Below are 128,292 nucleotides of genomic sequence, written 5' to 3' on the forward strand. Positions count from 1 at the left end.
AGATAATATATTTTAGTATATATATTTTTAATATTAATGTCTACTCTTTTTTTTTATTTTTACTCATATAGTTTTTTGATCATTTGTATCTTTTATAGAAAAAAATTTAAATTACTGATAACAAAATTTTCATTGTGAGATTAATAGTTTTATTAATTTATAATTTAAAAAAAATAAGTTGTCAATGATCGTTCAAAACTTTTATCAAAAAAATTGTTCAAAGTAAATTTGAAACTAAAATATTGTATTTTATATGGTTTATAGTTTAATTTAAAATGATATATATATTAATCTTAATAATTAATTAAATTAGACTTTTTACTTATATAATTTGTGTAATCATTTGTATTTTGTCATAACAAAAATTTTAAACCATGAATCATAAAATTTGAACGTGAAATTTTTAACAGTTTTAATAATTTATAGCCGTTTGTAAAAATTCAAAATATAACATATACATAAAAATCTAAATTTTTATTATATGGTTATTGTGGTTGTTTAATTTATTTAATAGATTAAAATTAAACAAATATGATAGAAGATATACTATTTTTTATCAAATCTTTATTATTCAAAATCATTAATTGTCATATATACTTTAGCCACATTAGACAATTCCGTAAATTTTATTTAAAGAAATAATAAAGTACATTAATGATGAATTTATTGTTAGCTTAATAAAAAACTTATTATATAATTAGATGAACCAATATATTTCTCTAATGATTCTAAGACTCATTATAGTGATGACATGTGGCTACAAAAAGAAGTTGTAATGCTTCTCAAATAATATATATGGGATACGTCAGCGGGTGATAGTTTAAGAGGTATTTCTCACGCAAATGACTGATGTGGATCCGACATCTCAGTGTATGCATACCAAACCTATCTTTAACGTTAAATTTTAACAGTTTAGATTCACGTATATATAGTCAGCTTTTTAAGTAACGAATCAGCATACGAAAGACATGGAAAGGAGCCCTAATGGTGGGGCTAGTTCGTTTCTGAATAGCATATATGTGAGTGAGAATCACGTTTTAATTGTCCGTGAGACATGTCGACGCAGTATTTTTTCGACATCATCATAATTATACTATTTATCCGAGGCATGTCGACGCAGTATTTTTCACCAAATATATATAACTCTAGCAGCCAATTTTTGATTTCCAAAGTGCATGCACGAGTGCTTCATATGTCACTGACCGAATCATGTATTTAATTTTTTTTAAGACATCGTTTTCATATATGAAATTCGTATTCTTATTGCATAAGTAGTAAAACGGAATATGTATTCTTGCTAACGTCTCGTTCAAGGGAACGAGTGTTTTATTTCGATAAGAATGGGATTAATTAAACAGTTAACGGACAACAAGTTCGAACAAACTTGTGTACATTCGTATTGGCATTTACTGAATTACATACCGATACAAACTGTATAGACTAGTTTGGCCAGTAATCAGTTAATTTAGGGTTTAGAAATCCTTCATACCGCTCTTCAAGCATGGCCTTATAACCATTTCACGTTTACTGAGTTTTATCAATTCTCATTTTTATTGATGTAACAAGGTAATCATTTTAACTTTTAGTAATTTTTTATCGTTTATGCATGCACCCTCGATGAGAAAAATAAAGATGCATGCAAACTTTTTACTGTGTTTACTACGCAGTCTATTATAAAGAACTCTAACTATATGAACATTCTAGAAGTATAAGACAAAGCACGATTTTAATCGCAAGTCTTATAGTTTTGATTTTATTACAAAAGTATAATTTTCTATTTAGAAAAATTACATACTAAGATGAAAGACTTTCATCATTACTCGTGAACAATCATCAATCTGGCCGATTTTGCATAATCACATTGCGTAAATCTCCAATGAAAAATATTTTTCAACAGCAACAAAACTATTTTATGTGCACGACAAATAAATTCACAAAGACAATGGCATATCATATATAAGGAGATACTATCGTGCTCAATTTTTCATAGCTTTAATCCTATTTCTTTCTCTTTAATCCTAAATTTAGATATGAATAGATCCGACGTTTGATTTAATTAGAGGTACGCACATAGAAGTTATTTCCGATGAAATTTTGTCCTAACTTGTAAATATTAGGACACTGCGAATTACACCTTTATAATAATTCCTCCAAAAGATAAAGATAAATAAAGATGCATGGGCGGGCAAATGAGTGTTGAGATGCCAAGAGTTGTTTAATACGGAATTAGAACTAATTACAGATGTGGAGATTGGGGAATATATACGAAAGAACGCGCATATTTATTTCTATGTGATATATAAAGTTAAAAAAAAAAAAAAAAGTTTTAAAATATGTGTTGTATGGAAACAAAAATACTACTAAACTATAAATAATTAATCTGGTGGGTAGGGATGCGTTATTGGGAATAATATATGCTAACAGTTAGAAAATCATAACGTTGTCTTTTCATGCCCACTTCAGACATGCATGTGTAGTAATGTACTGAGATATTTGGGAGATTTGACCTTTCAAGTTGTTTTTTTGCTAAAATATTTTTTTTTTATTTCAAAACATTTTTAGTTACTTTTGTGGTTTTGATTAGGATTCTTTACGGATTATTTATCAGATCAAAAGTTATACTAAATTTATTATTTAATCAATGACTTGAAACTTTTTTCATCCTTTTTGATATCAGTATTTGTTTCAGTGATTCAATAACTAGTCTAAATTTGAAGTACTAACGACTTGAAAGTTTATTATTACTTATGTTTCATTGTTTTAGGTTTTGGCACACGGATTAAAGAAACAATTAATTTTGTACATTTCTTATAAAAAAATACTATTACCTATACACCTAACCATATTTCAACTAATAGAAAAATAAATTTTGCATAAAATTAATTAATTTTGCATTGAAAATCGAAAACAACACTTATTTTGTAACGAATTTTTTTTTTTAAAACGACACTTAATATGAAACGGAGAGAGTATTAACTAGTGTTATTACCCCATGCTTAGCACGGGTCAGTTTCTACCTGCATTTAATTCTTAAAAAAAAATTATATGGTTTTTTATTTGTTGTTTTTATATTTTTTTCTTCCTTATATGTTTCTGTATTTTTTCAAGTTGCAAAAGCAAATAAAGTAATTTTATAAATATAAGCTATCGAAAGAACAAATTTGTAAATACCAATTTTGTAAATAATGTTGGGAGATGCTTTATTGTTACCTTTTTTGATGACAAAACTTTGATTTTTCATTTTTCATTTTTCTACTGAAAAGTTAAGTTTTTGAGCAGAGTATATCCCTTCATTTTAACCTCAGATGAACAATTAAGAGGTTATTGATCAACAGTAAAAGGAAATTGAATCTACATCAAGAGTAATTATAAACTTGCATGCTTTTTTACCAGACCAAGAACTCAACAAAAAAAAATGGATAGAGAAAGTGAAAGATAAACTGAGAAAAAGGGAGACATTGAGTAAAGTAAAGATATTATATCAGAAAACTAGAGAGAGGTGAGAGATTTTTTCTCTCCTTTCTCTCTCCCCGACTTTACCTTTTCTCGTTGAAACCCTAATTTTCTTAGCTCTTGTGGCCGGTGGTGCCCTTCACCGTTGGTCGCCACCCCTCATGTTCTTTGCTCTGCCTCTTACCCTGTTTCGCGGATCTCTTTCCCTCGTCTCTTTGCTCGATTCCTCTAGATTATCGTCGGATTACGGCCGGATCCGGCGGTTCTAAACGGTCGTCGGGTGTGTTTTCGACTTCCCCGGAGTGTTGGCGAGTCTGTGGTTAGTTGTCCGTGTTCAGGAAGCTCTGAATATGTTGTAGATCTGGGATTCGGTGGTGGTTGGATCTGGGTCAGGTTCAACCCTGAGCTCTCGCCGGATTTGAAGCGCGTCGCTGCCGTTAAGTCTCTAGCCTCATGCTGCTCTGCCTTTCCCATCTCTCCCCCATTTCGGTTGCTCCGCTAGGACTTCCCCTTCTCGAATCTTTGGATTTGAGATGTAATGGCGCTGTGAGGCTTTCGCCTGGGACTCTTGTTTGGTCTGATTCTTGTAGGTGCTAGCATGACGACTTGTCTTGTCGTCTGGTGTTTGGAGCTTTGTCTCCTCTGTTCCTCACCGTTCCAGAAGGAGACTAACTGATGTTGTGCCTTGCCTCCTCATCGTTTTGTTGCCATTATCCTTCCGAGTCAACTGTTTTGTGAAAGGACCGGAGTCGAGAGAATTAAACCTCCGCTTGCTTCTGACAGCTCTGCTCCATCGTCTACCTGCTTGGCTCTTTTCGTTTGTTGTAGGGTCTACATGGCCTTGTCGTGTTTGTCTCATGAGCTACTTCGGCGTCTGGAGTGGATTCCAACGGATTGGGGCCGGACCGGGACCTTGCCATCCCCGCTTCGCCTTCCGTCCTTTTGGTTTCGCCTGCGGGATAATCTTCGGCCCCTAGGATTATTCTCCGGTTGATTTGCTCCCTGATTAATGTCCTTGTTACAGGTTCCGGCAGCAAGGTAAGCATTCATCTACTGGTAATCGAATAGCAGCTTAGGAATTAGTTAGTGAAGCTCTAATCACTCTCTCGGGTGTTGACTAGACTTTATTGTCATTGAAAGTTTTTTTTATTTTTTTTGGGGGGCTTTCCTTGACCCATGCTTTGTTAGCAATCTTAGATGCAGTAGAATTTAATCCTTCAAGGACCGTTGTATCTCTTGGACCATTATTTCTATAATGAATTCACATACTTATCAAAAAAAAAAAAAGTGAAAGATAAACTTGCATGTTTTTTTACCAGATCAAGAACTCAACAACAAAAATGGATAGAGAAAGTGAAAGAGAGAGAGAGAGAATAGATGAACAGAGTGTAAAATAAATAGATAAAAGGTTTATAAAAGAAAAACAGTTTTAACTTTTAAAACATGATTGAACTTAGTGGTGAAATGGTGAGCAATTTTAGGAGACGTTACTTGAGTTTATGGAAAATTAAAATGGAAAACAGTTTTTTTTCAAAATTATATTTTTGCAAGTTTATGCCAATTGTCAAATTTTTATTGGTTACTAGGGTCGGCCCGCCCTACCGGGCGGGATATTAGTTAATTTGATATTCACTAAATGCTTGAGTTGAAATTTGTTTTAAGATTCAAGAATTTAGGTATCTGTTATGTGTTACTTATTAGTATGTGGTGGTATAGTTGTTTTTCGATTATTCTTGCTTTGGTATTGTATCAAATTAACTAATTGTCCAACGCATAATTATAGATGTACAAATGTGGATTTGTGATAAAGTTTGATGACAATACTGTTTTTTTTTAATTCTTATTCATAGTGGAGTGTGCATGTGTCAGAAAGAGGCCAATATCAACTTTTATGTTTTTGCGTATGAATTATAAATATATATATTATTTTGTATAATGCATACTTGCTCTACAACATTTGCTTGTAGACTAAAAAAACTATTTTCTATATTTTTAAAAGAGAAAATATTTAGTCTAGAATATAACATGGATATATGTATTGACTATATATAGAAGTTGAGTGTTATTTTAAAATGACATATGTATAGAGGTTTTTCAACCATTACTTCACTGACACAAAATATTTATAACTGCAAATACCTTCTTTTAAAGGCAAAACTAATAAAAGCGTGTACAACAAATGTATTTTGATATATATTATATGCATCAAGTTATAAAGGCTGGAAACATTGCAAAACTGTTTGGAGCAAAGCTTTTAACTTCATAATCTTCATCTTGACGTAAGTTCAGTGCCGGCCCTACCCACAAACAGAAGAAGCATGGACTTCCAGCCAACACGATAATAAGTATTTTTGCGGCCACATATTTATAAAAAGTGACTTTAGCCTAGTGGTTCTAAGAAAAATTACCAGTGCTGGAGGTGCGGGGTTCAATTACCCCTGACAACTTTTTGTTTTATTTTGGCTCCAAATATAAAATGGGACACGTGTCACTCCTATAACGCACGACTTGATGACGTGGCATCACGGGAGGGAGACGGACATATTTTTATATATATAGATAGATAGATGTAGTATATAAGGGATTGGCCTGAAGTTCATGAATTATATAATTTGTACTTAAGGCCCATATATATACTACGACAGGCCATATATGATGGGCTTAAAACTCTCGGTATCGTTCGGAGGCTTTGATCTCGTGTTGGGAGTGTCCAAACTCAACTGTATAATCGTCCGTCGTTAAAACGTGAAGAAGTCAAAAAAAAATGGCGATCTCTTTCATGGTTACTTGTCACCTGAAGCAGCCTTACGCATCTGCTTCTCCTACTCCTCATGATAAAGGTTTATACATTTCTCAAATTTGTTGATTTTCGAACGTATTGGTTGAAGATTGTGTGACGGTTTCATCAGGAAGAGCATGTAGATACACGGGCCAAGCAGTGGTACGCTTCCATCGACTTGATTAGGGTTTTGGACGTTTAGGTTTTGATAAGTTTTTGGTTTCAATAGAGAGCTCTGCCGATACGTGTGATAACAGTGGGGAAAAAGAGAGCAGAAGGTGTTCGACTCTTGGTCGATGAGTACAAAGCCAAGCTTAAACCGTATTGCTCCTTTGAGGATTCTTTGGTTCGCTCCAATCCTCGAAATGCTCAGTACGTTGATTCGATTTTTGGAGATAAAGCTCAGTAACTTAGATGGCTTTGGTTTGAAGTCAATAGTGTTTTTACTCGTAGGGATGTTAGAGCTCAGGTTGAGGATGAGGAAGTGGCTGTGATGAAGCTTATTGGGCCTGATGATTGGGTATTATTGAAATCTCTCTAGAATGTGGTGTTAGTCAATGTGATTTTGGGTCTGTCTGATTGTGAGATTTTAGGTTGTGGTGCTTGACGAGAGAGGCCGTGACGTTGATTCAGAACAGATGGCTGAGTTACTTGGGGATGCAGGCAATAGTGTAAGCTTTGGCCTTTCCCTTTGTTCTTAGTCTTCTTGGAAAGTTATCAAACTGATTGAAGTTAATCTGATTCATCTTGAGGAAACCTTTCTTTACAAATGGAAAGGCTTAAGAGGACTTGTTAAGCAGGAGAGAATGTTTGACTCTGTGGCGATCTCTGTTTTCAGGGAGCTTCGAGGATATCGTTTTGTATAGGTGGAGCTTATGGACATGGAAGTGAAGTGAGGAAGCGAGCTAATGTGACCATTAGACTCTCCTCCATGGTCCTGAATCATCAGATAGCTCTTGTTGTACTTATGGAACAGCTTTACAGGTGATAACATTGTTACTTCTGTCTCTGCATTCCAATTATACTATGAGATGATGTAATTGGTTTTCTGTTTTCAGGGCATGGACTATTCTCAAGGGCCAAAATTACCATCATTGAGGGTGTACATGAATCTACTTTTTGGGTTCTTTTTTTTTCGAGTTCTCCTGTCTAGAGAAACTACATTGCTAAATATAGCTTCTCCGCCGATAGTTGTATCAGAGATTGTTTATTGAACGTCAAATTTTACTTGCTTCTGATCCAGTTCATATTATGGTCATCGTTGAGTGGGACGTCTGTTCTTGTTTGTTGCATCACTATTTTTTGGTTATATAAGGACTGAATGAATGAAGAAGCAACAGTGGCTATTCAACAAATGATCATTCTCCATAGATCTCCATCTAAAGGAAGGAGGAGAGAGGAGACCTTCCCGTGATTAAGATCATCTTCCCTGCCTCTTGCAGATTTAATGCCAAGGAAGAACGAAAAAATGAAGAAACTGATTCCACTATTAAGGTAACTATTTGTGATTTATGATCATTATTCATTCTCCTTATTGTAGATGTGTATATATAAAAAAAGCAATCGTCTAAAGCAACTCTATTGGCCACAATACAGATGACACTAGAGCTGAGACAAGATAGGAACCATATCAGGCCGTAGCTTAGGCAACGCGACAAGTGGCTCAGCCTTAGACATTGCCACACCAAAAACAGCCCTCATGTCTATATCTCCTTCATCTACCTTCTCCCAATCAAAACACTGAACCAATGCTCCGACAGCAAGCGCCACTGTCCTCATTCCAAATCCAGCTCCAGGGCACGCTCTCCTCCCAACTCCAAACGGCAAGAACCTGTAACCATCTCTATCGCCAAGAAACCCTTCAAATCTCTCAGGCTTGAAAACATCCCCGTCTTCCCAAAGCTCACCGTTTCTATGAACATCCCAGGCATTTACGAACAACATTGTGTTTTCCGGAAGCTCGTAGTTGCCTAAGTTGAATCTCTTTGATGAGCAGTGAGGAAGCAAGAGTGGAGCTACGGGGTATAGCCTGAGCGTCTCGTAGATGACACACCGAAGATAAGGTAAGCTCGAGAGATCGGAGTCTTGTATAATCCCTTTATGCTTAGCATTAGATCTGATTTCTTCTCTGAGCTTCTCAAGCTTATCAGGATGGTTCAGCAAAACCGACATTGCCCATTCCATTACCGCAGGTGAAGTATCAGTTCCGCCGTTGAACATAAGCACTACGATTCCTTTGATGACATCATCTGAGTAGAACTCTGGTTCTGTTTCTTGAAGGCGTAAGAACTTCTCCACTACCGAACCGGTTGAATCAAATTTCTTCATCCGAATATCATCAATGAGTCGTTGAAGATACTCATCTCTCATCCTCTGCATCTCCATCACTCTCTTCTCAATACCTTTGAACCCAATCCACCTCAACACTGGGAAAAAATCGCAGACGTTCATCGACATGCTCGAGAAGAACCTCGACTTGAAATCATCAAAGAACCTCTTCTCTGATTCCGGACCGCTCTCTTCAACGCCACGACTCCCAGAGACTAACCTGAGCATGACCTGAGCAGTGAGAAGCGTGAAATGATACTTGAGATCCACTTTCCTAGAGTCAACGGATGATCTGAAGAGTCTCGAACAGAGATTCAAGACTTCTTCGTTACGGATAAAGGAGTTCTTCTGGAGACTTGTGGAGGAGAAGACCTCGAGGGTGGAGAGACGGCGGAGAGTTCTCCAGAGATCTCCGTAAGGAGCGAGTCCGAAGTTCTTGTAGCCGTAGCTGAAGTGATCAGAGGTGATGGTCCTGGGGCGGTTCGCGAGGGTTTGGTCGTGGTTGGCGAAGCACTCTTCGATGGATTCTGGGGAAGAGAGGACGAGAACGGGACGGCATCCGAACTTGAGGAAGAGAACAGGGCCGTGGATTGAAGAGAGGAGATGCAGAGCTTGTGGTAAAGGAAACTTCTTGATAAGGTGAAGATGGCCGATGATGGGAAGAGACGTAGGGCTTGGTGGTAACTTGGAGTTTTGACTCCAAAGGAATCTGGCGATGAAGAAGAAGAAGAAGATAGTAGGTGTGAGAGAGAAGATACTGAACCAGAGATTTTCCATTTTTTTTTCGTCAAGGTAGAAGATTGTTTTTTCATTCTTTTTATATAGAACAATTGACAATGATTATTTTTTGTTTGGTGGGATTATTTTTTGGTTGGTGGGAACTCAAGCTTCTTGGTATACATTATTTTGTATAGGTGGAAATTGTGGACATGGAAGAGAAGTGAGGAAGCAAGCTAATCTGACCATTTGACTGTCCTCCATGGTCCTTAATCATCAGCTACCTCTTGTTGTACGTATGGAACAGCTTTACAGGTGCATCTGTCTCTGTGTTCCGACTATACTTTCATATGCTGTAGTTGGTTTCTGTTTTCAGGGAAAAATTACCATCATTGAGGGTGCATAAATCTACTTTTTTGGGGGTTCTTCTTTTGATTTCTCCTGTCTAAAGAAATTACATAGCTAATAGTATAGCTTCTCCGCTGATAGTTGTTGTATCAGAGATTGTTTATTGAACATCGAACGTTTGCAACTCAATTTTGCTTTACTTCTGATCCAGTTCATATGATGGTCATCACTGAGTGAGACTTCTCATTTTGTTTGTTGTATCACTATTTTTTTGGTTTTATTAGGATTGAATGAATGAAAAAGCAACGGTGGAAGGAGTAGATACGAGACCCTTCCTTAAATAAAGATCATCTAGTGTTAAGAAAGAACGAAAAAGTGAAGAAAATGATTCCATTACTAAGGTAACATATGATCATTCATACATTCTCTTTATTATCGATATATATATATATATATATATATATATATATATATATAATGTCGTCGTCTAAATCAACTTTATTGTTGCCCAACACAGATGACACTAGAGCTGAGACAAGATGGGAATCATATCAGGCCACGGCTTAGGCAATGCAACAAGAGGCTCAGCCTTAGCCATTGCCACACTAAACGCAGGCCTCATGTCTATATCTCCTTTACCTACCTTCTCCCACTCAAAACACTGAACCAATGCTCCCACAGCAAGCGCCACTGTCCTCATTCCAAATCCAGCTGCAGGACACACTCTCCTCCCAACTCCAAACGGCAAGAACCTATAACCATCTCTATCTCCAACAAAACCTTCAAATCTCTCAGGCTTGAAAACTTCCGCGTCTTCCCAAAGCTCACCGTCCCTATGTACAGCCCACACATTCACGAACAACGTTGTGTTTTCCGGAATCTCGTAGCTGCCTAAGTTGAATCTCTTTGATGCGCAGTGAGGAAGCAAGAGCGGACCTGAAGGGTATAGCCTAAGCGTCTCATTGATGACACACCGAAGATAAGGTAAACTCGTTAGATCCGATTCTTGTATGATCCCTTTAACGTTAGATCTGAGTTCTTCTCTTAGCTTCTCAAGCTTATCAGGATGGTTCAGTAAAGCCGACATTGCCCATTCCATCGCCATCGGTGAAGTATCAGTTCCGGCGTTGAACATTAGCGCTACGAAACCTTTGATGACATCATCTGAGTAGAACTCTGGTTCTGTCTCTTGAAGGCGCAAGAACTTCTCCACCACCGAACCTGTGGAATCATGTTTCTTCATCCGAACATCGTCGACGAGTCGTTGGAGATACTCATCTCTCATCCTCTGCATCTCCATCACTCTCTTCTCGATACCTTTGTACCCAATCCACCTCAACACCGGGAAGTAATCGCAGACGTTTATCGACATGCTCGAGTAAAACCTAGACTTGAAATCATCCAAGAACCTCTGCTCTGCTTCCGGACTTCTCTCTTCGACGCCGCGGCTCCCAGAGACTAACCTGAGCATGACGTGGGCGGTGAAGCGATTGAAATGATACTTGAGGTCCACGCTACGAGAGTCTACTGATGATCTGAAGATGCTGGAACAGAGATAAGAGACTTCTTCGTTACGGATATAACAGTTCTTCTGGAGACTTGAGGAGGAGAAGGCCTCGAGGGTGGAGATACGCCTGAGAGTTCTCCAGATGTCTCCATAAGGAGCGAATCCGAAGTTTGTGTAGCCGTAGCTGAAGTGATCGGAGGTGATGGTCCTGGGGCGGTTAGCTAGTGTTTGGTCGTGTTTGGTGAAGCATTCTTCGATGGATTCTGGTGAAGAGAGGACGAGAACGGGACGGCATCCGAATTCGAGGAAGAGAACAGGCCCGTGGATTGAAGAGAGGAGATGGAGAGCTTGTGGTAGTGGAATCTTCTTTATGTGGTGAAGATGGCCGATGATGGGAAGAGACCTAGGGCCTGGTGGTAGTTTAGAGTTTTGACTCCAAAGTAATCTGGTGATGAAGAAGAAGAAGTAAGTAGCAGTGAGGGAGAAGATGATGAACCAAAGAGTTTCCATTTTACTTTCGTTTTCTTTCTTTTGAGCAAGGCATAAGATTTCTTTCTTATTTGTGCTTTTATAGGCATCGTTTAGAGGCTTTGTTTTTGTTTATACTTTTTTTTCTTTTCAAACCCATATCATGAAGTAGTTCACTAAAAATAAACAATAAATCATACTTTAATTTTTTATAAGATCTCACATTTATTATCTTTTTATTTAGATTATATAAATATATTAATGCAACATATAATAGTCCATAAATATTTAATAATCAATAGTATAATTTAAAATCTAATTAATTGCAATTTTAAAATGACTGAAAAAAATTCAACACAATTTCCAACTAAAAGATAAAATTACTAAATTTGAATACATATATATGTATATATACTTTAAACATAGATTTATTGTTTCAAGATAAAACTTATTTTTAGGAGAAATAAACTCACTAATAAATATCATCATAATGTACATATCATTTTAATATTTAGTTTAAAGAATTTAAATATATGTATATCTCTATAATTTTTTGAAATGAATATAAAATGTTATTTATCATTTATAATTTAGATGTATGAGTAGATATATTATATAAAAAAAATTTCTATTTTCTTTAAGCAAATCATCAAGTGATTCGCCCAAAATAGACAATTCATCACAGTTTTTTTTTTAAAATCTCTCACATCTGTTATCTTCTTATTAATTAGACTAAATATACTAATGCAACATATAGTAATCCATAAGTATTTAATATTAATAGTACAATTAAAGGCTAATTAATTGCAATTTTAAAAGTCATTGAAAAAAAATCAACACAATTTCTTAACAAATAGAATTAGTTAATTTAGTTATACTAATACTAATACATATATAGATTTACTAATATATAGATTATATTATTTTCAAGATACTTTTGTTTAATTTACAAATGTTTTAAACGATGTTGGAGAGAACCGAACCTTCTTGATACATTGTCTATCCATAATGGCAGTTTCTTATCCGAACATCAAAATAATGAAATTAAATAAAAGGAAGGAGAGAAACACGAGAAACACTCCTCTTCAAGAATCTCAAACAAATTTATCAGTTACTCTTTCTATATTTGTCTTTTTATGAAACACTATAAACATCTGTTATTTCAAGAGAGTCGAACAAAATTATCAGACACTCTCTCTACATTTATTCTTTTATGATTGGTCCATTTTTCTTTGTTATAATTTTGCTTATTTAATTAAATAAAATTAGAATCTATATATATAAAAGAGGGTTTTCTCCCTCCTAGTGCTGCCACCTAAAATTCCATGTCACAAAGTCGAGTTCCTACAGGCTGACACGTGTCCGGCTTGCTTGAAACGCAACACTTCATTAACCATGTAATCTATGGGATTTTGTTTTCCGTATATATCTGAAAGTTTTTGGGTTGCTATATAGATTTTCTCAGGAAGCCCAGTAAGCTATTGTCTTCATCTTCTTCTCTTTCACGGAATAGTTAAGGTTGCCGCCGTTGTTTTAATCCGAAAATGGAGCTCCTTCTTTGGTGGTATCCGTCTTCTGCATCTATTCGCTTGCAACTCTTCACATCCTCTTCTGAGAAATGTAACTCGGCTGCATACATTCATTATCATTAAAATTACAATTAACTCCATCTACCCCATTCGTTCCACGATTTTACAATCAATATGTCCCCCTACCTTCCAGTCGGTGGATCTGCATGTATATAGGTAAGATTGCATCCGTCAGGTCTTTGCTCACAATCATTATTAGCAGATAAACTCTCGCAGGAGGATTAACTACGCGGAGCAACCAGGATCCTATTTGTATCTCTTATGCCAATGCTTCCAAGACGGGTTTATTCATCATGTACCAATCTCGATTCTTCTTTTTTTTCATCGTAATTCAGTTCCATCTTCGTTATTTTAACACCATATTACTTACTGTTAGTATCATATTTAGATCTCAACTTTAGTAGAGAACTTCCACAAAACAATATATATAATGAAGCAGCAGATGTGTTTATTGAATTTAAGCTACTTGCTTCAGATTCTATGATTTAATTACGTTGAGATCCGTACGGAGCTTAGACAAATACGGTGAAGGAATGGGATCGACGAGCTGGAAGCCCGAGGCTTAACGAACGGGTCTTTCTGATGATCAGGTATCTCTATTTTGTACTGGAAACAACATATGCAACAACAAAGAACTGGTTAGTGTCTACGGGAGGCTTTTGGATGGGTTATGTTAAGACAGATTAAAATATATACTTTGTTATGCTATTTCGGATTTAGATACGTTAGAATACGCAAAGCGTGCATAGTCTTGGCAATTCATATTTCTTCTTCTATTTCTTATAACACAGTGACTGGTGAGTCTCAATGGGAGAATTCAGCATTTTAAGGCTCCTAAAGTGTCAGTGATTCACACTCAACTTTCTTTTTCAAGAACAATTAATCTCGAGGAAGCTGCTCAGATTCTGGAAAGCATGAAATGTTAAATGTGGTGAGAGTATAGTATTTGCTGGGGATTTGCCGTGGAGTCGTGTTACTGACGTTATAGCTCTGAATCAGCCTACAAACAAGAAACTTGGCATGAATACATTCTTTCTATAGTTTTCTGATTTTTACGTATCTACCTTTCAACAATTTTTTTTTTGTTTAACTTTTCCAATTGGGTTAAGAACTTAAGAATCATAATATTACGACTGGATTGGAGGATTCAATGAGAAATTTTGGTTTTTGGTTTTGATTCATAAATCGAAGATTAGTATTTTGTTTTGGTGTTTTGGCTTTTTCTATATATATATATATATATATAGATTAGGGTTATTGTGACTTCGCATCAATATGATAATGGGAGCATCTGAAGAAAGTGCAATAGAGCACTGTGACAAATAACATCACATCGTGCTTTGTTGAATGCAAAGATGCTGAAATGGCTTTATCATGAACCGAAGAATAATCAGATAGAGAAGCCGAAGAAATCAAGTTAGCTTAGCTTTTTGGGTTAGATTTGGTTGAAATTAGACTTTGGTTTGGTTAAAGTAATTGAATATTATTTGGTATAGATTATTAAATTTTAACTACTAAGTCATGGAGAAATGAGTTTGTAATTTTTAATTTGGGAAGAAATAAATTCATTAGTTTCACTTTGGAGAGATCTAACAGTAGGTTGGTATTTGATCATATATGGTAACTATTCGTGGATAATAACATGTTTTCCTTATCTGGACCAAATTATTAATACAATATAATCTATCAATTTTATAATTAATTGCACAATGTAAACTAAATAAATTTATAACCTCAGTGTTTTTTGCAAAAAGAACTTAATTAAAACACATAATATAATACACAATACTATGAAATTAGAGAACAAAATAAAATTTTCACAAAAATAAAGAAAAAAATAAGAACAAAAGTAATGTACATTTTTTCATGTACCATTACTCAACGATCAAGCAAACAAAAATTAGGCAATTTTTCCATATTTTTTTTTAAAAATGATGAAAAGGTACATCCACAAATTAACTTATAATTAAAACAGTGATTTTCAGAAATTTAAAAAAAAATTATTAAGAAAATGAATCAATAACATTCATTCTGATATGAAAAAAAAAAAAGAATCTCAAAGTTTTTTATGGTCATCCAACTCCAGAAAATCACAAGAAATGATGTAGTTCCACATTTAATTCTTAATATATAATTAAAACATAGATTACTCAACAAAAGCAAATCATCTTAAACCTTTTAACAAGACACAAAATCATATTTTTAAAAATAATAAGTAATATTTATTTTAAAAATCATAACTAATTTTCAGATAACATGTTTTATTTAATCTTTAAATACAATAACATATACAAAATTTAACTAATATGTATATTTTTAAATAATAACAATTTATATGAAATATTTACTCTAACTACTTAACTTAAATTTTTATCCCAGTTCTAGTTATTAGTATTATATTGATTAATATCACCACCAGTAATGCCTTAAGTTTTTGCTAAAAATGCCTTTAGTTGGCAGATTCTTGCGTACATTTCTCTTTGTGGTGAAGCGGCTAAGAAAAGTTTATTATTATTCATTATATATTCAACATCAAATTAAATATATAATTAAGGAGCAGTGATCATCAAAACCTTTCATGGCAATCCACTTTACCCTTCTCCTTATTACTCAACATAAACACAAAGTCGAGGTTATAAAGAACGGGAACCATCAGCGAGGAGCCCAAGAACACAAGCACAGGTCCAAATATCCATAGCATCAAAGGCAAACCCATGTAGAAAAGCCTATTACCTATCGTGTTAAGCAAGAAAGCTTTCTCGAGTAGGTCAGATACATATTCGGGAGTCACGAAGCTTCCGATTCCGCCAAAATCATCAGAGGAAGGTTCTTGAGGAGCGTTGATAAGGATGTTTACTTGGCCGATGAAGCGAATGGAGAGAGAATGAGCAAAGAAGGCGGAGAGAAAGATTGTGAGGATGGTTACGTATTTAATTGCCATTGTGAAGTCACCATGAGCTCCATATACGGCGTCGTTTAGAGGCTTCTTGATACTATAAGTACTGCTTAAAACGGCGGCGAGGCCTGAGCAGAGGAGGATGCAAGTCGTGGCCATTAGCGTCGCTCCCATTATCGTGTTTCGTAGTGTTTGTATAGCTAAGATGTTTCTCTTCTCGTTGTCCTGAGCAACAATTCATATATTTTATATAAATGCATTTTCAACACAAGTTTTTTTTTTTGAGAATTCATTGTTTCACCACAAGTTATACGATGTATATGTATGGAGATAACATTATATTCATATAATATATATACTCATACATCGAACTATATTAATAGAAATTGAAACTGTGGGTTGAACATATAATATCTAGTTTCCTACTATTATTCCCATATATACTATAACTTTATTTGCATAAACATCTATCTTCTTACAATTTTGGACCCAAAGCCAAAGTAATTGTCTCAGTATACAATCTTCATGTGAAATTTGCAGTCACCAATATATATTCATGCTCAACAAATTAAACTTATCTTTGACCTAGACCAGTAAGACGATTACTACATAAAATCACTACATCCACATTCGTCCATTGTAAGACAAATTTATATCAAATACATCATATGGTTTGACATTATATTTCAATATAAATCGGTTATTGAGTGTTAGGTATTACCTTCATGATGGCGGCAACCCAAGATCGACGAGCACGGGCGTTAATGCCGACGATGGTAGAGAAAGGTTCGGCTCGAACCTTGAACCACAAGTAGATGTGGTAACAGAACATCATAAGAAGAGCACATGGAACAAGAACTGCATCCAAGTACCATTTCCTCCACTCCATCTGCTCTCTCCCCTTTTTGTATGTAATATATAATCTTCTCTTTCTTTCTTGCTCTTTTTTTTTGCCTTCAAAACTCTTAGAAACTTGTTTTGTTTTCGTGATGCTTCTTCCCATATATATAGTGAAAATCTGATGTTAGTTAAAGTCTTTGTTCAACAAGTTGCCCCTTAGAATTACAAGGGCCACAGTACCCCCTTTGATTTCCCATTTTCATAAAAAGTTAAATGTTATTGCTTTTTTTCCTTTAAAAATCTCTCTTTGTGACTTATGAGTGATTGAGTGTTCACTTCTGTACCCCACTTTGTGAGCTAATTTTGAATTAGTGTTTTATTTGGTTACTAAACATGTGGCCGTACTTAAATAAGGTTAATGACCATTTGTCCTTCTTTTAGATCTCTTTTCTTCATTACATGTTCATTTCCACTTATATGATATGTGTCCACGTATATATATATATATATATAGGAGAAAATACTTAGATTAATTAGATGGACCATATCATTACTCACAAGAATGATCATAGAAAATAACATTTGTTCCGATGCTAAGTACACATTATACACGATAGCCTAACGTATCTCCGCGTCACTAATGATCTACAGTCCATAGCCAATCCATTGCTATGTTAGGTTTTTTCGAACATGAGTCAGACCCAATTGGCTAATGGTTGATTCATCTTTTGTAGAAAAATCGTGCCTATCAAAGTTTTTTTTGTCAAAGAAGCCTACCAAAGTTTAAAACCCTTTTCCACATGTTTTTTATTCTACTATTTTTAACGTTTTGTTCACACCATTTTTAAAATATAATGGCTACATAAAATTATTAAATATATATTGACTCTACAAATAGAGATGGAGTAACATGCATTTTCTGTATAAAATATGTGCATGTTCATACCAAGCAAATTTTAGTTATAAATATTCCTAGGAGTAACTTATCATTACATGCACGCACGAAATGGAAATTTAGAGATATGGACAAACCCACTTGAGTACCAAGTTTTCCTTTAAAGGTTTTTAATCTTAAATACGTCATGTTAGAACCAAGCAGCCTTAATTAGGTAGTAGCTAAACCCTTGATTAAACTATCTAAAACTTGAGTAAGGATATATAATCTTAGTTGGAATCAACTAGAAATAGATAATCAATTAGAATTTTCAAGAGTTCGATTGCAACGTTATGCAAACAATTTACTGAATATATCCAGTTTAAGTTTTTGTATGGTGATGTATTTGAAGATGAATTTTCCAAAAAAAAACTCATAGCCAAAAAGTTCCTCACTCTATTATTTCATAATCATGCTATCTAGTGAATCAAAAATATTGTGGTAAGGAAAAAAAATATTCCATCTTAAGTAAAGAAGTAAAACATGCTCCCAATGGTTTATTTTCTTCCGATATAGATTATCAATATACCAAATGTAATCCCAAAGAAAAACAGGGAATATTCTAATAATCTGTAGGATCCCTCTTGATACATTTCTGTATAAGTATTCGGTATTCCATATAGGCATATAGTATACCAAAAAGTAATTTGAAGAGCAATATTGACCTGTGGTTAATGGCTATAACAAAGTATTTATATTGAGCTACAACATTATATATATATTAAATAATTTGTTGTAGCTTTGTTTTACATTTTTGTAACTTGAAAAGAAAATAAAAGTAGATCGCCAACAAAAAAGTAGAACATGGTATATAAATTAAACCCGGAATTAGAATATAGTATTCATATTAAAGTATTTTTAAAACTTGTTTTGTTTGGGACAAAGAAAAGGAAAGAGAGTGGATGGTGGCTGCATGCGACCCAATATATAACAATATCATTATGGAAAAGAAATCTAATAGAGGTCGAGAAATAGGAAGCAAGCACTAACTCATAAATTTTTATACGATTATTACTTTAGTTATGATTAGTAAACTTAATAAACAGCTTATATTTTGTTAGTAACATACAAGGGAGCCATCATCAGCAAATAGAAATGTGAGGTCCGTGTTGCGACTATATTCTATAGGTATACATTCATGACCATATCAAATTGCATGAAGGTCTAGTGCTCTAACCGACCCAAAATTTTAATTTAAGTGCTAAGTGTGTATAACTTTTGGTGCGCCGTTTATTGTAATAGAAAATAATATAATTTAAGTGCTAAGTGTGTATAACAAACTGGGATTATACCATGTACGTATATAAGTAATTTGGAACAAAAAAGTTATGAAAAAAAATTCTTTTGTGGAACTGTTTGAATATGAAACGAAATGAAAGAGTTATTCATTGTTACAAGGCATTGGCATGCAACTTATGCAAGTGAATGACTAACTGATTCTGTTAATCAATGCTGACTTGCTGAGTAATTAAAATCACATGATCAATTAATATATTTATATTTCTTAGGTTAAAAGAAAAAGCCCGAAGATATCCAGACTCCACAAAGATGACTAATTGATTCTGGCGTATTTTCGGATGGTGTTGAACTATGTTTATCATGGTGTTTTTTTTTTCTATCATGGTGTTCTTGGACGTGCATGTGTTGTTGAAGGTTACACGTGCATGGTCAGGTTCTTGGGAAGATCAGGGCAGCTCGAGAAGGCAGTAAAGCTAATTGAAGAGATTCCATATGAGTACGTGCTACAAAATAAAAAGAGGAAGATTCCATATGAGCCTAACGTTATCTGATAGGCAATGCTTAGTGCTATTGATCAGAACAATGTGGAGATTGCAAGAAGATCGGCAGAGGAAATACTAACGCAATGGGAAAGCATTAGATTTAAAAAGCTCAATTTATATAGTCTACATGGTTAATCGGAAGAACCGTTGTAGTGCAAAAAATAAATAAATCACCTACTCGGATTCAGACCGGACCAGCTTAGACCAAAATTTATTATTTTGACAAATACGACTGAAAATCAAACACTGAAGACTGTCCAACACTGAAATGAATGTGCTTAAGACTACTAGACCAGCTTCAAAGATTAATAAATCTCAGCAAGTCTGAAGAGCAGAAGCATAATTTAATTTAGGAGCAGTTAAACACCTCTCATGTCATCAATTTTTTAACAAGTAGGCTGCCTGAATCACCGCTCCATATATCACTATAATCCAGCTTATCAATAGTTCCCATCGATCCAATTAACAAAATTCAAGTAAAGAAGACCCATTCCTTGAAAAGACCTACAAATGGGCCTAAGAATTGTCGGACCAGTCTATTCTACTAAATGGGCCTAAGAACCGTAATATCAGATTCAGAGATGACCAAGTTAGATCAAAATTTATGACATAAGATTGAAAAAAGAATGTGCTTAAGACTACTAGACCAGCTTCAAAGACTAAAAAATCTCAGCAAGTCTGAAGAGCAGAAGCATGATTTGTTCTAGGAGCAGTTAAACACCTCTCATGTCATTGCTTTTTTGACAAGTAGGCTGCCTGAATCACCGCTCCATATATTATAAAATTAAAAAAATACAATGAAAACCATAAAACATATCACAGAAGAAAAAAACACAGACCTATCGAGCGTTAAAGCTGATTCTTTCGAGAACTTAATTAGGTTTAGAGTTGTGCGCAGCTATTTAAAAGAGCAAGAAGCCGGCGATCTTTAGGTCAAAACCTTGGTGGGCTTGATTTGGGCTTCATGTATCTTTTAAAACATTTTAACTTGGAGATAGGCTTTTATCTAAAACAACGTGGGCCTTATGGGCCTCAACTTGAACACTTCCGTCTTTAGTACTTGTTTTGTGTCGTTGACTAGAGTTTTGTTTATTCGTTCACTAAAGGGACCGGAGTAACTTAATGGTTACGTTGTGAACAATAGGTTGTGGTTATTACAATACTGAAATTCAAGATATTTCCCTAAGAAAAATCAAAATATTCAAGATAAAGCAGTTTTTTCAAGCTTTATTTTATTATTGTAATTATAAATCTTCCTAGGAACATCTTCCTCCATAACCTGCGTTCTTGAGCAGTGCTTGCTTTACATCTTCCGAAGTAATGCATTCTCTCTGCCCAGCAACCTATAGTTTGTATGTTAGTTAGTATATGTCAAACCATATATACAATATGTTTAATCATTTGTAAATGCTGCAAGTAAGGTTAAATTAAAGTAAAAGAACATATGTACCTCTGAACAAGTAGCCTGTAATGAAAAGTCACTGAAGCAGCTAATGACACATTGTTGAATCTCCAAGCCTAGATTAATCTCTAATGTACCAACCGTTGATAGAAGCAAGCCCGGTTGTGTAGAACAACATATATCTATGTGTGTATTAACTTCTCTTTGATCCACTTCAAACTGCAAAACAGAATGAAATAGTCAGAACAAAATTGTTATCACCTTCAAGTGATATTAGTAAGAAAAATATTATTTACAGAAAATGAATGAGTCAAGGGGCGTTTTGTAACAACTGATTTTTAAGGGGTTGAGTATGTGATACACAAAGTAAAAAATGGAAAATATGGAAAAGTATGTTAAGTTTTTTTTTTACCTTGGGGGAGTTTCTGACCATGGATTGGTTTGTAGTGAGGCTGTCCTTGAGATCAGAATTGCTTCCAAGTTCTTGCAACTTGTTAATCTTGTTCAAAAGCTCCTTCATGTACTCTATGGCATCTCCTAGTATCGATGTCCTATCCATCTGAATTTTATTATCTTAATAAATCAACTGTTGTTTTTATTTACTTCCTTTCTATCAAATGTGGGTAATAATATTCAAGTAGAGTAATAGCCCTTGTCAGTGAACCGTGTTGAAAAAAGGTTCCAACAAGAAAAAAAACATACATGTAAGTTGACTAAAAAGTATATTCAGTAAAGACTTTTGAAAAACAAAAAGCTACTGGAAATTAAAAAAAATGAAAGGAAGGGTTTATGGAACTTTGCCTTGGTGATTTTGGGGACAATGGATCGTAGCATGGAGAGCCGATCATTTAACCGCTTCCTCCGCCGTCTCTCCGCCATGAGGTTCTTAGAGGGTTGACCTACAACCTTCTTATTACGCTTTTTCTTGTTCGTTTCTCCAGTGCTCATGAGGCTCTTGCTTTCCTCCACTAATGGTGAAGAATTGTCATTGTTGTTGCCTTCTTGAGAAGCTGAAATCCCCAATGGAGGATAATAAGGAGATTCTATAACATCTTGTAACGTCTCGAGCAAAGGATAGTCGAAAGTGGAGGAGAAAAACGGAGTAGGAGAGGACGATGGTTGTGGTGGTTGGTGAAGCAATGGAGGAGGTTGAGAGATGAGATCCATCAAAGAAGAGAAAGTGTGATCAACGTTGTTGTCGTCTTCATGAAGAGGGTTGTTGAAGCAGAGGTATTCTAAGTTACGTCCACTTGGGAAAAAATCATGATTGTTGCTCTCTTGCTTGCTTATTTGAGTCCATTCCATGTCCATCTCACCCTGATCTATCTATGTTTCTGAACTCTGTTATTTGTAAAAGTGGAAGAGAGCAAAGTTTGTGATTTTGGGTCGAAGGAGGATGAATATATGTATAAAAAAAAAAAAAAAAAAAAAGTAGATTGGTGTGAGCTGTAATTAAATTCCATATTGTAAGTAAAATGTTAACTAGCTAAAGTGTAAAAAAGCTTTTTGAGTTAAATAAATTTAACATTCAAAAAAAAAATTTGTCAACTAGTTAAAGTGTTTTGTTTTTGTTCCGTGGTCCAACACGAACCTAAGGCCTAAGCCTGATATGGATTCTGTCACTTATTGTCTTGACTTTTGTTATAACTTATGTACTGTTTGATTATAACTTACATCTTAGGACCAAGGTGAATGAATCATCCGCGTCATTGTCAGTTGTCACCAACAACGAGCCATCAATAATAATTAAGACCGACATAAAAATTAAACCTAACTAATCAACACGAAGGTGAAAAGAAAAATTATGTAACTAAGGACAAACAACTGACGAAATGATCAACTTCCTTTAAATTTGAAAATGATCGGACCCACAAAACTCTGTCCCGACCAAAATGAATGAAGACAATCTTGCCCTATTCCTTACTCTTCTTCTTATATATGTGTCCGAGATCTGAAGGGATATAATATTACAAATATGATAGATTTTTTCATGAATAGTCAGTTCACCAAAGAATAAGCGATTGTGATCCTGATAGACTAGATCGACAAGTTGTGATTAGATTTTCACATAATGAATAGTGTTAAGGTGTTATCATTGAATGTTAACATCACAAAACCTTATATATATATTTTGTTTTAAATGCGAGTTTAACTATCCTGAAAAGTACTCCAATTCCACTGGTATCCAACATCACTGCCTTATTACCATAAAAATGAACACCCGTGTTTCATATTGACATAGATCCGTAAATTATTACATGTGAATGCACTTAAATACTTGAAACACATTTATTGATGTATTTACAATATGCTTGTCTAGAAATGGGGGAAGGAAAAAAAGGACTGTCAGGTCAAAGAGATCGAAGGCCTTTTGTGAGAGTCAAAGTAAAAATGTGTCTACTATTTTGCGTGAGAGTTTGTGTACACTCACTTTAGAGATGCAGACACTGCAATGCACTGTCTCCTACGCCCTCCCTCCATTATTAAGTCATTCCGACATCATTATTGCCTCTATTCATATATGAATGATGAATCCATATTTTCTTTATGAAATTTTTAAAATCATGAATCAATATGAAATAATATGGGATCTAAAACCCTCAATATAGACCATAATCAGTATTTTATTTATGAATTATAAACTCGCAATATGGATCAGTAATTTTGTTTATGAATTAATTAGAAACATATGAAATAATATATATATATATATATATATATATTAAACATACTCCCTCCGTTCCTAAAAGAGGTATGTTCTGGAAAAAAAAATCGTTTCAAAAAGATACATCTTTTACTTTTTCAATGTATGATTTTATGAAAAATTGTAAGTTTCAAAAAAAATAAAGGTGTTTATTGAATTTTTATTGGCTAAAAATTATGAAAAATTGTTATTCACAAAAAACAATACATATTTAATAAGTTTTTTTAATATATGTGAACAGTCTAGAATATGCATCTTTTAAAAACAGATGGAGTATAAAATAATACGGGATCTAAAATCCCCAATAGCCAGCGGAACAATCAATACACACGGATCTAACTCATAAATAGTCAAAATAATCATAAATAGTATAAATAATTTTTGGTTGTGCATTTAGCATTTATCTAGAATCTAGTTAATGCTTTCCTATAATTATGGTTCCATGATCTCTGGTTTATTTATTACAACACACCATGATCCAAGTCATAAATAAGGCCCATAAATGCTATAGGCCTATAGCCCACTTATAGCTCAGTGACGTGTATATCCAACAACCACGAAACCGTTAGTAAAGTAAAACAACCGGTCCAACCGTTGATTTCAGATTTCACCGGTTTAAAAAATCAATATCTTGAATCTATTTTCCGTTCTCTCTTCCTCTCCAGAGTCATCGGAAAAAAGAAACAATGAATCTTGCGTTGACCTTAACCTTAACCTCACTACTCTTCTTCACTTCCGCCATAGCAGAAACCTTCGATTCTAATCCAAAGTTCCCATGCCAACCTCCTCACCACAGCTCCTACCCCTTCTGCAACATCTCTCTTTCCACAACCAAACGAGCTCTCTCCCTCGTCTCGCTCCTCACTCTCCCGGAGAAGATCACCCAGCTCTCCAACACAGCCGCCTCCGTGCCCCGCCTCGGCATCCCGCCGTACGAGTGGTGGTCCGAGTCTCTCCACGGGCTCGCCGACAACGGCCCCGGCGTCTCCTTCAACGGCTCGATCTCCTCCGCGACGAGCTTCCCTCAGGTGATCGTGTCCGCGGCGTCGTTCAACAGGACGCTGTGGCGCGAGATCGGATCCGCGGTGGCGGTGGAAGGGAGGGCGATGTATAATGGCGGTCAGGCGGGGCTGACTTACTGGGCGCCGAATATTAATGTGTTTAGGGATCCGAGGTGGGGGAGAGGGCAGGAGACTCCTGGTGAGGATCCCAAGGTGGTTTCTGAGTATGGTGTTGAGTTTGTTAGAGGGTTTCAGGAAATTAAGAAGACTAATGTTTTGAAAAGTAGTCTTGGTAATGGTGATGATGATGATGATGGTGATGGTGGGAAGCTTTTGTTGTCTGCTTGTTGCAAGCATTTCACTGCTTATGATCTTGAGAAATGGGGCAACTTTACTAGATACGACTTCAATGCTGTGGTAAGACTAAGATCTATAGCCAGAACTAATATTATATGCTGTAGTTCGAGTAGTTACAGTTGGATGAAACTAATATTATATGCTGTAGTTTCGAGTCTAATGCTTCATCTCTATAATTTCCTGTAAAATAGAAATCTCTTGAAAATACTTCAATGTATGCTTTTATAATAGAGTTTTTCTATTTTAGCGGAAAATACAGAGAAAGTTAGTTTTTGCGTGAAAATAACATATCTCTATATTTTCCTCTATAAATAAAAGAACTCTATTATAAAGGCATACATTGGAGCATTTTCACCTTTATAATAGAGTTTCTATATTTTAAAGGAAAATATAGAGATGAAAATAGAGGTGGGTAGGAGATGGTCTAAGGAGATTTCGGCCCAAAACTTTCTGATATTCAAAAAAAAAAAATTTAAAAGAAATACTAAGATATATGAGCTTAGCTTATGGCTTCAACTTCAGTTCATTAGATCAGGTTGATCAAAACAAGAAATAAAGAATGCTATTAAATCTGCAAGGGTGTATAAATCTATAGACCTTATTGATTGCACCTTGTCTTATGTTCTGTTACGATTTGGATCTCAAAAGTAACAATACTGATAATCAAAGATGAAATACGTTCTTATTGATCAGAAATGGTTTACAAAGAAAGAAACCATGAGACTCTCTCTCCGCAACAACTCTCTAATTTCTCGATCCCCTTTTCCCAAACCCTCTAACGTTGTTATAAAGCTAAAGATTAACTAAACCATAGTTACTTTTAGTGTAACCCCACTTTACTAAGGTTACTTTGCCACCTGTAGTCATTATTCCTTATCTATTTCAACCTTCAAATCCATCGCTTGTATCATGTTCATAATGGTTCTTACATGAACACTATAATTACTTTCCATTCTCTATGTCTGCCTAATCTTTCACTTGTCTGAGTAGTATTCAACCAAACTTGTTCATCCTGTTAGCTGCTTTTTGTGGATGGAACTTAGATGATGAAGCAAAGTTTAACTAGTTGTAATGTTTCTATCCAGTTTAATGGCTTTTGAATCTTCTTCTTGTGGAATTTTGTGCCTACATTGATAGATTACTCTGTATTGGGTAGGTCACAGAACAGGACATGGAAGACACGTACCAGCCACCATTCCAGAGTTGTATCGAAGATGGTAAAGCTAGCTGCCTGATGTGTTCATATAATGCAGTTAATGGGGTCCCTGCTTGTGCTCGACAAGACTTATTACAGAAAGCTCGAGTTGATTGGGGATTTAAAGGGTACATAACATCAGACTGTGATGCTGTGGCAACCATTTTCGATTACCAAGGATACACAAACTCAGCTGAGGAAGCTGTTGCTGATGCAATCAAAGCAGGCGTGGATATAAACTGCGGAACGTACATGGTTAGACACACACAATCTGCAATCGATAAAGGTAAAGTGAGCGAAGAGCAAATAGACAGAGCTCTCCTAAACCTCTTCGCCGTTCAGCTCCGCCTCGGACTTTTCGACGGTAATCCAAAACAAGGACGTTACGCGAAGCTAGGATCAAACGACATCTGCAGCTCAAGCCACAGGGAGCTGGCGTTGGAGGCAGCGAGACAAGGCATCGTGCTTCTGAAAAACGACCACAAGCTCTTGCCGTTGAAGAAAAGCAACGTGTCTTCTTTAGCAATCATCGGTCCAATGGCCAACAATATAAGCAGTATGGGCGGCACTTACACAGGCAAGCCTTGTCAGCGAAAGACTCTCTTCAGTGAGCTTCTTGAGTATGTAAAGAAGACATCTTACGCCTCTGGCTGCTCTGACGTCGCGTGTGATTCCCCCGCGGGGTTTAAAGAAGCTGTCGCCATCGCCAAGGGGGCAGACTTTGTTATAGTTGTTGCGGGGCTAGACCTCACTCAAGAGACAGAGGATAAAGATCGAGTGAGTCTTTCGTTACCTGGCAAACAGAGAGATCTCGTAACTTCCATCGCAGCTGCGAGTAAGAAGCCAGTGATTCTAGTCCTAACCGGTGGAGGACCGGTGGATGTGACCTTTGCTAAAACCGACCCGAGGATAGGAAGCATTGTGTGGATCGGTTATCCAGGTGAAACCGGTGGACAAGCACTAGCTGAGATCTTGTTTGGTGATTTTAATCCGGGTGGGAGGTTACCGATGACGTGGTATCCTCAGTCGTTTAGTGAGGTTGCTATGTCGGATATGCACATGAGAGCTGATTCGTCTCGTGGTTATCCTGGAAGAACGTATAGATTCTATACCGGAGATCAGGTTTATAAATTCGGAACCGGTTTAAGCTATACCGAGTTTGATTACAAGATTCTTTCAGCGCCAACTAGGCTTGGGTTATCAGAAGTTATCCTACAGGACTCTTCTTCACACAAGAAGCTGCTTCTCCAGAAGGGAGAAGGGGAGCTTAGGTACTTCCAGCTGGACGATTTGGCGGTTAACTCTTGCGAGTCTCTGCGGTTTAACGTCCGGTTTAGCGTGAGGAATACGGGAGAGATGGATGGTAGTCATGTGTTGATGTTGTACTCTAGAATGCCTCGGGTTTTGTCTGGTGTTCCGGAGAGACAGCTGATTGGTTTTGAACGTGTTCATGTTCGTTCAAGTGAGATGGTGGAAGCAGAGTTTGTGATTGATCCTTGCAAGCACCTTAGCGTTGCGAATGATGTGGGGAAGAGAGTGATTCCTTTGGGGGTTCATGACTTGGTGTTGGGAGATTTAAAGCATTCTCTGTCTCTTGAATTCTAAAATGATTGTTTTTAAGCAAACTGTGATGTTTGGAAAAAAGTTTAATAAAAAGCGTTACTGCTTGGACGAATAAATCGTTTATTGTGATTCTGCTGGTAAGCCTCATTTTTGAAGTTTACTATGCTCAACATGTTTTCTCTTTGATATGCCTTGTGATTATATTAAGCTACAACTTAGGATGAGCACCAAACATGTCTTCCACATTTTAAAATGGTTCGTGTCATATTCATTAGCAATATCATAACAGAAGTTTCAGTTCAGATTGGTTTTGTTTACTCTTAAGGTCAACTATTTATGTAACTTAAATGATTGTTTTTGTCCTGGTGATAGTGGGGATCAGGCTAAGTTTTTAGTCGTTGACTTGTTGTGAAGTATACATATCAAATTGCACCATCAAGAATGGGATCCTCTCGACCTGAAGTCTCATGCGGGAATCAACAACAACTTTCTTATCTCTTCTAATGCAACTTCTTGGGAATGCAACCGCACATAGCCAAGATATAGGACGTGTGGTGATCTTCTATGATTCCGGTAGAAGAAACTTGAGCGTCTCTTGGAGTTATGACACGACATTTGATCCTAAGGAGAACTCGAGCTTATCTTACGTACATCATTGATCTTTCAAAGGGGAAGGAGGGTTTAGGAGCGGTTTATAAAGGTTACTTAAACGGCTTAGATATGATGGCTGCGGTAAAGAAGTTTGCGGGAGGGTCTAAGCAAGGGCGGAGAGAGTTCATAACTGAAGTGAAGATAATCAGCAGCTTAAGACATCGAAACCTTGTTCAACTCATTGGTTGGTGTCATGAACAAGAAATTTCTAATGGTATACGAGCTCATGCAAAGAATCTGATGTTTATAGCTTTGGAATTGTTACATTAGAGATTGTTACTGGAAGAAAATCTGTTGATCCGAGACAAGGAAGAGTTGAGCCTGACACGAGCCTTGTAGAGAAAGTGTGGGAGTTGTATGGTAAAGGGGAAGTGGTGACAGGTGTGGATGAGAAGCTCAGGGTTGATAGTTTTGATGAGAAGCAAGCGGAGTGTCTTATGGTTGTAGGGCTATGGTGATAGGAAAGCTCATATCACTCTGTAAAGTGATAGGAAAGAAAGCTCATAAAATCTATAAAAATTATCTCTGTTTAATTTGGAATTTTTTTTATTTGTTTCATGTTTAATCTCAACGAAACACCAACAAGAGATATACTTTTTCTTATTTATTTATTCAATTTTAAAAATTATAGTTATTTTTGTTTTCTTTTCCAAATTATTTACACAAGATCTTCTTACATTTGAATTTTATAATTAGTTTTTGTCATATTTAGTGGTATGAATGTTAATGGTTAACATCTTATATTTTGATTTTTTATGATATATGCAAAAACGAATATTTGTTAAGTCTTTTTTTTCATATAAATATTGGTTTTCTGATTTTGTTAGAAAATTAGAAAGTAATTTCATAAACTGATGAATATGATTTATAGTAAAAAAAAAACTACAAGAAGATCATCTAAACATGAATCATTTTTATTTTATAATTATATTTTATTATTTTATTGTTTTATATCATTTGAAATTATATAATAATTATTATCAACATATGTATATTTAATAGTACATTTAAAACTAGCCTTAGGCCCCAAGAAGGCTCGCACGGCACTGCACTGCACTGATAATAATGTAACACGACTATTAATTAGTTATCAATCTGTAAATTTAACCATTCTGGCAGGAATGGTTTGGCACGGTCCTGCATGCATGAGGTTGAAGTTTTTCACGGTAGTAATACTTTTTTTTGGTGTTGAAGGAGATTTGGGGACATTATAGAAGCGATACACATGGGCGGATCGGGTGGAAATGAACAAACGCTGTATGCAACGATGAAGTTGAATTCTCCCGCCATGATTCCAGGGATTCTAACCGAAGGGGTCTACAGGACCAAATACACCATCAATGTAATGGAAAACATGTCTGGGCTCGAAAATTCATTCCCAGTCACAAATCCTACAACAATAATCTTCTTTCCCATTCATATGGAAACCTTTTCTAGTTACATATGTTATTCTTGTTTTTTTTTTATCTTAAGGAGTTGTGAAGGGCATGTGCCCATTTCTACAAATTTGAGACCTATTTTTATTATGGAGGGGGGTTAGAGGGACTTTCATTGGTGATTGACATGTGGTTGCATCTCTGAACTATTTTGCATGGACCAAGTTTGTCACTTTTCATACATCTTTCACTTTATGTCTATGCTATGCTAATCTTCTTTGGGCATTATGGGCACTCTTGTCCAAAAGTAACAAAAAACGATGTGAAAAATAAAAGAGTTTTAAAGGTTAACGACTTATTTCCATACAATAACTATCATATCCTAACAAATTCACACAAATTTTCATTCTCGTAATAATTGAACACAATTTAACTATCTCAACCTATTACCTCCCCCCCCTCTCCCAATTCAAAAGATCGAAACCTGAATCCACATGAATTTTAATGTCCGATTTAAAACCGACACAAAGCGGTATACTGTTGGTTAACTAGCTTTTCATTAAAACGTTAACCAATAGTTAACCTAATTTAACCCAAATGACCCGATTAGAAAGGTTTAACCGGCATAAATGGACCAACTAATCTGAATCTAGAACTAAATCCTATAACCCAACCCAAAAACCCGACATATTTAACCCTAAAAATAATAACCCAGATCTGAAAAACTTGTTAACTCAATATGTTCTAATTTCAAAACCGTAAATGAAAGTGAAGTTTGAGAGAAGATTGAAGTCAAAGAGAAAAAATTAAAGGCACCATAGATACAATATACTTATCTGCAATATTCGTAAAAAAAAAAAGAGATCTATATTTGCAGAGAAGTTGCAGAGAAGATGAAGTTTTATTAACAGATACGTAGGCTAGTAGTTATATGGGACTATATATACTAACTTTGTACGACGAAGATGCAATAGTCGGGTGGCTTGTGCCTTATAAAAAAGGGATGCTGTCACAAGTTCGAACCTACGTATATAGATCTATCCATCCATATATAATAGAACTAATGTAAAAAAAATTGTTCAAAATGTAACTAAACAAAAATAAAACAGTCACTAATTATACCCTAAAAAATAAAAGCAATATTTTCTAAAAAATCTTAATAAATTTGGATGATATAGTTTATTACTGTATTTGATAAAAGTACATATATTTTTAAATAGTAACGATCTATATTAAATTGGTATGTTATCTAACTAATTTTAGGAAAAAAAAATTACATTTTTTTCTTTCTCATTTCTAAATCAATAGATTTAAAATAAAAAAATTGGATGATATAGCTTATTTGATTATTTTTTGATAAGTACGTATATTTTTAAATAGTAATGATCTATATTAAATTGGTATGTTATCTAGATAATTTTAGAAAACAAAATTTACATCGTTTTACTTTCGCATTTCTAAGTCAATAAAAAAATTTGGATGATATAGTTTATTTGATAAATTTTTGATAAGTACATATATTTTTAAACAGTAACGATCTATATTAAATTGGTATGTTATCTAGCTAATTTTAGAAAACAAAATTTACATCGATTTGCTTTCGCATTTCTAAATCAATAGATTTTAAAGAAAAATTTGGATGATATAGGTTCTTTGATAAATGTTTTGATAAGTACATATATTTTTAAATACTAATGATCTATATTAAATTGGTATGTTATCTAGCTAATTTTAGAAAATAAAATTTACATCATTTCACTTTCGCAGTTTTAAGTCAATAAAAAATTTGGATGATATAAGTTTATTTGATAAAAGTTTTGATAAGTATGTATATTTTTAAATAGTAACGATCTATATAAAATTGGTATGTTATCTAGCTAATTTTAGAAAACAAAATTTACATGGATTCGCTTTCGCATTTCTAAATCAATAAATTTTAAAGAAAAATATTAGTGTATTCAAAACAAAAACAAATTTCTACTCACTTTTGACCAAGATTGAGCCAGTTAAACAGCTATCCCTTACCAATCTATGAGAGAAGAAATACTCAAAATTTTATCTATTGAGTTTGGACCATAATTCTGAACAATTTTATTTTACTTACTTGTATAATAAAAATAATTCCATTAATTATTATTTTTATTAATTAGACGAACATGTTATTTCTAGTAAAAAGAACAAAAAAATAATTTAAAATGAAAGAAAACTAAATATTTTCACATATATTAAAAATTAATACATTTTTCTATTGCTATTTTACTTGCGGGTTTAACCCCAGTAAAAATAAAAAGTAATAAAAAAAGGAAACAAGAGGAGATTTATAGAAAGTCAAAGAATGTATAAATTCATGAGAAGACTCTTAGTAAAGAAAATGAGGATATATATTCACCATTTCACTAGATACCACCCAAAGTAAACTCATATCCGCTAGTTGTCTAAACAAAAAGAAGAACTATCTGCATTCGTGTAAAAGTAATCAATGGATTATTCATCCACGATAACCATCACGAGAGAAGAGTTGAATGCTTTTCACTTGTATGACAGAGCACTTTTCTCTCGTCTTGTCATAACTCTAAGACGAGACATTGGCCAGTCTTATCAAGTTATGACCTTTCTCCTCTATCTCGAGACGATTGCTCCTCACCTGAGAAACTTGATAGCGGATTTTGCCTCTTTAACGGACGTTTTCGTCAACATGGTCGCTGACCAAGTCGTGACGTGCATCAAGTGCTTGTCCTACGACGATTTTCCAGCATTTGTGACCCACTTGAGGAGAAGCATCCTCTCCCCAGAGATACCTTATATCACGGATGTCACAAGAGGGTACCTAACTCTCATAGTCATCCACAACAACCGTGAAAACATTCTCTTTGAGATGAAGAAGCATATGACGCGTGTATGCGTCCGAGCTTTTGAGGATATATGCGTGCGTGCTGAGATGTACAACAAGGAGATTGAAGAGAGGGAAAATGCGATAGCGGAGATGAGCCAGCTGGGAATTAGCAGTGTTGTTCAAATTGGTGAATCAAGTACTAGCCAGTTCTCGAGTCGTCGAGTAAACGCAGATAATAGGACTATCTTCCTCACATTTTCTAAAGGATACCCAATTTCCAAAGCAGAAGTGTATGCCTACTTCACCAGGTACTTAATCTATTATATAATCCAATGCATGCAATGCAAGGCCAAGGCAGTGCCATTTTTTTCTAAATAACAGTGTAATACAGTTATTAGTTATCAATTTTATTTTGAGATTTTATTTATTTATAGAGATATTAATTTACAAACGTTTTTTTATTTAGATTTCTTATTTTAAGATATATTTATTTTAAGATAATAAAAATATTTGCTTTTAGTATATAGACATTAATTGTTATTTTTTGAAATTTGACATTTATATTAGTTTTATTATATTATTTGTTGTACATAATATATATTGCATATAACTTAAATGTGGTTTTAGATATAATATTACTAAATCTCATTAAAATATATGAAGTTTTAAGAAAATATAAAAATAATTTCATTGTGAATATAAAACAACAATATAATAATATGTTGTTACTTACATAAAATATGTATACATATAAGTTATTAATTTATAATTTTAATGAGACCATATATTTACATATAATTTTCTAAAAATATATTATCTTATTACTTTATCGATTTGTGTCAAATTTTGAACCGGCCCAAGTTGGAACCGGCGAAATTTATTAATTTATAGAAATTATTAATTTATCGAGTATTAATTTATAGATGTTTTATTTTATATATTTTAACTACTCTGGCTGGAATGGTTTGGCACGGCCATGCATGCATGTGGTTGAAGTTTTTCACGGTAGTAATTATTTTCTTTTTGGTGTTGGTGTTGAAGGAGATTTGGGGAAATTGTAGAAGCGATACACATGGGTGGAGCGGGAGAGAATGAACAAACGCTGTATGCAACGATGCAGTTAAGTTCTGTCTCCAAAGTTCCAGATATTCTAACCGAAGACAGGACCCAATACATCATCAATGGAAAACATGTTTGGGCTCGAAAATTCATTCCCAGTCACAAATCCTCCTAGCTCCCATCATCTTTCTCCCCATTCCTATGGAAACTTTTTCTAGTTTCATATGTTTTTCTTGTTTTTTTTTAATTTATCTCAAGGAGTTATGAAGGGCATCACATGCCCATTTCTACAAATTTTAGACTTATTTTTATTATTGAGGGGGTGGGGACTTTCATTGGTGATTGAAATTTGGTTTTATCTTTGAACTATTTTGCCTGGACTCAAGTTGTTCACTTTTCAAACATCTTATGGGCACTCTTGTCCAAAAGAAATAAGCTTTTGGGACCCCAAAAGGCTGTGTTGGTGTGAAAAAAAGAAACAAAATTGATCACTCACGACTTCATTTTTCACATCCCGGAGTGTATAAGGATCTGACATCGTTACCTGCCGGCCATAGTAATCCAGAGCTATACTGTAATGACCCAATCCCACCATCTCCGCTTCTTTACCCAACCCCACCATTTCCACCTTCTTTTCTACCATCTCCACCTTCTTTCCCACCAACTCCATCTTCTATAATTCACAAATTAAGAAAGAGAAAGAGAAAGAGAAAGAGAAAGAGAGAGAAGAAGAAGGGAGAAAGCTCACCTGAACTCGTCGCCGGAGCCACCACACGCCAGGACGTCGTCAAGCTCGTCACCACCATCATCCGCAACCAAAGGTAATCGGAAACCGCCATGTTTTTGAGTTAAGTTTCGGCCGTTTTAGTAAATCGACCATAACTTTCTAACCGTGATTAATATCGTGAATTCAAGACTAACATCGTGTTCCTCTCGTCGAGACGAATCCGTAGCCACCAAAAACGCCTCAATCGGAGTCCGGACGAAGCCGTACGCGCCCCCGCAAGTTTCGCCGACTGCTCGCGTGTCGTTCACGCGCCGCCGCCGGAAATCGCCTCCGTCGGCGCGTGAACGACACGCGAGCAGTCGGCGAAACTTGCGGGGGCGCGTACGACTTCGTCCGGACTCCGATTGAGGCGTTTTTGGTGGCTACGGATTCGTCTCGACGAGAGGAACACGATGGTAGTATTGGATTCACGAGATTCTTCACGGTTAGAAAGTTATGGTCGATTTACTAAAACGGCCAAAACTTAACTCAAAAGCATGGCGGTTTCCGATTACCTTTGGTTGCGGATGATGGTGGTGACGAGCTTGACGACGTCCTGGCGTGTGGTGGCTCCGGCGACAAATTCAGGTGAGCTTTCTCCCTTCTTCTTCTTCTTCTCTCTCTTTCTCTCTCTTTCTTAATTTGTGAATTATAGAAGATGGAGATGGTGGGAAAGAAGGTGGAGATGGTGAAAATGGTGGGGTTGGAAAAGAAGTGGAGATGGTGGGATTGGGTCATTACATATACTCTGGCCAAGAACACTGCCGATGGTTCTGATGCCATCAATGTTCAGGGATTGCAACATGATGTAGTCCAGTCCTCCTTGCATCCAGGTGTTCAGATCTGGATTCTCTCTTACTTCATATTCTGCAGTTTTAAAGAAACCAAAGATATCAAAGTTACAACACAACACCACTAATAAGTTTTTAGCAGCTCATCCAAAAAAAGAGTGGAACTCACCATCTTTTCTCATCTCAGACAACAAACCAGAAGAATGCCTCTCCACGACTTTAAGATACTCATCAATGAAGCACCATTGCCTCATCTTCCTATTAAAATGCCTGTTGCAACTTATCATGTCTCGTCTTCGAGTACTGGAACGTCGGTGAGCTCTGGTGGTGCCACTGCAACGTTTTCAAGTTCTCAAGTTGGTCGTTGAGGAGATATATGTCGTGTGTGTGTTGTATTTTAGTTATTTTTCGTCTGTGTAACCGATAATACTTGTTTCTGTTACTCTTTGCTTCTGAAAGAAGTTTCTACAATTGAAGCTGGCTATTTACTATTTCAATCTCTAAATGAAATGTATTGACAAATTTCAAGAACCATGGAGTTGCCTGACTGAAATGTCATACCATAAGAGAAAATCTAGTGTAAATGTCATACTAATTTGAGTGTAATTTATCAAACCGAAAATCGGTTGAAGCGACTTCTCTAACTGAAATTCTTCAGATTGGTGAGTTTGGTCGCCATTTGATTTAATTCTTTTGGAAAGAGATACATATACATAACCTTTGTTGAGAGAGAAATAGTTATGGTATTAGCGGGTTTAGTTCAACAACTATCACATTTTAAGTAACCCTTCATGCTTACGATGCGATTGTTTGTTTTTATAGAAGACTAAAATTTACCACTAATTCACTTTTAGATAACCAAAACAGTAGAAACGAGTACGTAATTACGTATCGATATTCGTACGATCAATAAAATAGAACAAAGTTTTCTTTTGCTTGTGGACTATCAATATTCGAATTGATTATTATGGAAAATCTAGTCAGGTAATTACTAAAAATAGGATTTTTGGTTTCACTTGAGTTGTCTCACGGAAAGTTGGTTGATTGCTAATGCCTTTAGGTGATAAAAGACTCAATTCACGCCTAATCAATCTATCTTGTAGTAATCAATTAGAAATCATCTGAAATTTGTCTTTATGATTCGCAGTCTCATTGGTACAAGTTTAGAGGTGGGGGGTCTCAAACGTTGTCAGACATGACACTAGTGGACAGTGGTTACGTTGAGAGAAAAATGACAATTTATTCAAACCACAAGCAATTAAATCCATCATTAGGAATGATATCATTAACTTTTAAATCTTTTATTACAAGAGATTATATAGTAGAAACTTACTTTTCGCATAGTGGCCCGAATGAAAGTGATGCTATTTGTGAATAAAAAATTATCATGGTTGCACATTTAAAAAAATAAATGATCGATGGCTTTACTTGTTAGTCAAATTTGTCTGCCATATGTTTCCTTTCTTTATGGGCGCCAAGAAATTTGAAGCAGAAAAAATTCGACAGCGCATTCACCATTTGTCAATTTAAAACGAAGATTTGCCAACTCCTATTAAGTGCAAATCCATACACAACTCCTAGAATTTTTACTTCTGATCTTTAATTCTGCGTCATTTAAAACCATACCAGAACAAAAAAATGTGAAGCCGTCATACAAATTCTAGACCATCAAATCGAAAGTTCAACTATTTAAAAACATATAAATATACTGAAATGCAAGAAAAGAAAGTTTGCTAAGCAAGCAAACAAAACCATAAAAGATGTGCATATTTCACATGTGCTTTTTTTATTTCTTCGTCACAAAATTAGCTATATGGCGGAGAATATAATTTGAGTGAAATGCAATCTGAATAAAATAAATATTTAAGTTGGATCACAAGCAAAGGTGATGTGTCTTATTTATTTATTTGTCGAAAATTCCCACAACCATATCTCCAGATATTTCATCCGTCGAGTCCGTTTTTATATATAGTAAATGCGTTCGTCATGGCATCAATCTCTAATCCTTTCATCTTCCTCAAAAACTATTAATTTAGGCACGTGAAAGATTAAAAACCAACAAAACAGAACTCGAATTGACTTGCAGTTGAAAGTAAAAAAAAAAAGAAACAAAATTTGAATTGCGTAGGTGGATTTGTATAAATATAGCAGAGATTCCAATTCATCTCCACTCAGCACAGCTGACTCTTCTTACAACTTTCTGACTCTTCCAAGAATAGCATTTTATCTCTCTCAGGATAACAAACAAAACAAAACAAAACAAAAGTTTCTCATAAAACCTCTCTGTTTTCTTGTTTCCTCAGAGAGATGCAATATTTTTCTTTGTATTATTTTTTATGCTTCTGGGAATTTTTTTTAATGGAACTTTAACTTGATGCCAAGGCTTCCTCTCTTATTGGAGGGCAACACAGAGAAAGAAGAAGGTAAATAAAAAACCACTGGAGCTATGGCTGTTGAAGGTAAACCTAAATCTAAAGCTTGCTTTTTTGGTTGTTAAGAAACTGAAAAAAAAAAAAAACTGATTTACTTTCATATTTTCTTTTCTTGGTTTAAAAAAAACAAACTTGATGACAAAACAAAAACAAAAAAACTTTTTCCATTTATTGAACTTCATGGGTGGGTGGTGCTCCGAGGAATTTACAAAATTAATTAGGTTATTTTCATCATCATCATGATACTAGAAATCACTTTTTTTTTGGTATCCCTTGTAACAGAGACAGAGAAGAAGAAAGAAAGCAAAGAGGAACAAGAGATAGAGCTTCACAGGAACGACTTAGGCCTCGAACATTCATCATCATCAGGTGTACTTGGCATCACAATTATGATGGATCCAGACATAGACAATAGCAGCACTTATTACAGTACTTGCAGCTCTTGCTCCCCTGACGATGAATCATCATCATTATCCTCTCCATTTTCGAATACTCCTAATAAAATCGTTTCGTCTTCCTATCATGGTGGTCTTCAATGGAACAAAATGATCGAATCCATCAAGAAGAAGTCCATACGAAGATTCACTGTCATTCCTCTCCTAGCAAGTTACGAATTAACGCGTAAAAACTTGCGTCGCAAGCAACCTAAGCTCCCTTTCCCTCCCTCTGAGAATGGCTTCCCCTGTGAACGTTTCTTTATGCCTAAACCCTCTTGGCGAAACTTCACCTACGAAGAGCTCGTTGCAGCCACCGATGATTTCAATCCTGGTTAAGACACATCTAAACCCTTTATTCAACATATTTGGACTTAGTTTCTGATGTATAGGTCTGTTTTTGTTTATTTAGAGAATATGATTGGGAAGGGAGGACATGCTGAGGTATACAAAGGGGTCTTGCCTGATGGTGAGACGGTGGCGATCAAGAAACTTATGAGTCACGCCAAGGAGGAAGAAGACAGAGTGAGTGATTTCCTTTCAGAGCTAGGTATAATCGCACATGTAAACCACCCAAACGCAGCGCGGCTTCGAGGTTTCAGCAGTGATCGTGGTTTGCATTTTGTGCTTGAGTACGCTCCCCATGGCAGCCTCTCTACAAAGCTCTTTGGTACTGAAAATCTTGTTTCTATACCTTCTTTTTTTCCAGACAAAGATCCCCATGTCTGAGATCTTTTGTCTCTTTGATCTTTTGTAGGATCAGAGGAGTGTCTGGAGTGGAAGATAAGGTATAAAGTGGCTCTAGGTATAGCTGATGGTCTAAGTTATCTTCACAATGTTTGCCCTAGACGGATCATTCACCGTGACATCAAAGCTTCTAACATATTACTCAGCCGAGATTTTGATGCTCAGGTAAATGTTAATGACATTACTATCCGCTTCCCAGGGCCGACCTGATCTGGATACAGCCGAGTGAAACATTGGCCTTGATCCCTAAAAATTTTTACAAGTTTTTTACATAGACATAATAGACCTCCAAACTATATTTTTCACTAAAGTTTTTTAAAAAAAATTGTTTATAGCCTCCAAAATCTCAAATTCGACCTTGCCGTTTGGATATTGAGAAGCATGAATACATATATATCTTGTTTCAGATTTCAGATTTTGGACTAGCAAAATGGTTACCAGAGAACTGGGCTCATCATGTTGTATTCCCCATCGAAGGAACATTCGGGTAAAAAAGACATAAAAACTTCATTGTTTGAGGTTTAGAGTTTAGGGTTCAATAATCTTTGGTTTCATTGGCTTCTTCAGGTATATGGCTCCAGAATACTTCATACACGGCATTGTTGATGAGAAGATTGATGTGTTTGCCTTTGGTGTGTTGCTTCTAGAGATCATAACCAGTCGTAGGGCTGTTGATACAGCCAGCAGACAAAGCATCGTTGCATGGGTAATAATAGTGTTAATGAAACTCTCTTATTTAGAATCATCAAAAGTGATTGTTGTTTTACCTTTTCTCGTGATAATACATAGGCAAAACCTTTTCTGGAGAAGAACAGCGTTGAGGACATTGTGGATCCTCGGCTAGGAAATGAGTTTGATCCAACAGAGATGAAACGAGTGATGCTAACAGCTTCAATGTGTATACATCATATAGCCACAATGCGACCTGACATGACCCGGGTATGCTTTCTCAACCAAATTAACCTTCAGCCAAAACAACTACACATGGCTTGTGTATCCGGTTTTAATATGAGTTCTTGGTGCAGGTAGTGCAGCTGTTGCGTGGAGAAGACGGCCCAGCTGAGCTAGAGCTACAGCAGAAGCCAGGTCAAGGAGGGGCGGTGATTGTGAACGCTTGCGATCTACAGGATCACACCTCCTCCTCATACCTCAACGAACTCATCCGACACAGGCAACTCCTCATGGAGTGAGTTAGAAACAATCAAATCAAATCAAACTTAACCTCTAATAACAAACGTGTTTATGCTTCCACTTTAGTCCCTTATTCTCTTTCCCTTTTTTTTTTTGCTCAACTGAGTTTTGCTTTTTATTATTCTCCATTGGTTGCTTCTTTATTTCGCGCAACCAACCAAAACTGTGAATATCATCAACATGTGTCTCTCTATGTTGTTCTACTTAACTTTGTTTAGTCTCAACCCCCAAGGAGTTGTTGATTCCATTGCTAGTCTCTTATCAGTCTACAGAAAGAGAACGAGCCACACATAGAGTTTACGTTTGATACAATAATAACCCCAAAAGTTTTCGATTCTTCCACTTTTAACCCATCTACTCCGGCCTAAACAACAATTAATGAAAGAAACAAATAAAAAAAACAGAGATGCAAGTGAGATTTTCCATATCCTTCTAATCAGCTTTATGAGTTAGCCAGAATCAAGAAGTTGAACATTAGCGCAGTGAGAAAGAAGCTATTATCCCTTAAAAGACGATTTAAAAGAAGAAAAAAAAAACGGACTTCATCAAATCACATGACATGATTGATTCTAGTAAGACTGGTTAGGCCACAAGAAGAACTCAGCTGCATTTGGGGCCATTAGTCCCATTGACCCTTGAACATTGGAGTTATTATTATTAGACGCTGTGGAGTCAGATGCTGCATGAAAATGCTGGAAGAAGTTCTGCTGCTGCTGATGATGGTAAAGAGCAGCTGCGTCGAAAGGGATTCCGCATGGAATCATCTGAGACTGAACATCTGAGTTGGGACATAGCGCGAAGTTAATGCTACTGTTATTGTGAGATGACTGAAGCTGAAGCTGTTGTTGTTGTTGCTGAAGATGGTGGAGTTGTTGCTGATGATGACCAACGTTTGGTTTCTGCTCTGCTGAAGCAGCAGATTCCAAAGAGAGCTTAAGACGTTTTGCTGCACCACCAATGGGAAGTGCACTCTTCATGATAGCTTCAACGTCGTAACGGTTCATCTCGAAGTTGGTTACAGCGTTTATTCCTCTGAATTTGATCGCTGCTATGTCGTACGCCTCAGCCGCTTCCTCTTCCGTTGCTACAAACAAACAAACAAAAACATCAGAACTTTAAACTATATAACTAAAACACAGCTTTCCGACCGAAGTCTTTATTAAGGATTGGACTTACCAAAGGTTCCGAGGTAAAGATCTTTGTTGCCGGCAACACGGCCAATCCTTGCTTGCCAACGTCCTTGTTGATGATGCCTTGTCACACCTCTGTATATCGAAGCTCCTCTCGAGAATCCGCTACTCTTCCTGTAATCATATCCGGTTTAGCCTCGGTTTACTATCTTAAAACATTATATAAACCGGTTGATTGAAAAAGCGATCTTACCTCCTAAGGGAAGCAATGAACTCTAGTTTGGTCATGTGCTTCATTTCCTCTAGTTCTTTTGAGTAATTCGTAATCTAAAATTAATTAGAATGGATTAGTGAACAGAGAAGCGTTAACGGAACAAATCAGAAGAGAAGAGGAAAAAAAAATGTTTACAGGGAAGTTGGTGGTAGCAGCAGCATTCCAGTACTTAAGAGCTGCTAAATCATAAGCTCGAGCTGCTTTATCTTCTTTGTCATATCCACCTGAATCATTCACAAAACAATTATATTAAAGACATGTAAACATTATTTACTGTTATTTGTAAGAACTGACTAAGTGAGATATTGCTCTTACCCAAGTATACTGTTGATTTTAGTAAAAGCCAGCGGTCCATGCAAAAAGAAGGCAAAAATTATCAGTTTTGCTTAAACGAGATGTAACAAAGATCTTCTGACACATACAAACACTTATTCTCTAATGCAAGAAGATAATGCTCAAGGTAAATTAATTATCAACCAAACATGTTTGAGATTTTTTAATGGTTATTGATATTCAGAAAGTAAAAATGATAGAAATTTGAAAAAAATTAAACAAAAAAAAAAAGAGACAGAGTTTTGGATGGGGTCAAACCCTAGATCCCCACTCTTGTGATGGTGGTGGTACTGGTAAACCCAAAGCAAAACAAAATTTAAAAATAAAGCAAAAGGCCACTGAGAATGTTCAGACTTTGCTTTGCTGATGTGAACACTACACATAAATCAATCTGACACCTTATGCACAGCAGAAACACTACACACACTCTGAATTTTCATTTATTAATTTGAAATTCTTGATCTTTCTTCACACTGTAAGAAACATCATGTTTGGGATTCAAAATCAAAATCTCTATTTAAACCCTATGAAGCTAAAGACTAAGGAAATAGTCCAATGGTCTCACATCACAAAGCTTACATAACATCAAAATCAAATATGCTTTAACACAATGCATGTACGTGAAGAGAAATATGGGAATAGAGGGTCAAAGTGGGGACCATATACATGTCAAATCAAAGAGACAGAGTTTGCATCATATAGGCAATGCCATGGGGACCCATCTCATGTACCTTTAGGCTTTAGTATGGTGTAAGTGTGAAATGAGAGAATTTTGAAAGGAAAAGAAAATGTAACAAAAGACAAAGGAACAAAATGGCGGCACCCTTCTGCTAAATATATGAAAAATCAACAACAACAACTATATTATATAGATGACTCTTTTTTGCCTAAGTACTGACTCAAAAGTATTTATTGTCTAAGTTAAAAACTTTGGCTCACTTTCACAAACGAAAACACCCAAAGTTACAAAACATTAATCATCATATAAGGAAAAAGGTAAAGCTTCTTTTGAATCTTTGCATTCAATTTCTTTGACAAAACTCTTGTCATATAGTTCACACTCTTCCTAATCTAATCATACTAAAAATCCCACTTAAAGAAATGATTCAGAAGAACAACGTAAGGCCTAAACGACATATGATAAAAACCAAAATAACCACACGGATTGCAATTCATGATGTCAACAAAGTTTGTAATAGTAAAATGAAAATCAAATTTAAAAAAAGAAAATGTATACCTTGACGTCCTTTCCTGGCTTGACCTTCTCTCCTACAGCTATTATCCCATAGATGAGCTTCATATCTTCCCGTCCATCTATGTCTGCATCAATCAAATTTTATATTAATGCTTACTTCACTTAATAGCGATTTAAAAATTAGGATTTTAATAAATGTCTTTTGACTAATCACAAAGTAATGTATACTTCACTTTAATAAGCATTTAAAAAAAAAATTAGAAGTTTAATAAAATGTCTTTTGACTAATAATAACAAAGTAATGTCCTAATCACAACACAAGTCCTTAATTTCGAACTTACCTTGTAACGCCTCTGTAAATAGAAGTCCTTTGTCCGAACGTATCAGCGACCTTCTTGTTAGAACAATCTGACGTCTCCACCGCCACAACAGGCTTCTCCTTCTCAGAATCTCTCTTCTCGCTGTTGTTGTTGATTCTTTCAACATTGTAATGATGCTCAACGATCTGATTATTGTCACTACTAATCCTTTGATTAGCGTTGTTGTTAATGTTAACCCCAAGCGACAAAGCACCTCCGGTGCTAGCTCCACCGTGAAAACCAAGCTCAGGACCGGAGGATTCGACCACGTGTCCCAAATACTCTCCGGCGAGATGAGTCCGGGCTATGGAGGCAGAGTCGTCGACTTCGGAACCGGAGTTTGTCGAGAAGGCGGTTTGAAAACCGGCCATGGTTTTGTTGAAGTCAGGGTTGTGATCAGAGTAAAACCCGGTTTGGTTTTGGTTTTGGTTTTGGTTTTGGTTTTGGTGGTGACGTGGATCGTAGATTTGAGAGAGGGAAGAAGAGTCTTGTGTTTCGCTTTGGCTGTTGTCGGAGTAACGCACGTCACCACCGAGAAAGTCTTCAAGCTTTGGGATGTGACTCTGGGAATGACTCTGTGGGTCCACGAACGTTGTTAGGATTGTTGAATCCGCCATCGAAGCTGCTTCTGCTACTAGCTGAGCTTCTTCTTTGAAAAACAACTCCTGAGGCTTTTGGTTCGTCCAGCCTTATTAAAATCAACACACATCAATAAGAAGAAGATGAAACAACAAAGATCACGAGAAGTTTATATTTTTTCGTACAAGGAAAGATAAAATCTAATCTTTTTATAAAATAATTGGTTTGCCTTTCTCGGGAAACAGACAAAGTCAGAGAGAAACACGAGGGGAAGATGAGCTCAGCAACTCGGTTTGGTGTTTATAGGATAATAAAGCTACGAAGTCGGTTACTAGAGGAGCCTATACTTACAACAAGAGGGCATTGTACAATCATTCGTACCGCAGAGAGGAAAATAAAAAGGAAAGAAGTTAAAATATTATTACCATAGAAATTATCGAGGAGATAAGGAGAGGATGAAGCGGCGGAAGAAGCGTCATAGGACACAAACTGAGACTGATCATCAGATGACCTCAACATCTCCATTGGTGACAAAGAAAACGTTAACCAGTTCGTCATCGGAGCCATCAACTTTCCCTTTTTTGTGATTCTGCGGAAAATGACAAAAAAAAATTAAGAAGAACCCCAGAAAAAATTAAAGTTTGTTTCTTTTTTTTCTTTCTAAAATACAAACCTGAGCAAGCGTTACACTAATAAGCTTTGAGAGAACTTCTGCATTTGCTGTGGAGAAGAAGACTATTGAAATAAGAACGATAATCACGAGGTTGTTTTTTTATATCAGAAGATCTAACTATTGCATGTAAGAAATATAAGTTTTGGAAGCTTTAAGGAGATCAATCAAGGAAGCAAATGCATGTAAACAGTTGTCTGAGATTTTTTTTTAAATGAAGATGGAAGCAGAAGCTCTTTAAAGAACGTCTCAGACGTGTACTTATAAAAGAAAGGGAGAGAAGGAAATCGTTTCCTTTAATCATAAAAATAATAATACATTTTGCAGTAGAGAGAGAGAATGTGCATGTAGAGAGATAGGAGAGAGAGTTAAAAAAGTAGAGCGGTTTCTTCTGTGTCGCCCGGCGTAATACCGGAGGAGATTTTTGAGAGAGAGAGAGAGAGAGAGATCTATATTTTAGCTTTAACTTTTTGCTTGTTTTGAATTTTTTTTTTACCGATTATTGAAAAGGTTAAAACTCTCTTCTCTTATGATGTAGTATCAGTTAATTCAATTTTGTTATGACCGGTTACATAAATTTTGTTTGCATATATTTCAATTTTTACAACTTTGACTGTCTGCTAGCGAAGGTTTTTTTATACTAAGCGTTTTCATACATACAAAACAAGAAATAAGTGATAACATTTTCTTTGGTCGGCAGCAAATGTGAGATCTATTTTTACAAATGTCACTTATTTTTCAGTTATATACTGTGTATGATATATTAGCAAACAGACAAGTAATAGTATTCAAAAACAATAATAATGTCAAAATGTTTATCGCGTGAACACCAGAACTAGTAAAATTGTACAACAGTATGTTTCTTTTTGGTTATAAAATCCGACACATTTTTTTATGAAAAATAACTAAATTATAGATAAAGATACGGATTTGTTAATATTAAGTTATTAAGATTCTAACATTTTCATGTGAATAGAAGTATAGAACTACGGAGGAGAAATTTTGGCAAGAAAGGTTGCAAAAGATGTTGGAGGTGATAAATTAATTGGCCTAATTAATTTACCAATTAACCTTTACTCCGAACCAAAGTAAACCACTAGCTGTTTCCACTTGTCATGCATGCATTGGGACCATTTCTTCTCCCATGCCCCACTCTTTTCAACCCACCCAACCGGATTTTGCTCTTTCGGGTCGGGTTCTTAACTTTTCTACTCGGCTACGTTTTTTATTTATAGTGTAACCCCTCTTTATCTAATATTTCAAATTCAGGTTATCTTTTTCTTTTTACATTTATTTACATCCAACATAGTTATACATAACAATTCATATATTATCATATAATAAAACCCCCTGATTTAGCTAAGAGGCAGGTATAAAATATTTACTAAGACGATCTCCAACGTATTTTCCTATTTTTTTCTTCTATAATAGAGTATTTCTCTATATTTTTCTCTAAAAATAAATATTCTTACAAGATTCTTTTTATGTTTTACAATTAACACATTTTACTTATAAATGTTAAAAATTGATCATTTTATTTTAATTTTTGATTTTTCATAAAATTGATGTAAACTAAATATTTTACTCAAAAAGACATAATACAAAATATAATAAAATAAAATAGACATTATCCAACCATCAATATTACTATATTTTCCTATAAATGATTATTAATGCATTCCGAAATGAGAAATGAAATTTTATCAAAGTTGTTGGAGTATGTTGTATTAATTAATATTTAGGTTGAACTTAAATATGTTATCCATATGAAAAGTATATGTGAAAATTTTAATTTTAATTTAAACTTTAATTACATATAAAACTTTAAATATCATTTGTTAAATAATTTTTTTTTCGTTTTACATAAAATAATAATTATTTTTTTGTTTATGTTATTTATAATTGTGAAAACTTAAGAAGTACTCCTTTTGTTCCCGAAAGTAAGATTTTGTAAAGTATTCACGCTTATTAAGAATTCAATAAATGTTTATAATTTTTTTTTTTTTACTTTATTATATACATTCAAATAACTTTTCACCAAAGAAATTTAATCAATTCAAATATTTTCATTTAATGTTTCTTAACAACATAAAAAATACCTTAAACATATAGAAATTTTATCTTTGTGGAACAAGTAAAAAATCTAAAACATCTTATTTTCGAGAACGGAGAGAGTATTATGTAAACAAAAAACCGTGTTGTTATATATAAAAAGAAATTGTATTTCTCCATAATAAATATTTTTATCATAATTACAAAAAGCTAAAGAACTAATTTATAAATAAAAATTTTTGCCTCTATTATAGAGGAATGCTGTTTTTACCTCTAAATATAGAGAGAAAAAAATATCAATTTCTATTTTAAGAGAAAAAATAAAGATAGGTTAGAGTATATTTTACCCTATTATAGAGTATAGAGACAAAAATAGCACGAGGTTGGAGATGCTCTAAATCATTTGGTTTGAACTCTATAGAGTGATATTGAAAAAGGAAAATATAGGTTACATTGTGTGGCGACAAAAGAAAGTTACATAGTCACCTTTCTTGTATTATATGACATCTAAAACATTATACAAGAGTAATATTTTAATTTATGTGAGGCCTCTCATGAGTCACACTTTACATTTGTGAAATGGAAATAGTATGGTATATTAAAATTCAAGCGGGTAATAGAGTAGGAGGCCAAGTGATAATTTTAAAAGATCAAATACTAGCTATACCTTTTGGGTCAAAATAATCCAGTCAAATCCCTGGTAAAATTATATTGGGGCGGTTTAGAAACATTTTCTTGCATAGATAATTTATTATAAATATTATTATTTCTTAAACCCATCCACAAGACCAGAGCTAAGTACTATAAAATTAAAAACTTTAACTGGAATACGTAGTTAAAATATGATTTATGAAGAAGTTGAGAGATCAAGAAGCAAAAAGAAAAGGCTTGTGGGGGACAATCCGCCAAATGAGGAGGCGGGTTTCCTCTGTTAAAAACGAAACAAATACAAATATTTGTTTAAGGAGAAAAAGGAAGGTCCAGCAATTAAGGCACGTGATTAGGGTTTTGATGTCGCAATATTTAATAATCTACAGCATTTCGAATCCTATACTTCCACTTTATTAAACCTCAAATATCTTCGACACTGAATTGTTTTTTAGAGCAAAAAAAATATAAATATGTCTTTTTATACTAATATCTATTTTGTGTCATTTTTGTTTATAATGCTCTTTAATATTTTTGAAAATAAATTTAACTAATAGTTTCACAAACAAAAAAAAATTGGAAAAATAGTAACTATTGATAAAATACCTATATGAACTTAGTGGTATTTTTCAGTTCTAAAAATATTTAAATCATAATTTTCAGATTATGTTCTACGTAAAGTAGAAAAGACATTATACGAAGTAGAAAACGAAATCCACTTTTTTCATTGAATCTACAATGTTTAGAATACATGATCTACGTAAATCTTTAGAAATCAAAATCTACATATTAATATAAATATAAAACACGTAGAAACTGACTTTTACAGATTTACTGTAAATCTAAAACATGTAGAAATCAAAATCTACACATTACTATAATTCTAAAAACTTGTAGAAACCGATTTCTACATATTAGCTGTATTCTACGGATAAGAAATCAGTTCTTAAAAATATGGAAACAAAATATTTGGGAATATTCACTTTCGTATTTTGAAAAAAATCGATTTAAAAACAAAAACAAAAAAAAGTGGTAACCTTCTTTTCACATATGTCTTCTATATTCCATAGATTGTTCAAAAAAAAAAATTCACAAAAATTTCACATTATTTCTACCATGATTCATATCTATGCTTCCACGGATCGATCAGACTATAATTCGAGATCGGTCGATCTGTATGAAATCGACATTTGCCGATCGAGTGAAATGGACCAGGTCGGTCAGTATATGCTCCGCGTTTTTTTTTGTTCTGCATAATGATCAAGATCGATCGATCCGTTCAACCTTGTAATATCGGATCGATCGATCCCGCTTGATCGAACTCATTATTTATTATATTTAAAATTACAATTTTAAGAGTATTATTGTCATTTTGAAAATAATTTGTCTAATAAGACATAAAATATATGAGATTAGCCCAGAGAAACATAGTTATCATTTTTTTTGCTTTAAAAAACAATTTTCCCTTTTTAATATATTGTTAGTAAAATAAAAAAAGTTAAATACAGCATCTAAACAGATATCTACCACCCCTTAATCTAAAACAAATATCTACATATGTTGAAAATTCCTATTTGCGAAAAACTGTACACAATACGTCGAGATGAAGAATATCTTTTTATTGGTAGGTCAAACTGAGATCAGATGCATGAGAGGGGAGTGAACGTTCATACGCTTGGTCACCATTTGTTAGTGTAATAGAATGGAATAGAGATAATAATGTCTATTTTAGGGTGTTCAAAAAAAATATAATAATGTCTATTTCTGATGTATGGACGTGCGTAAGTCGGTCCATCGATATGTTAACACACAAGTTTGGTCGACCCCCTTTATATATGACCAGCGGACACGACAATGGGGAGTAGTATCGTTGACCAAAGGGTTGAGCATCATATGGATTGTTGGCACGCTCTTTAAGATTTGGTCTGCTCGCGAATGTGCCGAAGGGTAATTTGACATGTAATTCTTCAAAACGTTATATTTGGTGAAATATATTTAGAAGCTATTTTCTTGATTATTTCAGGATTCTGTCAGACCATAAATATGAAATGATGATATATGTGGTCGAAATATTTAACTCTCACATGTTCATCATGCTATAAACATTTTGTTACTCTATTTTTTCCTTTCAAATAGTGTTGGATGTTGCTCTAATAATATTCTATTTTCGAGTGAAAAATAGAATGATAAACAAAAAATAAAAAAATTACTCTATATATAGAATAAAAAATATGTTTACACTATTATAGAATAGAAAATAGAGTACCATTAAAGCATTTTTACTCTAAATTCTATTTTAGAAGAGAAAATAGAGTGGGGTTGGAAATGTCCTTCGAAACTATTTTTTTGATTATTTCGGGATTCTGTCAAACCATAAATATGAAATGATGATATATGTGGTTGAACAAATTATTAAAACATGCTAAAAACCATGCTGCTTGAAAAATGGATGGTCAATCGCGAAAATACCAAGTGTATTGCGTACAAATATAACACATATACCGTGATCAGATATTGTCGTTCATACTCGAACGAAGAATTGTAGAAGCCGGGTTCACAAAGAAAAGAAAAAGAAAAAGAGGGAATACGTTGATCAAAACTGTGGGATATCATCATATGGGTGTTCTTATTTAAAAATTCGTCGGGGTCGTGGCCTTTCCTTAGGGTTCTGGCCAGACTGACGTGGCATTATAGCCATTAAAAGGTTTTGGTGATGCATTCGGTCACATACTTATAATATACAGACCTAAACATTTATCCTCACTTATTGTTGTCCTTATACTAAAAAAAATTGGTTGATTTCTAAATTACTTTCTCTAACTATTGTCGCGCTGGAAGACTTAGCTTTAACATCTCTTAATTGCATGTGATATCACACGTGAGGATGGTCACACCTGCCCCTTTTGTATCGAATGTTACCCATTGACGATAAAGTTTGAAGTTTGTATACTAATGCACACATTGTAAATATTATTGATCTTGTTGGAACACCGAACACATATATAATACTAGCTCCCTGCGAATCATATAAATTTGTAAGTGCCACGTCGTCACACGTGGCTGAGTCTAGCAACTTGAGAGGATAAACACATGCTTCCACATCATCCCCCTCTTTTCCCTTATGAGTGATTCATGATATAATACTATATGATATATTTTGTCACCCGCAAGTTGCTGCATATTATCAATATCGTATATATTAATTGATCATATTCATATCTTCACCTCCTTCAATGGTATATTCAGTACTCGCTGAAAATGACCAAATATATTCTCTTCATTATGTATACTGTAAGTGATATTACTGAAATAGATTCCATTCTGACTTTTTGTTAAATGTTTCTTTTAAAAACTCCAATATACTTTGCTATGAATGTTATAAGTGATCGTATAATTATGTTACCAGTTGACGTCTAAAATATGCAAGTTATTTCTTATTGTTGATTTATGTTAATCACAAGCTCTAATATGTTACAGATTTTACACACTGCGAATAGACTGTAATACACTACATATCGCCTATACATAAATATTCAATCATGATTCAGACGTTTAAAAGATACAATTGAATCGATGGAATTGTTAGTATAGACCTGGTAGCAACATACAATTTTTCTTATTTTTATGCGTTGCTTGTTTCCAGTACAACTAGAACTCAACACAAGAGCAAAACAAATAATTCAACACCAAAAACTGCCTTTTTTTGTAATACAACTTATACTAAGAACCTTAAATTCCAGAACTGGGTTCAGTCACTACAAACGATTCCAGACACAGCACCAAAACTGCTTAAACTACATAATTACCATATAAATTCAAACAGCCATTATAAAATCATTACGTAATATATCTGTGCATTCAGTAAAAATACAGCCACAAACAAAAGGCAATGTATCGGTGTAGAAACAAACATTTTATACTTCCTCCATTTTTTTATATTTTTTTATATAAATCGTTTTAGAGAAAAAAATTTGTTTCAAATTATATGACGTTTTCGATTTTCAATGGAAAATTTATTAACACTTAATGTTATATGATAATAATAATAATATAACTTCTATTTTATCATTGGTTGATTTGTGGTTAAGTAAATAATTAATTATATTTTTTTAAAAAAATATAAAAAATTAATGATTTCTTAATCTATGTGCACAACTCTAAAAAGATTTATATTAAAAAACGGAGGGAGTATTACGTTTACTAACTTTGCCCTTAGAGCCTTTCATATATAGCCATTAAGCCATGAATGAATATGTCGTGTTCAGATATACATAGAAGTAAAGGATGTCTATTAAAGGGTCTTTACTAACACGAACTCTCCTAATCATCGTCCTTATCTTGGATACCCACAATTTATTAAAATAAGGCGACAATTATGATTAATCTAAATTAGTGTTGTTTAAATAGTTTGGGAGGTCCAATGAGTAGTGCTAATGTATCAGTTGCTTTTGACCTTTGACCGAGGAGGCACGTGCGCAGCATCTTTTGATTTTCGAAGATTTCGGTGTTGCACGTGCGACCCTGTCATCCTTTCTATTAATCTATCATCTTTTGTCTTAATCTCCTTAACTAAACTTCTCTTTAATTCTTTTTGTTCCCCAAAAACTATTACTTCTTAAATACTACTATTACCCCCAAAAACTATTACTTCTTTTAGGCTGTATTAGGCAAACATGCAGGGGCAAAGACTCAAATTTTGTTTAGGTTGTTGTATTAGTGAAACAATTATATTGAGTATTAAATGGTAAAGTTTCGTTTGTAATTTGATACACCTTCTCATACAGAAACTAGAACATTTGTATATAGCCATCGGTTAAAATATTTCATTGATCAGTATTAGAAGTTTGCATACATCACCACTAATTACAAAAAGAATGAAAAACGAAAATGAAAAGATCTTTCGTGAAAGTTTGGAAAACAAAGCGATTCATTTATAAACAAATTCCAGATTAGTTTTATAAGATAAAACTGGACATTTTATTTAAAAAACCATGATCAACAACTGTAAAAGAATGACTAAAATAAAATACTTTTTGATTCTTCCCTGATAAATTGTTGGCGTTTAACTTCTTGTGTTATGTATGATAAAAGAATAAATATATTTCTGACAGTAACTCCGTGTTTGATGGGTAATTTACCCACTTGAGGGGTAATGATGCTCGCACTTTGCACACGTCTTAAGAATTCGTATCATGTGTACCATCGAATAGCGAGTATATTTTGGTACAATCGCTAGTTAAAGTAGCAATATACTACTATAATAGATATATGCTAAAAGATAATGAATAGTTCAGTAGATTAGTTAATAGTGCCAAAACCTCATAAATCTATTTGTTTAATTTATTTTTTTCTTCCGGCAAAGATCACGACGAAGATGTACAAATCATCCATTAGTCAAACAAAACAGCCGTGTAAACTTAGACTAACGCGATTCTGCTAGCTGTAGATAGATAGCCGAAGTGTTTTTTTTCTCTGTCTCTTTCTTTAAAAGTCATAATAGTAAAAACTAAAGTTATTTATGTGGTTATTACACATCGTAAAAGTGGGAAATATAAAGTGATCCACGAGCTCAGCCAATGTTATTAATGCTTATAACTCAAAATTAGACCAATCACTAAAATCATCTCAAATAGTACTCCATAATTTTTTTATATATTCCACTATAAAATCAAATAACTCTATTATAGAGTTGATTTGTTCCAATGATTTACTCTATAATAAAATTACTTTATAACATAGTGAATTATAAAAAAAATGTTATATTTTTACTTTATTTTAAAAATAAATTTACTCTATATTCGACTTTATAATAAAATTACCATCAGAGTAAATTTAATATTTTATAACAGAATTAAATAAAATATAAAGAAAATTATAATTCACCATTGGAGATGGTCTAACCATATGAATCAGTGTAGATAAAAATTCATCATAAGTAACTTCAGTTTGATTAGTTATCTTGGAGGTAGTATACATACGTAAGAGTCCCATGCAAGGAAAGATTTAAATCCATAATAAACATAATTGATGTAGTAGTAGAAGTACATGAAAAGGACGTTCAAGTTACCTATGAATCAGGCCTCATCTTCTTAGACATGGAAGGTTGGATACAAGAGAATAAGGATAGTCTTTGCTTCTTTGGTTTAACATCAAAGATAAACGACCTCAGAGGAATACTAGTTTTGCTATCTTGCGTAGACCTTGTACTGGAACGGTTCTTTGACTCAGAAAGCGAAAACTCCTCGCTCAGTTTCCCAAGCGTCTTATCAGCTTCTCGCTGCAGTTTCTCAACTTGATCCAAACCCGTTTGAAGCTCTTCTGCGATCCTGTTGTTCTCCTTTTGCATGTTTGAAACCTCACCTTCGAACTTAGCTCCTTGGTAGATCGTAAACTTCGTTTCCGGATCATCAAAATCTGTTTTGAGAGCTTCGGTTATTTCGTTTTGTATGTTGTTTAGAGTTGAAGCTCTTGAGTTGATCTCTTCCTTGAGCAGCAAGCTTTTCTCTAGCCAGATGGTTAGCTCAGTGCGTATCTCGTTGAGGTGTTTGTATATGGGACGAACGTTTGATCTTATAGAAGGCTTATCTTGATTCTTTTGGTCTATGATTTTCATTAACTCAACTTGTAGGTCCTTGATCCCAGTATCAAACTGTTGTATCTGTCCAAACGAGTTGCTAAACCTCACCAGCAAGTTCAAGTTCTCGCTTAGCAATGCATCAACTCTTGCTCCAAACAGCTGTTCTTTTGGTGACAACAACATATGGTTTTGTCCAGCTATAGCGTTTATCGCATTATCTTCTTTGTAAATCAGCATGAACAATTGCTCTTTCTGTTGTTGTTCCTTGGCTATAGACTTTTGAAGACCATCACCATCATTTTTACCTTGAAGGAGGAGGTTGAGTTTATGGTTTAAGACTCTGACTTGTTCGTCTTTCAAGGTGTTTTCGCTCTTAAGTCTTGTTTCTGTTTCTTCTAACATCTTTTTCACTTCCTTGTAGTTTCTAAGTACCTTTGTGTATTCGGTTAAGAGATGTTTCTCTCTACCTTCAATCCCATGTGCTAGAAGCTTTTGCAAAAATGCTTCATCTTCAGTTTCAATGCTTGATTTGGGTGATAATAATAAAACTTCATTTTCCGCAGTTTCTTTTTCCGCAATAACCACTTCAGATGCTGGTTTAACATCTTCAGGCACAACTGAATCATCAATGTTTTCCTTTGTATCACTCAAAGATGTTGCACTTGGGATTGGCACATTAGTATCCTTTGATTCTTCTTCTTCTCCTTCTTGGTTTAAGCCCTTTAACTTGTTAGACAAGAAAGTTAGTTTAATATGTGCTCTTGTAAGGTGTATTTCAATGTTCTGACTCTGTTCCTCGACCGCCTTGTCTATACCATTAATACCATTCAGCTTTTCCTCCATCTCTCTCAGCCTCTTCCTCATGTCAGCATCACTTTGAGATGAGTTATTATTCTCTTTAAGGGCTTCAATCTGTGCCTTGAGATCATCAATCTCTTCTCTTAGCCTTTGTATCAAAGCTGCTTGAGATGAGAACAAGCTCTCCAGATTCATCACATCATTCACAAGCTCATCTATATTATCAGCAACATCTGTTATGGTAAGGCATGAACCATCCACCACCACCACCTCATGTTCAGTTACCTTTTTCTCCTTCTCTTCCTTTTTCACTTCTCCACTTCTTTGAGTTCTTGTTCCATCATCAGAATGTTTATCAATCTCCTCTTTTGAATCACTTATCTCTTTTCTTATGATCTCAGTTTCTTTCACATTCTCCTCATGTTTCTCTCTCAGCTCATCCAACTTCTCTTGGCATGATTTGAGAGCTGTGTTTGACATCAAAACCTGAGCTTCTTTGTCTTCAATAACAACAGCACCTTCATCAAACTCGTCTTGCAAACCACAAACTCTCCCTTGTATCTCCATGATACGATTCTCAATCTCCCAATACTTCGCAAGCGCGTTCTCGTACGAGCTCTTCACAAACTCTTTCTCGGTTTGCAAAACAAGTATCTCTTTCTGCAACTTGTCAATCTCTTCGACCGCCTCGGTTTTGCTCAGACCGGACTTGTTAACAACAACATCAGACAACTCACCACCATGTTCTTTGTTGTTAGCTAGCCTTGACTTAAACATCTTTGTTGCCTCAGAGTCTTTCATAGGCAAGTTAGGAACCTTTGGAACATTCTTATTCGAGGACAACATCGCGTCTGTCTGCGTTTTACGGTTTCTAGGAGAGACAGCGGAATCATCGTCTTCGTTCATGGCGAACTCGGGAACTTGGTCGGGGAAAACGGATGCGATGGTTGTGTTTGCGTTTTGAAGCTCCTTGGAGATGTGGTCATAGCGTTCTGCTAAAGCGCGGTAAGCCTTGAATGATTCTTCCACGAAACTGATTAGTTCGGGTCTTCTCTTGTAATACATTTCAGCACGCTTTGCGAAGGAGTCGCCTTCGTCTTCCAATAGCTTAAGTGCGTATTGCACCTTCTCCTCAATATCTAAATATATAAAACAGTTTTAAGAAAAAAACAATTGTGAAACGTTAAAGATGTGAATAGACGTAATCAGAATGTTTACCTTGAAGGTTTTCGTCGAGCCATTTGGATTGTTTGGTTCGGACGTGGCTTGCCCACCACCATGAATACGCATTGCTCGCAGCTCTTCTTAACATTTTTTATTCTCTTAACCTTTTTTTTTGTTATTGTTTTTAAATCAATACATTGAAGACGATCTCATATTTACTTCAATATATTGTTTTTTTTAAGAATTCTGTTCAAGAAAAGCAAAAGAGAGGTGTTTTGTTTCCTTTTTTGTTGATAAAAGAATGGTGAAGAGGAAGATTCGGCGCCAGAAAATGGTTTCATTAATGGTGAAGTTGCTATTTAAAAACGCAAGCAATATTGGGTCTGAATATAGTCCAAAAGCCCAATATGAGCCCATAAATAAAAACCACGCGTTTGGTGGAAAAAAAAAGGCACAACGGTACCGTTAATGCGGGAGCATCTTTCTCATATACACGAATCATCAATTCGCCGCAATAGTCTGACGTGTCGAAACACGTGGCGTGTTGATCACCACTTTTACCCCAACACGTTGCTTATTACGAAACGTCACCGTATTCTCTGTCTGCGCGAATCTCTCTCTCTCTCTCTTCCGAGAAGCTCCTTGAAGAAAGAAACTTCAAACCCTTGATTTTTTTTTATTTTTTTTTAAAATTCTGAGGTACGTTTTTTTCTTCTGTAGATAGCTTCATGTTTCCTTATCGTCTCTTTGTAGCTTCGAAATTGAATTCGTATTTGCTTTAACTTTATCATTCAGCCTGTCTATAAGTGTGAATCGATGATGCTTCGTTTTTAATTGAAATTCGATTCCTTTCCTCCTCAAAATTATTGGCGGCTTGGTTTCATATTGGATGTTTCCTGTAGATGATGAGATAGTTAGCTGATGTAAGCTCATTATAGCTACTTAGTTTGGATTGTGATACACAATTTTTTTTATCCAAGTTATGGTTAATACAATTCTTAATAGTACTTTGATTGGAACTCTCTGTTTGCTGAATCTGAATCATGCAACATTGGTTTTAACTCTTGTGTTTTATTACTATAGTGCAGGGTTCGTGTTGGCATTCGTTAGTTTCTTTTCCGTAGTGGCTGCACGGCTTATGATCGGTGCTACTAACGCCTGCTAGCTAACACCTTGACTCTTTCTCAGAATATGTCCCTCTATGGTTCATTGCAGCTGTCCCATGGCTTCGGTCTTGTTAGAAACCAGTGGTGCTATAAGCCACAAAATGTATATTCTCTTCCATTTTAGCCCTCGAATTTGTTTCTCCCCCCTTTGTTGTTTTATTTATGTGCTTTGTTCTTAGAGTGCCATCAGAAGGAGGCCGCATGTATCAAAGGGTCCTCTCTTATTAGATTCTCCGGTAATATCTAAAGAATTAGCTTAATTTATTCATTTAACTTGGTTTGCTGATGTTTAAATAACGTAATATTTTTCTGTGTACAGTTGGGGCAACATGGATTCAGGAACATTTTGCTGTCGGATTACCTTCGTAGGCCTATTTGTTCAGTACCATGCAGAACCACCACTTTCAGGTGTCATGCTTTTTCAGCAGGAGGCAACGTCATTGAACCTGCTATTAAAGCTGCCACTTTGGTGCTAGCAAAGTAAGACTTCTTTTTTTCTTCTTATAATCATTTTCAGAATGACCACTTGAACTTTCCACAGTTTTTAATAGTTAATCTCTGTGGATTTCAAGTTTGCATAGTAGTCTCGAAGCATCTGACTCCCAATAAATAAATTTAATTCTACTCAAAGAAGTTTCGAAAGTAACTGAACATGTTTTGTCATTGCTATGGTTCCCCTTACGGAAGTTGTTATACTTTTGATGGGAAATCTTAGAAGGGGGTTATGTTTATGTTACTTCTCATTCCTTTTTATTAAACTCTGTAAATATTTGCACTCCGTGGTTTTCAGGTCACACAGGTTATTACAACAATTCCCTCTTGTATATAAGTTGGTTCCAGCTGTTGCTCTTCTTATTTTCTCCCTGTGGGGCTTAGTACCTCTTGTTCGCCAAGGAAGAAACCTATTACTCAATGTAGGTGCAGCCATTTCAAGTTCATATGTGTTTTTTCTTCAGTGCTGCCTTAGTTTAGATTAATGGTGCTACTTGTATATAATAGAAACTTTACCTTTAAAACACTGCAGAAGAATGATAATGGATGGAAAAAGAGTGGTACCTACCATATTATGACTTCATATGTTCAGCCCCTGCTATTATGGTCAGGAGCTCTTTTCATCTGCAGGTAATATCTATCAAGGAGTTCCTCGGGACTCTTGAGGTTCATTATTAAGATATTTTGGTGATATACTCAGTTGAAGTGCTTTGATATATCTGGTGACAATTCCTTACACAGGGCATTAGATCCCATTGTTCTTCCTACCGAAGCTAGCAAAATTGTAAAAGATAGGCTTTTGAATTTCGTGAGGTCATTGTCAACAGTACTTGCATTTGCCTACTGCATATCGAGGTAAGCGTGTTATACCTCGTACTTTCATCTTATGTTTCTATGTTTAGTGGATTTTTCACGTGAAATTGTTGTGTGGTCAGCTCATGATTTCTAATTCCATGCAGTCTTATCCAACAAACACAGAAGCTCTTCTCTGAAACAAGTGATCCAAACGATACAAGAAATGTATGTAATGTAGAACTCATAAGAATATGCCTAATTAACTTAAATATCTGTAGAGTTATTCTTATGAGAATTTTTGGTCTGGCGTTGTTACTGAAAGTTTCTGCTTCCAAGATCAGAAATATAACTGGTTTCTTCATATGGTTTGCTAATTTTCACTTGGAATGGAACAGATGGGATTTCAATTTGCTGGGAAAGCAGTGTATTCTGCTGTATGGGTTGCTGCGGTTTCACTTTTCATGGAGTTGCTGGGCTTCTCTACACAAAAATGGCTAACTGCTGGAGGTCTTGGGACAGTTTTGATTACTCTTGCTGGCCGAGAGGTGATACCTTGATTGCATTCTGATTATAAGTTTCTTCTGAATAGTCACAGTCCCCTTAGTGATAACTTTCTCTTCTTATGCGGTTCCAGATTTTGACGAACTTTCTTTCAAGTGTCATGATTCACGCAACGAGGCCATTTGTTCTGAATGAGTGGATTCAGACAAAGATTGAAGGTTATGAAGTTTCTGGTACTGTGGAGGTTGGTATCATAATCTTCTAGCTTACATATTGTGAATATCTTCCTCACGTCCTTCCTATGCCTGAACATTTCCTTAAGACTAGCCAACTAACTTCCTCAAATGGTTTTGTTGCAATTAATTTACAGCATGTTGGTTGGTGGTCACCAACGATCATAAGAGGTGAAGACCGAGAGGCAATCCACATCCCAAACCATAAGTTCACAGTCAATGTCGTGAGAAACCTTACTCAGAAAACTCATTGGCGTATCAAAACCCACCTAGCCATCAGTCACTTGGATGTTAACAAAATAAATGTGCGTTTCCTAACTCTTATATGGTTAACAGCCAGTCATGAAGTTTCTTTATAGCTTATCATTGTCTTGAACTTGTCCAAACAGAATATTGTAGCTGACATGCGGAAAGTGCTGGCGAAGAATCCTCAAGTTGAGCAGCAGAGGCTACACAGAAGGATATTCTTGGAGAATGTCAATCCAGAAAACCAGGCCCTAGTGGTTAGACTTCAATGCCTGTTTCTTCTTTTCCACCCATCTTGAAGTAAAGATCAGATATATTTCAGATTCTGACATCTGATTTTCGGTTTTACAGATACTAATCTCTTGTTTTGTGAAGACGTCCCATTTCGAAGAATACTTATGTGTAAAAGTAAGTTCTTAGTCTTTCATCTTATCCTCTATCTATTCATTTTCTTGGATTGGCTCAAGTGTTAACACTCTTTGCGAAACAGGAAGCTATATTGTTGGACCTTCTTAGAGTCATAAGCCATCACCGAGCACGTCTAGCTACACCAATTCGCACAATCCGAAAGATGTACACAGATGCAGACATGGAGAACGCGCCATTTGGAGAATCAATGTACGGTCCTGGAGGTGTAGCTTCCAGGCGTCCTTTGATGCTTATCGAGCCCTCATACAAAATCAACGGAGAAGACAAATCCAAATCTCAAAACCGTGCATCAAAACCAACAACCGCAGAGCAAGAAAACAAGGCTCCTTCCAGTCCAAAAACCAAAGAAACACCAACTTCTCCAGACCCAAAGGCAAACGTGAAAGCTGGAGAATCTGATACCAACAAGGTACCTGACGATAAGCCAGGAACCAAACCGGTCTCTAAACCGGCTACCATCGCAAAAGATACAACAGAAGCTTCCGGAAAGGCCAAGAGAAGTGGTGGTGCCACACCAAAGAACGATACTCAGAAGGAAACAGATGGCTCAACGTCATCAATGTCCTTGGAAGAGAATATAGTGTTGGGTGTTGCGCTAGAGGGCTCAAAGAGAACACTTCCGATAGAGGAAGAGATGCATTCTTCTCCTCCCACGGAAACAACAGATGGTAAAGAACTCACCGGTGCTGCTCGGAGATCTGGAAATGGCACCACATTGGTGGCTGAGAAGGAGCAGAAAGATGGGCAGTCTCAGACAAGCTCAAGTGGTGCTGCTTCTAGTGAAAACAATGAGATGGAAAGAAAATGATTTTTCATTTTGTATACACACACACACACTCTGTTGTAATGCTATTGATTGTTGAATTGAATGATTTACCCTCCACAATTTCTAGAAGCTGGGGGTGATAAATTGGTATATTTAATATAAGGGTGGTTTTTAGATAGTTGGTCGAAAGTAAAGGGTCAAAATAATAAATATCCAAAAATAACGGTTGAGAAGTAGCTCACCGGTCTCTATTGATTATATGTTCATAAATGCATTCACTTCCGATCTCTACGCCATAAATATAGATAGTCTTTCTAGCTTTAGTTGCTATCTCTATCCTCCACTTTCAATGGCGACGTTTCTATCCATCATCCGTCGAGTGTACCTCACTCTCTACAACTGGATCGTCTTTGCTGGATGGTAAGTCGAAGTCGCCTCCCTCTTTACTCTTCTTTATTCTCTCGGAGCTGATTGAAACTGTTTTGTGTGACGTTTTGGTGTTTTTAGGGCTCAGGTTTTGTACTTTGCCGTGAAGACGTTGAAGGAAACTGGACATGAAAATGTCTATGACGCTGTGGAGAAGCCTCTCCAGCTTGCTCAGACTGCCGCCGTTCTTGAGGTAAGTATGACTGTCATGAAAACATTTGTCTGGATACAAACATTTGTAGCAACTGATTGATTCCCTTTTTTTTTGTCTTGATGTTTCAAACAGATTTTTCATGGATTATTAGGTGAGTGATCTGATCCATTACACTAGTTTCAAACTTTGCACTAACACCATCTTGGTCAAAATCTGAAGATGATGAATTGACTGGTTTGTGTTCTGTTGTGTGTTTTAAACTCGAATAGGTTTGGTCAGATCACCTGTTTCTGCAACTCTGCCACAGATTGGTTCAAGGCTGTTTCTCACTTGGGGCATCCTTTACAGCTTTCCAGAGGTTGTTAGCACTTAGCACCATGAGTTAACCATTTCTCTTAGATCTTTGCAATCTTTTCATCATTTGATCTTTTGAACTCTGTTGTATATTTAATTTTCAGGTCCAATCACATTTTCTTGTTGCGTCACTGGTCATAAGCTGGTCTATCACGGAGGTGATTCATTTTTCTAGTCCTCCTTTTGGTGTTTTTTTTGTTGAATCAACCATTGAAGATCACTCTTAGTAAGATAGATTAAACCAGCTTCATAGTTTGTCTTGAATCTGAAATGTTTGAACATTGCTTTGGAAGTTCCTTGTCACATGTATTGACGCACAGACCTAGTGACTCTATCTTGCTTATTACCTAGCTGTTAATATTAGACGTAGGCATGACTTAAATAAAAATTGCGCCTTAAAGATCAGTTAACATGTTTGGTCTAAATGCTTGGATGATTGATATTCCAGATCATTCGTTACTCCTTCTTTGGTCTTAAGGAAGCTCTAGGCTTTGCACCTTCATGGCACTTGTGGCTCAGGTATTCAATCCATATGCAGCATTATACTTCTGTCTTGACCATTGATAAATAAACAAACCCGATCTCAGTTTGTTTTTGTCTCTTTTGTTCAATATGTTCAGATACAGTAGCTTTTTAGTGCTATACCCGACCGGTATCACCAGTGAAGTAGGTCTTATCTACCTTGCGTTACCACACATCAAGGTAACACAACCAACACCCTCATGTGAATTCTTAGCCTTGTAACTCTCTTCACATAGATGGACTGGACTTTGATGCTACGTATGATAAAGTTTTGGACTTTTAATGTATATAGTTGATTTCTGAATGGTCATTTACTTTTTTTTTTTCTTTATGCAGACGTCTGAGATGTACAGCGTTAGGATGCCTAACACATTGAACTTCTCATTCGACTTCTTCTATGCAACAATACTCGTCCTCGCAATCTATGTACCAGGCACAGCCTCATTTGACCTTTTCTTACATCATATCTCACCAATCTGTTCAGTTCTGATCCCTAACTAACTTTGTTTGGAAATGGGGTTTGTTGAGCTGTTGCAGGTAGTCCACACATGTACAGGTACATGCTTGGTCAGCGTAAGAGAGCTCTCTCCAAATCTAAGAAGGAATAGAGAGGAGACCAGTAGCTCATCAACTGATTTTCTTCTCTTGTGTTTCTTTCATTGTACTTCTCTTTGTTACACTTTTAAGTCTTTCTTTTTCTTTAGTTCCTTGGTGATTATTTGAAGTTATCCAGGTTACTACTACATTAAGTTTAATGCAATGTCTAAATTAATACGGAAGTTTTCACGAAGATGATTTGTCTCCTGCTTGAATACCGTAGATTGATGATCTTATAATATAAATGAAACACAAAAGTTACAGAAACTTAAAACTGTGGCTAACAACATACTTACGTTACTTCAAAGTTCAAAACCATACATGATACATCTAACAAGCAATAAATAAAATAAGTTCAGGACAACACAAGAACCTTCAAAACGTCGCTTTGGCCGAGTGGTTAAGGCGTGTGCCTGCTAAGTACATGGGGTTTCCCCGCGAGAGTTCGAATCTCTCAGGCGACGAAATCTTTTTGTTATGCCAACATTGATGAATTTGCTTATCATATTTATATTTCTTCTGTCTACACATTTTATTAAGCAAAAAAAAAAAAAAACTCAAAGATAACAAACTGTTTCTCTCTCAGTATTAGTATCCTTTCTTATCTTCAGAGATCATAGATCGTAGCTCCATTATCGATCTAGGTGCCTCCAAATCCATTCCCTTTACCGAGTCACCAAGCAAGCTTTGCATCTTGTCCTCAAATATCTCATCTAAAACCTGCAAATCAACAAGATAAGAATCCAAAATAGACATTTGTCGGAATCGCAGTGATAAAAAGAGTTGAGAAAGTCCATAATAAAGTTGAGTTTTAGTTACAGAAACTGCGAGTGTGAGGCCTTTGTGCCAAGTCACGCTATCTTTCTTATCTGTCAAAAGACGAATCACGTCCTGCGAAAAAAGTTAGTAAAATGATAAGAACAGTGATGAAGACGCAAGAACCAAACGGTTATGCCTTCCTAACCTGTCCCAGTGCATCCCATATTCCTTTGCATATTAAGACAAACACATCCAACGACAAAACACAATGCAGTTGTTCCATGGTCTTGTCCGCTAAATCTTTCAAACTCTGCATTCTGTCTCTAACATCTGGTTCCGTTGGTGTCTCCTTTAAGTCGTGTATGATGTGATTCATTTTCATGTGTCTTTGTATCCTCATCTGTTAAACATAAAATAAATTTTGGGAATACAAGACGAAACTACAAGTTCAGAAAGGAGTAACCTTACGTTCTCAACAAGCTTCACCACGAGCGCTTGAGTATAACATTTGAATTTGGATTTTAACAGTACAGTCACTTGACTTAGCTGCTCTCCCAAAACTCTCTTCTTTTTATCGGATAGATAAGAGTTCCACTCCTGGAACCGTTCCTCTGTACTCGACCTTAACGTGCCAAGCACTCTTTTCATTGAATTTAGAAAGACTCCAAGCTGAAAACATGTTTTAGATATCATATTTGGAACGAACAGAGTATGTGCCTTTATTAAAACAAAGGAAACATACCTCTTTTGGAACAGCGTATGTGCCCTTTTTAGTCAATGTCTGGACGTATTTCAGGACAGTTATCTTGCTATCCTTTAAAGGATTTAAGACTTCAGAAAATTGCTTCTCCAACGCTTCAAGCATTGCCCTCTCAGTATCCACAACAACCTTTCCATAAAGAAAAAATCAATATTAGTCTTCTGATTCATGAAGCAACGGTCTTATGGTTTTTGTTTTGTTTTCTACTTACTTTCTCCAAGGATACTCCATATTCTGGCCAACGCCTGATGATGATATTATATTCATCGAGTGTCACGTTGAGTAACTCATACATATCATCGACAAAAGGTGAGGTCAGGCCTTGAATCTCACTACATGCTTTTCCCTGATTAAAAATTTAAAAACATTTTCCAAGTTGTGCATTCTAGAGAGAAGTAGAGAACTTGTTTGTTGCAAGATGAGTTACCGTTTCTGACTTGCAGAACTCATATAGAGCACTTCTTTTCTCTTCCATCCAACTAGTAATATATGAATGGAAAAGCTCTCTAGCATTAAAGCCACCTTTGATTGGACTGCCATGCAATGCCGATAAAAGTGAATATCAGTAACATTGAAGTTAAAAACTCTCAGTAAATTAGCAATAGAAAATGTTACTTTAGTTTCCAACGCGTGAGATCGGCTTCTAAGTCGGCAGTTGTAATGACAAGGTCTACAACTTGAGGAGATGGTGAAGGAGGAGGCCATGAGATAAGATATTCGATTAGTATTTTGAGTAGATCAGTCCTATATATTGCTGCTGAAAGATCTGGGAGGTCTATAAACCTGTTTGTTTTCACAGAAATAATATCAATATATAGAGAGTTCCACTATAATATTCATGTAAATGTTTGTGTGTATGAAACTTAGAGAAACCTTGGGAGCACATTGCTCTTATGGATGGCTATATCAGTGGAGATTTCCTTCTTAAGGCTAAGAACTAAAGACTTCAACTTCTGATAAGAAGTGACATCCTCAATGCCTTTGTCAAGTGTGTCATTTGTTTCTAAGAAGTATATTCTTGATCTTTTCTTTAAAGCAGCCTGAAATGCCATATAATAACGCATCGGAATAAACGATAGGAGCAAGTAGATAGAGAGATTATGTGTATGTGTGTGTGTTTGATACCTGAAAGTATCTGCAAAGGCTTAGTTGTGCCTCTTGGCTTAACAAGTTGTTGAGAAGACCGTAAAGCTTGATAGCTGATGCTATAGCGGGTGCAGGAGTGCCTGTAGGAGGCTCAAAAACATGTTTGATTCCAGAGAAACAAGATTCATCTAGAGATTTATAATTCTCGAATATCAAAGCAAGAATATGCTGGACTTTTTCATCAATCTCTGCAAGCATTCGATTCTGTCAGAATGCACCAAGAAAGGAGAGTGAGATAATTGAAAACTGAAACATGATCTACAGAAGAAAATGAATTAAAAAAAACTACCTCTTGATGACTCAATGTAGCTTTATAGTTCTCTTTCATTATAACAGGGCATAGAAAATCATATATCAGATCAATGCAGTACATAGTAGGCGAGGCAACATCCATGACATATGAAAGATATCTGCAGATAATGAAAAGTTTCGAATCGTCTGTTCATAATTTGTAATATAATTATACGGCGTTAAAAAAAAAATGATTTCATTGCATGAAAACTTTTGGTCTTATGGTTGCTAAGTTACCTTAGTTTTGTATATGCATCAGAAATGCCGTAAAGGGAGGCAAACTGAGTTACCATCCAATGCCATGGCCCTTTAATCACGAGGTTTTGGCTCTGAAACTGTTCAGCTTTCATAGCCACTTCCAAGACCAAGTCATATGCTGAAGTTTCTGCCACCAACCCACACTAAACATGAAAGTAAAAAAAAAGATTAGTATCACAAAAGTTCAGAAGGTTGAAAGAAGCTGGAAAAAAATTCATGTACCTTAGTTTTTTCATCTAAGCTGCTTAAGTAGTTTATATGAAGTTGGATTTTCCCAATACGTTCATGCTCTGGTTCATGATATATTGCCCACCATTTAAGCTTCTCGCTCTGGTAAAACAGCCAGCACTTTAGATTATTAGAACAATTCATCTTGTAGACACAACAACATAAGTGGATTAACATGTATCTCACCGGTTCTTCAACTATAGCTGCTAGTTGAGCTAAGACACGACCACAAAACTTCCCCTTGGAATCGCGAACTTCAACAATCAAATCATCACCGATACTATCTGGTAAGCTACAACAGAATAGAAACCTTACCTTAACTACAGCTACACAGAAAAGGGAACCATGAATGTATAAGGAGTTACGCTTGGGACAAAACTAATATTATATGTTGTGGTTTTTGGTCTGAGGGATTACGGGATTCGGCTCAGAACCTTATGGTATTCAAAAAAAAAATTTGCAAGGAGACGTACAAGAAAAATGTTTCTCCTGATCCAGGTTGTGTTTTAACTTGATCTTCCTCGATAGAGCTCTTCAGCTTCATGCAACATGAAAACTTTTCTGAAAGCAAAACAATGTTTTATATTGGTAGGTTAAACCGTAAAAGATACAAGTAAAATGCAACGGGGTAGTATACCTTGTGATGCTTCGAGAGAACTTGGTCTACCGTGAGATATAACAAATTCTTTTCGGAGGACTTTTGAGACCTCTTTGAGGTAGTGAGCACATGCACGCATATACTCAAGACTTTTACGTGAAATCGAACCTTTTGGAGTAACATGGGGAGCGACATGAACTCTCTTCACTGCTTTCCATCCAGAATACAAAGTAGCATTCAGCTCCTCGAGTTGCTGACTAATAACTTCATGCTTCAGTGATGGAATAGTACCGCAACCAGGTTGTGGATCTGATTCCATTTTGATCTTACCAACTGTAAAGACTACACACTTTAGTTATCTGTTTCAACAATATGTGATGGACAAGAGAAAGAGAGAGGAGAATAAACCTTGGAGTTTAATCTTTCCAACAACTTTTTTGGATTTTTGAGGATTTGTCTCAGTAACCAAATTAGAAGGTCTATCTCCAAGTAGTTCTTCTTCGGATTGAAGCAAGAAACTCTGCAAACTATATATTTTGTTTTTTAACATTAAAACAAGAGGGGTCAGTGCACAAAGATCACAACAAAACATGTATACCAAAACATGTCTCACCCAAATGCATTTCGGAGTAAAACGCAATCGTTTTTGAGGAAGTATGAAGCCTCGATGTCACTATCTTCTGCCAACGAATGAAGACATAGCCGTACGCAGGCTTCATAGCAAATCATTGCAGACCATGGACCTTGCTCACTATAACATATAATGCAAAAAAGGAATTGAGTGATTTCTAAATTTGTAGTGGATAAAGAGACTTTTAAAAACTCACTCACCTTGCATGGAACTCTGGAAAACGGGAAGGCAATGTCCCTGGAGTTTTAACCTCAGCGTTTTTTCTTTTTGGTTCTGAGTTACGTATATGTAGAGGCTCACACTCGTTATAAGAAGATTTATTGTCCTGCACACCAACGTTTTTGGCTTCCTGTAAACAAATTTATCAGGTAAATCATAATCTTTGAGAGAGAGGGTACATGTGAAGTTTCAGTGCTCGATGCTGAGTCAGACAAATGATCTGCACAATGAACCTTTGAACCAAACTCCTTTAAGCTTTTAATTCGGGAACCTTTCTTAGACATTATTCTTCAGCTTCAACTTTTCCCCTGAAGTTAAAAACAATACCAAAATAGATTATTGTTATTAGACAGATCAAAGATATCAAACTAAACACAATATAAACATTTCATTTAAATAATAATCTGTTAATCCAAGTGCATGGAGAAAAAAAAAACTTAAAATAAAAATCATATCCTTTCAGTGCTTCGAAAACCTTTCAGTTTCTTACACGACGAGAGACGCAAATGTGAAAAGTGAAAAAGAAGTGCCTCAGTAAAATGAAACTTATATTTTCAAACTAATGTCATGCTTACGTCTACGGAGGAGAAGAAGAACAGAATCAGCCCTTGATCGTTAAGCAAGAAAAGGAAAAACAGAGGATTAAAAAGAGAAGAAGATTTTTAGAAAATTGTCTTTCACTATAAGTCTATAACAAGTTGGTTGTACACTAACAAGTGTCTTATTGTTGTTGCTTAATTGAAAGGTTTTGGATTTGGTTTGGTGTAAATATAGTGTTTTGTTTTCATATATGGTCTCTAAATATTGTTAATTAATGTGCTCTTGGATTCTTTAGATTAACACTATCATATTTAGTTATTTTTTATTATTATTTTATCTTTCATTTCTTACTTTTACGTTTTATACTTTTTCTCTTATAGAATTGAAAGCACATTTCCCACAAACTTTTTGTGTTAAAAGGTTTGTCATATATATTTGAATATTCTACATACTATTTTACCACATTAGAGTTAGTTATTATTATGTTACTTCGACATCTTAGATTTAGTCTTTTTAAACAATAAACATCATACGTTTTATGATTGATACAGTTACTTTCCACCCAATAAATAAACAAATATCGAATATTTGAAACAAATCAATTTCATTAAATTATGAAACTATGATATAATTTACAATATTTTTTGAAATACTATTTATGCTCATTTAATAATTTTATCTCATATCTATACTATCTATACTATATTAAAAGGGTTATATGAGTATCAGAGAGGATGTCCACGTCAGACAATAAAATCAGCCAATAGAAAAACAGCTCTCCGCCACGTCAGATAGGCAATGACAAATCTAACTTTTTCCAAAATGAATCCCGGTCCCTTTCTCTTCGTCTTCTCCTTCTCTCGACATTCCTAGATCCAGATTTTGTTTCTCATTTTCTTTTCTCATTCTCTTCCTTTACTTCATAGTTGATAGTACTTTCTGATTTGTGTTGAGAGTAAGCAACGCGGCAAGAGATGTGGAGGTGAAGTGTGCCATGGAAGACGACGGTGGCTTAAGATCGTTGAGGTGTAGCCGAGCACAGCGACGTCGGATCTGAAGATAGAGGACCATAGCCATCTATCCCACCGACCACCGTCATCTCTATCTCTCTCTTAATTCAACGGCGGAGGAGGATAAGTATTAAATCCCGGTCCGAGCGGAGAGCTTGAGCAGATTGAGGATATAAGGAGCTTGAGGACCAAGAGGCTGGAGGCTTTGGTGGGGAGATTTGGCGGGTTTGATTTGGTCATATGTCAAAACCCGCCGACACCGACTGATCTCTCTAGAGAAAGCTCGAGAAGCGGAGCGGGTGAGTTTGATTTTACCCTTAAGGAATCAAAAACTAAACTATTTTGTTACATTGTTGTTAAAATTATTCGTTTTGGACCCGTCGTTTTTCGGTTCCAATAAAAAACTATTGGGCGTTATGGGGATTGTTTTTTCTAGGTTATTCATATCTCACAAATTTACATCTTACAAAGCCAGTGGAAAAAAAGAATATTAAGATCACGATGGAGGATTTTCTCCATGCAATCCATGAAGTTCAGCCTGCCTTTGGAGCCTCCACAGATGACCTGGTGCGCTGCAGGTAATTTTCTGTCATAAATGTTTGGTGGTCTTGACGATTTTGGATACTTCTTGATAGAATGCCCCTTTGAACATAAGATATGCTAGGACGTTGCTGCTATGGTCAATGCATCTGAGGTGAAACATGAACCAGCTCAGGTAATTATTAATTAGTTTCAATACAATACTAAGTACGTACAATTCTCTTACTCTTTCCTAATTGTATGCAGCCTTTTTAACTGCATAGCTACCATTGATAACGTTGTGTGGGACTCTAGATGAAATGAAGAAACTTTTCATTTCCTAAGGAAGTCATTCAGGTGCAGGATATTTGTTAGAGTAACTCCACTGCACATTCGTTTTATCTTAATAATATATTTTAAGAATGGTTACTAACACTTATGATTGTTGTGGTTCTTTCAGGCTGAATACTTCAGACTTCTACTCAAACCAGTCACGTAGTTGGTTTTGTCATTTTCCGCTGTGTTTTTTTTTTTCGTTCGCTTGCCTCTTCTTTCTTTCTTTCACTACTTATTCAAAAGGGTAACCAGAAGTATTGCATTCACCTGATTGAGCTACTTAACAATCGGTATGTCAACTAAACTTTTTCTCATTAGTGCTCTTATGTAATTGTTCAGTTTTATCTTTCTTGAACTAATTGTTGCCTTTGTTTTTGGTCCTGCAGTGTTTGTTCTCTTTAAAGTTACCTAACTGCAAGAGCATGCCCCTTGATACCAGGCAACGTGATTTGCCTCCTCAACTTTGCTTTGAGGATAACACAGCTCGAACTGTCCCTCTCCCTGAGCTTGGGAGACCATATGCAGCTGAGCTTCAGGCTCGCTGTTTGCAGCCATCGCCACTCCAGTCTCTTCTGTGGAGTCATCATGATAAGGAGTCTTGTGGAAAACGGTTCTCAATGTCTGACATGAGGTCTTGGTGCTCTGCTGCTGCTGCTACTCCACATGGAGCATTAGAGTCTTAAGGACTTATGATATTCGATCAGTCAGGAAACCTGATAGCTGGAAGCTCAATGAAATCTTTGCCACTGGAATTGTCTTGGGAGGCTACCAAGCCGTTATGAGTGTGATTTTCTTCTGGGTGATTCACAAGACTGACTTCTGCTCGGTATGTGTTAGGGAGATTGTATAGATAAATATATTGTGTAAGCAACTAATACTTACCTTTTATTTACATGACAAGTTTGGTGTGAAGTCAATCAGGGACAATAACGATGAACTAATGTTTGCTGTGTACCTACAAGTTAATAACATCAGCCAAGCACTTATATTCGTCACGAGGTCAAGGAGTTGGTCATTCGTTGAACGTCCTGGGGCGCTTCTGATGATTGCATTCGTCATTGCACAACTGGTAATTAATTAAGAACATCATATATTTTCAAAGAATTCAAGAAAAAAAACTCATCTCACTCTTCCTTCCAAACGCAGATTGCTACTTTGATTGCAGTGTATGCAAACTGGACATTTGCAAAGGTGAAGGGTATAGGTTGGGGATGGGCTGCTGTGATTTGGGTTTACAGTATTTTAACATACATCCCACAAGACATTTTGAAGTTTGCCATTAGATACATCTTGAGTGGAAAGGCTTGGGTCAGCATGTTTGACAAAAGGGTACGTACACACAGCTAACTCTCTTTTACATCTTGATGGTAAACATAATACTCATTGCTTCTGCTGTTACTTTGTGAGCAGAGCGCTCTGACGACCAGGAGAGATTACGGTGCTGGAGAAAGACAAGCTGAGTGGGCGAGAGAACAAAGGACGCAGCACGGTCTGCAGACAAGACAAGAGGTCAACGTCTTCCCAGAGAACGAGGGTTACAGAGAGCTGTCTCAGATCGTTGAGCAAGCCAAGAAAAGGGCCGAGATAGCTAGGTAAGTGTACTTTGATTAAATCGATTTCAACGGAAGAAACTAGAAGTTGCTTGATTCTTATTGGTGAATGCTTTGTTTTGACAGGCTTAGGGAGATTCACACATTTAAGGGACATGTTGAATCAGTCGCAAAGCTAAAGGGCATGGACATGACTATTCCCAAAAACTCTCTTTTTTAATTGTTAGTCATTGTTCCTAAACTTCTAAAATAGAGCTTTGCATTTGCCTTTGAAGAAACAAGGCTTTTGCGTTAAGAGTATATATATATATATATATTAAATTGTTCATGCAATTGAATTGGTTTTCCAAAAATTATCAGTTTAATATCAATTACAAAGCTTGGGTTGGCAAAATCATAGAATAAAGGGTAAGCTTTATATATTATAACACCTGAACGTGAAATTTTATATTTGTGTACATACAATGTATATGTTTTCTTATCCTATCCACAAGAAAGCACTCAAGCTTGGGCTTTATCATTCACACATGCACTTACATGTTATCTCTTCTCACACTCAGAGCTGGACTGGTTTCTCCTTTACCACCCGCAAACGCAGCTTTTGCGGTTGGTAACGGTTGACAGCGTTTCGAAACAATCATACAAACCGCTATAAATCGCTTCAAACCGCTCTGAACCTTTTAAAATCAAAAGTTGTTTCCAGCTAGCGTTTGCGGGTAGTATTTTTTCTTTTTTTAAAAAAAAACCATATAAATACAAAAATAAAACTATTCAAAATTTTTTTTTAAAATGAAATTATAAAAATACTAAATATATCTATTATATTTTAATTAATATTATAAAATTTTAAAATAAAAATATTTTCTAAAATTTTAAAAATTTGAAACTATAACTTTTTAAATATAATTTTCATATTTATTATAATATTATGATTTTTTATATCTTTAGATAAAGAATGTTTATTATCGGAACAAATTTTGTCTTCTAACCTATACAAACTAAAAATAGGGTTATAAAGGCAGCATATATAGTTATTTCTGGGGAGCATATAGCCACATTAATCTTACTAATATGCTGATAAAAATTCCTCTTACCAACTTTACTAACACATAAATCTCTTCTGTAAACTATACTAATCCAAAACACTATACATATGGCGGAACCACAAACATTTTGTATCGGGTCAGAATTTTTTTATGAGGTCCAAATTTATTTTTATAGGATCAATAGAATTTTTTTTTAAATAGTGGGGGTCAGCTAAACCCACTCTCCGTATGTTGCCTCCGCCCTTCAAGATAAATTTCTCAACTAAAACACAAAAATTTACAGTATTATTGTATTTTATTTCCTAAATATTTTAGCCATTGAAATATATAATTATGTTTTAGCTTCATTTAACTACTCTGGGAAATGGTCTATCCGTAAACCATACCTCTTTTTAGAGATTAATCTAGAACTTTCTATAAGTATGGGATATCCTCAGATCGATCAAAAACAATAAAACACGTTTGATTTTCTTTAATCAACAGAAAAGTAAACAAAAATTAGAAGGAGTAGATATAAGAAAATAGGAAAGAAAGAAAAGATACGGTCAAATAAAATGCGTCATTTTATTTATTTTAATAAAATACCTATTACTATGATATTGTGTATAAACTTAAAGTATTAATTTTAAAAGAAATAAATAAAATTAATTTTACTTAATTTTAGTTTAAGTATTTAAATAATGATATGAAAATATATCATAATAATTTCAAATATTCAGATCTAAAAATGTATTAAATTTACATATATACAAAAGTGTAGTTTTTTTAAAGTTCAAATAAAGATGCAGCTTTCAATAAAATCTCATATAATTTTTAAACTTTTTTATAATCTAAAATACATAAAATACATAGTCTTCCTCTAGAATCACATATTTTCAGTGAATATTATAAAATATTAAATAAGAGACATATAAAAACATACACATGATATAAATAACACATATAACGAAAAAAATATGTCATGTTGAGATTAATAATATATTTTATAATAAACTAAATATGTAAAAATATTTTTGAGAATAACTTAGGTTTAAAAAATTCTTTATTAATTTCACATTGTTCAATATCCCATACATATTTTAGATAGTAGAAGACAACAAATTGTAAGTTTTACTCATTTTAATTCAATTTATTATTTATATTTTATAACATAGATGTAATATATTGTAATATACATATAAAATATATGTTATTTGTATATAGTCCCGGGCGTAGCCCGGGCAAAATGTCTAGTATATCTAAAAGAATTAATGGCACTCACAACAAAATTGAAAAAAATTTAATCTAATCACTTTCTGTTTGGAATTGTAAAAGATAAAAATGTCTAATATAGTTCAGGAATTCAAGTGATAATCAACCTAACTTTTGTATTTAGCTTCATAACGCCCATACAAAGGCCCTACATACTGCACGCGCCTAACTTTACGAAAGTTTATGAACAAAAACGAAATCGTATACTGGAGACTAAAACAACGTGCGGGTGGAAAATATTATTTTTTCTCTTTATTCTTCTTCTCCCTTTCTTTTTCCATTTTCTTAAAAAAAAAAAAATCCAAAAAAAATAAATAAAATAAAAAAAAATCTCACATTCTCTCTCCAATGGCGGCGACACTAGGCAGAGACCAGTACGTGTACATGGCGAAGCTCGCCGAGCAGGCGGAGCGTTACGAGGAGATGGTCTAGTTCATGGAGCAGCTCGTCACATCCGCCGCTCCATCTGTTAACTATAGAACAAAAGGTCTTGGAACCAAAGCGTACTCTGATCTTATTCATAAGGCACTTAAATAGCCATTACAAGAAGCAACTGAAACACTACTCCACCTCCTACATTCTCGGAGGATTTTCTACTAACTTGAAACAGATTAGAACGATTCAACAACTACTACTCCTATAAACTAGGAGCCTTATTCAAACAATGAAATGCTTAATCAAATAAACTAACAAATTCCTTCCCTAAACTATTTGCTATAAGCAAGAACAGTTTACTTAGGTGTCTCACTTCGGTGTCTCAACGAGACCAAGCATCCTCTTCAGTTTCTCAAATGTCTCCAACTTCAACGGTTTGGTCATGATGTCTGCGACCTGATCTTGAGTTCCACAATGAATAAGCTTCACTTTTCCTTCTCCTGTTAGCTCCCTTAAGTAATGAAACCGAACCTCAATGTGTTTGCTCCGTCCATGATGAATTGGATTCTTTGACAGCTGAATGGTTGAACTGTTATCACATTTTATAGTGATACAATCTTCAAGACTCTGACCTATCTTTCCAAGCACTCTTGCCATCCAAACTCCTTGTGTAGCACACGACACAGCTGCTATGTATTCAGCCTCCGTAGTGGATAGAGCTACAATCGATTGCTTCTTTGAGCTCCATGATACTGCTCCTCCAGCTAGTAAGAACACATAACCAGAGGTACTTTTCCGATCATCCAAATCTCCGGCATAGTCACTGTCCGTAAAAGCCTGGAACCCTTTTCCTCCTCCTCGCTTGTACATAATACCAAGATCTGTAGTGTTCTTTACATACCTTAGAACTCGTTTGATGACCTGAAAATGAGCCTCCGTGGGATTCTCCATATATCGACTCGCAAGATCCACCACAAACGTCAAGTCTGGTCTAGTGACAGTGAGGTACATCAAGCTTCCGATCATTTCCTTGTAGAGAGTCGTATCAAGCGTTGCTCCTCCTCCTTTCTTTGAAAGCTTGACTCCTGGAACAATGGGGTTGTTTACTCCATTGCACAAGCTCATCTCAAACCTTTCTAACACTTCCTTAGCAAACTTTCTTTGGCAAATGTAGATACCTTCGTCTCTCTGCAGTATTTCAACACCCAAGAAGTATCTCATCTTGCCTAGATCCGTCATGTCAAAGTTCCTCTTCATCGACTCCTTGAACCCATTAATCAGCTTCACACAGTTTCCTGTAAAGATCAAGTCGTCAACATATAAGCTAACGATGAGGATCTGACCTTCCTTCTCTGTTTTGACAAATAGCGTGTGCTCTGAGTCATTTTTCTTAAATCCTTCCCTGATGATGTAACTCTCTATCTTGCTAAACCAGGCCCGTGGAGCTTGCTTTAATCCATAGAGGGTCTTTTTCAACCTGTAGACCTTCTCTTCACTTCCTCTCTTCTCAAACCCTTGTGGCTGATCAACGTATACATTCTCCTGCAACTCCCCATGCAGGAATGCACTTTTCACATCTAGCTGATAGATGTTCCAGTTCTGATACGCTGCAATTGCTATGATGATTCGAATGGTATCCCATCTCGCCACTGGTGCATAAACTTCATTGTAGTCAACACCAAACCTCTGAGCATACCCCTTGGCAACCAACCTCGCTTTGTGTTTGTCAAGCTCACCATGCTCATTATACTTTGTCTTGAAAACCCATTTGACCCCAATGATGTTTGTTCCTTCAGGTTGATCTACTAGCTCCCAAGTTTGGTTCCTCTCAATCGATTCCATTTCAGCATTCATGGCTTCTCTCCAAGCACTGTATGCTACTGCTTCTTCAAAGTTTAAAGGATCTCCAACTGCAGTTATCACCTGAAGTGCCATGATGTCAACGTAGTGAGCTATGGCTCCTCCACACTCATAATCTTCTAAGTACGCAGGCCGTCTGCTGTCACGTTTTGGCCTGGCTGGTTCTGTGATCTCTTCTTCATTTTCAGCGGTTGGTGTCACTACCTCTGCCTCATCTCCTGAGTCTCCATTCTCGTTTGTGTCTTCTCCATTTAAGACATCTTCTTCTCCAAGTGTATCATCGCCATCATTTTCCCAAGTAAGTACTGTAGGAGCAGAATCCTCAGTCTCCACACCATTCTTTCCCCAATCCCAGTTCCTTGTTTCTTCGAAAACAACATCTCTGCTCACCATTATTTTCTTTGAAGTGGGATTGTACATGCGATATGCCTTTGATTCTTCACTCACACCAAGAAAGATGCACTTACAGCTTTTGTCATCAAGTTTGGTTCTCTTTGCTTCTGGTATGTGGACGTGTCCAACGCATCCAAACACTTTGAAGTGTTTCACATCTGGTTTGATTCCACTCCAAACTTCTTCTGGCGTCTGATCTTTCAAAGCTGTGGTGGGACTTCGGTTTAAGACATATGTGATCCATCTAACTCCTTCAGCCTAGAACTCCTTTGGCATTTTCTTCTCTGTAAGTGCGCTTCTAACAAGGTTCATGATAGTCTGATTTCTTCTCTCTGCTATGACATTTTGTTGTGGAGTGTAAGCTGCAGTCAATTGGCGTTTGATCCCATGAGTCTTGCAGTAGTCATCGAACTCTTTGGAGCAGAACTCACCACCTCGATCAGTCCTTAACCCGCAAAGCAACAAACCAGATTCCTTTTTTACACTAGCTTTGAAGTTCTTGAATGATTCAAAAGCCTCTGACTTCTTTGCAATGATGTAGCTCCACATCTTCCTACTGTGATCATCAATGAACGTGAGAACATACCTTTTGTGGCCAAGTGATTCAGGTGTTATTGGCCCACAAATGTCGGCATGAATCAGCTGCAAGTTCCTTGTTGCTCTCCATGAACTTTTCTTAGGGAATGACCCTCTCTTCTGCTTCCCCACAAGACAGTTTTCGCATACTCTCTTGGTTGTCTCGGTGAATGGAAGTCCTCTGACCATCTTCTTATGACTCAAGGTGTGTAAGCTGCTGTAGCTTAGATGCGCAAATCTGCAGTGCCATAGGTGCGCATCCCCAACATCTTCTATCTGGAAACAAGGCTCAGCTTCTACTCCTTCCGCAAGAATTATGAACATACGATTTGTGCTTGAGGTTTCAATGATGAGTCCCTTGCTTGAGTGATAGATCTTGCAGATGTTATCTCGAATGAGAATTGCGAGACTTCTCTCCTGCAACTGTCCTATGCTCAAAAGGTTGTTACTGAGCTCTGGAACATAGTAGACGTCTTGTATGACTTGAATCATACCCTTCACCTTGATCTTTATGACGCCTTTTCCTTGTACTACCATTCGAGCTCCATTCCCAAGTTTTACTGAGTGACGAAAGGCTTCATCTATCTCACAGAACCATCTCTTATTACCAGTCATGTGATTGCTGCATCCGCTGCCTAGGAACCACACATCTTCTCTCTTCGATCCTTGTCTCTCCACATAGGCCATAAGTAGGAGTTCTTCTTCCTGTTCATCAAACTCTGCATAGTTCGCATGCTTCTCTGCTTCAGGACATTCAAACTGATAATGACCCAGCTTGTGACACTTGAAGCACTCTATCAGGTCCTTGTTGTAGCTTTGTCTCCCGCGACCTCTACCTCTACCTCGGAACGTTCCTCCTCTTCCTCTTCTTCCACGAACTCCACTCCAATCATTGAGTTCTGAGGTTACTTTCAAGACGTTATCATTGCTGTTGGCTCCCTTTGAGTGCTTCACTGTGTTTTGCTCGTGACACAACAGTGAACTCTGCAACGCATCCACCGTAAGACTCTCAATGTCTTTAGACTCCTCAATTGAGCAAACAATGTAGGTGAACTTCTCGGATAGTGTTCGCAGGATCTTCTCCACGATCTTGTTATCTGGCATGTCCTCTCCAGTGTTCCTGATGTCCGTTGCTACCAGCAAAACCCTTCCAAAGTACTCTGTGATGGTTTCAGCTTCCTTCATCTCCAGAACCTCAAACTCTCTCCTTAAGCGTTGAAGTTGAGCTCTCTTCACACCTCATTTCCCTGATATTTCGTTTTCAGGGAATCCCACATTTGCTTGGCAGTATCTTTCTGAATTATCGTCTTGAGGATGGACTTATCAATCGCTTGAAACGGATAATTCTCCACCTTCAAGTCTTTGAGTTTCTTCTCGGCTAACTCTTGCCTTTGTGCTCCATTAAGAACCACTCCTCTGGCTGGCTCAACATAGTCTTCCTCTATCAGATCCCACCACTCCTTGGATCGTATGAGATTCTCCATCAACATACTCCAATGTTCGAAATTTCCATCAAACTTTGGGATCGTCGTCACCACTTTCATGTCTCCATCGCTTGCCATGTTTACTTACTCTCTGATCTGTAAACAAGTAAACTCACAACTCTCAGAATAGGAATTTTGCTATGATACCAGATGTTAACTATAGAACAAAAGGTCTTGGAACCAAAGCGTACTCTGATCTTATTCATAAGGCACTTAAATAGCCATCACAAGAAGCAACTGAAACACTAATCCACCTCCTACATTCTCGGAGGATTTTCTACTAACTTGAAACAGATTAGAACAATTCAACAACTACTACTCCTATAAACTAGAGCCTTATTCAAACAATGAAATGCTTAATCAAATAAACTAACACCATCGTCGTCGGAGCTCATCGTGGAGGAGCGCAACCTCCTCTCGGTCGCGTACAAGAACGTGATCGGATCTTTGCGCGCCGCGTTGAGGATCGTGTCGTCGATTGAGCAGAAGGAAGAGAGCAGGAAGAACGAGGAGCACGCGGCGCTCGTGAAGGACTACAGATCCAAGGTGGAGGCGGAACTCTCCTCGGTCTGCTCGGGGATCCTCAAGCTCCTCGATGAGCACCTGATCCCGGCAGCGGCGGGGAGCGAGTCGAAGGTGTTTTACATGAAGATGAAGGGGGATTACCATAGGTACATGGCGGAGTTTAAGTCTGGTGAGGAGATGAAAGGTGCTGCTGAAGATACTATGGTTGCTTACAAGGCTGCTCAGGTAATAATAAATCTAGTGATTAGTTACTTACAGATTGTTTTCTTTTGGGACCAAAACTGAACTGATTGTGTCTAAGTGTTTTGTTTTGAAGGATATTGCAGCGGCGGATATGGCGCCTACTCATCCGATAAGGCTTGGGCTTGCTCTCAATTTCTCTGTGTTTTACTATGAGATCCTCAGTTCTTCCGACAAAGCTTGTAACGTGGCCAAACAGGTGTTACTCCTTTTCATTTCTTACAAGTCATTTCCTGAGTTTGACCACTGGTTGACTTTATTCCTTTATTTTTCCTAAGATAGTTGTTGGAAAAAAGGTTTTGGATCCATTGTTATTCAATTTAGATCAATTTGAATACGCTTTTTAAGAATAAAGTACCTTTTTTTTTTTCTTTAAGAATCACAGACGCTGCGATGTCCATATTATGACTAATGTCGCATTCTGCTTAAAAACAGAACTTCTTGTTTAGTATGTTTCAGGGGGGCTTAGTTACAAAACAGGTTTTATCGGGGAAAATTTTAAATTTTGATGTTTGATTGACATGTAGGCATTTGAAGAAGCGATAGCTGAGCTTGACACACTGGGAGAAGAATCCTACAAAGACAGCACTCTCATTATGCAGTTGCTCAGGGACAATCTTACCCTCTGGACCTCCGATATGCAGGTTACCTACTCCCCTTCACCTCTCTTTCTACTCTTACTTTCAAAAGTCATTTTAAAGCTGTTTTTTTTTTCAATCATAAAATTGAACCGTGCTTGCTTGATATATCCGTGATCAGATGCATCACAATAGATACATCAAATTACGTAGAGAAACTGTGTGCTGAATCATTAATATTATTTTGTTCAGGAGCAGATGGACGAGGCCTGAGGATCTTTGATGGAAAAAGGGAGAGAGAGTTATGCTGCCATGTTTCCGCTACCAGATTCCGATCTAAAAATCCTCGTAACATTGATGGCTTGAAAAATATTATTTTTAATTGTTTATGATGAGTTATGTGCACAGCTTGATGATTTGTCTACTCTTATCATAAAAGTCTAAAACTATGTTCTCTAAAGTTGGAAACCAACTGGTGCTCTTTCACAAGTGTTTTACAAAGTTCAGTCAAATGGAATTGAAACTCTGTCCCTCAAGGTTTTGGTCTCTGAGTATCAGATAGAATTAAACTTCAACTTAACGACTACAATTCCAAGGAGAAGTGTGGGTTTCACATTGGAGCTTCTTCAATATTGAGATTCTATAGCAGTGTTATTATTTGTTATTGCGATTTGTTGCAGCTATAAACCTGTAAATGTCTCTCATAAGATCATTTTCAGCTTAATTTAAAATATACTCCATTTCAGCTTAATTTAAAATATGCTCCATTTGTTTGCAGCTTTGCTTTCTATTAGAGGCTGGAAGAGTCCTGAGTACAATTAGTTTATAATCTATAAAGATATTAAATTTTTGTTTCTTGATTTTGTTACTCACACAAATGACATGTTTACAACGTTATGTCTTTCGGAAATCAAACCAAAAAAAAACTAATACAAATCACAGGGAAAAAACGTAAAATAGAAGAAATAGAAACGTTTTTTTTTTTATTATGGTTCAACTAAAATAAAATATCATAGAATCTACTGAGACTAGACTACCTTAGCTAGAAACTCGAAATTGTAAACGTAGACAATGTATTGGAAGAAACCAATAGTATAAACGCCAGCGCCTGGGTGGAAGCTTTGACCAGCAAAGTCGATGGCTAAAAGACCATTAGTAAAACAAAGAAAGAGAATGAGGAGACCATGTCCAATGTCAATCGTGCTAGTGAGGTGATAGATGGAGACTCCTCCGGCGAGAAACGAAAAGATTGAAACGAAGACATCCACGGTAGGGTAATTGAAAGGAACATAAAACATGATAGGTAACACAATCAAAGATGTTACAAATCTGAGGTTTTTTAGTACCGGAGTTGTGGTTGGATCTGGATAGCCATCGTCGAAAAATAAACACTTGAGTAGCATGACTGCAAAGAAAATTGTGACAGGAGAGAACAAAACCACTCTTCCTCCTGATAAGAAGAGCAAGCCAAGGATTGAGAAAATTGTTAAAGCATACCAAATCCCACGAGTGAATACACGATAACCCATTAATCTCTCTTTCTCCAATTTTTCCCAAGCCTCTGTCATCACACAAGGGTATTTAATGGTTTCCATATCTGTCTTCTCTTTTTTCTCAGGTTTTTTTCTCGAGTGATGAGATTTCTTGGGGTGTTTACTTTTGTTTCTCATATCTTTTTTTTTTTTTTTTCTGATTTGACTGATGAGACTTAGGGCTTCTTGTAATATATATAGGGGATCGAGTCCAAACCTAGTATGACCAATGATGAGGTTAGTTTGTTAAAAATATCTGACTGATAACATATCAAATCTTTTGATAAGTTCAAAATATTTTTTTTTGGATTTGGACTCGATCAAAGTTTGTTAGTTCAAAGAAAAAGTTTTTGATAACTACGTCTTTTTTTTATTTGGGAAAATTCCATATTAATACACAATTTTAAGGTAACATGACTATTCAGAAAACTCATTTTAAAATATGAAAATATCTACCAAACTATAAACGGTTAAAATTTTAATAAATGATATGAGATTTTAGGGGAAAATTTATATATGATATGCTTACTTTATTATAAAGGAAAGAGGAAGTTAGAATGTACACATATATGTCGTATAACTTCTATTGCTTTAAATCATATATTATATGATAAAAATGATAATATAAAACATTAGTTTCAATGTTTTTAGATTAAAAATCAAAATAGTAAATATAGTAATAGTAATGATTAGGATTTAGGGGTGAGATTTGAATAAATAAAAGAATTGAATAAATTATTGTTAGAGAAATATATGGTAACATATTGTTAGTCTAAATTTAAAGTAAGACAAAAAAATAATGAGTTAAATAAAAGGGTCCAAACAATTTTCATAGGTAGATATTTTAAGACTCCTTCCCTTTTAATAGTATTGATTAATTTATAGAGATATTAATTTACAAAAGTTTTTTTTTAGATTATTTTCTATTTTTAAATATTTTTATTTATAAAATAAGAAAATATTTGATTTTACTGTGTATAAATTATTTAAATTTTAGAAATTTGACTTTTATAGTGTTTTATTATCTTATTTGGTCTATATTTTTATGTTTCATAAAATTGTTATTTGGTTTTCAATATAATTTCACTAAATATTATCAAAATATATTGAAATATTAAGAAAAATCAAGGTATTTTCATTGTCAATATAAAAAAACAATATAATGTTTAATTTGTATTTTTATAAAAACAATATATAGATAGATTATTAATTTATGATTTTAATGGAACTATATATTTACACGAAAGTTTTAAAAATATTATTATTTTATTATCTATCCAAAACCTTGCTGTTGCTCCATTACAGATTCGCAACTTGATCCATTCATGCATTTTATCTCTCATCTTAACAAGTTTGAAAAAACTCATGAGTGCCGGCTTGATAGTCCAGAAGTTGTTGAGGCAGCCATCTAATAGACCACTAAAGATGAATCATCCCTTTTATAGAGTAAACCCTTAGTGGTCTTTGTTTAACTTTGTGCGCATTTAGGCTTCTTTTTTTGTCAACAATCCCTTATCTTCTTATCTATCCTGGTCAAGTGCAATCAAATATTAATACGCCTTCTTATCTTTCGAAAATGGATCAAATTTGTTGTTTCTATGTTTGTATTTCTCGGTTTAGATGATTAGAATTTAGTGGAAATTATTGAGATGTTTTTATTAAAAATGATCTTTGGAAATTTACATCTTTGATATCCGTTACTCTCACCCGAGTTGACATGCTAGTAACAATGATCTTTGGAAATCGTTGATGCATGTTTTATGGAGCTAGAATGAAATTCGTGGATTGATGTTTCGATTCAGCATCTTCTCTACTATTTTTGTTCGCAACTCTGTTTCCGAGTTTGGGAATATCTTCTGAATCTAGTAAAGTCTTTCCTGATCTAGAAATTGCCTTGACTGGAATGGAGCTGCTACTGTGCTGATAATTTTGTTTGCTTTTCGTGTTAAAAGAGTTACATTTGCTTTCTCCAGATTGTTCATTTCATTTATTTGGGACCAAACCGAACTGATGTGTCTCTCTTTCGGTGTAAATGTTTTGTTTTGTGAAGGATATCGCCGCTGCTGATAACGCGCCTACTCATCCAATTGTCTTGCCCTCAACTTCTCAGTGTTCTACCATGAGTTCCTCAATTCTTCAGACAAAGCTTGTAACATGGCCAAGATCTATGTTGTTGTTTATATTAGGACTAATGTCTCATTCTGCTTATACCACAACTCCTACCTCAGTATGTATAAGGGATAAGATTTTATCATTGCTTGGGACTTGATACTTGATTAACATGTAGGCATTTGAAGAAGCGATAGCTGAGCTTGACACACTGGGAGAAGAATCCTACAAAGACAGCGCTCTCATTATGCAGTTGCTCAGGGACAATCTTACCCTCCGGACCTCCGATATGCAGGTTACTTACTCCCCTTCTACATTTCTTACTTTCAAAGTCATCTTAAAGCTGTTCTTTCAATCATAAATCGAACCGTGCTTGCTTGATATATCCGTGATCAGATGCATCACAATAGATACATAGAAAAACTCTGTGTACTGAATCATTAATATTCTGTGTTCAGGAGCAGATGGACGAGGCCTGAGGATCTTTGATGGAAAAAGGGAGAGACTTATGCTGCCATTTTTCCGATCTCAAAATCCTCATAACATTGGCTTGAAAAATATATTATTTTCAATTGTTTATGATGAGTTATGTGCACAGCTTTTGATGATTTGTCTACTATTATCATAAAAGTCTAAAACTGTGTTCTCTAAAAAATTGTAATCTCTTAAGACTTTGATGAAGCCTTGAAAAACTCTTTTATCCTTATACTCGAATTTTGATTCTTCTACCTCTGGTTCAAGATGGAAACAAACATTCTATTGATTCCTATGATTCAAGTTGGATACCAAAACTCATGGTTTCATTGTTTTTGGTACCTAGTTTTTGGGGTGAGTATACAATAGCATCAATGAGCCTCTCAGGATTACTTTTCTTTATGGGTTATAGAAGAAAAACGTAGTAGAAGTTTTGGGGCTGTTAAAAGCTGGTGCTCGTTCACACGTTTTTAAAAAAGTTCAGGCAAATGGGATTCACATTGGAGCTTCTTCAATATTGAGATTCTATAGCAGTGTTCATTATTATTTGTTATTGCGATATGTTGCAGCTATAAACCTGTGAATGTCTCTCATAAGACCATTTTCAGCTTAATTTAAAATATACTCCATTTTAGAGGCTGGAAGAGTCCTTAGTACAATTAGTTACAATCTATAAAGATATTAAATTTTTGTTTCTTGATTTTGTTACTCACACAAATGACATGTTTACAGCGTTATGTCTTTCGGAAATTAAACAAAAAAAACTAATACAAATCACAGGGAAAAAACGTAAAATAGAAGAAATCAAAAACAGTTTTTTTTTTTAATTATGATTCAACTAAAATAAAAAATCATAGAATCTAATGAGGAGACATATGAATATAGCATTCTTTACAACTTGTATATCTTTTTTTTTTTATCAACTTACAACTTGTCTTTTATCAAAAAAAAAAAAAAAACTTACAACTTGTATATCTATGAAATTGTAAAATCTAAGGTCAAATCATGCGGTGATTTCTTGAGGAGGACTTTGAAGCCTGGGGTTGATTAACTCTCCTGCGGTGGTTTACCTGTTGGTTTAGTGCCTGGTTTAGCTGGTGGTTAACCTGGATTAGCTGTTGGTTTAGCGCCTGGTTTAATTGATGCAAGACATGCGGCTCTTCGACGGGAATTGCAAATTGTAGATTTCTCAATCCTAGTAGTATTATCACCGGAATGATAGTAAGAAACCGAATCCAGAACGAGCTTGTGCTATTGAAGATCAACCCATAGGAAGCCGCGATGCATCCGTCGGTTATGCCGTAAGCCATGTTCGTTTGGTTGCCGCAGGTTTCAGCGTCAGCGTCAGCGGCAGCGTCAGAGGCGGCAGCAGCGTTAATGAAGACAGTTGTTGTTCGTTTCGCAGACGCTGACGCTGCCGCAGCCGCATATTATATCACGACCGCAGGTTTTATCGGCGTTAGCCGCAGGACGCGGCGTCAGACGCAGCTTCCTCCGTCAACGAAACGAACAAGAGTTGACGCAAAATATTGACGCTGCCGCTGCCGGCGGCGGCAACCAAACGAACAGCCCTGTAGTCATCTCGTCGCCGTAGTGCGGCTAAGATGACAAGAATGTGGAGATAGCAACATAAACAGATACCTGGGACACTAAGTGTCTCGATCGACTTAAGCGGATCGTCGATGCATATAAAGAATGCTAACGCCAGAGAGGGATATACACCTTTACAGAATATCTTGAGGTTAGGAAACTCGGGCGGTGGTGGCGGTGACTGATGTGGCTGTGGCGGCGGCGGCGGACTTGGGTGACTCTGGCGATGCATTATTATGAATACAGAAACAGCGACTGTATAGAATGCTCCAAGAAGTGCGATGAAGTTGAAATTGGTGGTTACGAAGTCAGTTCCCAGGTTTAAGAGCAGAGTTACTCCCATGGTCGCGGTGATGATAGCGCCTGCGACAAGATAACGAACGCGAAGGGTAGCCACTGCCGTTTGATATTTCCCTAGCTGCCTATTCATCCATGCGAACGCCATTGACGAACGAGAAAGAAGAGGTCAAGACTCAAGAAGATGATCGAGAGAGAGAGAGATCGAAGAGAATAAGGGATGTTTCAATGATTAGTAATACTTAAGTTATAAATACTCAATAGCTTGAGGTATCCACGTGGCATAAAAAATTAACTAATCAGATGCCATGTCAGCAATCATAAAAAATTAGCCTCTTTACTGTCTCTTGTGTTCCTAAACTTTATTCTAATTTGCCTTTTTATTTTATTTTTAAATTACAAAAATGTAGCTAAATACTGTAATATCCTTAATGAAGTATCTAAATTACAATCCAACCTAAGCTAAACCCTCTAACCTATTCCAAAGGTTTTATTTCCCCCCTTACAGTCTCTCTCTATCTCTCTCTCTATCTCTATCTCTATCTGTTCTAAAACACGGTGAGGAGGTCCGACTTTCCGGCGGTTCAGCTCTTGTCCATGGCAATTTCTTATCCATCGGATAACTAGGTGGAGTAGCACAAAAATTGTTTGCTTTTCACGATTTTGAACTGATAAATCTATAATTTTGATGTAAAACAACAATTAAAACCCATAAAAACTCAAGATTCTTTGAAGAAAATCCATGGCGGCCGCAGAAGAAAATTGCAGAATCGGCAAAACCCTAATAGGAAAATGAAGAGATAATTACGAGACTGCCACTCGTTAAAAACATAAAGCAAAACAAAACGGTAGTCGAACCCGGAGCTGCAATGTTAAGAAACAAGGAATATACCACCAGACCACACGTAACTTTTGTGTATAGTTACATACACTAGATTTTGTAAACATTTTTATTTTAAAATATAATACGCAAAATAAACAAGCAAGTATCAGAACATTGGGCTCTCCTCATATCAAACATGGAATATACTACCAGACCACGTGCTATACATGTCTATTTTTATATATAAAGAACGGGTTTTTTTCTCTCCCAGGAGATCCACGTCGCCATCCACGTCATCAAGGACGTTGTCGAGCCGACACCTGTCCCATGAGGTCGAAACTCAGCGTATAATTTATCAAGTGTCTGGATATTTTATGGGCTTCATCTTCATTTGGGCTTTGTTATTGAAATTTAACGTTGGCCCGGTTACGTTCTTAGGTTCTTATCGTTCTTAGGTTCTTATCGTTCTTCGATCTCTGCCATTCGGAAAGACATCTGCTTCTGTGGCGTCACGGATTCCATTCCTTGGTGTTTCGATCACGTCCTTTAGCCTTCTTTCGATCATTCGAAATGAAACTACTTCCAGACCCATCCCATTAAACATGTTTTTAATTCCTTTGGCCACGATTTACACTTTAATGTGTGTTAATCTTCTTTGTTTCTACTGGTATAAAAAGATATGTTTTTTTCCTCTCAAAACCATCCTCTCTACGAATGGTTCTCTCTCTTTCTCATCTCTCTTTGCGATTTCTATGAGATTCTAAGTTCCCGTTGTTATTGTTCAGAATTGCTACCGTTTATGTATCTGACCGAAGCTAGATACGGCGGTGTTGGGCCATTCCAGGAAGCAACAGGCCTTGAATCGCTTCATCTCAACGGCTGCAGTTTCGGAAACCGTAAAAACAACAAAGCAAGCTTATTTCCTTCAAATGGCTAGCTCCTCTGATCTAAAATAGATTCCTGTTCTTCCACCGTTGAGGTTAAGTTGCTGCGTTTAGCTCTAACCAGTAAAGTCTTTTGTCCTTTTGGTAGTAATTGTTGTCTTATTGTGAAGGATTTGGATTGAAGATGCGTTTTTTCAAAATGATTGGCAGCTTGATGTGATTGGTATTGACGAAACAGAGAACTGGAGATCTTTATGAGTTTTGTTGCAAAGACGCTGATGATGATGGCAACACTGTTATTGTTGCAGTCGTTGATGGTGATTATTTAAGGTGTTACTTGACATTTTTACTTCAATTCTTTAACATCTTCTGTTGAGCTTTAACTTTACTGATCCTTTCTTGGTAAAATTTAGGAAGAGTTGGTGATGTTCTTGATATTGTACCAATAGATGATTCTGTCACAAAGCTAACTGCAAGGTGTGAGGTTTGTGGACACAAAGGTTTCTTCACTGTGAGGAAGACTTGTGACACCCAGGGCCGGCTTATCAGGGGGGACAAGCGGTGCGACCGCCCCGGGCCCAAGCCCGTGTCTCCCCGTATAATACTAATTAAGGGACCCAATTTTTTTTTAAAAATATATTTATATATATAAAAAATTATAAATATAATAAATAAAATTGAAAAGTGCCCAAATTATTTGATATGTATATAGTTTTATTTTCATTACAAAATATTACTGATTAAATTTTAAAAAAATTTAAACATTATCTACGTATAATTTTAGAGAGTAAAAAATATATTTTTCGTCCTAAGGTCTTTAACAGTGTTGAGCCGGCTCTGGTGACACGAGAACCGAGCTGATCGGTGGGGTTGATGTCGATATGCCCGTTTGTCTTAAGCAATATATCAATAATCAACTTGTCATCAAAGCTTCAAAGTAAGTTTTGGATTCTGACAAGGTAAGAGCTGACACCTGTATGGAGACAGTTGCTACTATGATCTAACTATGACTTGTTGTGGAACGAACTAAGCATATATTATAGTGAGATTCTGTTCTTTGAAAGTGCCCTATTGGTTTGTTATTTTTTTGTCTTACAAGTTTTTTTTTGTAAAAGGCTTTCATCTTTTTTGAATAGTATGATTATCTTTAGCAAAAAAAAGAGGGTATGATTATCATACTAATCTTGATTACAAGATTAAAAAAAATAAGAAAATATAAAAAATAAAAGTTTTAACATAAGCTTGATAAAACATCTACATAAGCGCGCTAAGTTTTGAGAGAAAGAGTGAAATGTTACTAAAACATATCTTATTCTTTTTGTTCCGAGGAAAAAAAATCAAAATAGCTATCTGAATAGGAACAAAAAAATTGATAAAGGTGGGTTGGAATGAAGACGTTAAGTAGTGAAATAATAATATTATCAACAATCTATATACTAAAATAATTTATGTTTCAATTAACATAATTATAATAAAATCTATACATCAAGCTCGCTAAGTTTTAATAAAGTATAAGTAAAGTTTTAATAAGAAGTTAAATGTTATTAAGACATACTTGTTTTTGCTTCTCAAGAAAATGTTTTTTTGGAATAGCTATGTGATTGGGAGCAAAAAAAATGACAAAGGTAGATTGGTTGGAAGACTTTACGTGATGAATAATTAAAGAAATAAATAATATAAAACAATAATATTTTTATATATACATTAAAATAATTCCGATTTTCAAGCAACCATTTCATAAAAATGATGTATCAGAAATTAACCATAACATATTTATTATAATTTTAATAAGTTGGCCAAATTATATTATCAAGGACTATGACAATTGTTAAATTAAAAAAAAAACTCAAATAACAATGAAATTATGTCCTATGCCACTAAATATTTTTAAACATGTATAAGAAACTTTAAATATTTTGTATGTTTTTTTCATTTTGATAAAAGTTTTAAAATGTGTGTATACTTAAATAATCAATTTTCGATTGTTATGTTATATAACTAACTTAAGAAATCAAAATTGTAAATTGATTTATTATTCACATTATCTAAGTCAATAGGTTTGAAAATGTATAAAAAGTATCAACACATTCAAAACAAATATATAAGAATGAAAAATAATTCATAATCTTTGTATTGAATTTCAACTGTAGTGAAAAGTATTTTTGTTACTTATTTTTATAACAAAAATATAACAAACACTAAAAATGTATAATAATTACATTAATGAAAAAATAAAGTTTTTTATTAATTTATTAAACCTTTGATTTCAAATAAAAATAACAGAAACAATAGTAAAAATTAAAATTGTTTAAAATTTAGAGTAAACTGTATATTTTTACACGTATATAAAAATACTATATACTTTTTAATTGATTTTCACTTGCTTAACAAAGATTAGTATATCATTTATTTTTCTTATACTATTTGTTTGATATAATATGATTTGTTTTGTAGTGCATGATACATATCTTTTGCAAATGCAAACCTAAAACACAAACTATCAAAACATACAAAAATAATAACTTAAATCACAAGTAAAGTATATTTATATCATTTTAACCGGAAAGAACTAAACTCGTTGGAATAAAAAAAATCAGAAATAGACCGAGAAACTCAATGTTTGTGTTTGCTAGAGCCTGTAGCTGCTCGTAACTATGGAACCTAAAGAGCTCCAGTGGTATTGGAGCCTTGGAGGTGGTCCCACAGTGAGTTCAACAAAGTATTGTTGGTAAATCGAATAGCTACTGGTGAATCTCTAAGCTTAAAGTGGTTGTTGCCCTTTCTGACACTGACATCAAAGCCACTTAGATCTTAAATAAAATCTTCTTTCAGAATGTTTGAACATGTTTAGACAATGTGCAGAGATGGAACCTTGGAGAAGTGCCGACTGTAAATAAGAAGAAACATGAAGAACGTCGTCAAGTAAAGTAGGGTGAGAAGTTAAGAATATGAATAGATATGCGACGGAAATGAGTAGGCGTACCTTTTCACAAGGAGGACAGGAGGAGGCTAGGAGCATGTCAATCCACATGAGCACTCCACCTTTCTTGACGTGCCTCCCAGAAACAGCGAACTCGCGTAACCACCATTTGAGGAGCATGACCAGCCTTCAAATCCGAGAACATGATAGAGGACACCATTTTTTTGTAAAAAAACAATCTAATAATGAATAGGATGAAGCATTGTGATTTGGCGAGGACTTCATAACATATTTATAGTATCATGAATTAGAGATTATCAAATCGATGATGTGGAGGGGTTAAATTGACGTAGTGGGATAGGTGGCCTGAGGAAGTTAATGTAAGCTCTTAATGAAATGATTCAATGCGATGTAGTTACGTACCATAGAGGAATCCTCATCAGCGCAAAGAGGGTAACGGAGAAGACAAAGACTTTGCTAGCAGAGGTGTGCCTTAAATGGGATGTGAAGAAAAACGAGATAGAAAAAGCTTTTGGGAAAGGCTTGACAAGTGGCATGATTTGCCCCTCCTATAGATGATGTGGGACTCTAAGAAGAGAGAATACTCTACTTTATTAGTATAGATAGATTGTTTATGATGAGTTGTGTGCACAGCTTTGATGATTTGTCTACTCTTATCATAAAAAGTCTAAAACTATGTTCTCTAAAAATTTGTAATCTCTTAAACTTTTGATGAAGCCTTGAAAACCTCTTTATCCTTATACTCTAATTTTGATTCTTCTACCTCTGGTTCAAGTTGTAAACCAACAATCCACCCATTCCTCTTGTTCAAGTTGGAAACAAACATTCTATTGATTAAAGTCAGATACCAAAAATCTTGGTTTCATTGTTTTGGGGGGGGGTGAATATACAATACCATTTTTGTTAATATAACAAAACCAGTCAAAGAACCAATAATCAGTGAGCCTCTCAGGATTACTTTTCTTAATGGGTTAAAGAAAAAAACTTAACAGAAGTTTCGGGTTAGTTAAATGAAATACAGTATCTTCAACTATATATGTTGATCTGTGGCAAACTGTATAGGTGAAAAATGTCTCAAGCAAAATGTAGAACTCACTGAAGTTCTGGGACACGTTAAGAAAAGAACAAGCTGGTGCTCTTTCACAAAAAGTTGAGGCAAATGGGTCAAATGGAATTGAAACTCTGTCCCTCAAGGCTCTGGTCTCTGAGTATCAAATAGAATTAAACTTCAACTTAACTATTCTTTGAGTGACGTTGGAGCTTCTATTCTATAGCAGTGTTGATTATTATTTGTTATTGCGATTTGTTGCAGCTATAAACCTGTGAATGTCTCTCATAAGATCATTTTCAGCTTAATTTAAAATATAAGCCATTTTAGAGGATGGAAGAATCCCGAGTACAATTAGTAAAATCTATAAAGATATTTAATTTTGTTTCTCGATTTTGTTACTCACACAAATGATAAGTTACCAAAGTTATGTCTTTCGGAAATTAAACAAAAAAAACTAATACAAATCACAGGGAAAATAGAAGAAATCAAAAACAGTTTTTATTTATTTATTATGGTTCAACTAAAATAAAACATCATAGAATCTACTGAGACTAGACTACCTTAGCTAGAAACTCGAAATTGTAAACGTAGACAATGTATTGGAAGAAACCAATAGTATAAACGCCAGCGCCTGGGTGGAAGCTTTGACCAGCAAAGTCGATGGCTAAAAGACCATTAGTAAAACAAAGAAAGAGAATGAGGAGACCATGTCCAATGTCAATCGTGCTAGTGAGGTGATAGATGGAGACTCCTCCGGCGAGAAACGAATAGATTGAAACGAAGACATCCACGGTAGGGTAATTGAAAGGAACATAAAACATGATCGGTAATATAATCAAAGATGTTACAAATCTGATATTTTTTAGTACAGGAGTTGTGGTTGGATCTGGGTAGCCATCGTCGAAAAATAAACACTTGAGTAACATGACAGCAAAGAAAATTGTGACAGGAGAGAACAAAACCACTCTTCCTCCTGATAAGAAGAGCAAGCCAAGGATTGAGAAAATTGTTAAACCATACCAAATCCCACGAGTGAATACACGATAACCCATTAAGCTCTCTTTCTCCAATTTTTCCCAAGCCTCTGTCATCACACAAGGGTTTTTTTCTCGAGTGATGGGATTTCTTGGGGTGTTTACTTCTGTTTCCCATTTTTTTTTTTTTTTCTGGTTTGGCTGATGGGAGCTAGGGCTTATTCCTAGTAATATATAGGGGATCGACTCCAAACCTGATAGGATAGGACCAATGATGAGGTTAGTTTGTTAAAAATATCTGACTGATAACATATCAAATCTTTTGATAAATTCAAAACATATAATTCCTTTTTTTTGTAGGGGTGGTTGAACTCGATCAAAGTTTGTGAGTTCAAAGAAAAAAAAAAGACAAGTACCGTAAAACCTCTATCTTATTATATAAAGTTTAGTTTTTTAAAGTTGATAATTGCATGATCGCGACACATAACAATTACATATTTAAGATTTTGACACGTGTTAATCTATCTCATAATTAAAAATATATATACTAAGATGTTAACAAAAACAAATTTTATTAAAAATCTTATTATATATTATTTAATATTAATTTTCTTTTTTTAAAATCCTAATGAAAAATTATTCAAAAGATTATTTGATTATAATTTTCATTCTAATAATGTGTGACATGTGTTTAAATATATAATGATTAAAATATATATAATAAGATAATAAAAATGAATCTGAAAAAAACTACTTTTAAAAATTATTTAATAGCAAAAACGATTTATAAAAAATATTTAGTAGTAATTGTTTTTGGAATTTTTCCTTTATAAAAATCCTAAAAATAGATTTGAAAACAATTTATTTACTATAATTTTTCTTTTTTAAACTTTTAATGAAAATATAATTATAAAAGATTATATTGAGTTTGGTTCTTCAAAATTGCTAATTAACATGATTGTGACACAAGGAAGTTATATATTTAAAAATGTGATATGTGTTAAACTATATCATAATCAAAAATATATACACTAAAATAATAAAAATGATTTTTCTTAAAAATTAATTATAAATATTATTTAATAGTCTTATTATTATTAATATTATTAATAATATTATTATTATTATTGTTATTATTATTTTTCATTATAATGTTTGTTTTAAAAGATATTGAAGATAGAGAATCATAAAAGATAAACATTAAAATTTAAGAAAAAAATGTTTAACAAAAACGAATTATAAAACCCTACAAGTACAATAAATTATTTAATAAAAACATGAAGAAAAACTAACATTAAAATAGATAATATTACCTTTTTAAAAGCATAATTTAAAAATATTTTGTAAAAATACTCTTATTATTTTATTATAAGTAAATAAATTTCCTTTTTTAATAGATAATTATATGTTAAAAAATTATGACAAAAAATAGCTACAAATATTTCACATCTATATTTAGGTTTAAGCTCCCACATATTTTACAAAACACAATAATATTTACATGAAAAGTATTACCTAAGTATTTTCTTTTAATTTCTTGATAAAACTCAACTTTTTATTATCATTATTACATCTTATGATGCTAGCATAAATTTTAATTTTGTTGTTATTGTCGTACATGAGTATGTGTGAATATAATAAATATGTGTTTGTATGTATAAAACATAATATATAAATAATTGAACATAATTTTTCTACTAAAAATAAAATAGTTGTATAAAAATCTAAAAAATAAAATAATTAATTTTCTTTTTAAAAGTCTAAATAAAATTGAAACGTAAAATTAATCTTATTTTTCTTATAATTAACTAACTTTATTTTTTAATAATTTAGTATTAAAAAATATAAACTAAAATCAACGTCAAATATTTCACTTGATATGATTGTGATATGTGTCAATTAAAAAATTAGATTTTGAACGTGTCAATAAAAACTTCTATTATTTTCCTAAAATATTAAATAAAAGAGATTTCTAAAATAAAATTCTTTTCTAATCTTAACCAATTAAAAAAAAAAAATTTCTTTATATCGTGACCAGAGAGAACTGTAAAATTTTATTTAATAGTAATTTTTACTTCAAAAATTTAATGATAAACATGATAATAACAATTATTCAATTAATAAGAAAAATTGTAAAAATATTAATGATATTGAAAAAGACGAATTTTGAAAATTACAACTTTTAAAAATAGTTAACATTAACTGGAAATAGTTATTTGATATAATGTTTTTTTAAAAAAAATCCTAGGCAAAATATAATCGTAAAAGATTATGTAATATTAATTTACTTTTCTAAAATCCTACAAAACTGTAACAAAATATTTGATAGATGTTTTCCTTTTTAAAAAAAGAATCCTAAACAAAAGAAAGTTGTATAATATTTTTAAGTCCTAACCAAAAAAAAATTGTAAAAATTTATTTGATATTATTTTGAAGAGAGTGTTTGATGATGAACATGATGCTAAAAATTATTTAATTAGCAAAAAAATGTAGAATTAGTATTGATACGAATTGTAAAAAATAACAATTTTAAAAATATTTATTAATAACTAAAAATAATGGGAAAATTTGGAGAAATACACTCAAATAAGATTATAATTTGAAAACTACATCATTGTCTAAATTTTTAGAAAAATACACTTATATATATATATATGTAAATTGACTAAATTGTCCAATCTTAATAGTTTTCAATTCCTAATTTATTTTTAAAAACCGATTGTGCTTTAAAAAAAATCTTTAGAGTATCTACCCAATATCTTTTTAATATATTTTAAACTTTTTATTATTTTGAAAAAAAAACTATTCAAGACGATTTCTCGTCTCATTCTCCGTATACTCCATCTCTATCTAAACAAAAAAAAAATTGTATTGTATACGAATCAAGTCATTGGCTCAAACAAATTTATAGGTGTCTTCATGTCACGTAAAAAAGAACAACAACAAGCCGAATGATAATCAGTGTTCATCTTTTTCATATTAAAAGTCAAACAAAATAAACACAGTAAATAGACACAGTAAACAAAATAAACACAGTAAACACAGTACTTAGAGAAACTCTGTGTACTGAATTATTAATATTGTTTTGTTCAGGAGCAGATGGACGAGGCCTGAGGATCTTTGATGGAAAAAGGGAGAGAGAGTTATGCTGCCATGTTTCCGCTACCAGATTCCGATCTAAAAATCCTCGTAATATTGATGGCTTGAAAAATATTATTTTTAATTGTTTATGATGAGTTATGTGCACAGCTTGATGATTTGTCTACTCTTATCATAAAAGTCTAAAACTATGTTCTCTAAAGTTGGAAACCAACTGGTGCTCTTTCACAAGTGTTTTACAAAGTTCAGTCAAATGGAATTGAAACTCTGTCCCTCAAGGTTTTGGTCTCTGAGTATCAGATAGAATTAAACTTCAACTTAACGACTACAATTCCAAGGAGAAGTGTGGGTTTCACATTGGAGCTTCTTCAATATTGAGATTCTATAGCAGTGTTATTATTTGTTATTGCGATTTGTTGCAGCTATAAACCTGTAAATGTCTCTCATAAGATCATTTTCAGCTTAATTTAAAATATACTCCATTTCAGCTTAATTTAAAATATGCTCCATTTGTTTGCAGCTTTGCTTTCTATTAGAGGCTGGAAGAGTCCTGAGTACAATTAGTTTATAATCTATAAAGATATTAAATTTTTGTTTCTTGATTTTGTTACTCACACAAATGACATGTTTACAACGTTATGTCTTTCGGAAATCAAACCAAAAAAAAACTAATACAAATCACAGGGAAAAAACGTAAAATAGAAGAAATAGAAAGGTTTTTTTTTTTATTATGGTTCAACTAAAATAAAATATCATAGAATCTACTGAGACTAGACTACCTTAGCTAGAAACTCGAAATTGTAAACGTAGACAATGTATTGGAAGAAACCAATAGTATAAACGCCAGCGCCTGGGTGGAAGCTTTGACCAGCAAAGTCGATGGCTAAAAGACCATTAGTAAAACAAAGAAAGAGAATGAGGAGACCATGTCCAATGTCAATCGTGCTAGTGAGGTGATAGATGGAGACTCCTCCGGCGAGAAACGAAAAGATTGAAACGAAGACATCCACGGTAGGGTAATTGAAAGGAACATAAAACATGATCGGTAACACAATCAAAGATGTTACAAATCTGAGGTTTTTTAGTACAGGAGTTGTGGTTGGATCTGGGTAGCCATCGTCGAAAAATAAACACTTGAGTAACATGACTGCAAAGAAAATTGTGACAGGAGAGAACAAAACCACTCTTCCTCCTGATAAGAAGAGCAAGCCAAGGATTGAGAAAATTGTTAAAGCATACCAAATCCCACGAGTGAATACACGATAACCCATTAATCTCTCTTTCTCCAATTTTTCCCAAGCCTCTGTCATCACACAAGGGTATTTAATGGTTTCCATATCTGTCTTCTCTTTTTTCTCAGGTTTTTTTCTCGAGTGATGAGATTTCTTGGGGTGTTTACTTTTGTTTCTCATATCTTTTTTTTTTTCTGATTTGACTGATGAGACTTAGGGCTTCTTGTAATATATATAGGGGATCGAGTCCAAACCTAGTATGACCAATGATGAGGTTAGTTTGTTAAAAATATCTGACTGATAACATATCAAATCTTTTGATAAGTTCAAAATATATTTTTTTGGATTTGGACTCGATCAAAGTTTGTTAGTTCAAAGAAAAAGTTTTTGATAACTACGTCTTTTTTTTATTTTGACTAAGGTCACCTCTGGTTGAAGTTAGAAACTAACACGCTAACCTCTCGTTCAAGTTAGAAACCAACAGTCTTGGTTTCATTGTTTTAGGATATAGTAACTTATTTTTTTTGCAAATATAATAAAACCATTCAAAGTCCAAGCAAAAATTTATGTAACAGAGAGCTACCATAAGATGTGCACACACTTATGCAAGATTTCAAGATGAGAATCAAAAGAAGTGGAATCTCATTGCACAAAGAGATGCAAAACACCAAAATTGTACTTGGACCACTTTGTCTGCATTGCATGCATGAAAACGATATATTCAATAGAATACAGTCTTTGGTCTATTTCTGAGACATACATAATTGTTTTCTCATTCAAACATCAAAGTGGATAGTTGTCTCCTGTTTCTTTATAGATTTCTTGACTAAGGTTTTTCACCACTGTTGGAAAAAAGGTTTCGGATCCATTGTTCTTCTCAAATTTGAATAAATTTTTTAGAACAAAGTTCGTATTTTTTTTTAAAGGAATCACAGACTCTGTGATGTCATACTAGGACTTAGCGTATCATTCTGCTTAAAACCAGAACTTCTCGTTTAGTATGTATAAAGGGGTTTAGTTACAAAACAGATTTTGTCATTGCCGAGAAAATTCTAAATTTTTTTGTTTGATTCACATGTAGGCATTTGAAGAAGCCATAGCTGAGCTTGACACACTAGGAGAAGAATCCTACAAAGACAGCACTCTCATAATGCAGTTACTCAAGGCCAATCTTACCCTTTGGACCTCCGATAAGCAGGCTACTTTCTCTTCACATATTTTTTCCGCACCTCGATTTACTTTCAAAGTCATACTTCAAGCTGTTTACTTCTTACAGTTTATCTTTCTTCACTGTGAGAACTCGCGACTTAGAGTTAAAGTGCTTGATATCGGTGATCAGATGCATCACAATAGATACATCAAATTACGTAGAGAAACTCTGTGTACTGAATTATTAATATTGTTTTGTTCACGAGCAGATGGACGAGGCCTGAGGATCTTTGATGGAAAAGGGAGATCGTGTTATGCTGCCATGTTTCCGCTATTCCAATCTCAAGATCCTCATAACATTGGCTTGAAAAATATTATTCTTAAAGTGTTTATGATGAGTATGTGCACAACTTGATGATTTGTCTTTTCTTATCAAAAAAGTCTAAAACTAATAAACTATGTTTTCTAAAATTTGCCGAAGCCTTGAAAACCTCCTTTTCCTTATACTCGAATTTTAATTTTACTAGTATCTTCTCCTCTGGTTCAAGTTGGAAACATACACTCTACGGTCTTCCGTATACCAAAAATCTTGGACTGCTACCACAAGAGTGCATACCCGTATGCAAGATTCGAGGTGAGAATCAAAGGAGACGAATGTCATTGCACAAGTGCAACTTGTATTCTTCAAATCCAAGAATATGTGTATATGGCTTATGTTGCCCTCTTCCACCCATCTACTTTTAATGAAGATCTTCAAAACAAAATTGATCTAATTTTGACAAATATGTTAGACATCTTTTTTGCGTCTAATGAATATGAAGTTCCACCAAGAACTACTGAGATCCAAAATGTTTACCATACCAATGGAATCATGAAAAATACATATATCAGTATCTTTTTACGTATGAGAATCAAATGTCGCACTAACATTTCACAACAAGATTTAAACTAACAATAAAATTGGTGATTGAAATGACATGATACTAGTCAATTATAATTGTTGATCAATGTTGGAATTAAAATGACACGATCAATGAAAATTTACGACTGAAATGGTTCGTCAATCGATGCTAAGCATTTTTAAGTTCGCGGAAGTTAGTGATTTATTTCAACCAAATTTAAAAGTTCATGTGTTTAAATGACATTTTTCGAATGCTCGTTGCTAACTAAGAGTTCATACTCTTGTGACTCTGGCGATCATCACTGCAACTACGAGAGTGACTCTACTCATGAATTTGGAGATTGTGTTCGTGAAAAATAACTTTGAAACTATCGGGATTGTTGGATTCTTTTATCAGGTCACCGTTGATGTATTCATCATAAAATACAGAGGAAATCAACATCTTTAAGAAGGTGGAAGAAAATTTTCAAGAAGATGGAGAGACCAAGAGAGAGAAGAGAATAGCAATTTTTATGGCAATTACGAGAACACAAATGTGGTGGAAGATGCCGAGAATTTGAACCTTTGGGTTTACTATCAAGAACCAATAACATATAAAATCGGTGGGAGAATCAATTGAGCCTCTCAAGATTACTTTTTAATGGCTAAAGAAAAAAAAACATAACAGAAATTCCGGGTTAGTTTTGTTTTGAAGGATATTAAAGCTGCTGATATGGCGCATATTCATTCTACTAGGCTTGGTCTTGCCCTCAACTTCTCAGTGTTCTACTATGATGTCCTCATTCTACTTATACCAGAACTCCTAGCTCTATCTATAAAGTCTTTAGCTAAACAACAGATTTTCTCATTGCCTGTTGGGGCATTCTAAATTTTGATTCTTGATTCACCTTTAGGCTTTTGAAGAAGCCATAGCTGAGCTTGACACACTAGGAAAAGAAAGCTTACAAAGATGGCTCTCTCGTTATGCGGCTGCTCCGGGATCTTGGGAGGGGTTGGGGAGTGGTATGGAACATGTTTCCACCACCAGATTTCAATCTCAAAATGACCTTAACCTTGTCTCAAGACTGAAAAAGTTGTTGAATTGTTTATGATGATTATGTGCACTGCTTGTTGATTTGTCTGCTCTTATGAAAAAAAGTCTAAAACTATGTTCTCTAAAATTTGCCATCTCTTGACTTTGCTCAAGCCATGAAAACCTTTTTGATTCTTCTATGGTCTGCTCTGGTTCAAGTTTGAAACAAACAATCTAAGGTCTCCCTTTTTTTTTGAACCACAACTTATATTAATTTCAAATCAGAGGGTTAGGTGATAGCCATAAAGGCTTCAACCTCCAACCAACATTGTTTAGCTAGACTATCCACAATGCGGTTTCTTTCTTTGGAAATCCAAGAGAAACTGATTACATCAAAAGAGCTAGCCAGCTCAATTATATCAGAAACAAGCCAAATAAACAATAGTAGCCAGCTCAATCTAAGGTCTCCTTTAAAGTTAGAAACTAACACACTAAGGTCTCCTCTCGTCAAGTTAGAAACCAACAATCTTGTTCTCATTGTTTTGGGGGTGAATATAGTAATAGCCTCTTTGTAAATATAATAAAACCAGTCAAAGTTCAAGCAACACAATTTATATAACATAGAGCGACCATAAGACGTGCACATACTTATGCAGGATTCAAGGTGAGAATCAAAAGAAGTCGAATATCATTGCACAAACAGATGCAAAACATCAAAATTGTACTTGGACCACTTTGACTGCATGCATAATTAATTAGAACACAGTCTTTGGTCTATTTCTGAGACATACATAATTGTTTTCTCATATATTACTTCAACTTTTCATTTCCCCCACCAATCTTTTCAGAGAAAGATACTGTAAACATTAAAAACTAAGAACCAAAGTTGCTCGCTCACACGTGATTCCAGTCCACCTCCACTACAAAGTTATACAAATTGTTGTCAAGTTGAAAGTTATATTTGATTTATAGATATAAAACCTTGAAATGAATACTTTTTAGCTAGGGGCATCATTCTTTTGTAAGAAACCCACCGATCCCTTTTCTTTTGTTAGGGTGTTCGCTTTACTTGTTTTTTTACTGCAAATAAACATGGTGATGCAGAGAGGACCGTAGCCAAAAAAAAGCTTGAGATTAGACTAGAGTGTAATGTTATTACCAAGTGTTCACAACTCAACCAAAAGGTATCAATCAAGACAGAAGTCATAGAAACGAGCAAAGTCAGAACAAAACTATTATTACATATGGAGCGAAACTTAGTATACACAATATGTTTTTGGGATTAGGAAGATTATATGTTAGGACCTAGAACCTTATGATAAAATAAATTATAGTGCAATATTATCTAGTAACATGACATGATGATAATCAGAGGTTGTGAAAAATGTGGAGGTCTGAGACGAATAGCTTTTGTAGTCCACTAACTAAAAGAAGTTATTTACAAGCCTTTTTCGAAATATAGTGGTGAAAGAGAGATTCGAAGTTCATTTAATCTCACATGGTTCGCTATCTACTGATTAAACATTCGCTGCATCTTAAGATTATTTAAATTGTTACGCATTTTGGTATTAAAAAATCTAAGAAATAAGAGCAACCATTAATCTTTTTCACATCCATTTTCCAAATCAATTTCCATATTTAAAATAAAAATATTTGTTTCCATGCTAATTTGAATTTTTCTCCATCACATTTCAATCTCTTTACTCTAAAGCCACATCTTCACCTATATATCAATAATTTATCATTTCTCTTTTGTTTTATCTCTTCTGACCCCAAAAATAATCTCAAAGTAAAACAAACAAAGAACAACAAAATAAAAAAAAAACAGAGACAAAATCTCTTTTTCAGTTCATTATCTCTTAATACTATAAAAACGAAAAAAATTGTAAACAGATCGGAAAAAAGGCAAACTCTATAATGTCAGAAATCGAAAGATCGAGTTTTGATGATGAGAACTCGATTACATCTTACCCAACATCGATCCTTCAAATGGGTTTTTCATCGGAGGAGGACGAAGAGACCATCAGAGAGATGATCCACAAAGAGAGGCAACACTCTCCGAGAGATGATTACTTAGAGAGACTGAGAAGTGGAGATTTGGATTTAAATGTCAGAAACCAAGCTCTTGATTGGATTTGGAAGGTCAGCTTTTTTAATTCTTATGTTGACTCGATTCTTAACTAAGTCAATGTTCAGTCACTTTGATCTGGAAAAAAGACATGACTTTACGTTATTACAGGCTTGTGAGGAACTTCAGTTTGGACCAGTGTGTATATGCTTAGCAGTTAACTACTTGGATCGTTTCTTATCTGTTCATGACTTGCCTGTAAGTTTCCTGTCCTAAGGTTTTACTTAACCTCTTTTGATTATTGATTGAAAGAGTGTGTTTATGATACTTCTTTCTCTAGAGTGGAAAAGCTTGGGCTGTGCAGTTGTTAGCCGTGTCTTGTTTATCCCTGGCTGTTAAAATCGAGGATATTAAAGTTCCAGAGTTAATAATACATCTTCAGGTTTTGTATTAATCTCTCACTGTCTTCAGTTGAAGTTTTTTTTAAAACCAGAATCAACATTGTAGTAATGATAATAGGTTGGAGATCCTTGGTTTGTGTTTGAGGCTAAATATGTTCAAAGAATGGAGCTTTTGGTGTTGAAGGTATTGAAATGGAGGTTGAGAGCCGTGACACCGTGCTCTTACGTAAGATACTTTTTGAGTAAGATCTATGGATATGATCAAGAACCATCCAGCAGAGTAATCTCCAGATCGTTTCAAGTGATAGCTAGTACAACCAAAGGTGAAGGGTCTCTCCTTCTTTTTTTTTAATTTGATTCAGTTATACATTCAACCACAACTTCAAACTAGCTTTGCTTTTGGGTTATGGGTAAAGAAACAAAGAGGATTTATGGTGGTTGGTTGTGAAAAGTTGTGTAATGTGTGGACAGGTATTGACTTTTTGGAGTTTAGAGCTTCAGAGATTGGTGCTGCTGTTGCACTTTCTGTTTCTGGAGAACTCCATACATTACAGTTTGACAAATTCTCCTTATGCCCACACCTTGATAAGGTAAGAAAAGTTCACTTTATTATACTTATAAAATTGGGTGTTCAATGTCATAATAGATAGTGAAGGATATGGAAACATAGATATAAGCATACATTCATTGCACATTGTATGTTTGTGCCCCATGTTTGAATACATACCAAAACTAGGTCCAGTATAGACCAGAAAAAACTGACCAATTCAATTATAGTCGTCAGTTGTGAGCCCTCGTGACATACTCACATGTTTGTATTCTCATTCCATATCTGATGGGTTTCAACTACAATCAAACTAGATGATGATGGGGACCCAAAAGAAAAGTTGTGTCCTCAGAGATTATATACGTTTTCTTTGTCTGTTTTTATGTCTTGTTTCATATTTGTTTGGTGTGTGTGTAGGAGAGTGTGAAGAAGATTGGTGAAATGATAGAGAGAAATGGGTCAACTTCATGTCCACAGACACCACCCAGTAATAATGCAGTCTTACAATTTAAGACTCTTTCTACTTCTTCTGTTTCCTCCTCTCTCACTTCTCTTTCTTAACTTCTCTCTCTCTCTCTCCCCTTTTTTAAAAGTGTCGTAATTGAAATTTTGATAAAATAAACAAAACAAACATAAAATTTGAAGAGTTACTTATAAATAAACGTGAAAATGTGTTTTTTCTTTGTGGAACTATGAGAGATATATATAAGGCTGCTTTTGCTTAGTTGGCTTGTTTTTTGGTTCCCGCCAAATATTAAAGCGGGAAACTAACCGACTCGGTTAAGCGAGAGTTGACTTTCTCTACGAACAAGACCTTTTAAAAATGGCTCGTAACATCGTAATGGGCTTACAATTTAGCCCATCTGGATAATATATTTTGTTTTATTCTGATCTTCTGTTATCACTTCAATCAGTCGAAATCCATCGGTTATGGGTTTCCGATTGAGGCCAATTTGATAGCATAAGACAAAATGGATTAGTGGCTGACTAATGAAATATTTGGAGATTAGGGATTGGTTTATTACTTTTTTGGCCGTAACCTGATATTTTCCTTGATAAAGCATTGTAATCATCTAGTACAGCAGCTAAGTTGTACACTCTTTATGATTATTGATTAGAGGGCAGATTAATACACTAATCATTAAAACATAAGTTAATTATTTCACTTCTGTATTGACATGATTTTTAACTCACAATCAAACTGGTATGATAAAAACCACTGCTTATATAAACTGATCAATCAATTAATTAGTAAATGAATTAAATTAATATTCAGGTGCAATAACATTTTAGCTTATTTAGAGCTTCTATAGTTATAGTATTTTCTGGGGAATAATGCATTGTATTTTCCTTTACACATCAAGTGGCAATCACCTGAGAGCTACGTATATGATTCAATGTGACCCCAAAAACTCAAGAAAATACACTTTACAGTCTGAATCATTGTCCAAATAGCCTGTAAATGTATCAGAAGTATTCTACACTTATTTTGGCTGGTGTTACCTTGTACTATATATTAGTCAAAATATTTAAATCCACTGACAGCTATGTCCAACGGGTATATTAGCAATGTCCAACGGTAACAACATCAATAATATTCACAAAACCTAATCCAATGATCAATCAGGTCCGGCACATGGGATTAATGATTAATTACGAGTTTTCAAATTTCTTTAAAAGAAAACTTAAGAGTATTATGCCAAATACATATATACTATATATATAGTATAAAAGAAAACAAAAAGGGTCGTTGCTGTATATACAATTAAAAAACGGGTGGATCAAGTAGACAGAAAGACATGCGAAGTTGCAACTCCTTGATTCTTGAACTAAACATGTTAGCTGTCTCCCCACATTTGCCACGTCCTGCATACAAAGTTGCCTAACATAATTATCTTTGAAAATCATATCACTACAAATTTTGGAACCTCTCTACAATTATATTCCCCAGCCAATCACAGCTCGCTGCGTCAAAAGCTTACTCACCTACTAAAAATTAACTTCTCCTAATTTAACATTTTTAATCCATGGTCTGTGGATTGTATAGTAAGCAAAGTCAATATAATAAGGTGTCAAAACTTCATCCGCCTAATATTTTGGTATTCATCTTCCATATGTTATTCGGGTTGCCTTATAAAATATGTTCATTAGCCATTATCAATATATGTGTTACAAAAACAAAAAAAAAAGACATTATCAATATATGTAATAAATAATGGCCTAACTATATATATATATATATATATATACTTTTTTGGCCCAACTATATTTAATTCTGTTGAAAAGAAACAAAAAAATTAAAATATTAATGCCTCGGCTTTGGAGAGAAGACTACTCGGTTTAGGAACCCCCATGTTCCAATTATGCGTTTGCATGTTAGTCTGCAGGTTCTATTTTAAAATATATAATAAAAATTAGTAATCTCGGTTTAAATAATTGAAATCATTCTTAATTCCCTCCCCCCTCTTTTTATACATCTCTTCCATTTTCCTCACACTTCACATCTTTCTAATAATCTCATAATCTCTCTCACTCTAAACCAGAAGAGGAAGCATTTTCTAGAGAGAAAGACTAAAGAGATGGTTTCCAAAATGGTCCAAGTTTTCTTGATAGTGGCTCTCTTCGCTACATCAGCCCTCGCTCAAGCCCCGGCTCCTACACCAACCATCACTCCTCCTGCCGCAACACCCCCTCCCGTTACAACTCCTCCTCCCGTAGCTACTCCTCCACCAGTGGCCACCCCACCACCAGCCGCAACCCCAGCCCCAGCCACCACTCCACCACCAGCCGTGACTCCAGCTCCCGCCACCACTCAACCATCAGCCGCTCCTTCTCCTTCTGATGTTCCCGCCGCATCTCCACCGGCTCCGGAAGGTCCCGCATTGAGCCCAGGCAGTCTTGCTCCAGGACCTTCAGATGAAGCACCTGCCCCGAGTGCCGCTTTCTCCAACAAAGCTTTCATCGCCGGAACCGCTTTCACCGCTGTTATGTACGCCGCAGTTTTCATTTGAGATTTTTTATTTTAAAAGTTCACAATCCTCTTTCTTTTTTTTTTGTAATTTCCCCCCAATTATTTCAAATCCTTGGTGTTATGTGAGAATTTCATTTTTTTTCGTATTTCGCTACTTGATCGTTCAAATTTGTATTATGTGTCACGTGTGTCGGGTCGTGGAATGTAATTCGTGGTGCGTGTAATTTACCATTGGAAGGGCTTTAAATGGTCTGTCTGTGTAGAGGTGGAAATTTGTTTATGTAAATCTAATGACAGATTAATCAAATAATTTCATTATTCGTTCGTTTTAGAAGAATAAAAATCTGTAACACTAAATGCCTTTTGAGTACATTACACAAGGCCCATTATAGTTGTGATATGATCCAATTAGCCCATTTACTTTATTCCAAAAGTTTAGTAATTCGCACGTGATTGAACTATCTATCGAACTACTAATCTTCAAGAAGTTTCGATCATAAATTAAATCACCACGTTGATGGCATTGATTTTCCAACTGGCAAGGCCATGGCTCCATCTTTGTCCTCGCCTTTTAGCTGTGTACTCTGTTTGATCGTATTCATTTACTTCTCAATAATAGCTTCTTCTAGCTTGTTAGAAACAACAGGTACAAAAAAGTTTTTATAACATTCCGAGTCGTGATATATAGAAAAAATTAAGATGATTGATTTGGCTATATGTATCACTAACATTGATTTATTTTTTATGTCACACATCCGTTTAGAACTTCAAAGTTAAACGTGTTTGGGCTAAAGTAGTGGAAGGATGGATGTAGAAAGTGATTCGCGATACCGTGCGACTGAGGCCAAAGCAAGGAGAAATGTCGGGATGAGGCCCACAGGCCGAAAGAGCGGGCGTAGGTGGCCCATTGGCCGTAGGCGCTCGGGACGCTACAAGTGGTATCAGATCTGGTTAGCCATCTCGGTTCTGACCCGAAAGGCGTCTTGAAACCTGTCGTGGGGCGCAACGAGGGCGTTGCGTTCTTTGAGAAGGGATGAATTGTAACATCCCGAGTTGTGATATATGGAAAGGCTTAAGATGATTGATTTGGTTACCTATATCACCAAAGTTGACTTACATTTTCTGTCACACGTCTGTTTAGAATTTTAAAGTTAAGCGTGCTTGGGTTGGAATAGTGGAAGGATGGATGACATATCGGGAAGTGATTCGCGATACCGTGCGAGTGAGGCCAAAGCACGGAGAAAGGTCGGATCGTGATTGCAGAGTCAGTAAACAATGATTTCAGACCTTTGAAAAATTAACGTACCGACCGTTAGAGAGTGGGGCGTGGATGGCCCATTGGCCGTGGACAGTCGGAGCGTTACAGTTTTGTTTTCCAAAAAATTTTGATTGGTATCAGAGCTCCAGGTTGATTGGTATCAGAGCTCCAGGTTTCGAAGGTCGTTTACAAGAGGAGTTGTAACTTCGATCAAAACATGGGAGACGATTCTCAAGCACGTGATAAAGGTCTTGAGATGAAGAAGGACATACGATGTCCGATGCTAACATCGACCAACTACACTGTATGGTCGATGCGAATGAAAGTGATGCTTCGTTTATACAAAGTTTGGGATACAATTGATCCAGGGAGTAACGATGCAAAGAAGAACAATATGGCGATTGCTCTAATCTTTCAATCAGTCCCGGAGGCGCTAATACTTCAGATTGGAGAACATGATACATCGAAGAAGATTTGGGAAGCTATCAAATCCCGTAACCTAGGTGCTGATCGCGTGAGAGAAGCAAGGTTACAAACTTTGATGTCTGAGTTCGACAAACTGAAGATGACAGACACAGACACGGTGGATGACTACGCAGGAAAACTTTCAGGCTTAGCATCGAGAGCAGCCGCGTTAGGAGAGATAATGGAAGCATCAAAGCTGGTAAAGAAGTTTCTGAAGGGACTTCCAAGAACGAAGTTCATTCACATCGTAGCTTCGTTAGAACAAGTGTTGGATCTAAATTCAACGGGATTCGAAGACATTGTTGGGAGATTGAAGGCTTTCGAAGAACGCATCAAAGAAGAAACCCAAGATGAAGATCAATCGAAGCTAATGTTTGTAAAGAATGATGCACAAAGTCGTGGAAGCCATAGCAACTCGCGAGGAAGAGGCAGAGGTAGAGGTTATGGTGGAAGAGGAAGAGGACAAGGAAGGTCTAATGGTTCTGATGGTCATAACAAAGGAGGAGAAGCTTCAGACAAGACCAAGAAGGACTACTCTAAGGTTAGATGTTGGCGATGCGACAAGATGGGGCACTTCGTGTCACATTGTCCTACATGACCAAGAGAAGAAGCTAACCTAACGGAAAAACAAGAAGCAGATGCATTATATATGCATGAAGTAGTATTCCTCAACGAAGAGAGAGTGTTTCCTAAGAGGTTTGATGTATCTGATGGAAATACGAGTATATGGTACCTTGACAATGGTGCAAGTAACCATATGACAGGCAAGAGAGAGTTCTTCTCAAACCTAGATGAGAGCATCAAAGGCAAAGTCAAATTCGGTGATGGATCAAACGTCGAGATTGTTGGGAAAGGTTCGATCACGTTCATCGGAAAAACAGGGGAGAGAAGAGCACTCAAAGATATCTACTACATCCCAAGTCTTAAACACAATATCATAAGTCTTGGACAAGCAACCGAGATGGGTTGTGAGGTCAATATGAAAGAAGACTTACTGATGCTGAAAGATCCCCGTGGAAGGCTATTAGTACAAGTCGCAAGGCAACCAAACCGATTGTACAAGACGCCAATGGAGGTTGAATATCCGAAGTGTCTTCAAATACAAGAAACTGATGTTACATGGACGTGGCATGCACGGCTAGGACATGTGAAATTTGGAGTCATGAAGAATATGGTAGACAAAGAGATGGTAGTAGGGATGCCTCAGGTGATACACGAGAAAAATGTGTGCAGCGCCTGCTTAGTTGGGAAGCAAACTCGGAATTCTTTCCCGCCTAAAGCAAAGTATCGAGCATCACACGCATTGGAGTTGGAACATGGTGACTTGTGCGGTCCGATATCACCATCAACACCAGCAAACAATAGATATGTATTTGTCTTAATTGATGATTACTCAAGATATATGTGGACGATGCTGCTAAGAGAGAAGAGTGAAGCGTTCGATCGGTTCAAAAAGTTCAAGGAGTACGTGGAGAATCAAACGAAGCTACAACTCAAGACTTTTCGCACCGATAGAGGAGGAGAGTTCACATCTTCTGAGTTCATTCGTTTTTGTGAAGAAAACGGTGTAACTAGACATCTCACCGCACCGTATACACCGCAACAAAACGGTGTGGTTGAGAGAAGATATAGAACACTAATGGAGATGACTAGAAGTTTGATGAAAGCTATGAAGATACCTAATCAGCTATGGGGAGAAGCAGTACGTCATTCAACGTATCTCATAAACCGCATTGCTACAAAGGCTTTGGAAGACAAGACTCCATACGAAAGCTTGTATGTTAAGAAACCGAACATTGAGCATCTAAGGGTCTTTGGATGTGTAGCTTTTGCAAAAATCAACAGTCCTCATCTCAAGAAGCTGGATGATCGATCAAGGATGGTGATCAACCTAGGCACAGAGCCCGGCTCAAAAGCTTATAGACTCTATGATCCGGTCGCGAAGAAGATAGTTGTTAGTAGAGATGTAATCTTTGACGAGAAGAAAAGTTGGGATTGGTCCACACTATCAACAAACGTAGATGAAGAACCAGGATCATTCAAGCTTCCTCATATTGATGTTACAGAAGAAGGAGATGGTGATGAGCATCAAGATCACCAACACCACGAAGAGCAAAACAATAATGAAGAAGAAGAAGCTGCAGACGCAGATGAACAAGAGCAAGTAGTAGAGAACAACGATGCAAACCAAGACCCGCATGTAACATCAAGATATGGTCGTAACATCAAAAAATCAAAGCGGTTCGATGATTACATCCTACTCGCTGAAGTTGAAAGTGGCAGACTCTTGCTCACCATCGATGGTGAACCAGAAAGTTACATCGAAGCTGCAGTAATACAAGCTTGGATCGATGCAATGAAGGCAGAGATCGAATCTATCATCAAAAACAAAACCTGGCTCTGATACCAATTAAAGTTGCACAAACACAAAGATTATAAGAACTTCTCTTCTTATTAGATTTAGAAACTCTCTCAAAACTAAACCTTTCAATGTGTTTCTCTTGATGGAACATCTCTCCATGAGAACTCTTTATATAGGAAGAAGCTACATATTTTCCTAAGAGCGAAGCTACATCTTTTCCTAATAATAATATAGAAACATTCCTAAGCTCGATATGTTTTCTTTTTTCCTTAACCCATCAAACTTCACTTTAATGAGTTAACTTGCTCCTCAAGTTAATTAGAATTATCCAACAGATGGCCCATTGGCCGTGGACAGTCGGAGCGTTACAGTTTTGTTTTCCAAAAAATTTTGCGTGTGGTGCAAAGCGATTACAGTACAATTTGAACGGTAAAAGAATGCTAAGATAAAACAGTACGATCTAAGCAAAAATGATTATGTAATTTTACTAATCAAAGAAAAGATGTTAGGCCATAGACAAGTAATCAGTGTGAAGTTTGAAAACTTTTTTTTGTCAACCTCATGACCTCTCTTTAACAACTCTATAGTTTTAGAATTATGTATATCCTTCATCCGTTTATATCTTTATAGCGCATTCCGAACCATTCCGGTTTCCCTCAAAAGCGTAAGTATGGGCACGCGTATACGATTACTCTTCGCATACTTATACGGCGCGGCGCCTTACACTTTACTTACTACTAATAAACAACTAATCGTTCCTTCCCGTTAATATTGACTTCAACCATTAATTGTTTGGAAGACCATGCATGAATACTCTAACTATTTAAAGATCAAATTGTTGACTCTTCAAAATTATAGTTTCTTGCTCTGGGACATCAAAATCGTTGCCCAAGCCTATAGTTCCTTACTTATTATCCTGATCTCTCTTTCTGGATATGATGGATTCTGCAAGATTAATGGTTATATGCACCATTACCTCGAAGAAGGATATTGGAGAGAAGATACCACATCAGAAATATGAAAGGTACTTAAGTAATATATAAGGGACTTGGGTCACTCCACTAATTGCCAATTGATTTTAAGTTGGAAGCCCAAAAAACTTATCATGGTATCAGAACGGACCCAATACCCTGACCCATTAATCCGGCCCGGACAGTGGCCCGATCATCTCATTAGCTGATGGCCCATAGAAAGCTCAGTTCCGCCGAGATCGTTAGAAAATAAAGCATGATTTCGGAGGGGGTATGATGGATTATGCGAGATTAATGCTTATACGCACCATTATCTCGAGGGAGGGTATTGGAGAGAAGATACCACATCGGAAATATGAAAGGGACTTGAGTAATATATAAGAGACTTGGACCAATCCACTAATTGCCAATTGGTTTTAATTTGTAAGGCCAGGAAACTTGTCATGGTATCAGAGCCGACCCAACACCCTGACCCATTAATCCATCCCGGGCAGTGGCCCGATCATCCCATTAGCTGATAGCCCATAGAAGGCTCAGTTCCACCGAAATCGCTAGAAAAATAAAGCATGATCTCGGAGGGGTATGATGGATTCTGCGAGATTAATGGTTATACGCACCATTATCTCGAAAGAGGGTATTGGAGAGAAGATCCCACATCGGAAATATGAAAGGGACTTGAGTAATATATAAAGGACTTGGACCAATCCACTAATTGTCAATTGGTTTTAAATTGGAAGCCAGGAAATATTAGTTGGAGTATTGAAGTCTCGTATGGTTGAGGCTTGAAGTTTGGAGTTAATGATCAAGCTGGGTTTACATGTTTTCACTTCCTTTTCATTTTGTGGTTGAAAATTGATCCGTATGGTTCTGTTGGAACACGCTTTTGCCTTTATATATAACCAAGCAATCTTGGGCCTAAGTAATAATAGTTTTATTCATTGTCAACCTTTAGTCCTAGCTACTAATAGTTTCATTCATTGTCACGTTAATGGCATATAAAACAAGAGAAACTGAATTGCCAAAGATATGTAATATATATGGAATGAAAAGGGAATAGATGAACGTTTAAAAGATATATTTGAATTACTCTATCTATCTTCTATCGTGTACACTTTATTATATTCTACTTTAATTTCCAGAAGATCTACCATGGCAGACATAGAGATGGCTCCTCTGTTAAGAGATCAAAATGCGGTGGAGGAAGGCGGAGATATATGGATAGAGACGAAGAAGCTATGGAGTATTGTTGGACCGGCAATATTCACAAGAGTCAAGATATATTTATTCTTTCTCATCACTCAGTCGTTCGCGGGCCATCTTGGCGAGCTCGAACTCGCTGCCATCTCCATCGTCATCAACATCATCATCGGCTTCACCTACGGCCTTCTGGTACACACAAACATATATAAACATTTTATGGCTTATATTTAAAATTTTAACCTTTTAAGAGGCTATATATATATATGAAAATACCTTCAAATATCGATAAATCAAAATGTTGTTCAATAAATAGCACAAATATTTTTTTATATAACATTGCATTTAGTATAAGATAAAAATAAATATATTATATATTTGAGTTTAGTGTTTAATGATCGAAGTTTAGAGTTTAGTATTTAGGTCATTCTCCATCTTGCTCCTTCCTATGTTCTTCTTTGCAGCCCCGATTCTTCAGTTTCTTGGCCAGCCAGAAGACATCGCCCAGCTCTCTGGTACCGCCACTGTTTTGACCATTCCTCTCCACTTTGCATTTGTCTTCGTGTGCCCTATCAACCGATTTCTCCAATGCCAGCTCAAGAATGAAGTATGTAAATGAAATATCAATCCATTCAGAGGCTTAGATAGACTGATTATTCTTAGGATAACATTTTTCATATAATGCATTTCATTTGTTTAAGTAATCAGTCACTATCTAAGTATATCCAGTTTTTCATTTCTTCTTTCAGCATAACATTATCTTGATGAGTGCATATTTATGTGATATTAATATCGCTAAATGTATTTACAATATTACCATCAGGTGCTAGCAATAACGGCTGGAGCGACACTTGTAGTTCACATATTTGTGTCCTGGCTTTTTGTGTACGGTCTTAAGCTTGGATTCATATGGACCATGATTACTTTTACTTTGTCATGGTGGCTCAATGCCATCATCTTGTTTGTTTACATCGTATGGGGAGGTTGTCCGCTCACTTGGACCGGTTTCTCCATGGAAGCTTTCATGGGACTATGGGAATACGCTAAGCTCTCTGCCTCCTCCGGAATCATGCTGTGGTACTAGATATTGGTTTAGACGCCATTTGTATCGCATTTTTTCTTATGCTATACATATCGAAAGCAACTTACGGTAGATTTTTATCGAGAGACAGCTTGGAGTTTTGGTATTATAGGATTTTAATTCTGATGACTGGAAATTTGGAGGATGCAAAAACTGCTGTTGACTCTTTGTCTATATGGTACGAAAAATATATTCATCTATTGCTTTTAGTTTAATATAGTATTGTAGTCACATTTATTCTGTATATCTTTTTGTTGAAAAACTTATACTTACAATTATCATGGGCAGCATGTCGATAAATGGTTTGGAGATGATGATTCCACTTGCTTTCTTCGCCGGGGCCGGGTAACTAATCAATCATATTTTATATATATGTGTGTGTGTGTGTGTTTGATTTAGTAATTTGGTTTATATTACCATGCATGATTCCATCTAGCTACAAAAACTTTTCATTTAATACAGTAGACAAGGAGAGATGTGCAAACAAAAGAATAATATTTTTGTAACGTGGAATTATGCTAACGGTTTGGTCTAGCCATGATGGAAACCATTAGTTTGAATAAAGTAAATTAAAAGGATTCCGCCACTGTTTGATAGAGCCACAGAAACATCACGATGTAAGCGGAAATGAAGTTTACGGCATTTTCCTTTGTTCATGCATATCATCATGCATCAGCAATCTTTCTTCAAATATCCTCGTGGAATTTGTGTGTGGCCAAATAACTGTGTTGCCTACTAGTAGTCTTTTATGGTTGGTATACCTTGATAAAGACCGGTTAGATCTAAGAGCATGTTTAATGGGAGATTCTTAGGATGTGATTCTTAGCGGAATATAAAAACTCGTCTCTTAAATTTTTTCATAATTATGGATGGTTACGCGCCGGATTTCGATGATAATTTATGTTTCAGTGAAATTTAAATTAATTTTATGGTCTTGAAAAATAAAGTATCCGTCAAAGATATAAAGATGTATTAATTTTTTTTTAATTTTTTTTCACTCCTGCATCATTGCTCCTAAAATTATTTTAAAAGAAAAAGAAATTCCAATATATGGATAAAAATATATTAGCATTTTACATCAGAGTATTTTGTAACATTTTGTATTATATTTGTTGATTTTGAAATAATTTGTAATAATTAGATCTAATGTTTTTACATTTTACAAAGAGAAATATGTATACTTGTAATAATTAGATATAGTTCTTCAACATTTTAGAAAGAGAGATATGTATACTGTTTAGATACACTTCATTTAATTTTCGAGGATCCATTCAAAAGTTAAATGTGGATTACTTTTGTTACAATGAAACTATAGTGTGGTAAAGACCAAGCAAATATTATTATATGTAATCACATTTTTCCGGCCGAACTGCGATTCATTAAACTAAAAGCAAGTTTACCCGACACAAAGAAAGGGCAAGCTTAGAGATAAGAGCGTTGAATTTGCCACTGCATCAGCCTCTGCATTCAATAATCTATGAATATTATAGAAAGATTTAAGATTTAAAGAAGCTGCTGAATTGTTATATCAAATAAAATGTCGTTAATCTCCTTGGTGAATCCTTATCGTGCAGCATTCTAACTAACACTTGCGAATTAGACAATATTTTAATATCAAGACACAAAAATGAAGAATACTTTTGTTTTTCATTAGGAAGAATATAATACCTATAAAACATACACAAATGATATAATATTCTCTTATTTCAGCCGCTTTTGATTTAATTTCAATTGCCATTTGTTTTAGATTCAAAGGATTGGTTATATGTTTTCGTGAATCTTTATTACGTGTGAGTTTTCCTTATATACCGGATTATGATATTTAGAGCTGAATTATGATTGACTAAATCATATAATATAGGAGAATTTGCCAAAACTAACCCACAACTTGATTTTAACCTCAAACTTATACTCAAACTTGAATCAAATGCAAAACTAACATAAAATCCTTGTGAAATTACAGCTCAGCCCCTTGTGATCAAACAAAAAAAAACAGAAGACATTTTTACGAATATAACCCAATAAGTCGTCTGAGATGTTGGAAGTCGTCTGGACGACTTCAAAGTAAGTCTTCTGGTGTAGCTGATCTTAAAAATAATTTATAAATTTTTAAAAAAATATTTTGATAAGCGAAAAATTAAAATCATGTAATTATAAACAGTTTTAAGTGATATAAATTAAAATATAACAAAATTGAATTGTTTTTAACATAGATGAGTGTAGGTAGTGAATCATGGTATTCTTTGGTCTAGAGTTTGACAACATATGTTGTAGTATTGTATGTATTCTTAGGGTTAGATTTTAGAAAGCTTGAATGTTTTTTTGAAAAATTAATTTTTTACCTATACGTGTTTATTTTTTTGTATAGTAAACACTTTTGAAGTTTAATTTGATTTTATGAAGTGTTTAGTTAATTAATTAAGTTTAGGGGTTATGTTTAGGGTCTAGCCATGGAAGTCGTCTGGTGAAGAAATTAAAACAGACGACTTACATGTAAGTCGTCCAAATATTTCCGCCTAAAATTTAAAAAAAAATATTTTTCCGCTTAAATAATTTAAACCAGACGACTTACTTGTAAGTCGTCTGAGAAGTCTTCTATTTTAGTTTTCCGCTAAAAATATTTTAATTTCCCGCTAAAAATATTAAAGTCTTCTGGACGACTTACAAGTAAGTCGTCTAGGAAGTCGTCTGAATCAAAAATATTTAACCTAATTGGATTTTTTGTCTCCCTATATAAAGAAAAATTTACACATTCTCTCTCCTCCTCTCAAATGGCTGCAACAAAAATATAATGTTCACCATTCTAAAACTCTTCAACCTCTCTCTAATCTCTTTGACTTCAAAACACCAAACTTTATATGAATTTTTCAGTTTTGTCTCATGTCTTTCTTACTAATCTATCTTTTTTTGCAGGTTTTTAATCAGATGGTATTCATCTTCCACTCATTTAAAGGTAGATCTATTAATTTTAGATATGTATTTTTGTGTGTTCTATAAATGTAGATTTATCTGATCTTCCACTCATTTTCTCTGTTTTTAAGCCATTTGAACGTTTTTGGATATGTAGGTTTTTCAGATCTGAATTTGATATGCATGTTTTTCAGATCTGGAAGACTTCTGGGACGACTTACCTGTTAGTCATCTAAAATATAATGCACTAGACGACTTCCAGGAAGTCTTCCAGACGACTTCCAGGAAGTCTTCCAGACGACTTCCAGGAAGTCTTCCAGACGACTTCCAGGAAGTCTTCCAGACGACTTCCAGGAAGTCTTCCAGACGACTTCCAGGAAGTCTTCTGACGAAGTCTTCTTCCATATCAAGTGAAGTCCAAGCTTGTCTTTGTAGAGGAATGATCTATAATAGTTTTGTTTGTGGTCTGTTTTGTGATTTGCATGTCTACTCTTTTAGTTGTGATTTTTTTTGTAAAATCAGTAATAATGTTTCCCAAGATGTAATACATGTGCTAACAATGTGTTTACACATTTACAAATCAATGAAATAATAGACTTCAATAGTCTTTTTCTTATCTTTGGATCTCTCATATGCAATAATAAACTCCAATGGCCTTTTTCTCATCTTAATAAACAAGAATGTTGGTAGCTTCATATTGATACAACATTTTAAGAAGCATTTTAACCCTTCTTCCAACTCATAACAATAATCATCATTAGTGTCTATAACAATAATACTTAAGAGATGGAAACAAACAATAGTAACTAGTCAAAGCATATCATATTTTTTATAAGTTTTTGTTGAAAAACTTAGTCAAATTTAGTAAAACTAAGGGAGAAAACATATTTTGAAAATATGAGTTTTACATATTTTGAAGTTACTTATCACTCTTAGAAATACAAGTTATTCAAAAACTATCGTAGAAGACTTCCACAGAAGTCTTCTCGGATCAGTTAGAAACTTTAATTGACGTGAATGTTGGTAACCTCATAAATATCACCAATTAAGTTATAAATTTCATTCAGTAGCCCAAATATTCATTAATAAACATGAATTAACAAGAAAATGAGAAAATGCAAGTTTATTAAACATTGACACAAACGACATCCACGGAGGTCGTCTAGTAGACTTCCAGAGAAGTCGTCCATTTAAGTCGACGTGGCAAACTTCAGTCTAAGTCTTCCAAACGACTAAAATATAAGTCGGTTGGTCAATGCAGATGTTATTTTTGCAATTGACTTTGAAATCTGTTATCTGAGACGACTGAGAAATAAGTCGTCTACTTTTGTTTGGTTAAAAAAAACTCCAAAAAAGCTACACGACTTACATTTCAGTCGTCATAGGTTAGTTTTGCATTTGACTGGATTATTTCAGAAGTTTGACTTTCTTGGAGAACTTACATTTCAGTCGTCTGGTGAAAAATTGAAATATCAATAATTTATTAAAACTCGACGACTTACAATTAAGTTGTCATAGGTTAGTTTTGCAATTGAAAAATAAAACTTCAATATTTAATTATATATAGGCGACTTACAATTCAGTCGTCCGTCCTACGACTTACATGTAAGTCGTCCAGGATTTACGAGGTTTGACCAGAATCTCGGAATAAAATCCTTGACGACTTAAATGTAAGTCGTCGGGCGGACGACTGAATTGTAAGTTGTCTAGGTATAATTAAATATTGAAGTTTTTTTTTCAATTGCAAAACTAACCTACGACGACTTACATGTAAGTCGTCGGGTTTTAATAAATATTGATATTTCAATTTTCCACCAGACGACTGAAAAATAAGTCGTCCAGGAAAGTCAAAATTTTGATTTTTTTGACCCACCCAGAATCGTTAGCTTCTATGACTCTATGAACCATAAAAAATGTAGAATCAAAATCTTGGATTTTTTTAGCTGAATGTGGTGAGAAAGTGAGAGAGATGTTGTGTTTAGTTTATAAGAATGGAGAAAAAAGAAGGGTAAATCGATTTTGGAAGCATTAAGAGCTTCAAATTGATTGTTCATGGTGTTTGGGGGTATTGATGACAATTGCAATCTTGTAATTACTTGAAGATGATAAGGGTGAGAGAGTAAAAATGTCATTTTCGGAAAAAAAAATTGATGGTATTTTCGTGAATCATATGGACTTGTGGGGTGAATAGGGCAAAACTAATTTCCAAAAAAAAAAAAAGGTTAGTTTTGTGTTTGACTTTGAGTTTTCGGTCAATTTTGCAAAAAGCCCTATAATATAATTGTGATTCTCTGAATGAATATTTTTTTTTTTAATTTGTACAGTGTAATTATTTGATTTTTTTATTTTTTTATGTCATCTATTATGATTATGTGCTGATATGTTTTTGTAGATTTGTTATTATGGCACTCAATAACTGAAATATTTTAATTCTTACAAACCTGTATGGGTTAAAAATTAGTGATTTATAAGAAGATGATTTGATCCAAGTTGTATTGATTCAGCACATAATCATAATAGATGATTTATAACAAAAATTAGTGATTTATAAAAATTAGTGATTTATAAGAAGATGATTTGATCCAAGTTGTATTGATTCAGCATCAAAAATTTATGATTTATAAGAAATATTATAATTTAATCATAAATTTTTGGAATATAAACATTAATATTTTAATTTATAATAAAGATAATCCGGTTAAGATTTAGTTAATATTATTTGATTATATGGTTCATCCTTAAGATGTTTGAGTTTAGATATGGTACATCCTCAATATGTAAAGCCAGAGGTTTTTCGTTGCAGCTTTTGTTGCTGTGCTTTGCAACAATACGTAACGTAAGTTCATAAAGCTTTTGTTTCAACTCTAAACTAAGATTGACACAGAGTTTCTGTTTCTCCTTATTGTAGTATCAACAATAACTTTACCAAAAGTATTCGCTTACCTCAGTTAACCTACTGGGTCTGCTCCAGCCCAAGATGCAATGTTGTTGGTATAATTGTATTGTTACCATTGTACAGCTTCAACATTCAAAGAGAAGTGGAGATACCCCATAACATACGCCAATGATGTCACAGTATTCTGAAATTTGGTGAATGTTGCTGGAAAACAAACCCATTAAAAATGAAAATCCAATATTTTTTTTAAATGTAAACTTTCTGTGATTTATAATCAAGAATACAAATAAGGTCAAGAATGAGAAGAACACAAGAAGAAGAGAATCTTTGAAAAATCATTTGTTATGTTATGTTCGCCTTTCTTTCTTCTGTTCATAGACTCTTTTTGGGGTTTTAACATATATAAGCTCAACTGTCTAAGACTTCAACATGGATAAAATTTATAAGGTTCTATTTTCTTTTTTTACCCCAAGTGAAAACTGAAGTTGTTTGAGTACTATGATGTGTCGAGTTTTAACCCGATTATCTAACTGCAAGTGCACAGTAAAGTACGCAGTAGTAATACGGGATCGAATCCACAGGGACCGATGATCACACGTAGAGTTGCAGACAAGTTAATAGCTACAGCGAATCAAGATATAATTTTGATGGTTTTTATTTAATTTTCTCTAGTGTCACAAAGCATAAACAAGCTGTAAAAAGATGATTTAAATGATTTGAAAACTATTTTAAAACAAACGTTGGGCAATGGGAATTCTCAGGGATTTCTTTTTAATCAAGATACAATTAATGGCAGACACAGGGATATATTAAGAACCGTCTAGAACTCAAACACGATATTAGAATTAACCTACTTCCGTAGCGCTAATTCTCATTGTTATAGAAATCTCCACACTAACTTCCGCTGAGTTTCAATTTCTAAACAAGCATTAAGAACAGGTTCAATATGTTCACAAAGCGCAATAACATCAACTTCCGAGGGTTAAGGACACTTTGCTCATCTAAAGTATTTTCGGAAGTTCAAACAATCACTTTCGGTGCATCAAACAATCTAATATCATGAACTAAGTGATCAATTCAGTTCAAGCAGTAAGAAATCCATTAGATGAAGAACCAAAACGTAATCACTTAGTCTACACACGTTTTATGAATCAAAACATCAAGAAATCCCCTATGAGAACCCCTAAACCCAACTAGATGACTACTCACACATAACTAAGCAAGAACAAAACGATTTTGATGAAGAAAACATGATAAGATTGTATTAAAACAGAGTAAAGGTTCAGAAGATCTTCTCCAAATGGTTTTGAGATGAACTCCTTCACAAATCTTCACAAATCACACAAAATAATCACAAAACTCTCAAATCTCTCTCAAGAACTTGTAAATCTCCTTCTTGGTCGTCTCTGGTCTTTTCTGAGTCCCAAAGGTCGAGTTCTTTTGTCAATTATTGAGGGGAGTGGGTAAAAAGGAGTGAAAAGCTCGTTTGTGCGTGTGGAGCCCGTAGAGCGTGGGATCGGTCGATCCACATGGACAAGATCGGTCGATCTGTTGCTGAAACCGTGGATCGGTCGATCCACATTGACCTGATCGGTCGATCTGTGGCTCTGTGCGATCAATACTTCTCGTTCGGTCCATTGTTCGGTCCATCTTGCTTCTGAATAAATCCCGAATGCGTTCTTTTCTTACAAGCTATCTAGTAACCTGCATATTACACTTAAGAACACCAAAACGCATCAAATAGACCAAAACATTAATTAAAACCGACCATTTAATTTTTCTAAAACGAGTTTAAAACCGTTAAAAACACGGAATATCATACTACTTAATAGGAATTGCCTAAAAAGATAGTGTCTACTTTCTTCTCTGCCTGAAGTTGTTTCAGTACTACTTAATAGGAATTGAATAAAAAGATAGGCAAGCAAACACACTAAGCCAATAATTAAAGGACTACAAAAGTGGGTTTTTCTCCCTAAATTAATGGACTAGCCATTATAAAATCGCTATTTTTTTAAAAAAAAGAGACAATAAAGGTTCCAAACCTTTTTTACCATGACCATATATTAGTACATGAGGCACTATGCATTAGAACAATATTTTTATAATTTTTGAATTTTTCTCAAAATCTATGTGTTAACCCCCTACGAAAATATTGAGTTTTACGTTAAACGCTCTATATACTGAAGCCTAAACTTTTTAGTGTTGTTTTAAAATTTCTAACCATATTCTAAATTTGTATTAATGTATTTTAAACTCTCTTTCATGGTATATGAGAATCATTATAATTTTTTATCAATTAATTTAGTAAAACTTCATAATACTCCCTAAATCGGTGGAATAACCACTACAAAATTGCTATTTTGTTGAAAAACAGAGACAACAAAGACTCTAAACCTCATTCAACATCATCATATATTAGTGTAGGATGCAACTATGTATTAAAACAATATTGTCATATTTTTAAAAAATTTCTCAAAATTTATGTGTTAACCTCTACAAAAATATTGAATTTTGGTAAATGTTTTATATACTGAACCCTATAATCTTTAGTGTTGTTTTAAGATTTCTAAACACATTATACATTTGTATAAATATATTTTAAACTCTCTCTCATGGTGCATGAGCATCGTTCAATATTTTCTATAAGTTAATTTAGTAAAACTTCATATACTCCCTAAATTAGTGGACTAGCCATTATAAAATCGATATTCTCTTAAGAAATGGAGACAATAAATGTTCCAAACCTCTTTGACCATCACCATATATTAGTACATGAGGCAACTATGCATTAAAGCAATATTGTTATATTTTTTGAATTTTTCTCAAAATCTATGTGTCCCTACGAAAATATTGAGTTTTACGTTAAATGCTCTATATACTGAAGCCAAAACTTTTTAGTGTTGTTTTAAAATTTCTAACCATATTCTACATTTGTATTAATGTATTTTAAACTCTCTTTTATGGTATATGGGAATCGTTATAATTTTTTTATTAATTAACTTAGTAAAACTTCATAATACTCCCAAAATCGAAGGAATAACCACTATAAAATGACAATTTTCTGAAAACCGGAGAAAACAAAGGCTTCAAACCTCTTTCAACATCATCATATGTTAGTGCATGATGCAACTATGCATTAAAGCAATACTTTTATATTTTTTGAAATTTTCTCAAAATCTATGTGTTAACCCCTACAAATATATTGAATTTTGGTAAATGTTTTGTATACTGAAACCTATAATTTTTAGTGCTTTTTAAAAATTTCTAAACACATTCTACACTTGTATTAATGCATGATAAACTCTATTTCATGGTAAATGAGCATCGTTCAATTTTGTTTATAAATTAATTTAGTAAAATTTCATATTCTCCCTAAATTAATGGATTAGCCATCATAAAATCGCTATTTTTTAGAGAAATGAAGACAACAAAGGTTCCAAACCTTTTGACCATCACCATATATTAGTACAGAAGACAACTATGCATTAAAGCAATATTGTTATATTTTTTGAATTTATCTCAAAATCTATATGTTAACCCTTACGAAAATATTGAGTTTTACGTTAAACGCTCTATATACTGAAACCTAAACTTTTTAGTGTTGTTTCAAAATTTCTAACCATATTATACATTTGTATTAATGTATTTTAAACTCTCTTTCATGGTATATGAGAATCGTTATAATTTTTTATTAATTAATTTAGTAAAACTTCATAATACTCTCAAAATCGGTGGAATAACCACTATAAAATGGTTATTTTCTAGAATACGTAGACAACAAAGGCACCAAACCTCTTTAAACATCATCATATGTTAGTGTAGAATGAAAATATGCATTAAAGCAAAATTGTCATATTTTTTGAAATTTTTTCGAAATCTATGTGTTAACCACTACAAAAATATTGAATTTTGGTAAATGCTTTGTATACTGAAGCCTATAATTTTTAGTGTTGTTTTAAAATTTTTAACCACATTCTACACTTGTATTAATGTATGCTAAACTCTCTTTCATGGTAAATGAGCATCGTTCAATTTTTTTTATAAATTAATTTAGTAAAATTTTATATTCTCTATAAATTAACGGACTACCCATTATAAAATCACAATTTTTTAGAGAAATGGAGACAACAAAGGTTCAAAACCTTTTTGACCATCACCATATATTAGTACGTGAGGCAACCATGCATTAAAGCAATATTGTTATATTTTTTGAATTTATCTCAAAATCTATGTGTTAACCCCTACGAAAAAATTGAGTTTTACGTTATAGTTCTATATACTGAAGCCTAAACTTTTTAGTGTTGTTTTAAAATTTCTAACAATATTCTATATTTGTATTAATGTATTTTAAACTCTATTTCAAGGTATAAGAGAATCATTATAATTTTTATTAATTAACTTAGTAAAACTTCATAATACTCCCAAAATCGAAGGGATAACCACTATAAAATGGTTATTTTCCTGAAAAACGGAAACAAAGACTCCAAGCCTCTTTCAACGTCATCATATGTTAGTGCATGATGCAACTATGCATTAAAAAAATATTGTTATATTTTTTGAAATTTTCTCAAAATCTATGTGTTAACCCCTACAAATATAATTTTGGTAAATGCTTTGTATACTGAAGCCTATAATTTTTAGTGTTTTTAAAAAAATTCTAACCACATTCTACACTTGTATTAATTTATGTTAAACTCTCTTTCATGGCAAATGAGCATCGTTCAATTTTTTTTATAAATTAATTTAGTAAAATTTCATATTCTCCCTAAATTAATGGATTAGCCTTCATAAAATCGCTATTTTTTAGAGAAATGAAGACAACAAAGGTTCCAAAATTTTTTGACCATCACCCTATATTAGTACATGAGGCAACTATGCATTAAAGCAAGATTGTTATAATTTTTGAATTTATCTCAAAATCTATGTGTTAACCCTTACGAAAATATTGAGTTTTACGTTAAACGCTCTATATACTGAAACCTAAACATTTTAGTGTTGTTTCAAAATTTCAAACCATATTCTAAATTTGTATTAATGTATTTTAAACTCTCTTTCATGGTAAATGAAAATCGTTATAATTTTTTACTAATTAATTTAGTAAAACTTCATAATACTCTCAAAATCGGTGGAATAATCACTATAAAATGACTATTTTCTAGAATACGTAGACAACAAAGGATCTAAACATCTTTCAACATCATCATATGTTAGTGCACGATGAAAATATGCATTAAAACTATATTGTCATATTTTTAAAATATTTCTCAAAATCTATGTGTTAACCCCTACAAAAATATTGAATTTTGGTAAATGTTTTGTATACTGAAGCCTGTAATTTTTAGTGTTGTTTAAAATTTCTAACCACATTCTACACTTGTATTAATGTATGTTAAACTCTCTTTCATGGTAAATGAGCATCGTTCAATTTTTTTTATAAAATAATTTAGAAAAAATTCATGCTCTCCCTAAATTAATGGACTAGCCTTTACAAAATCGCTATTTTCTAGAGAAATGAATACAACAAAGGTTCCAAACCTCTTTGACCATCACCGTATATTAGTACATGAGCCAACTATGCATTAAAGCAATATTTTTATATTTTTTGAATTTTTTTCAAAATCTATGTGTAACCCCTACAAAAATATTGAGTTTTACGTTAAACACTCTATATACTGAAGCCTAAACTTTTTAGTGTTGTTTTAAAATTTCAAATCATATTCTACATTTGTATTAATGTATTTTAAACTCTCTTTCACCGTATAAGTGAATCTTTATAATTATTTATTAATTAATTTAGTAAAACTTCATTATACTCTCAAAATCAGTGGAATAATCACAACAAAATCGCTATTTTCTTGGAAAAAAAAAGACAACAAAGGCTCAAAACCTTTTTAAACATGATCATATGTTAGTGCATAATGCAACTATGCATTAAAAATATTGTCATATCTTTTGAAATTTTCCCAAAATCTATGTGTAACCCCTACAAAAATATTGAATTTTGGTAAATGCTTTATATACTGAAGCCTATAATCTTTAGTGATGTTTTAAAATTTCTAACCAAATTATACCCTTGTATTAATGTATGCTAAGCTCTCTTTCATGGTACATGAGCATAGTTCAATTTTTTTTATAAATTAATTTAGTAAAATTTCATATTCTCCCTAAATTAATGGACTGGCCATTATAAAATCACTATTTTTAAGAGAAATGGAGACAACAAAGGTTCCAAACCTTTTTGACCATCACCATATACTAGTACATGAGGAAACCATGCATTAAAGCAATATTGTTATATTTTTTGAATTTATCTCAAAATCTATGTGTTAATCCATACGAAAATATTGAGTTTTACGTTAAACGCTCTATATACTGAAGCCTAACCTTTTTAGTGTTGTTTTAAAAATTCTAACAATATTATATATTTGTATTAACATATTTTAAACTCCTTTTCATGAAATATGGGAATCGTTATAATTTTTTATTAATTAACTTAGTAAAACTTCATAATACTCCCAAAATCGGTGGAATAACCACTATAAAATGACTATTTTCTTGAAAAAGGAGACAACAAAGGCTCCAAACCTCTCTCAAGATCATCATATTTTAGTGAATGATGCAACTAAGCATTAAAACAAAATTGTCACATTTTTGAAATTTTCTCGAAATCTATGTGTTTCCCTACAAAAATATTGAATTTTGGTAAAAGTTTTATATATTGAAGCCTATAATCTTAAGTGTTGTTTTAAAATTTCTAACCACATTTTACACTTGTATTAATTTATGCTAAACTTTTTTTCATGGTAAATGAGCAGCGTTCAATTTTTTTTATAAATTAATTTAGTAAAATTTCAAATTATCCCTAAATTAGTGGACTAACGGTTATAAAATGCTATTCTCTAGAGAAATGAAGATAACAAAGGTTCCAAACCTCTTTGACCATCACCATATATTAGTACATGAGTCAACTATGCATTAAAGAAATATTGTTATACTTTTGGGATTTTTCTCAAAATCTATGTGTTAACTAACTCCTACGAAAATATTGAGTTTTACGTTAAACGCTCTATATACTGAAGCCTAAACTTTTTAGTGTTATTTTAAAATTTCTAATCATATTCTACATTTGTATTAATGTATTTTGAAGTCTCCTTCAGTGTATAAGGGAATCAATATATTTTTTTATTAATTAATTTAGTAAAACTTTATAATACTCTCAAAATCAGTAGAATAATCACTACAAAATCGCTATTCTCTTGAAAAAAGGAGACAACAAAGGCTCCAAACCTCTTTCAACATCATCATATGTTAGTGCAGGATGAAACTATGCATGAAAACAATATTGTCATAGTTTTTGAAATTTTCTCAAAATCTATGTGTTAACCCATAAGAAAATATTGTGTTTTACGTTAAACGCTCTATATACTGAAGCCTAAACTTTTTAGTATTGTTTTAAAATTTCTAAACATATTCTAAATTTGTATTAATGTATTTTAAACTCTCTGGTATAAGGCAGTGAATCGTTATAGTTTATATTAATTAATTTAGTAAAACTTCATAAAACTCTCAAAATCAGTGGAATAACCACTATAAAATGGCTATTTTCTTGAATACGGAGACAACAAAGACTCCAAACCTCTTTCAACATCATCATATGTTAGTGCATGATGCAATTATGCATTAAAACAATTTTTTCATATTTTTAAAAAATTTCTCAAAATCTATGTGTTAAACTTTACAAAAATATTGAATTTTGGTAAATGATTTATATATTGAACCCTATAATATTTAGTGATGTTTTATATATATTTGTATTAATGTATATTAAACTCTCTTGCATGGTACATAAGCATCGTTTATTTTTTTATATAAATTAATTTAGTAAAATTTCATATACTCTCCAAATTAGTGGACTAACCGTTATAAAATCGCTATTCTCTAAAGAAATGAAGACAAGAAAGGTTTCAAACCTCTTTGACCATCACCTTATATTAGTACAGAAGACAACTATGCATTAAAGCATTATTGTTATATTTTTTGAATTTTTCTAAAAATCTACGTGTTAACCCCGACGAAAATATTGACTTTTACGTTAAACATTTTATATACTAAAGCCTAAACATTTTAGTGTTGTTTAAAAATTTCTAACCATATTCTAGATTTGTATTAATGTATGTTAAACTTTCTTTCAAGGTATATGGTAATCGTAATAATTTTTTATCAATTAGTTTAGTAAAACTTTATAGTACTCTCTAAATCGGTGGAATAACCATTACAAGATCGCTATTTTCTTGAAAAAAAGAGAAAACAAAGGCTCTAAACCTCTTTCAAAATCATCATATATTGTAGGATGCAACTATGCATTAAAACAATATTGTCATATTTTTAAAAAATTTCTCAAAATCTATGGGTTAAACTTTACAAAAATATTGAATTTTGGTAAATGCTTTATATACTGAACCTTATAATCTTTAGTGCTGTTTTAAAATTTATAACCACATTATATATTTGTATTAATGTATGCTAAACTCTCTTGCATGGGACATAAGCATCGTTTAATTTTTTTTTATAAATTAATTTAGTAAAATTTCATATACTCTCCAAATTAGTGGACTAACCGTTATAAAATTTTTATTCTCTAAAGAAATGAAAACAAGAAAGGTTTCAAACCTCTTTGACCATCACCTTATATTAGTACAGAAGAAAACTATGCATTAAAGCAATATTGTTATATTTTTTGAATTTTTCTAAAAATTTACGTGTTAATCCCTACGAAAATATTGAGTTTTACGTTAAACATTCTATATACTAAAGCCTAAACATTTTAGTGTTGTTTAAAAATTTCTAACCACATTCTACATTTGTATTAATGTATGTTAAACTCTCTTTCATGGTATATGGTAATCGTAATAATTTTTTATCAATTAGTTTAGTAAAACTTTATTATACTCTCTAAATCGGTGGAATAACCTTTACAAGATCGCTATTTTCTTGAAACAAAGAGACAACAAAGGCTCTAAACCTCTTTCAAAATCATCATATATTGTAGGATGCAACTATGCATTAAAACAATATTGTCATATTTTTAAAAAATTTCTCAAAATCTATGGGTTAAACTTTACAAAAATATTGAATTTTGGTAAATGCTTTATATACTGAACCTTATAATCTTTAGTGCTGTTTTAAAATTTATAACCACATTCTACATTTGTATTAATGTATGCTAAACTCCCTTGCATGGTACATAAGCATCATTTAAAGTTTTTTTTATAAATTAATTTAATAAAATTTCATATACTCTCCAAATTAGTGGACTAACCAT

The 128,292-nt window shown here is 34.6% G+C and overlaps 20 protein-coding genes, 1 long non-coding RNA gene and 3 other non-coding genes across 31 annotated transcripts; 14 read left to right on the forward strand and 10 right to left on the reverse strand.

Moving 5' to 3' along the window:
- The first annotated feature begins 6,141 nt into the window (after window positions 1-6,141).
- Window positions 6,142-7,490, forward strand: LOC125593159 (putative RNA methyltransferase At5g10620). The gene is made up of 7 exons (XM_048769353.1): window positions 6,142-6,293; window positions 6,363-6,394; window positions 6,462-6,604; window positions 6,686-6,752; window positions 6,826-6,903; window positions 7,071-7,216; window positions 7,291-7,490. Exons 1-7 carry the CDS (start codon window positions 6,218-6,220, stop codon window positions 7,328-7,330), a joined length of 582 nt encoding a protein of 193 aa, XP_048625310.1. The 5' UTR covers window positions 6,142-6,217; the 3' UTR covers window positions 7,331-7,490.
- Window positions 7,491-7,701: 211 nt separating this feature from the next.
- LOC106435331 (cytochrome P450 81C13-like) lies at window positions 7,702-9,359 on the reverse strand. The gene has a single exon (XM_013876206.2). The coding sequence runs from the start codon at window positions 9,335-9,337 to the stop codon at window positions 7,835-7,837; it is 1,503 nt and encodes a 500-aa protein (XP_013731660.2). The 5' UTR covers window positions 9,338-9,359; the 3' UTR covers window positions 7,702-7,834.
- A 704-nt stretch (window positions 9,360-10,063) lies between these two features.
- On the reverse strand, window positions 10,064-11,854 carry LOC106435332 (cytochrome P450 81C13-like). The gene has a single exon (XM_013876207.3). It carries the CDS (start codon window positions 11,640-11,642, stop codon window positions 10,149-10,151), a length of 1,494 nt encoding a protein of 497 aa, XP_013731661.1. The 5' UTR covers window positions 11,643-11,854; the 3' UTR covers window positions 10,064-10,148.
- A 1,964-nt stretch (window positions 11,855-13,818) lies between these two features.
- Window positions 13,819-17,585, reverse strand: BNAC09G45960D. Its single transcript, XM_013876195.3, has 2 exons — window positions 16,807-17,585; window positions 13,819-16,310 (listed from the first exon to the last, which is right to left on the reverse strand). Exons 1-2 carry the CDS (start codon window positions 17,086-17,088, stop codon window positions 15,756-15,758), a joined length of 837 nt encoding a protein of 278 aa, XP_013731649.2. The 5' UTR covers window positions 17,089-17,585; the 3' UTR covers window positions 13,819-15,755.
- A 2,326-nt stretch (window positions 17,586-19,911) lies between these two features.
- Window positions 19,912-20,044, reverse strand: LOC125593757. Its single transcript, XR_007329648.1, has one exon. It is a non-coding gene; the product is annotated as a small nucleolar RNA snoR77 (small nucleolar RNA).
- Window positions 20,045-20,265: 221 nt separating this feature from the next.
- Window positions 20,266-20,398, reverse strand: LOC125593756. Its single transcript, XR_007329647.1, has one exon. It is a non-coding gene; the product is annotated as a small nucleolar RNA snoR77 (small nucleolar RNA).
- Window positions 20,399-20,747: 349 nt separating this feature from the next.
- On the reverse strand, window positions 20,748-22,435 carry LOC106435320 (transcription factor bHLH61). Its single transcript, XM_013876193.3, has 4 exons — window positions 21,844-22,435; window positions 21,455-21,601; window positions 21,091-21,261; window positions 20,748-20,983 (listed from the first exon to the last, which is right to left on the reverse strand). Exons 1-4 carry the CDS (start codon window positions 22,351-22,353, stop codon window positions 20,897-20,899), a joined length of 915 nt encoding a protein of 304 aa, XP_013731647.1. The 5' UTR covers window positions 22,354-22,435; the 3' UTR covers window positions 20,748-20,896.
- A 1,913-nt stretch (window positions 22,436-24,348) lies between these two features.
- LOC106435330 (probable beta-D-xylosidase 6) lies at window positions 24,349-28,050 on the forward strand. The gene is made up of 2 exons (XM_013876205.3): window positions 24,349-25,164; window positions 26,261-28,050. The coding sequence occupies exons 1-2, from the start codon at window positions 24,433-24,435 to the stop codon at window positions 27,902-27,904; spliced, it is 2,376 nt and encodes a 791-aa protein (XP_013731659.2). The 5' UTR covers window positions 24,349-24,432; the 3' UTR covers window positions 27,905-28,050.
- Window positions 28,051-30,331: 2,281 nt separating this feature from the next.
- LOC106435314 lies at window positions 30,332-33,140 on the forward strand. The gene has a single exon (XM_022713488.2). It carries the CDS (start codon window positions 32,369-32,371, stop codon window positions 33,098-33,100), a length of 732 nt encoding a protein of 243 aa, XP_022569209.2. The 5' UTR covers window positions 30,332-32,368; the 3' UTR covers window positions 33,101-33,140.
- Window positions 33,141-33,547: 407 nt separating this feature from the next.
- Window positions 33,548-35,809, forward strand: LOC106435310. The gene is made up of 2 exons (XR_001286970.3): window positions 33,548-35,135; window positions 35,203-35,809. It is a non-coding gene; the product is annotated as an uncharacterized LOC106435310 (long non-coding RNA).
- Window positions 35,810-37,253: 1,444 nt separating this feature from the next.
- LOC106372466 (receptor-like cytosolic serine/threonine-protein kinase RBK1) lies at window positions 37,254-40,729 on the forward strand. The gene is made up of 8 exons (XM_048769352.1): window positions 37,254-37,797; window positions 38,053-38,538; window positions 38,617-38,874; window positions 38,962-39,116; window positions 39,359-39,438; window positions 39,519-39,657; window positions 39,741-39,890; window positions 39,977-40,729. The coding sequence occupies exons 1-8, from the start codon at window positions 37,785-37,787 to the stop codon at window positions 40,139-40,141; spliced, it is 1,446 nt and encodes a 481-aa protein (XP_048625309.1). The 5' UTR covers window positions 37,254-37,784; the 3' UTR covers window positions 40,142-40,729.
- On the reverse strand, window positions 40,548-45,097 carry LOC106435311 (AP2-like ethylene-responsive transcription factor AIL6). The gene is made up of 9 exons (XM_013876184.3): window positions 44,686-45,097; window positions 44,438-44,601; window positions 43,416-44,121; window positions 43,117-43,199; window positions 41,862-41,870; window positions 41,682-41,770; window positions 41,526-41,599; window positions 41,319-41,446; window positions 40,548-41,226 (listed from the first exon to the last, which is right to left on the reverse strand). The coding sequence occupies exons 2-9, from the start codon at window positions 44,577-44,579 to the stop codon at window positions 40,712-40,714; spliced, it is 1,746 nt and encodes a 581-aa protein (XP_013731638.1). The 5' UTR covers window positions 44,580-44,601; window positions 44,686-45,097; the 3' UTR covers window positions 40,548-40,711.
- A 7,726-nt stretch (window positions 45,098-52,823) lies between these two features.
- On the reverse strand, window positions 52,824-56,359 carry LOC106369977 (protein NETWORKED 2C-like). The gene is made up of 2 exons (XM_048769358.1): window positions 55,976-56,359; window positions 52,824-55,896 (listed from the first exon to the last, which is right to left on the reverse strand). Exons 1-2 carry the CDS (start codon window positions 56,067-56,069, stop codon window positions 53,450-53,452), a joined length of 2,541 nt encoding a protein of 846 aa, XP_048625315.1. The 5' UTR covers window positions 56,070-56,359; the 3' UTR covers window positions 52,824-53,449.
- Window positions 56,360-56,502: 143 nt separating this feature from the next.
- LOC106405913 (mechanosensitive ion channel protein 2, chloroplastic) lies at window positions 56,503-60,727 on the forward strand. Of its 5 annotated transcripts, none has more exons than XM_013846471.3 (14): window positions 56,503-56,620; window positions 57,005-57,190; window positions 57,267-57,323; window positions 57,407-57,567; window positions 57,878-58,001; window positions 58,112-58,209; window positions 58,321-58,434; window positions 58,539-58,599; window positions 58,770-58,919; window positions 59,009-59,119; window positions 59,246-59,413; window positions 59,498-59,611; window positions 59,706-59,762; window positions 59,845-60,727. In XM_013846471.3, the coding sequence occupies exons 2-14, from the start codon at window positions 57,113-57,115 to the stop codon at window positions 60,589-60,591; spliced, it is 2,040 nt and encodes a 679-aa protein (XP_013701925.1). In that variant the 5' UTR covers window positions 56,503-56,620; window positions 57,005-57,112; the 3' UTR covers window positions 60,592-60,727. The 5 variants fall into 5 exon arrangements, with proteins under 5 accessions (XP_013701925.1, XP_013701926.1, XP_048625317.1 ...); XM_013846472.3 differs by having other exon boundaries at window positions 56,532-56,620; window positions 57,010-57,190; XM_048769360.1 differs by having other exon boundaries at window positions 56,534-56,620; window positions 57,278-57,323.
- Window positions 60,728-60,793: 66 nt separating this feature from the next.
- LOC106405914 (very-long-chain (3R)-3-hydroxyacyl-CoA dehydratase PASTICCINO 2-like) lies at window positions 60,794-62,795 on the forward strand. Its single transcript, XM_013846474.3, has 9 exons — window positions 60,794-60,969; window positions 61,057-61,168; window positions 61,262-61,280; window positions 61,399-61,487; window positions 61,588-61,641; window positions 61,932-62,002; window positions 62,104-62,185; window positions 62,342-62,438; window positions 62,543-62,795. The coding sequence occupies exons 1-9, from the start codon at window positions 60,809-60,811 to the stop codon at window positions 62,611-62,613; spliced, it is 756 nt and encodes a 251-aa protein (XP_013701928.2). The 5' UTR covers window positions 60,794-60,808; the 3' UTR covers window positions 62,614-62,795.
- LOC125593162 lies at window positions 62,668-67,035 on the reverse strand. The gene is made up of 16 exons (XM_048769359.1): window positions 66,682-67,035; window positions 66,518-66,605; window positions 66,231-66,336; window positions 66,039-66,146; window positions 65,796-65,959; window positions 65,557-65,677; window positions 65,247-65,471; window positions 64,995-65,161; window positions 64,737-64,904; window positions 64,549-64,654; window positions 64,333-64,467; window positions 64,104-64,250; window positions 63,830-64,030; window positions 63,567-63,761; window positions 63,422-63,493; window positions 62,668-63,322 (listed from the first exon to the last, which is right to left on the reverse strand). The coding sequence occupies exons 1-16, from the start codon at window positions 66,959-66,961 to the stop codon at window positions 63,191-63,193; spliced, it is 2,415 nt and encodes an 804-aa protein (XP_048625316.1). The 5' UTR covers window positions 66,962-67,035; the 3' UTR covers window positions 62,668-63,190.
- On the forward strand, window positions 62,985-63,066 carry TRNAS-GCU. Its single transcript has one exon. It is a non-coding gene; the product is annotated as a tRNA-Ser (tRNA).
- A 15-nt stretch (window positions 67,036-67,050) lies between the features above and the next one.
- LOC125593163 lies at window positions 67,051-68,140 on the reverse strand. The gene is made up of 3 exons (XM_048769362.1): window positions 67,672-68,140; window positions 67,474-67,598; window positions 67,051-67,393 (listed from the first exon to the last, which is right to left on the reverse strand). The coding sequence occupies exons 1-3, from the start codon at window positions 67,774-67,776 to the stop codon at window positions 67,252-67,254; spliced, it is 372 nt and encodes a 123-aa protein (XP_048625319.1). The 5' UTR covers window positions 67,777-68,140; the 3' UTR covers window positions 67,051-67,251.
- Window positions 68,141-69,506: 1,366 nt separating this feature from the next.
- Window positions 69,507-71,998, forward strand: LOC106412809 (ATPase 1, plasma membrane-type-like). The gene is made up of 8 exons (XM_048769361.1): window positions 69,507-69,620; window positions 69,698-69,757; window positions 69,829-69,918; window positions 70,022-70,187; window positions 70,284-70,966; window positions 71,044-71,226; window positions 71,308-71,489; window positions 71,574-71,998. Exons 5-8 carry the CDS (start codon window positions 70,838-70,840, stop codon window positions 71,665-71,667), a joined length of 588 nt encoding a protein of 195 aa, XP_048625318.1. The 5' UTR covers window positions 69,507-69,620; window positions 69,698-69,757; window positions 69,829-69,918; window positions 70,022-70,187; window positions 70,284-70,837; the 3' UTR covers window positions 71,668-71,998.
- Window positions 71,999-78,791: 6,793 nt separating this feature from the next.
- LOC106403779 (14-3-3-like protein GF14 lambda) lies at window positions 78,792-81,442 on the forward strand. Of its 2 annotated transcripts, none has more exons than XM_048769366.1 (4): window positions 78,792-79,182; window positions 79,274-79,396; window positions 79,725-79,841; window positions 80,028-81,442. In XM_048769366.1, exons 1-4 carry the CDS (start codon window positions 79,078-79,080, stop codon window positions 80,046-80,048), a joined length of 366 nt encoding a protein of 121 aa, XP_048625323.1. In that variant the 5' UTR covers window positions 78,792-79,077; the 3' UTR covers window positions 80,049-81,442. The 2 variants fall into 2 exon arrangements, with proteins under 2 accessions (XP_048625323.1, XP_048625322.1); XM_048769365.1 differs by having other exon boundaries at window positions 78,796-79,182; window positions 79,259-79,396.
- A 1,123-nt stretch (window positions 81,443-82,565) lies between these two features.
- On the forward strand, window positions 82,566-84,122 carry LOC125593164 (14-3-3-like protein GF14 lambda). 2 transcript variants are annotated; one of them, XM_048769363.1, is made up of 4 exons: window positions 82,566-82,753; window positions 83,358-83,534; window positions 83,595-83,711; window positions 83,875-84,122. In XM_048769363.1, the coding sequence occupies exons 1-4, from the start codon at window positions 82,673-82,675 to the stop codon at window positions 83,893-83,895; spliced, it is 396 nt and encodes a 131-aa protein (XP_048625320.1). In that variant the 5' UTR covers window positions 82,566-82,672; the 3' UTR covers window positions 83,896-84,122. The 2 variants fall into 2 exon arrangements, with proteins under 2 accessions (XP_048625320.1, XP_048625321.1); XM_048769364.1 differs by having other exon boundaries at window positions 82,591-82,753; window positions 83,358-83,456.
- Window positions 84,123-101,582: 17,460 nt separating this feature from the next.
- Window positions 101,583-103,583, forward strand: LOC106403058 (cyclin-D4-2). The gene is made up of 6 exons (XM_013843900.3): window positions 101,583-101,985; window positions 102,083-102,169; window positions 102,252-102,353; window positions 102,431-102,635; window positions 102,784-102,902; window positions 103,277-103,583. The coding sequence occupies exons 1-6, from the start codon at window positions 101,761-101,763 to the stop codon at window positions 103,418-103,420; spliced, it is 882 nt and encodes a 293-aa protein (XP_013699354.1). The 5' UTR covers window positions 101,583-101,760; the 3' UTR covers window positions 103,421-103,583.
- A 1,748-nt stretch (window positions 103,584-105,331) lies between these two features.
- LOC106405192 (classical arabinogalactan protein 4) lies at window positions 105,332-105,984 on the forward strand. Its single transcript, XM_013845777.3, has one exon. It carries the CDS (start codon window positions 105,439-105,441, stop codon window positions 105,868-105,870), a length of 432 nt encoding a protein of 143 aa, XP_013701231.2. The 5' UTR covers window positions 105,332-105,438; the 3' UTR covers window positions 105,871-105,984.
- Window positions 105,985-111,225: 5,241 nt separating this feature from the next.
- Window positions 111,226-115,121, forward strand: LOC106403777 (protein DETOXIFICATION 28). 2 transcript variants are annotated; one of them, XR_007329099.1, is made up of 4 exons: window positions 111,226-112,275; window positions 112,548-112,690; window positions 112,907-113,342; window positions 113,453-115,121. XR_007329099.1 is itself a non-coding variant. In XM_048769367.1 (3 exons), the coding sequence occupies exons 1-3, from the start codon at window positions 112,101-112,103 to the stop codon at window positions 113,165-113,167; spliced, it is 579 nt and encodes a 192-aa protein (XP_048625324.1). In that variant the 5' UTR covers window positions 111,226-112,100; the 3' UTR covers window positions 113,168-113,418. The 2 variants fall into 2 exon arrangements, 1 of the variants encoding a protein (XP_048625324.1); XM_048769367.1 differs by lacking the exon at window positions 113,453-115,121 and having other exon boundaries at window positions 112,907-113,418.
- Window positions 115,122-128,292: the final 13,171 nt, after the last annotated feature.

Source organism: Brassica napus, chromosome C9, assembly GCF_020379485.1.
Source record: "Brassica napus cultivar Da-Ae chromosome C9, Da-Ae, whole genome shotgun sequence".
NCBI lineage: Eukaryota > Viridiplantae > Streptophyta > Magnoliopsida > Brassicales > Brassicaceae > Brassica > Brassica napus.

Bases quoted from the DNA above. Each gene is read 5' to 3' on its own strand.
- LOC125593159 (XM_048769353.1), top strand. From the start codon at position 6,218: ATGGCGATCTCTTTCATGGTTACTTGTCACCTGAAGCAGCCTTACGCA. The intron at 6,395-6,461 runs GTACGCTTCCAT...TGGTTTCAATAG, and splicing joins GATACACGGGCCAAGCAGTG to AGAGCTCTGCCGATACGTGT. The intron at 6,605-6,685 runs GTACGTTGATTC...TTTTACTCGTAG, and splicing joins TCCAATCCTCGAAATGCTCA to GGATGTTAGAGCTCAGGTTG.
- LOC106435331 (XM_013876206.2), bottom strand. From the start codon at position 9,337: ATGGAAAATCTCTGGTTCAGTATCTTCTCTCTCACACCTACTATCTTC.
- LOC106435332 (XM_013876207.3), bottom strand. From the start codon at position 11,642: ATGGAAACTCTTTGGTTCATCATCTTCTCCCTCACTGCTACTTACTTC.
- BNAC09G45960D (XM_013876195.3), bottom strand. From the start codon at position 17,088: ATGGGAAGAAGCATCACGAAAACAAAACAAGTTTCTAAGAGTTTTGAA. The intron at 16,311-16,806 runs GTAATACCTAAC...ATTGTTGCTCAG, and splicing joins GGGTTGCCGCCATCATGAAG to GACAACGAGAAGAGAAACAT.
- LOC106435320 (XM_013876193.3), bottom strand. From the start codon at position 22,353: ATGGACATGGAATGGACTCAAATAAGCAAGCAAGAGAGCAACAATCAT. The intron at 21,602-21,843 runs GCAAAGTTCCAT...AATAAAATTCAG, and splicing joins TTGTCCCCAAAATCACCAAG to ATGGATAGGACATCGATACT. The intron at 20,984-21,090 runs GTACATATGTTC...TACAAACTATAG, and splicing joins TACAGGCTACTTGTTCAGAG to GTTGCTGGGCAGAGAGAATG.
- LOC106435330 (XM_013876205.3), top strand. From the start codon at position 24,433: ATGAATCTTGCGTTGACCTTAACCTTAACCTCACTACTCTTCTTCACT. The intron at 25,165-26,260 runs GTAAGACTAAGA...TGTATTGGGTAG, and splicing joins GATACGACTTCAATGCTGTG to GTCACAGAACAGGACATGGA.
- LOC106435314 (XM_022713488.2), top strand. From the start codon at position 32,369: ATGGATTATTCATCCACGATAACCATCACGAGAGAAGAGTTGAATGCT.
- LOC106372466 (XM_048769352.1), top strand. The intron at 38,539-38,616 runs GTTAAGACACAT...TTGTTTATTTAG, and splicing joins CACCGATGATTTCAATCCTG to AGAATATGATTGGGAAGGGA. The intron at 39,117-39,358 runs GTAAATGTTAAT...ATCTTGTTTCAG, and splicing joins GCCGAGATTTTGATGCTCAG to ATTTCAGATTTTGGACTAGC.
- LOC106435311 (XM_013876184.3), bottom strand. From the start codon at position 44,579: ATGGCTCCGATGACGAACTGGTTAACGTTTTCTTTGTCACCAATGGAG. The intron at 43,200-43,415 runs GTAAGTTCGAAA...TGATTGATGCAG, and splicing joins ATTTACAGAGGCGTTACAAG to ACATAGATGGACGGGAAGAT. The intron at 41,227-41,318 runs GTAAGTCCAATC...GTTTGTTTGTAG, and splicing joins TCTTTACCTCGGAACCTTTG to CAACGGAAGAGGAAGCGGCT.
- LOC106369977 (XM_048769358.1), bottom strand. From the start codon at position 56,069: ATGTTAAGAAGAGCTGCGAGCAATGCGTATTCATGGTGGTGGGCAAGC. The intron at 55,897-55,975 runs GTAAACATTCTG...TTATATATTTAG, and splicing joins GCTCGACGAAAACCTTCAAG to ATATTGAGGAGAAGGTGCAA.
- LOC106405913 (XM_013846471.3), top strand. From the start codon at position 57,113: ATGTCCCTCTATGGTTCATTGCAGCTGTCCCATGGCTTCGGTCTTGTT. The intron at 57,191-57,266 runs GTATATTCTCTT...CTTTGTTCTTAG, and splicing joins GGTGCTATAAGCCACAAAAT to AGTGCCATCAGAAGGAGGCC. The intron at 58,435-58,538 runs GTAAGCGTGTTA...AATTCCATGCAG, and splicing joins TTTGCCTACTGCATATCGAG to TCTTATCCAACAAACACAGA.
- LOC106405914 (XM_013846474.3), top strand. From the start codon at position 60,809: ATGTTCATAAATGCATTCACTTCCGATCTCTACGCCATAAATATAGAT. The intron at 61,488-61,587 runs GTTGTTAGCACT...TTTAATTTTCAG, and splicing joins TCCTTTACAGCTTTCCAGAG to GTCCAATCACATTTTCTTGT. The intron at 61,642-61,931 runs GTGATTCATTTT...TTGATATTCCAG, and splicing joins TAAGCTGGTCTATCACGGAG to ATCATTCGTTACTCCTTCTT.
- LOC125593162 (XM_048769359.1), bottom strand. From the start codon at position 66,961: ATGGAATCAGATCCACAACCTGGTTGCGGTACTATTCCATCACTGAAG. The intron at 66,606-66,681 runs GTATACTACCCC...TTTTGCTTTCAG, and splicing joins TTCTCTCGAAGCATCACAAG to AAAAGTTTTCATGTTGCATG. The intron at 66,337-66,517 runs GTACGTCTCCTT...ATTCTGTTGTAG, and splicing joins TCAGGAGAAACATTTTTCTT to CTTACCAGATAGTATCGGTG.
- LOC125593163 (XM_048769362.1), bottom strand. From the start codon at position 67,776: ATGTCTAAGAAAGGTTCCCGAATTAAAAGCTTAAAGGAGTTTGGTTCA. The intron at 67,599-67,671 runs GTACCCTCTCTC...GTTGGTGTGCAG, and splicing joins CGAGCACTGAAACTTCACAT to GACAATAAATCTTCTTATAA. The intron at 67,394-67,473 runs GTGAGTGAGTTT...TATATGTTATAG, and splicing joins TTTCCAGAGTTCCATGCAAG to TGAGCAAGGTCCATGGTCTG.
- LOC106412809 (XM_048769361.1), top strand. From the start codon at position 70,838: ATGTTTGCTGTGTACCTACAAGTTAATAACATCAGCCAAGCACTTATA. The intron at 71,227-71,307 runs GTACGTACACAC...CTTTGTGAGCAG, and splicing joins TCAGCATGTTTGACAAAAGG to AGCGCTCTGACGACCAGGAG. The intron at 71,490-71,573 runs GTAAGTGTACTT...TTGTTTTGACAG, and splicing joins AAAAGGGCCGAGATAGCTAG to GCTTAGGGAGATTCACACAT.
- LOC106403779 (XM_048769365.1), top strand. From the start codon at position 79,078: ATGAAGATGAAGGGGGATTACCATAGGTACATGGCGGAGTTTAAGTCT. The intron at 79,397-79,724 runs GTGTTACTCCTT...ATTGACATGTAG, and splicing joins CTTGTAACGTGGCCAAACAG to GCATTTGAAGAAGCGATAGC. The intron at 79,842-80,027 runs GTTACCTACTCC...TATTTTGTTCAG, and splicing joins TCTGGACCTCCGATATGCAG to GAGCAGATGGACGAGGCCTG.
- LOC125593164 (XM_048769363.1), top strand. From the start codon at position 82,673: ATGAGTGCCGGCTTGATAGTCCAGAAGTTGTTGAGGCAGCCATCTAAT. The intron at 82,754-83,357 runs GTAAACCCTTAG...TGTTTTGTGAAG, and splicing joins TGAATCATCCCTTTTATAGA to GATATCGCCGCTGCTGATAA. The intron at 83,712-83,874 runs GTTACTTACTCC...TTCTGTGTTCAG, and splicing joins TCCGGACCTCCGATATGCAG to GAGCAGATGGACGAGGCCTG.
- LOC106403058 (XM_013843900.3), top strand. From the start codon at position 101,761: ATGTCAGAAATCGAAAGATCGAGTTTTGATGATGAGAACTCGATTACA. The intron at 101,986-102,082 runs GTCAGCTTTTTT...ACGTTATTACAG, and splicing joins CTCTTGATTGGATTTGGAAG to GCTTGTGAGGAACTTCAGTT. The intron at 102,170-102,251 runs GTAAGTTTCCTG...TTCTTTCTCTAG, and splicing joins TATCTGTTCATGACTTGCCT to AGTGGAAAAGCTTGGGCTGT.
- LOC106405192 (XM_013845777.3), top strand. From the start codon at position 105,439: ATGGTTTCCAAAATGGTCCAAGTTTTCTTGATAGTGGCTCTCTTCGCT.
- LOC106403777 (XM_048769367.1), top strand. From the start codon at position 112,101: ATGGATAGAGACGAAGAAGCTATGGAGTATTGTTGGACCGGCAATATT. The intron at 112,276-112,547 runs GTACACACAAAC...TCTTCTTTGCAG, and splicing joins GCTTCACCTACGGCCTTCTG to CCCCGATTCTTCAGTTTCTT. The intron at 112,691-112,906 runs GTATGTAAATGA...TATTACCATCAG, and splicing joins AATGCCAGCTCAAGAATGAA to GTGCTAGCAATAACGGCTGG.